Below are 141,995 nucleotides of genomic sequence, written 5' to 3' on the forward strand. Positions count from 1 at the left end.
GTGGCTCAGTCGATTGAGCGTCCGACTTCGGCTCAGGTCACGATCTCGCGGTTTGTGAGTTCGAGCCCTGCGTTGGGCTCTGTGCCGACAGCTCAGAGCCTGGAGCCTGCTTCAGATTCTGTGTCTCCTCTCTCTGCCCATCCCCCGCTTGTGCTGTGTCTCTGTCTATCTCTCAAAAATAAATAAATAAATATAAAAAAAAATTTAAAAAAAAATTTATTATCTCTTAAAGATATATATATATATATTTTAAGATTTTATTAAAAAAATTTTTTTTAATTTTTTTTTTAACATTTATTTATTTTTGAGACAGAGAGAGACAGAGCATGAACAGGGGAGGGGCAGAGAGAGAGGGAGACACAGAATCCGAAACAGGCTCCAGGCTCTGAGCGGTCAGCACAGAGCCCGACGCGGGGCTCGAACTCACAGACCGTGAGATCATGACCTGAGCCGAAGTCGGACGTTTAACTGACCAAGCCACCCAGGCGCCCCAATTTTATTTAAAAATTTTTTTAACATTCATTTATTTTGAGAGAGAGCGCATGAGTGAGTGGGGGAGGGGTAGAGAGAGAGGGAGACAGAGGATCTGAAGCAGGTTCCACGCTCTCAGCGCAGAGCTTGATGCGGGGCTCAAACCCATGAACTCTGAGATCACGACCTGAGCCGAAATCAAGAGTTGGAAGCTCAACCGACTGAGCCACCCAGGCGCCCCTATTTATTTAAGTAATCTCTATGCCCAACGTGGGCCCCGAACTCACGATCCCGAGATCAAGAGTCGCAGGCTCTACTGACTGAGCCAGCCAGGCATCCCTCCTAAAGACATTTAAATTAAAAAAAAAAAAAAAAAAGACACAGGGGCGCCTGGGTGGCTCAGTCGGTTATGTGTCCAACTTCGGCTCAGGTCATGACCACGAGGTGCATGAGTTCCAGCCCCGCATTAGGCTCTGTGCTGACAGCTAAGGGCCTGGAGCCAGCTTTGGAATCTGTGACTCCCTCTCTCTCTGTCTCTTTCCCACTCACACTCTGTCTCTCAAAAAATAAATACATGTTAAAAAAAAAAAAAAAAAAGAGACACATACTTAAGTACCCATCTATTTTTTCTGGTGTTCTTTGTTCCTCTGTATAGAGCCAGATTTCTCTCTGATATCATTTTCCTTCTGCCTGAAGTTCTTTCACCATTTCCTATAGTGCAGGCCTGCTGGTGGTGACTTCTTCCAGCTACTATACGTCTGGAAAGTATTTCACTTTCATTGTTTAAAGCCATTGTCACTAGGTACAGAATTCCAGGGTCACAGCACCTTAAAGATCTTGCTCCACTGCCTTCTAGCTTACGTCGTGGGTGGCGATAAACATGCTGTCATCTTATCTTGGTTTCCATGTGTCTAATGTGTCTTCCCCTCAGGCTGCTTTTATGATTTTTCTCTTTATCACGGGTTTTAATCAATTTGATTAAGAAGTGCTTTTGTGTATTTGTCTTCATGTTTCTTGCACTTGGGGTTCATTGAAGTTCTTGCATCTGTGTGTTTACAGATTTCATCAGATCTAGAAAATTGTTGACCATTATTCCTTCCTATATATTTTTGTCCTCTCCCTCTTCTTCCTGGGACTTCAAACATACATAAACATAAGCCTATCAGGCTGCTTGATGTGGTCCCACTGCTCACTGATATTCCATTAATTTTTTTTAGTCTTTTTCTCTCTCTGTATTTCATTTTAAATAGCTCCTATTACTGTGTCTTCAAGTTCACTAATCTTTTCTTTTCCTTCTGTTAATCTTTTTCTTTAATTTCTATTTATCTATTTATTTTGAGAGAGAGAGAGAGAGAGAGAGAGGCAGAGAGAGAGAATCCCAAGCAGGCTCCATTCTGTCAGCACGAAGCCCGACGCGGGGGCTCAATCCCACGAACGTGAGATCATGACCTGAGCCAAATTAAGAGCTGGACGTCACCCAGGCACCCCGTCTTCTATTAATCTTATCCAGCGTATTGTTCATCTAGATATGCATGGGGCTTTTCATTTCTGCACCTTCCATTTTGGTCTCTTTTATATCTTCAAAGCTCCCCATCTTCTACTTTGGCCTATCTTCAGGCTTCTGTCAACATAACAGCCAGAGTGAGCCTATTAAAATGTAACATCCTACTCCTTGGCTCAGAACTTTTCAGGGGCTTCTCATCTTATTCAGATAAAAAGTCATATTTTTAAAATGACTTAAAAAAAAAAAAAAAAAAAAAAAACAAGTTAGAGAGGGAGGGAGCCAAACCATAAGAGACTCTTAAAAACTGAGAATAAACTGAGGGTTGATGGGGGGGTGGGAGGGAGGGGAAAGTGGGTGATGGGCATAGAGGAGGGCACCTGTTGGGATGAGCACTGTGTGTTGTATGGAAACCAATTTGACAATAAATTTCATATTATAAATAAATTAATTAATTAATTAAAATAAAATGACCGACAAAGCCCTATGTGACTTACTCTGACTTGATCCATTATCTCTCTGATTTTATCTCCTCCCCTCACTCCTCTCCATCTACTCTGACATCCTTCTATTCCTGGAATATATGAGGCATGCTTCCACCCCAGGGCTTTTGCACTTGCTTTGAGCTCTGCCAGAAATGCTCATCTCCCATATATCCACATGCTTTCTCCTTCACTTCCTTCAGGGTCTTACTCAAATGTCACCACCATTAAGATCTTCCCTTCCCCCATTTTAAAAACTGCAGTCTCTTTTCATATAGGCGTTTCCTGAATCCTTGCTTTATTTTTCTCATCATCTTACACACTGCACTCTTTTATTTAATTAATTGTGCTAGTTAGTCTCAACACTGTTAGCTCTGAAAGGGCAGAATTTTCATGTGTTTCGTTCACTGCTTTACCCTCTGCTCCTAACACCGTAGTACTTGGCACATAGCAAGCACCCAGATATTTATTCAGCGAATAAATGAGAGTCTGTCAGTACAGAGGGTGGAGGAAGAGTTTAATAAAAAGGGGGAAAGGGGCCCTTGGGTGGCTCAGCCAGTTAAGCGACCCACTTTTAAGTTCAGCTCAGGTCACGATCTCACGGTTTGTTAGTTCAAGCCCCACATCGACAGCAGGGAACCTGCTTGGGATTCTCTGTCTCTCCCTCCCTCTTTGTCCCTCCCCTGCTCATTCTCTCTCTCTCTCTCTCTTTCAAAATAAATACATAAGCATAAAAAAAATAAATAATAAAAGAGGGGAAATTAACACATACTACAGGGCCGTTTCTAACGTCCTTTCTCCATATCATTCAATTCTCATAACTAAGAGGCACAGGCCCTATTATAAATATAACAGAACTTCAGCTAACGGAGTTAAAATCACACCTCTCGGGACAGTTAAGTAGCAGGACTGAGGCTCAAACCGGCGCCCTCTGTCAGTTGCCATGACTGAGGTTAGCGCCCAGTCAACAAAGGCCTTAAGGGCCAGGCCTTAAGCTCCTTTCAACTCTGATTTCACTTGTGACCATTTCCGCCAAAGAAGGAGCAGGGTTTCTGCTGCAGGCTTGGTACAAGCAATTCCCTGATTCTGAGTTACAGCAACCTAAGAAAACTCCAGCACGGCAGAGTGAAGACACCACCTGCGGATACCCACGAGAGCCTGGGACTTATTTTTAGCCAGGATAGGAAAAGTGCCGGATATCTTCTAGGAGAGCTGGCAGCTGGCGGGCTGCTGATACAGCTGTGTTTATGTAAGCTGGTGGCAGAGGAGAGTACGAGGGTTAGCAAGGAGGCAGGAGGTGCTGAATCCACCTGACGCTTGCGGATGCTCTGATGTCCAGTGCCTTTCGTTGGAAAGTTGCGAGTCAAACGTTACCGCTGAGGAGAGAGGGTCCCGCAGATCCTTTGGAGACTGCAGAGAACATGGGATCCCCTGGCTCCCCCGAGTCAGCATCTGTTGAAGCGGTCCCTTACAAGATCTCTCCCCTAGTTCCTGGCCTCTTCCTGCTCTATTATCCAGGAGTAAACAAGAACAGAAGTGCACTCAAATAATGCATCTATAAAGCATAGCAGTTCATCTGATTCTGCCTGTACTGCTCAGATGTGCCAGGTGAAAGCAATCTCCAATACCTCATCCTACAGAAGTTGTCAAATAGCGGGCTCCCGTTTTCTCATGGGGGCAGCAGAACAAAGTTCTTTTTTTTTTTTTAATTTTTTTTTTCAACATTTATTTATTTTTGGGACAGAGAGAGACAGAGCATGAACGGGGGAGGGGCAGAGAGAGAGGGAGACACAGAATCGGAAACAGGCTCCAGGCTCTGAGCCATCAGCCCAGAGCCTGACGCGGGGCTCGAACTCATGGACCGCGAGATCGTGACCTGGCTGAAGTCGGACGCTTAACCGACTGCGCCACCCAAAGTTCTTTTTTTAAAGACATTTTTAAATATTGATTTAGTTTTGAGAGAGAGGGTGAGCAGGGGAGGGGCAGAGAGAGAAGGGGGTACGTAACATCCGGAGCAGCATCCGTGTTGACAGCAGAGAGCCTGATGCGGGGCTCGAACTCACGAACCACGAGATCGTGACCTGAGCTGAAGTCAGACGCTTAACCAAGTGAACCACCCAGACGCTCCAGAACAAAGCTCTTAAAGGAGTCATCTGTGGGCTCTTCTTAAGAATCAAGGTCGAAACTTTTTCTGGTAGGGATTTTGTTTTTACGTTGAGTTATGAAAATTTTCAAATATAAACAAAAGCAAAGCAAATAGTGTAATGAACCCTCATGTATCCTTCATCCAGCTTTAACAGTTAACATAGCCAGCCTTGTTTCATCTGTGCCCCACCCACTCTGAAATTATTTTTCAGTAAATCCCAGACAGCACATCATTTCATCTGAAACTATTTCAGTGTATACCTCTGAAGTATGGGTAATCTATAAAAAATAAACAACCGCAATACTATCTTCACACTTCAAAAATGATGAACAATTTCTTAAAATCAAATATACAGGGTTAGAGTTCCCAAATCATCTAAACAAGCTTCCCCCTGCTCCCCTCGCTTTGTTTAAATCAGTATCTCAAAAAAGGTTCATCTCTTTCCTCTCTTCTTGGCAATTTATTGCTGAAGAAAGCAGGTCATTTTTCCTATAGAGCTTTCCACAGTCTGGATTTTTCTGATCGCATTCCCCATGGTGCTGTTCAACATATTCCTCTATAAATTTATTAATTTGTTAGCTGTCAATTTGGTTCCTGTAAATTGGTGGTTAGGTCCAGAGATTTGACGAGGCTCAGGTTCAGTTCCGTGGCAAAAAAATGTATCATAGGTTGCGGTGCCTGGCTGGCTCAGTCGGCAGAGCATGTGACTCTTGATCTCAGGGTCATGGGTTTAAGCTCCGCATTGGGTGTAGAGATTCCTTTAAAGAATACCTCAAGGTCATGCTGTGTACTTGTGTCGGAAGCAGCAAATGTCTGGGGTTTGTGTGTGTGTGTGTGAGATTGTTAGCAGCCTGGAATCATTGCCTCGACCCCATTAATTGACTGATGCCTCATGAATTTTCAGGAACAAATGTGGCTGCAGTGGCTGTCTCTGAGTAATGCATTCAGAAGAACCTTTCCTGGAGAAGGTGTTGTTTGTCATTTCCGAGTCATGAAGACAGGCTTGGGAAACTGCGCTGGAGGCTGCGCTATGGCGCTGATCCAGGGCGCTTTAGGGAAACGGGCTTGTTGTGTTTGGTCAGCTCCGTGCGGTGTTATGACGGTCTTCCCCACTAGAGGACACTGTGGCTCCAGGACTTCACGTGATTCCTGGTCAGAGTTGTAACCTGGAGGCCCAGAGAAGGCCAAACCTTTGGTGTGCATTTATTAGGCACCAACTGTGTGCCTCCTGCGTCAAAGGGAGAGACGAAAGAGGTCAAACGCAAAGTTCTGTGCCATTGTTTCCCCAGGTAGTCTCCTCGTATTTTCCTTTAAAAATAAACAGAAGTGTTTCTCCGTCTGTTGAAACCATGTAAGCCCCCACAGGGCAGCTGCCTCTTGCTGTAAACCGAAAATTTGGTTACGTGGCCTTGGATTTTTTTTTTTTTTTTAAACAACTGCAGTATATGGGCTTTTTGGAATGTGAATGTATCCAAGAAAGATGCCAAAGTGTATTCATCTCTGAAATAATTTATTCATCTATTCAACACCATGTATTGAGTATCCAGGGGGAAAGGGAAGGAAAAAGGATGCTTACTTACTGAGAGCTACTCTGTGCCAGGCACTGTCCCATCCTTTTTATCTACATCCTACCAAGATGTGTCATATTAGCCTCATTTAAATACAAGGAAACTGAGTCTCAGGGAGTCTAAGTGAACTAACTTGGTGAAGGTTATCCTGCCAGATGCAAATGAAAGGCTGTGAATAAGTATGTCTGTTTTCCACTTAAACCCCTAGATACCACGCTGACAGCATGATACTAGAAAATAGAGAAAGCGAGGCGGTCACAAAGGCATGCTGTTCTTACGGAGGTCACCATGTAATACAGAAGTTACAGGTCCCCTATTAAGTGGGCACCCTCACCACCTGCAGCCTGCTGCTGCTGTGATGCTGTCCATCTGCACGGAGGGGACCCACTGACTACCAGAGCAACAGGGCATCCCTGGGGCTCCGCAGGAGCTGTGTTGACTGCCCACCCGCTTCACCGCATCTGCCCCACGACCCAGGCTTGTGGGGGCATCTGCGTGACTCAGACCGTGACCACCAACCCACCCGGGATATGTAGGAAAACCACGACAGAGGTAGCCTGCAGTTTTCATGGAGGAAGACGCAGGCAGACACATGCATTATCAGGCAAAGGCAACGAGTTCGTGAAAATTCTGTGCTAATGTAGCCAATAATTTAAGATGCCCTTCCAGTTATTCGTATTTTCAAACCCACTTAACCACCCCCGCCCCCAGCCTCGTCCCTATTGCCTTGGAGTTCTGTGCTGCGAGCACAGCTGAACTCACATCGTAAGAGCCCAAGCTGTGTAATTGACTAAATGCAGTCAAATACATTAAGGAAAGAGAATGACAGCTGGCAGCTGGGAAAATGAACTAACTGGCTTAAGCTGGGGAAGAAGATACAGGTGGCAGGTGTCTAAAGAAACACAGGAGTGCTTGGAGAGGCCCAATCCCGAAGGCCACTTCAACCTCAGGCAATCACAGCTGCAAGGTTCTGGGAAGAGGACGAGAGCGTGGGTGTGCTTTAAGCCACCACCCTCCTCCAAATGAGCCCTAGGATAATGAATGAGCCATCAGCCAGCGCCTTTGCTCTCCGAGGAAAGGACCTCCCTCTGCAGACCGTCCCTCTGCAAATACAATTGTGCCCCAGGAACCATCTGGCAAATGTGCCCGTTCCTTCAGCATTTCTGGTATTTCCCTGACTTGCAGCCCCCTTGTCTTGGATATAAATTGTTGCGGCAAGCCAAACCAGCAGAATGCTTACGGTGCTTCGGTGGTTTTCCCCGAGCCTGGTTAACGCCATGGTTCGCAGCCTGTGAGGCTGCTCACAGCTAACGGAGGTCTTGGATGCATGCATTTTCCTCTGCACTGTTCTTGTGTGCTTGGGAGGATGCAGAGTGGGCATGTGAGCTGCAGACCACAGCTGCAGCAACCAGATTGAGCGCATTTCCGTTGCAGGACGTCCTTCACGGAGAAGGGACAGGTTAACTCCATCTCTCTGCAGAGGACTTGGACTGCTCCCCAAGGAGCCACGACAGGCTGCCACAGCTGTAGGACAGATCATGTGCTCTGGCCACACACGGGAGGATGCCCAGCAACCCTGACTGCCAGCCTCCGGGCCCCATTTTGCACAGGGCCGCGTTCCTCTTCTGACCCGGCCTGATGGTGGGTCACCGGAAAAATTGTGGGTCACCTTAGGACCACTTGAGCCAGCCCCCAATTTCCAGCCTGCTTCACCGATTCTAGTTCGGAGAACAGATAAAGGCAGGAGATGGAAGGAGATACTCTTGTCAGTCTCTCACATCCTTGCTGTTGTGCCTCATGGACAGGGAGGCCAGGCTGAGCCATTAATCGCAAGCCCCCTCACCCCTATCCAGGGAGTGCTGGATCGTTCCAAAGGGGTGGGAGATTTGCAGTCAATGCAAAGACTCTCAGAATGTCCCCATCACCTAACAACGAGGAGGCAGTTTCCATGCAGATTTACACCTTCCTGCCTTAGTACGTGCAGTAGCCTCCAACCTGAACACATCAAGCCTCACCCAGCTGGCGAGCTCCTACTTGGTCCTTTAAGATCCAGCTCCAGCATCACCCCTTTGGACCCCCTTTCTGCCAACCACATACTTGGCGGACAGCTCTACTCAGTACCTATCACACTGTACCTGTAGGTGTTTTTAGTGTGTCTTCTCCACCTGCCTTACTGCTCACTGTGGGCAGAGACTACGTCTCATTCATCTCCGTGTCTACAAGTTTCCATCTGCAAAGATGTTTATAGGCGCCGTTTTGGAATAGAAAGTTGGACATCATGGGATTCCAAGGTGGATTCTCCTACTGCAGTCTCTTAGTCCCCACGGTCACATGGCTAAACAGTGACAGAGTTTGGACAAGAACCCAGGTCTGTTGACTCCTGGGCCTACTCGCAAGTACTTAGGAATCACATCTTGATCTGTATTTCACCCTTCCAGCCTGGGTGGGGAGCAAACACAGTTCTGGGTGAGTGGCAGGAAGGAGAAGGGTCCAAATGACCCAAGTGTATTTCAGGGCTGGGGGAGAGGTCACAGCTCATCTAGTCTGACCTCTGCATTTGCAGGCCTACGGGGTTGAGATGCTTTGGTCAAGGTCATGCAGCAAGCTGATGGCAGAGCGAGAATGAGGATGCAGGCCTCCTAATCCCCAGAAGAGGGGAGACTTACCCTCCCACCCCAGAGAGGCGATGGCCAAGCCCTCCAGTCCAGCGGCTATCCGAGGGGCAGGTTCCTGGAGTCCTCGACTCTTCTGGGCCTTTCTCTCCTTCTCCTGGTGGCACAGCACTTAAGTAGGGTGCGTTCTGCATAAATAATAAAGAACGCTTCCCTTCCAGGGAGGAAGGCCGCGTCTGGGCAGGCAGTGTGACAGATGGTATTTACAATGTGTGCGGAGAAGTTCTCACACAGCCTCACTTGGGCTGTGCGGCTGAGAAATGGAGGAGGCAGATCTGAGTGCCCACCGTCTCACTCCCCTGCCCGGCGTCCCAGGCGGCTGCTGCCGCTGCTGTGTCCCCATCATCAGAAAGCCTGCCTCGTGGGCCCCAAGACATTCTTCACTGCAGCCCCTCACCGGAGTAGGTGCCAGGTTAATGACATTCTTTCCCTGAGGAGGCCGAGAAGTCCCCATGAGGCCAGAGGCCAGGCAGACTTCCCAGGAATTCTGACCCCTGGCTTGCCTTCTTTGGCCTGGAGAAGTATAAATAGGACAGGTTTATTCACTGAGCAAATACTTTTTGAGAGCTTTCCATATGCCAGGAACCGTTCTAGGAGTCACAGACACTGCTGTAAGCCAACAAAACCAAGTCCTTGCCCTCATGGATCGTACACTCGAGTGGAAAGGCTCACCATGGGCCTCGTGGCAGTTTCTTAATGTCTCTTCCTCTCCACACAGCTCGATGGACACCTCATAGGAGCCCGGCACTGTGCAGTGGTGAATGAAAGCGAACCATTCCCCTCCTTCTGGGAGGAGTTTGCACGTGTAATTTTATGAAAAACAAAGCAGACAGACCGGTGGCTTTTTCTCTAAAGCCAAAGACAGCCCCCGATGCATACCAGCCCACAACTAGACAAGCCGCCCCACTTGGGCACCCTGATTCAACCCTGCCCGGTTGCCCTGGGAGAAAGTCACTGCAAGCAGTAGTTGGGGCCAAGGGCACTCACCACATTAGGGTTGTTTTTTTCCCTTTGACCCTTTGTTTGTTTGTTGGTTTTTCTTTCTTTTTTTAAGACAACTTCCGGGGCGCCTGGGTGGCGCAGTCGGTTGAGCGTCCGACTTCAGCCAGGTCACGATCTCGCGGTCCGGGAGTTCGAGCCCCGCATGGGGCTCTGGGCTGATGGCTCAGAGCCTGGAGCCTGTTTCCGATTCTGTGTCTCCCTCTCTCTCTCTGCCCCTCCCCTGTTCACGCTCTGTCTCTCTCTGTCCCAAAAATAAATAAACGTTGAAAAAAAAAAAATTAAAAAAAAAAAAAAAAAAAGACAACTTCCTGCCCAGGGGCGCCTGGGTGGCGCAGTCGGTTAAGCGTCCGACTTCAGCCAGGTCACGATCTCGCGGTCCGTGAGTTCGAGCCCCGCGTCAGGCTCTGGGCTGATGGCTCGGAGCCTGGAGCCGGTTTCCGATTCTGTGTCTCCCTCTCTCTCTCTGCCCCTCCCCCGTTCATGCTCTGTCTCTCTCTGTCCCCAAAATAAATAAAAACGTTGAAAGAAAAAAAAATTAAAAAAAAAAAAAAAGAAAAAGAAAACTTCCTGCCCAGCTCGGAGCCCAACCCAGGACTTGAACTCATGACCCTGAGATCAAGACGTGGATGTTTAACCAACTGAGCCACCCAGGTGTCCCACCTAGACTCTTAAAGTAAAAAATTTGGTGAGAGGAATGGAGAATCGTATCTCCTCCAAGCCCAGGGGTTTTAGTGTCCCCATTTGTAAACTGGAGGCAATTGTACCTATTCTGCTTTCCCTAAAAAAAGGCCAGCTTTTTGAGGATGAAATGGAATGACAAATGTAGAAATGCTTTGACATGAAGGCAGCAGGCAGACAATTGCATTTTTATTATGCAGAGGAATCTTTTCTCCACAACATAAAACAAGGAACGAGTTTCTCGTTGGGGGCTGAGAGTAATAACTATGTAATTAGACTTCGTGTCATATCAACAGACATGCTCTGTTTTTCATTAAACGGACATTTGTTCAGCTCCTACGGTGTGCAATGTTGCATATTGTGATGGATGTAAAATCGAACGGGCCAGATCCTCTCCTTCAAGGGACACGCATTCTTGGATAAAGAAGATAAAACTTAGAGGAAGGAGTGGTCCGTTTGGGCTGGAGGGTTAAGGAAGGGCTGGGGGAGGAGGGGCGTGTGTCACAGGTGCACAGAGAGGTGCACGTGACTGAACGGACAGGACTTACCTCTTGCATAACCAAAGGTCGCAGAGAGTGTGGGAAGCCCAAAGAGAGCCAGAAGTGGCACCCTGGGGACCAGCCAAGCCCCAAGGAGACAGAAGGAAGCTGAGAGCCAGCAAAGCAGCTTATCATTTTTCCCGAACATGGGGTTGGCTACATTTCGGAACTGGGAGAGTTTCCTCTGTGCCTTTCTGAGCTTCACTTTTGGGAGCCCACGCCTCTCTTTGAAAGGGTTTGGTGTCTGTGAACCTAGACATCTTTCAGTAATGATTTAAGTGACTCGGCAAATTGGGGGCCCTGGAGGGAGTGAGAAAGGAAGAGACGAAAGGAGAGCAGCAGCGTTGTGCTGTTTGATCTCCAAGACAGCGGGCAATAAGGCAAGAATGTGGGAGCTGGGGTAGAGGGTGGTTGGATTCCAAGTGGCAGTCTCCTCCCTGAGCGGCGTCTGCTGTTCGGACTTGCAGGCTTCAAACATGACTGGGGGATTCCTGGAAGACAAAAGAATTCAGGGCTGGGGCTTGGATCTCGGTCAAAAATAACTCATGTCTTCATCTCGGGCAGGCAAATGGCAGGAGCTGTTTGCAGGTTTCTCAGAAGATCGGGGCTCCACGTGGTGGGAGGGGACCGTGAGGGTCAGTTTGGATTTGCTTTAGGGAGAGAAAAGGGCCTTGAGGGGTGCATGCCTGGCTGAGGGAGACGTCAGAATGGGAAACTGTTGCTGGAGAAGAGGCCCAAGCCCCCGAGAAGTTCTGGAGAAAATCACCCCTGTTCACCCCCTGCTCTGCACGGCCATTTGCTTTGGGCAGTAATTACAGCCCTGAATGTTCCTTCCCTGGTTTCTCATTAGCTCATGTTGTCCACAAACTCCTTGGCTCCCCACACCCCGCTTCCCCCTCCCAGTGGCTCCCTCTGGCTTCCCCCCACCCAACCCCTCAACCCTGGCAACACCTTGTTCTGGCCCCCAGGTTCAGACCCTTAAAACTACAGTCTTCCCTCTCTTGGTGGGTGCTCCTTAAAGACTCAGCCCCCAAACAGCTCTCCTCTTCCCTCCTTCCTTTTCTCACCAGGCTGTAATCAGAGGATTATCCGATTTTTCTCCCAAGAGGCCAGGGCCTGGGTCTTACTCCCTTTGTATTCTCAGCACCTCGGCCAGGGTCTGGCAAATAATGGCCACTCGCAATGTTAGATGAATTGCACTCTTGAGCGGCTGCCAACTTAATCTCCCTAAAATGCGGCTCTAGTTAGAAGCTATCATTGCTTCTCCATCGCCCACTGAGCAAGGTCCTCGCTCCTCGGCCTGGCACTCAAGGACTTTTGCTACATGGTTCTCACCCCCCGGCCACCCCCAGTTTGAGCTCAACCACTGAGTTGTTCTTAACACAGTCTGTGGTTTTTCTGTTCCTCTGGTGCAGTTTGTACCCTTCCACCCCAAAGCTGCCCCATCCTTCAAGGCTCATCTCTGAACCGTGTTTGACTCTTCAGAGCTCAGACTGCTCTCCCCCAGGCTCTTACGCTGCATCGACTAAGAGTGTCTTGTTAGGGACTTGAAGAGAGGTCATGGGTGTGGAGTGCTTACAAAATGAAGAGCTGGGTATCAATCAATGCCAATCGGCCCTTGTTTGCTGTCATTTCCCACCAGACCTGGGGGTTCTCTGAGGGCAGGGCCCCTGTACAGTTACCTCAGGGCATCTACAAGTGCCTGGCCCATGGCAGCCATTCAGTGAAGGTGAGTAGGCACTGATACCCGTTCCTTCCTCTGTCCCCAGCGTGGCACAGAGTGTGGCGGTCCCCAGGCTATCTTAGTCTGGAGTGGCACAGAAGCTATCAGACAGCCTGGCCACTCCCATCCCTCAGAGGGGCCCCAGGCCCCATGTCCCGCTGCTTGCTGGGGAGTGGGGTGTACCTAGCTGCCGATTTCCCTGGGGCTGTGCGGTGAAATGGGCTGGCTGGCTGGCGAGGCCGAGGCAACAAGGAAGGCAAAAGGTGAGAGTGTGGCCTCAGGTTCACAGAGTTTTAGGTGTTACACCTCGTCTGCGAGTCCAGATGGCCATTCTTCTTCCAGCCAGGGCCAGGGTAAGGGGAGCAGTCTCCTGAAGGGAAGCTTCTGGTTAGTGGTTGGCAATTCTTTCCTAGGATACTTTTGGTGTGGGTGAAATGTTCCTAGGGCAGACAGAGGAACAAGCCGCCCTTCTGGATACTTCTCGGATCCTCCCTCTCCCCTAATTGCTGCTGCACTCGTGACCTCTTCCTTGGGTGGCGTTGCCCCTCTCCCTATGCTCAAGCCAACCTCCTCCTGTCTATCTTCCACATTACAGCTGGAAGGATCTTTTAAAATAGGATTCTTGGGCTCACAATCCTTCAATGGCTCCCCTTTGGCCTTAGGTAGAGTCCAAGCTCCTTTCTCATGAAACTCACAGCCCTTCAAACCATCCCTTTGAGGCCGCCCTCTTCACATGAAATGCCCAGATCTCATGTGCAGCCACACCAGGTTGCGTGTAGTTCCCCTGCCAAACCAGACTGCTTCACGTTCCCAGCCTTTGCCCGTGGTGTTTCCTCTGCCTGGAATGCCTTCCCTTCAGGTGTCTCCCTTTGCCTGGTTCTGGGGATGCATCCTTTGGGAAGTCTTCTTGGGCCCTCAAGGGCCCTGTCCTTTGGGTTTCTATACCCCCTGGACTTCCCTGACTGTCTCCCCCAATCAAGCAGTTTCTGGAGGGCAGGGTCCAGATCCTACTTATCTCTGTATTCCCAAAGCCCCGTCACTGGCACTTAGGGAGAGCTCCGTACATGTTCAGAGAACTGAACTGAGCCTGCCAAGGTCCCTTCTAGAGGGAATGACAGAGTCCAATATGTGGATAAGAGGTGCAAAAAAACACAAAGGCCAGCTGGGGTCAGAATGCCGTCCAGGGGCTGCTGGGTATCTCAGCAGAGTGGCTATGATGCCTCTCTGAGCCCTTCTTCTCCTCACCCCACCCCAGGCTTGTTGGCCCACTGGTCCAGTCCCAGAGATCTAAGTGTAACACAGCCAGCACCCATATGGGTCATGCAGATGATATCAGGAAGGTGGGGAGGAGGCAGTGACATTGACCTCAGGGCCGCATGCTTCCTTTTGTCCTTCTGGGGCTTCTTTCCACAAAGGAGTTAGGACTCTCTTCTGTCCCCCTGAAGGCTGTTTTCAAAATCACACCCTAGGCAGACAGTTTTATTTACAAGGAAATCTTGGCAGGATCTTGACTTGTTAGTAGAGTAGGGATGGGGGAGGGTGGTAAGAAACAAAAATAGTTGAAATGATCACACTTTCTGAAACCGAGATGAAAATTGGTGTCTGTAGCAAACTCACCTAATTAGAACAGAGTTAATTTCCTCCTCTGTGTTTAAGGGGAGCAGTCCTTGTCGGGTGAGATGGTCACAGGTTAGATCCCGGGGCTGGGGTTATGTGTCTGCTTTATGATGATGAGAGCATTAATTGCAACTTTCGGTGTTGGAAAAGAGCCTCCCTCACTGAGAGGGAGCAGAGAGGAGCAGACACCAGTGAGTGGGTGGGTGTTGGGTGTTAGGAAGAGGACTGGGAGGGGACCACTGACCAGAGGTGAGCCCCTGTGCCTCTTGGGAGAGTGGCACCTGTCCCAGCAGACCACCAGACCAGTTTGCAGGCAGAGCCTCTGTTTCTGGGAGACGGTCTCCTGGGAGGTCCTGCAGGGAAACAACACCTCCCCCCCCCCCCTTTTTTTCTTCTTTAAAAGATCTCCTATTCCTCCCATCTAACTTCATCACTATTTGCTTTAGCTTCTTTACCTCCCATCTCCCAGCTGGGGCACTTCTCTGGGCTTGCCTCTGTCAACCTGGTCAAATGAAGCCAGGGCGCTGTCAACATAGCTCTCCTGCAGGAAGAGAAAGACTTAGGATTGGGGATCCTGGCAGCCCCTATCTGACTTCTCCCATCCCTAAATTACTGGACCTATCTGGATCTCTCAGAATCTGAGACCGAAAGGAGGGGAAGAGAGATGGAAGGGTGTTGAGGATCCCGTCCTCCCAGCATCCCGCCCCCAGTTCACTCCCAGTTAACCCCGACGTTGCCAACTTAGTGAAAACCTCGCCCCTGCCTCCTTCACGCATCTGCAGCCTCCAAGTGATCGTTAACCCGGTGGGTCTCGGGAAGTGGGCACTGCACCGCACCCCGGCCCCGAGACAAACCCGGGCCCCGGCTGGAGGCTGGTGGTAATGGGGCCACGGACGGCGCGGCGCTGCCCGCCCCCCCCCCCCCCCCGCCCTCGCCCGCACATCCCCCCCTCCGCCCCGGGCGGTGCAGCCACTTCCCCGCCAGCCCCGCCGCAGCTCTGCCCCCTCTCCTCCCGGGGCCGCGCCGCTCTGACCGATTTGGCTCTGGTGGTGGCGCCCGGGGGGGGGGGGGGGTGGGGGCGGGGGACGGCGGTCCCCGGGAGCAGCCCCGCCCCCGCCCGCGCGCCGCCCCCGAGGAGTCCGCGGGGAGGAGGAGACTCCGGCGCAGAGCTGGGGCCGCGGGAAGCGGGAAGGGAGCGCGGGGAGCCGCGGGGCCGGGGCCGGCCCAAGGGCGCCCTCGCCTCTGAGCCGGGCGTGGGGGCCTGGGCGGAGGCCGGCGGGGCCGCGAGCGCGGAGAAGTTTGGCGGCGAGGGGCCGGGCGTCCCGGGGTGGCGAGGCGGCGACGCGGGGGCCGGGGCCATGGGGGCGGGCGCGGGCGGCGGGGCGGGCGCGGAGGCGGCGCGGTGCGCACAGGGCCCCCGGAGCGGCGCGGCCCGCGCCGCGCAAAGTTAGCCCGGCGCGCCGGGACGAGCCCCACAGCCGCCCGCCGGCCCTGGACCCCGCGTCGGCATGGGAGAGCACCCCAGCCCGGGCCCCGCAGTGGCCGCCTGCGCCGAGGCGGAGCGCATCGAGGAGCTGGAACCCGAGGCCGAGGAGCGGCCGCCGGCGGCGCCGGAGGACGTGAGTGCCCCCTCCCCCGCCCGGGCAAACTTTCTGGGGGGCACTGTGGGGGAGCTGCCCCCGTCTCTCCCCCGCGGGGCAACTTGGAGGTTTCAAGGTGACGGCGGGAGCGCCCCGGATTGGCCGGGTCCCCGCGGGCGGGAGAGGGCGGAGGGACCGGTCTCCCCCAAACGCGCGCGCGCCACCCCCCTGCTCGGGCTCCCTCCGTTTCGCTGCGGGACACAGCCCCGCCGCTGCGCTGGGGACCCGTCTGCCGCCGGAGCCCCCTCCCCGCGGCTGGTGCAGTGCCCGGGACACGGCGTTTTCCCGCAGAGGCGGCCGCGTCACAGCAGTGACTCCCCCTCCCCTCCCACTCGCGACCTGCGGGCTCCCTGAGCCCGGGGAAGGAGCGGGCGCCGCAGAGTCCCCGGAACCCGGCAGCGCCGACCGGTCTGGCGACCCCCTTCTTCGCTTCCGGATTAGCTCCCTCCCTGCACCTGCCCTGTCGCGACACTGATTGAAATTCAAGCCGGCCGCAGCCCCCGAACCTGGCCGGAGGAGGAAGAGGGGGAGTACTGGGAGCCCAGGAGTCCCAGACCGAGTCGGTGCCTGCGACGGTCCCCCGGGCGAGGATGGGGAGGGGCTGCCCCAGAGGGCTTCCCTGCCATCTGCCGCCGGAGTCTCCTTCCCTTCGGTTCGGGGAGCCAGCGGCGGAGCCCGCGCCGGGGAGTCCTGGGAACTGGAATTTCCTAAGCTACTCCCTCCCCAGGTTAACCTGCAGACAGACGGGAAAAACTGGGCAGACGCTCTGCCCTGCCCTAGCCCTCTCTCAGAATGGGAAATGGAGGTGAAGCCAGGCCCCCCAACCTACTAAACCTAAGCCGGCAAGTCTGAATGAGTGTGCCCCAGGGGAGCTCAACATCCTCCCTTCCCTCTGGCTCCCGCAGTTAAACCTCTCACCAGCTTCTGGCCCCAAAGCCCCGTACTCACCAATTAGACTCAGCCTTGGAAGGGACCACTTAGATTTCAGTGCTTTCCAGAGACCCCTCCTCCCAAGCTGCAGGCAAAATGCTAGCGTTTGTGCAGGCTGAGGTTTCCTGAGTAGGGGTCTCTGGCCCCTAGCACGTTGGGACGGTTCTGGCGGGTCTGATGGGATTGCACCTGGGTCAGCTTTCCCAGGTGTGGGAATAGACACGGCTACAAGCTTTAGGTGTAAGTTATTAGAGGCCCTTGGGGAGAGTTGAATGCCTTTATTTAGTAATTGTTGAGAATCACCCTTGTTCTGTTTATCCCCTTCTGCGTGTCTCCAAGTGAGGGACACCGCCCACCCCCAACCTCCCCAACCTGAGTTCCCTCCCTTTGCTTAGTGCAGATTCACTTGGGGAGCTCTTCCCACATTTCCCCTGGTGTCTTGTGGCGGGTCCCTGAGTCTGGGCAGCAACTGGGAGGCAGTGTCCGAAATCTCAGGGGGGCTAGAGAGTCCTTGGTGATAAGTGTGTGTTTCTCTCTCTCTCTCCTCTTCCTCCTCTTGTGCATGGCCTCCCTCTCTACCAGCACTGGAAAGTCCTGTTTGATCAGGTACGTGAGCAGTTAAATCCCCCCCACACTTCCTTCCAGCCCTCCCCACAATCAGTCTCCTTGCCTGCGTGGGCTTCCCTAGCTCTGCACTCCTGAGATGCTGACGTGGGGTGGGGGCGTGGCTTAGTGCATCTATGAGACCGAACACTGCTCTCCACTGCTCTCCAGGTTTCAGGAGTAGGCGGTGGGCTCCCCTGAGAGATCCTTGCCTCCCTCCTTCTCCCAGCTCCGCCTCACCAGAGCCAGGTTTAAACCACATAGAAATTGGACAATAGGTATCGAAAGCCGGGGACATTCTCTATATGCCAGGGGATTGCAGTTGGGGCTGAGGAGGTGGGGGAAGGGCTGAGGTTAACATCCCCTCTCCTTTCCTACCTCCACCTTCAGAGACCCATGTGGCTACCACTGAAGTCAAATCTCTACCCTCCTTGGAGGATGACTCACAGTATGGGCTCTTTTGAAAGCTGTCTCTAACTTTGCGGCACGGATGAGAGTTAGGGGAAATAGTACGTGTGATTGTTTGCAACGCCTAGCGTCTAGGTGTGGGGGGTGGATTTGGAAATGCCACCTTTGGAATCAATTGATGGACAGTTGACCTTCGGCAAGGAAACAGTTTCTTCTTTGCTTGGTACTCCTGTTGAAAGCTTTTGTGTATTTCCCTCTCCCGCTCCATTCCTCGATGCAGAGGATAGGCAAGAGATGTCCCAGTGCAGGGGGAGTAGTGAAGGCTATGGTCCCGCGGTGAGCATGATTGTGTCACGAAGTCTGTGCAACTTTAAGAGCCCTGTCTGGTCGGGCCAGAGGGCACCTGTTGGACTGGAGAAGGAGATAGAGCTTTAAAAGTAGCTCGGACCATGGGGCGCCTGGGTGGCGCAGTCGGTTAAGCGTCCGACTTCAGCCAGGTCACGATCTCGCGGTCCGGGAGTTCGAGCCCCGTGTCAGGCTCTGGGCTGATGGCTCAGAGCCTGGAGCCTGTTTCCGATTCTGTGTCTCCCTCTCTCTCTGCCCCTTCCCCGTTCATGCTCTGTCTCTCTCTGTCCCAAAAATAAATAAACGTTGAAAAAAAAAAATTTAACAAAATAAAAGTAGCTCGGACCAGACCTCGTCCTGTTGCACGCAGGGGGAGCTTTTGAAAGCTTTTTTAGCAGGGATCTGAGCAGTGCTTTGGGAAGGTCCTGTGTGATAGGATGGAGGCAAGGTGGGTTGCAGGCATGAGGGAAAGTAGTCAGGGGTCTGCCTCGGTGACGTAGTAGACAAGGTAAAAACGGAAAGGAAGAGGGATGTGACCGCGGGGGAATTGGAAGGCTTACTGCCCCTGAGTCAATGAGTGAAGCACATAGATAAGTTTGAGATTCTGAACCTGGGAGGAAAAAGGGAAAGTCAGGGTGGGGGTCAGGTGTTGGCATAAATGACAGCTTTGGTTTCAGACCAGTTCGGTTTGGGGAACCCACTAAACGCAGGTGCCCAAGTGGGACTGAGACTTGGAATTACAGCCGGAAAGTCATGGCAGGCCTGGGGTGGGGCTTGGGGGGTGTCATCCGCATTAAGCATGAGGCCTGGCTGTGGTCTGGGGAGCATCCCCTCGGCTCCTGTCCCAGTGGGGTGGCACATCTCTCCCTCTGCCCCCACATGCCACCCACTCTCCCTCCAGTTCCTAAGAGCACAGCCGCTGCTGGCCTGCCGCCCTGAGGCAGGAGGGGCCGCCTGCTGTCACCCATACTAAGACCAGCAAGCTGCCAGCCCTTCACACCTCCTGCCAGATTTAGCATCAGAACCTAGAACAAAGTGTTTCATTTTTTTTTCCCTCTGTGTCTCTTTCTCATTCGATTAGTTTTCTGTGTGTGTGTGTTTACATTTTAAAAGGAACTGTTTGGGTGAATGGAGGAAAACTTTTAGTAGGAAGACTTTGGAGCCGGGAGAGGGGAGGCTGTGCAGAGAGCAGAGAGGATGTGTAGCAACTAATAGCGGGTGGTCTGTGAAATCCATTTTCTCCTGCTGGAGGGAGGTCCCTAGTGTCACAACGGTGAGCATGCCCCTACTTCTGGGAAGGCCCACCCAGAAACCTTTCCAGACAGACAAAATTAATTCTAGGAAGAAAACTCCCAGACATACTCAGGGCAAACCATTTTTTCTCACAGTAATTTCTTCCCCATCCCTCACATGACATTAGAAGCCCATTTCTGTTGCCTTCCTTCCTGTGGGTGCTTTGTGTTTAAGGAGAGCCGCTCCTGGGCAGGGCTTGACCTCTGGCAGATTTCCTCTGTGTTCCTTCTCCCTCCTTTGTGAAGCTGCCTGGGGCCATTCCCGCATGGGGCTAACTGGAGAGTAGGTAGGAAGCTTCACAGAAGGATGCGGAACTTCAGGATGCTAGGTTCTTCAGAAAGCTGAAGGGTTTTCCCCCTGTCTCTTCCTGTGGGCCTGCTTAAAGGTGGGAAGGACTCCAAGGATTGGTGAACCTGGTGCACTTAGGAAAGAATGTTTGGCTGGGGGTTGAGGCAGCGCCCCAACCATCTCTTACAGAACTAGACAGCCCTGGAGCACCTGGATGGCTTGGTGGGTTGAGCATCCGACTCTTGATTTCAGCTCAGGTCATGATCCCAGGGCTGAGGGATCAAGCCCCACATTGGGCTCCATGCTGAGCATAGAGCCTGCTTAAGATTCTTCCTCTTCCCCTCTCCTCCACTTGTGCACGCATGCTCTCTCTCTCTCTCAAGTTAGAAAGGGAGGGAGGGAGGGAGGAAGAAAGGAAGGAAGGAAGAGACAGCTCTGACCAGTTGAACTGTGGTGGGGGCGTGGGGCACATGACACCTGTCAGAGTCCCTCCAAGCTGATGTGTTCACCTTCCAGAGGTCGATGGGATGAGAGGCTGGCCCCAGTCAGTCCTCCTTTCCCTCCTGGGTCACGGAAACACCAGTGAGCACCCAGTTTCAAACTGGGACCTGCTGTCTGGTTCTTCAGCACACAGAGTAGCTTTGACCCAGCATGAAGCTAATTAAGCCCCAAGGACTGAAGCTGTGCCCTACGCCTGTTGGTCCTGTGTGGTCACCCCCCAACTAAATGGCCAGGATGCCTTTTGTGGGAGTTCCAAGTGAAGAAAACAGGTGACCCCTGTCCCTTGGAGGTTTCCCTGCCCCACCAGGTGTTCTGGGAATCTGGCCCGCTCAAGCAGGAGAGTAACGTGTTCTCCCTCTTCACCCCACCCCTGGTTTCTTCCCCTCGGGTCCTGGAAGTTCTAGTGGGCAGGACACCTAGACATCATCACTCCAACCCCTAGATGCTCCATATACGTTCTTTCCTGTGTGTACTTCTGCTGAGGGAATCGTCTTCTCCTGTACTTGGGATCTTAATGGTTTCCCTAAATATTAGATTTTAAAGTAACCTAAATATGAATCTGTGGTTATAGTGTAATATGCTGTAAAGTGTCTTATTTTCCTATAGTTGGATCTGTTGAGCTTTTCCTTCATGATTCTTCTTATTGCTTTGGACCCGAGACAGTCTTCATCTGTCTTTATTTTATTTTATCTTATTATTTTTTAAAAGTTTATTTGTTTAGGGGCGCCTGGGTGGTTCAGTCGGTTAAGTAGCCAACTCTTGATTTTGGCTCAGGTCATGATCTCACGGTTTGTGGGTTTGGACCCCGGGTTGGGTTCTGCACTGACAGGGCAGAGCCTGCCTTGGATTCTTTCTTCCCCTCTCTCTTTCTCTCTCTCTCTCTCTCTCTCTCTGCCCCTCCCCTGCTCATTTTCTCTCTCTCTGTCTCTCTCTCTCTCAAAATAAACCAATAAACATTTTTTATGTTTTTTTAAAAATGTTTATTTATTTTTGAGAGAAAGAGTGCCAGTGGGGGAAGGGCAGAGAAGGAGACACAGAATCGGAAGCAGGCTCCAGGCTCCAAGCTATCAACACAGAGCCCAATGCAGGGCTTGAACTCATGAACCACGAGATTGTGACCTGAGGTGAAGTCAGATGCTTAACTGACTGAGCCACCCAGGTGCCCGATTAAACATTTTTTTAAAAGTTCATTTACGTATTTAGTTAAGTAACCTCTACACCCAACCTGGGGTTCGAACTCACAACCTTGAGACCAAGAGTCACTCGCTTTTCTGACTAGGCCAGCCAGGCACCCCATTCTTCATTCCTTCTTTTTTAGATTTTATGAATATGCACTTGTATTTCCTACTGCTTTTTCTATACTAAAAAAATCATCAAACCCTTGACTCTATCCAGACCTTTTTCCTATCCAGTTATGCCAGCATCACTTTTTTTTAAATTTTTATTTTTTAATGTTTATTCTTGAGGGAGAAAGAGACAGAGTATGAGTGGGGGAGGGGCAGAGAGAGAGAGGGAGACACGGAAACTGAAGCAGGCTTCACGCTCTGAGCTGTCAGCACAGAGCCCGACGCAGGACTCAAACCCACAAGCTGTGGGATCATGACCTGAGCCAAAGTCGGACGCTTAACCGACTGAGCCACCTAGGCACCCCTTGCCAGCATCACTTATTAAGAAACACTTCCTTTAGGTGTTGTTTGGAAAATTTGATCACTTGGTAAATTTTTATTTGTGGTTGGATTTATTCTTTTTTTTTTTTTTATGTTTATTTTTGAGAGAGAGAGCACGCGCGCACGTGGGGGAGGGGCAGAGAGAGAGGGAGACACAGAATCTGAAGCAGGCTCCAGACTCTGAGCTGTCAGCCCAGAGCCCGATGCAGGGCTTGAACCCAAGAATCTCAAGATCATGACCTGAGCCAAAGTCAGACACTTAACTGACTGAGCCACCCAAGCGCCCCAGGTTTATTCTTTATTTCTCATCTATTCCCCTGATATTTGTAATTGTGCAGGTAATGTACCCTTCAGTCTTTGCTTTACCTTATTACATAGGTTCCCTCCAGGCTCCCTTTTTTCAGGTTACGCTTGGAAAGTCTCACTCTCAGTCCCTTCCTGAACCCCGGGGAAGTGCCCTCAGGGGTCCAAGGTCAAATAGTGAGTCAGTGGCAGATAGAGGACCCATGAAGGGCTTCCAGGCTGGGAAAACCATTTTTGGGTTCATCCTTAAAATGCCTTCAAGATTTACAAATGTTTAATGAGCAAAAGTGTTTGGGGGCAGAGTTCTGCTAAGTCAACAAAGCACTATTACTTTTGAGCACAGATGAGCAAGAAGAAAAGGAAAGATTGAAAGTAATTTGATTGTGCTTGTGTGTGTTCTCCCCCTTCCACTGAGAGCGTGAATTTCTCAGAACCCCCAAAAGAGCCCCAACTGCTAATCTCCCAGAAGGAAAGCAGACAAGTTTTAACTGTCCCACCACTGAAATTATAAACATGCTACAACCAGCTTGAAGAACAACTTAGGCAGCCTCTTGGGTCCAGAACCCTGGATTTGGAGTCACAGAGACCTGGCTTCAAGCCTTACTGACTTTGTGACTGGGGGCAAGTGACATTAGTGCTCTCAGCCCCGATTTCCTCATTTGTAAAACAAGGACAGTAATCTTTAAAAAATTTTTATAATGTTTATTTTTTGAGAGAGAGAGGGAGAGCATGCACAGGGGAGGGGCCAAGAGAGACACACACACATAGAACCTGAAGCAGGCTCCAGGTTCTGAGCTGTCAGCACAGAGCCGGACGCAGGGCTCCAACTCATGAACCACGAGATCATGACCTGAACTCAAGTTGGACGCTTAACCGACTGAGCCATCCGGGCGCCTCAAACAAGGACATTAATCTTGAACTCCAGTGGCACCTGTGGAAATTAAATGGAAATGGAGACTCTTCATAATGTCTGATACCCAGTGGACATTTGACAACTGTCTCTTGACTGGGACTCAGACTTTACTAGAAGAAGCCTAGGGCTGCTTCTGGGATCTAGGCCCCCACCAGGAAGGCAGTGGCCTCCCTAAACCAGCTCCTTCCCAATCTGGGCTCCTCGAAAGAGAGCCACTTCTGAGTCCAGAGGACTTTCTTGCTTGCTCTCCCCAAGTATCTCCCCTGCTCAGCCCCCTTTTCTCCAGCTTGGGGTCTTCCCTCGGCCTGACCCTAAAGCCTACCTCATTTGCAATTCTCCCGCACGCTGGCTTAAGTTCTGGGAGTTGAAAAGAGGTTCACACGGGGCTACTGAATGGATTAGTGAGGGGCCATGGAGAAAACACCTGCCCCAGAGACAAGGCATTGATGGTGGCCCCCGGAACACATGATTAGCCAGCAGAAAGAGGTTCCCAGAGAAGGACAAAGCCGTAGATTTGACTGGAGCCCTTGCTCAGGCTCTGTACCTCCACTCCATTATCAGGTGGCCTCCAGAGCCCTTGAGGCTATGGAAGTCCCTCCACCACAAAGCCAGCTTTCCTACCCTGCTCCTGTCCCAGTGACCCTGGCAGTCATGCTGAATTAACCCTTGTATCCCTGACCACTCACAGAAGTACATGTGGTAGCAGTTGAGCAGTGGGGCCAAGGGATCTGAGACTGTGTGCTGCCTGCCACATAATAGGCATCCGTCCTGTCAGAGCTGGGACTAGAGCCCAGCTCTGCTCCCCTCTGACCTGTGTTCCCACCACCAGGCCATGCAGACTTCCATTTGCTCACTTGGCGTCCTGAGTGACTAGGACAACGAAGAGGACACACATCTGGCTCAAGTCCCAGTTCTCCTGCCAGCTGCGTGGCAACGGGCGAGCCAGGCAACCTCTCCAAACCTCAGTTTTCTCATCTGTAAGCTGCCTAGAATAATATCCTTCCCTCAGGGTTGTGGTGAGGCTCCTGAGAGTGTGTGTGTGCAGCACTTGGGGCAGTAGGGGCAGTATGCAGGGAGCACCTGAGAAACCTGGCAGTTGTATCGTCTTACTGGGACTTAAGGAAATGGACGCTGTTTTCATTTCGAAAGAACATGTGACGTGTAAGGGTCACAGGTGTTGAATCAGCATTCAGATCCCCAGGATTCCGGTGGGGTTCATCCTATCCTATCAAGCTGGCTTCAGGGCAGGAGCTGGACATCCACATTCCTCCTGAACTTTCCGCAAGGAAAAGAAGAGAAGCCTTGGGACAAAGGCTGGCTGGGGTGGGGATGATGCCCAAGTGTCCCCTCTGGTCACTGCCTGGCTGCCTGCGTGGCTGAGGGTGAACGGTCCCGCCAGTCAGGTGACCAGAGCCCAGAGCCAGCCTCCTCGACCTGGCAGTCCACTGTGAGAATAGGGCACTCTTCTCTGTCTGTGTGTATCTTGAGTTGTGAGCGCCCCGGGGGGAGCCACCTCCTCTGCCCCCCCCAGCTTTCCTGAAGCACGTTGCAGGTTTGAGTCAGTAAATATTTCTTCAAGAGAGCAGATGTTGAGTGCCTACTGCATGCACATATCTCCTCATCTCATTTTGATCTCTCAGCCACCCTGTGAGGTGCTAGACCTTCTTTACAGAGGAGGCAACTGAGGCCTGAGGGGGCGGGGCCTTCCCAGAGCCGCAAAGCCCAGGAGGATCCTCTGCAGAAGGGGTTGTATGTGTTTCTCCACAAGGTGGCTTCTGAAACAGGGTGGAGGGCCCAGGAGGCGGAGGAGTTTGGTGACCCTTTATCCTACCTTATCCTAGCTCCCCACCCCCACTCCCTCCTCTGGGGCTCTCAGCCTTCTCTTTTCTGGGGAATGAGGGACCAGAGGGACTCTTTGGTGGCTTCTAGGAGCAGCAGGAAGTGGGTTTAGGCTGAAGGGAAGGGAGGGATGGGACAGATGTAAGCCCCTGCCCATACCCAATCCTACTGCACTGACCCCCCCCCTCACCCCGCCTGTGACCTGTGACGGCCCCCCCTCCCTGCCAGGATGCCCGCCTTTGTGGCTGATGCTGTGACTCAGCTTCAGTCCCCAGGCGGCTGTGATGGCTGTGCCTGGATGAGTCAGCATGGGCATTATGTCTGCTCCTGGGGACCCAAGAGACCTGCCTCTGAGTCACAGCCCCCAGCTGTCTCCCCTGCCCCCCGAGTCTCCAAGGCCTTCTTTGGGGGGCTCTGAAAAAGAAGCAGAGTCTTCCAAGGGGCTTTCAGGGTAGAAAGAGACAAAGCCTGGAGGAAAGAGGGGCCCCACCCCTCATTGCCCTCCTAACCCCAGCGTCCTGCATCCCAGGGAAAGTCTGGGAGCGCTTCCCCTCCAGTCCAGGTGTTGAGCACATTGGATGATTTCTGGAAACATGCCCATTATCCAGCGACTCAGCCTGGACTCAGGCCAGGATGCCCGCTTCTCTGCTGAGGGAAGGGTGTTCTAGCTCCCTAACCAACCTCACAGCTCCGTTCAGCTGTTTGACTTGTGGGGAGGAGGGTTGCTCAGGGGCCCTCCTGAGTGACCCCCCAAGGGGGGGGGGGTCTGGGCAAGCTGTTTATCTCTGTGTCCCTCAGTTCCTATGTCTGTTAAATGGGACTAATCACACTCACTCCAGGGTTGATGTGAGAAGAAAAGTAATAAAAGATTTGTGAAAATCAGTATTTCAGAGCGAAGGGAAGTCGGGAACAGTGTGAGGTAGTTTTCTCTACGGGGAGAATTAGCATCCTCGTTTGCAAGGAGGGAGAACTGGAAGAGAAAGCTGCTACTCCCATAACCTCACCTCCTGACCTCAGCAGCTGCAGGCCTGGACCTAATTTATGGGGCAGTAAATATCCATAATGGGCCCAAGTTCCCTGGTGAGCTCTGGCTGTTGGGTGGGGACAGCTCTGCTGAGCATAAGCCCCTAGGTAGCCTGGTTAATTGTGCAAGGACCCAGCAGATGAGCCTTGGTAACCGCCCCCCAAGTGAGGAGGGGCAGCTGTTCATATTTTCCCCTGCCCACCCCGCATGCATGCCATGTGGTCATTTCCCAGGGCTCCTTCTGTCTTGAAGGACAGCGAGGGCACGCAGTGGGGCCAGGGATGGGAGCCTTCCCTAGATTCCAGGTCCCGACCTTCCAGACTGCAAGGCACTCCGGGTGCTGCCTTCGGTGTCCTTGGAGGTGCCCACACCCTTCACTGGCATCCTGGGGCTCTCTAGATCAAGGAGAGGGAGGGGGTCGTCCTAGGAGCAGGAAGGAAATTCGAGTGCTGGGAACAGGGACCAGACGTGTAATTGTCCTGGAAATGCAGTTTGTACAATTCACACATACATAATAGATAGAAAATAAGTGTGTGTGCGCCTTTTTTCTTTCTCGGATTCTTTGCTGCTGCTGGGTAAACTCTGAAACCTTGGCCTGGCTCCCCAGCCAGCACGAGGGGTTGGGGGGGGGGGGTGGGGAGGGAGGAGTGGCGCCGCTGTCCTGGGTGCTGAGCAGACAGATCCTGGCTCCCGCAGGGCTGTTCTCTGAGAGCTCAGCCCAGCCGTCCCTTAGGCCAGTCCTTGATTCTTCAGCCTCTCCCTGGTGACACCCCCCTCACCCCTTGGGCTGTGGCCTGGGTCCCGCAGATTTCTAACCGCTGGGGGCCTCCAGACAAAGTGTCAGTTGACTTGAGGGCCTTTGCCACTCAAGTGATGGAGGTGACAGGCTGGTTCGGAACCATGGACAGAGGGTCAGGTTCCACAAAAGGAAGAAATTACTACTCTGCAGTGGACTCATGCGTTTTTCCCAAAGGGTGTCTCATGGAGTGTTGGTGTGAAAAATATGATGCTCAAAGGTCCAGTAAGTTTGGGAAATGCTGGGCTGAGCAAAATCAGGTCTCTTCACTGTGAGCCCTTAGTATGCTTTTATGCATCAGGCCCTTCCAAAAGCGTTTCCCAAACTTACGGGACCTTATTTTAGGCACCATCTTGGGCCTGATGTTCACAAAACCCCGAGCCAGAGGCTATATTTCGCATGCAGGACGGCACAGAGAGACAAGGAAGGGCAAGGCTAGAGCAGGTTCCCATGGAGGAGCCCAGAACTGTTCCTGTCTTGACCACTAAATCGCTCTGTAACCTTGGGCTACTTTCTTTTGCTCTCCGCACCTGTGTTTCCCTGTCCAGGAAATGCGGTGTGGTGCCTGGCATGTAGTCGATCCTTGGTAAATATTTGTTAAATGAACCAAGGAGAGGATTAGACTGGACTCTCTCACGCTTTTTTTTAGCTACACTGTCCTAATGATGGGAGAGTGCAGGCTCTGGGCCCCTTCGCCCGGACGTGAATCCATCTGCACCAACGATAGGCTGTTCAAACTTGGCCAACTCAGCTCTCCACCTGCTTCATTTTTCTCCCCTGTAAGATGGAGCTCATGATAGTATCTACCTGAGAGGGTTGTTGTGAGGGTTAAATGGGGGACTCTATATAATTTATCATCCAAATCGGGACCATTTTGAGGGGGAAAGGGGCGCTGGTAATGATCATGCTCAGACAATAGGTATAAGCCTATTGACTGTCTCAGCCAAACCAGGACATAGGGTGACCTGAGGTTTCAATGAGGTAGTGCCTGAAACCTAGCAGCCATTCTACATATGTAGCTTCTATCATGTTGTCGTTCAACAAGTGCTGTGCAGAAGGCCAGGACAGGAAACAACTCAGAGTGGGGTTGCCCTAAGTTTCTGCAGAGCAGTTTGAGAACCATAGAGATTCCTTTCAGCTCTGCTGGGCCATACGTTATGATCCCCTGGCCTGCTGCCCTTCTCCCCAATGTCCCCGGGTCTCCCTGACAGCAGAGACCTCACCCCCTCCCATGTGAGCTGCCTCATCCTGATCCCAAATTTCCCATCAGCCCTTTGACGGAGCAAAGATAGAAGACTGGCTGCCTCTGTGTGCTGTGTGGGTTGTGGATTTCTCTTTCCCCAAGCCTCATTTGCATATGGTTTGCTTATATGTGCAGCCATGGGGATGGACTTCCTTACATCACCCTGAGAAGGGAGAGTTCCTACCATGTGACTGGAAGAGAAACTGAGGCAGTGTGGTTAATGATCTGCCCAAGACAGGTGGGGCAGGGCTCCTTTTGAAACTCCCCCTACACCTTTGCCCCAAAGAGGGAAAGAGCCTTAGGTGGTACAGGACGTGATTCCCAGGCTTTTTCCCAGCCTAGGTCGTAAGTGCACAGGAAGGGATCCAGGGCAGGAGACAGGGTACATGACAGAGCGTGTGTGGGGCCCCGGGGGGGGGGGGGGGAAACTGGCAACCTGGGGGATTAAGGGGCCAGAGGGCTGGGTGCTGCTGGGATTAAATGTCCCTGAGGAGCCTCTGGCAGCTCTTTTCATGGCGGAGGCAGGTGGGCGGGGAGCCTGTGGGAGGGTCAGCTCTCAGTCTGTGCCTTTCTCCTCCCCCTGCTGCCAGCATCCTCCACTCAGGCTGAATGTGGACTTGGCCTGCCCCCTCCCTCCGCAGTGCTGGGGGCCCTATTCAGGAGGCAGCTGCGAGGATGCTCCTGACTCCTGGCTGCCTGCTGGGCCCCTGCCTGCAGCCCTTTCACAGCCACTGCCCCCCACGGCCCCCACATCAGCCGCCCCCCCCCCCCCCCCCCCCCCCCCCCCCGTCACCGGGAACCCACCCAGCCAGACCTCATCCAGAAGGCGATCCACTGCTAACAGTGGATGAGTCCAGGGCACATGGCAGGGGGGAGCTTTGGGGTCCTCAGTACATTATTAACAGGGAAAATTGCATTTGTAGGGTTTATTTTCCCCAAAGCTCCAGACCATGGATCTTATCCCCCATACCTGGCCTTGAGGGAGGCCCAAGGGCAGGAAGTGAACCCAGGAGGGGCAGCCAAGCCCCCTGACACGGGTGCCCCCTGCTTCGCTCTGAATGAGGCGAGTAGAAGTGGACACCAAGTCCGTGAAGCCCTCGGCACTGGAGAGCGGCTGCCCCCGCGTTTGCTTTAACCTACTACAACCTGAAGGGACATTAGGCATGCTTGATAGATGGGGCAATTATGGCTTGAGATGTTTACCCTAAATTATATAAACTGGTTAGTGGCTGAAACAAGAATGGGATCCCTCGTTCCTTGTAGCCTCCTTTCAAAGCCCTCGGCTTTCTCCTGGGGCATCAGGACCTACCTCTGTCCACCTTCTGCTTGCGTCTTCTCTCTGTGACTGTTTCTCCCTTTGTCTTCCTCTCTCTGCACCCCCCCCCCATACCCCCATGCCCACTGTCTGCCTCTGCTGTCCTCTTCCCCAGGTGGTGGAGGTGGGGGGCAGAAGGCATCCTTTGTGGAGCCAGCCCCTTCCCTGTGTCTCTCTCCCTGCTAGGCACCCTTCTTCATCCCTGAGGCCTCGTTATTAGGGTAGCGATGACCCCCATTGTCTGGCTTGTCTGGCCCTGGCATGAAAGGTAGAGTTTTGGCAGAGAAGGAAGACTCGGCCTGTTTCCAGCTCATTCTCAGTAGTCTGGAGGCTGTAATGTGCTTGGGGCAGGACTGGCAGGGGGTGGGGGCTCCCAGAGCCACAGGGCAGCCCCTGTCACTAGGACAACAGCAGGGAGCCCTGGAGGGGGAGGGAGAGCTGGGGAGCAGGTGGTTCTTTGTCTGGAGCTGAAACAAGGGAAAGGGGCCCTTGCCTGATCCCAGCCCCTCCACCCCACTGCCCTCCCAAGCCCCTGGGAAGCAATTGGTGTCACTGCTCTTGAATGAGAGGGCGTGCTCCCCCCAGACCATGTCAGGAGAGACTCTATCCTATAAGCATATCAGTGCCCCCCCCCCCCACCACAATGCTCATAGCGGGTGGCAGTGGGGAAGAGTGGATGTTCCCAGGACACAGGGCTGCTTCTCAACTTCCACCCCCCACCCCTACCATCAGCCCACCTAGCACAAAGGGGCCTGTGTGAGGCCAGGCTGACGAGTCAGATGTCCTGCATCAGCCCTTGGGGTTGCAAGGGGTCCCAGGCACCAGAAGGAGACCCTCGCTGCCTGTCATTGCCACTTTCCTTCTCCAGGCCTCACTTTCCTAGCCGAGCAATAAGGAGGTCAGAACTGTTGCTATGTGAGGCTCTGTCCTGCTTTCAAAATCTTTGTTTAGGATGGGGCCGTGAGACCCCCAGAGCCCCCTCCTCCCCCTCCTCTCACCACAGTGATCCTTCACTTTTGCTCCAGGGCAGCCCCTGGAGGCTGAAGGTCAGTGGCCACCAGTGCTGCTAAACTGTCTGGGTGGAGAACACCGCCTGCCAGGCACATCGTCTAACCTCTCTGTGCATCCCCCTGTGCCTCTATTTCCTCCTCTGTCCTATGGGGATAGTATAGTAATAGGACCTCCTTCAGGAAGGTGTCATGGGGGGGGGTCAAAGAAATTATACACATAAAGTGCTTAGAGAGGTATTGGCCCCATGAGACAGTCAGCAAATGTTAGGTGTTTTCATCCTTAAAGATCTTTGTGGCGCAGGGAGTGGCTGAGTTTCCTGAAATACTCAGTGGTGTGAACTAAATAGGTGTCATCCCTGGAACCTGGTATTTGGACTTCAGGGTGGGGACACAGGCAGATTTTTAAATAGGCCTCTTTAGAGATGTCCTCCCTTGTTGAGTTCTGGGAAGAATTGAAATAGCCCATGACTTGTGAGTCTGGGCTGTTTCTCTTGGATTGTCTTAGAGGTACTGCACACGGGAACAGCCTTCCTAAAATAGTCTCCGTTGACCTTATCTAGAAAAGGGGGAGAGGTGCCTGGATGGTTCAGTTGGTTGAGCCTCCAACTGTTGATTTCGGCCCGGGTCATGATCCCAGGGTCGTGGGATCGAGCCCCACGTCGGACTTTGTGCTGGCAGCACGGAGCCTGCTTGAGATTCTCTCTCCCTCTCTCTGCTCCTCCCCTGCTCACGCCCTTTCTCTCTCTCTCTCTCAAAATAAATAAATTTAAAAATGAAAAAAAAAGGAGTAAATGTGGGTTTGGTCACCTGGACTCCCCTGTCGCGCACACACGGACGCCCACTGTTTGCTTTCTAAAATCTAAGCAGCTCACCACAGCGTGTGTAGGCACAGCGAATTCGTGTGGGGAAGCACTCTCTGAACAGGACAGCTCTCAGCAGTGGCGACAGACAGTTGGCATCATTCTCTACCAGGGCGTGTGCTGTGCGGGGGACCCCGGGGCGGCTCTGTGAGCAAAGAGGGGCTGTGGAAGAGGCACGGAAAGGCTATGGGCTTCTCTGGGAGAGACGAAGAAGACCGATAATACCTTCCCTGGAAGATCAGTACCTGTCTGTCCATCCCAACACCCACTATTTATACACCCAAGAAATGTTTGCTGAGTGCCGATCATGCCCGACTCCTGCTAAACGCTGGGGTACGCGGTGCGGCCGGTGCCAGTGACCCAACAGCTCGGTGAAGAGGCGCAGGGAGGAGAGTGGAGGGCCGGGTGGGCTGGCGGCCCGAGGTCTGTCCGATGTGCAGGGGGCCAGCCAGAGCAGCCTGCGTCCCGGGGAATCCCGAGACTGCACGGAGTAGCTGGGCAGGGTGAGTGGGAGTCTCCCTGGGAGACGACGGTGGAAAGGGACCCCTGGGAGGGGGAGTGCAAAGCTGCACGGGGTCTCTGGGGAGCCCCCACCGAAGCCCATGTGTATGGCTGTAGGTGTGCCTGCATGCAGGTGTGAGAGGCGCCTGCAGTCAAGTGCAGGAGGATTTGCAAGGCTGGGCCCCTGCTCCCCAGGCCCGGGGCCTCAGCATTCCCCACTGGAGTCCCTCTGGCCCGCACGCCAGAAGTTCCTCATCTTCCTTCCCTTCTTGCCTTTTCCTTCTTGCTTTCCTCTTGTCCAGGGTCAGGATTAGGGACGGACAGGATGGAGCTTGACCTCTCTGAGCCTGTTTCCCTGTCCATGCACGAGATGGTTGGGTTGGGCGATCTCCAAGGGCTCTGGGACCTTCTAGGACTTTTAAGTGGTTGTCCATGCCCTATTTGGATGTTTCCTCTGGGGGCCTTGGAAATATCCCAGAGGCGTCCTGGGCCTCTGTTGGCAGAGGGCTGGGGACAGGAGCCCGTGCATGGGGATGGAGATGGGACACCTGCAGGGCCCCACCGACCCCACTGCTATGTGTGCTTCTCCCTCAGTTTGACCCTGGGAACACAGGCTACATCAGCACAGGCAAGTTCCGGAGCCTCCTGGAGAGCCACAGCTCCAAGCTGGACCCGCACAAACGGGAGGTGCTCCTGGCTCTCGCCGACAGCCAGGCGGATGGGCAGATCGGCTACCAGGATTTTGTCAACCTGGTGAGCACTCTGGGGCTCTCGCTGCTGGGAGGGACCTGTTTGGGGTGTATGGCTTAGAAGACCAGGGGTGGTCCTGGGTGGCTCAGTCGGTTAAGCATCCAACTTTGGCTCAGGTCATGATCTCATGGTTTCATTAGCTCAAGCCTCGCTGCCGACTCCGTGCTGACAGTGTGGAGCCTACATGGGATATTCTGTCTCTCCCTCTCCCTCTGTCTCTCTGCCCCCTTGTGGGATTCTCTCTCTCTGCCCCCTTGCTCACTTGCGCCCTCTCCCTCTCAGAAAACAAAACAAAACAAGATCTTTTTGGGCAACTAAAGGGAACTGTTAACTTGCAACATTGAAAAAGTCCAGGCTTCAGAAGGTGGAAGGACATCTCTGAGGACCTGGTTTCTCATTGTCACTCGGTTCTGCCTTCTGCAGCGTCAGCCCATACTCAAAGAAGCCCCTGGCAGTTCCAGACTCTCCGTGTGGCAGCAAAGTGGCTGCAGCTGTTCCAGCCCTTACACCCTCAGGCCCTCACCATGCAGAGGACGAGAGGGACTCCTCTGTTCCCGCACAAGGCTTGGGATTTCCTCCCGCCTATTGGCCTAGATTGGGTCAGTGGGATGTGTTGATTGACGTAGGCCAATCGGTGCCCACCCATGGAGCTGGGGGTGGGGTCAGCTCCACGGAAAGGAAGGGCTAGGAGTAGGAAGTGGGAGGTTATCATTGGAAGAAGAAGAGCTGGAGAGTGGATGCTGAGAGCAATGGGGCACTCGGGTGAAGGCCAGACCTCGTCAGACCTGCTGGCTGGGTACCTACCGTCCTGGGTAGTTGGAGGGGCTGGAGACAGGCGGCCTGTGAGCCCTGCCCACTGGTCCAGTGTCTTGGAGTAGAGACTTCTCCTTCAGTAGGAGGTACTGCTTTGCTGTCATGGGGGCCACTGTGGTGGGGTTGGAATGGAGTTCAGGGGGGCTTAGCAGGAAGCATCCCAGCAGGGATGCAGATGGACAGGACATGAGTAGAAGCTGTATGAACTAGCTGGGTCAGTACAAGGCCAGAAGCCTCCTCCCGGTTTCCCTGTTGGTGAAGCGAAGATAGTCACCCCTTTTCTTGCCATCCGTGGAAGGGCAAGAGTGAAACGACTCGTGCGAAGCCCCCCAGGCTCCTAGAATTCAAAGGCACCGGTGATGGGGGGTCAGTACTGCCCGTGCCTGCCATTGTGCCTGGTGAGCTCTCTGACGTGGGTGTCCAGGCTTTGGGGCTATTTTAATTGCCTGGTGATGGAGACCTGCCTTTGCTTGGAGGGTAGCATGATTGCAGGGAGCAGCTGTAGGGTTTTTAGGGCCGTTCAGAGTGGAGCCAGAAAGCAGACCTCTGAGAGGGTGGGGGACGGAGCTGAGCTAAATGGAGGAGTCAGGATTCACGGGATGGGTGGTGGGGGTGAGCCCTGTGACCTGGAGCCCAGCAGTGGCCCGGGCCAGTCCTGCGTGGGCCCATCCACATCCACACCCGGAGTGCCAGCACGACTGCCACATGCCCTGCTCAGTCTCAAGCCAGAGGGAAGGCTTGGCTGGGCCCACGCAATGCTTCTCTCCAGCCGAGGATCTGTGGGTCTTCTGCGTGAACCCCAACGGCAGATTGCTTGTTGCTGTCAGGATTTCTGTGTTCACGCTGTAAGCCGGAGCAGCCAGCCAGAGCCTGGATTTGTGTGAGCAGGGCTGCCTGGAGACCGGGACTAAGGGGGGGCTCGGCCAGGAGGGGAGCTCTGGGTAAGGCAGCGTGCCCAGAGAGGACCTGGGTCCTGCTCCTGCCCCTGCCTTTGCCACTCACTGAGAAAGATCCTCTGAGCCTGTGTTTTCTCATTTGTAAAATGAAGCCAAAGGATACCTTCCCTCTTCAGGATTGTTGCGAGGATTAAATAACCTGGAGTATTAGAAAGATTTTGTTATCTCTAATGTTCCTTTACCAGCTAAACCCGCCTGCATCCTTTGTGGGCCCTTCCCCAACCCAACCCAGGTAGAATGAACCCGCCTTATCCAGAGCCCCCACAGTGCTTTGCCCAGGCCTCTCTTCTAGCACAGACCACGTTGCATTACACCTGGGTGGCCAGGGTTGTCGTGTACAGGTGTGCAGCTTGTGTACTGTACAAGGATGCCTGCCAGTGAGGTGAATGGGGACTGCAATCCGGCCTGGGTTTTGTTCACCAAGGCCTAGAATGGGTTCATCCACCTGGAAGAAGCAGCTCCCTTATCTAACTGGCACAAAATGGACTCTGGAGTCAGATGTAGCTGGATTTGAATCCTGACTCTTTGGAGAAAATCCTGGTGTTTGGGAAAATTACTCACCTCCAAGCTTTAGTCCCCATCTTCGTAACGTGAGGATAATGCTGTGCACCGAATAATTCACATGTGCCTCTGCTTGTAAGCTCCATGAGGCCTGAGATGCGGGGTGGCCCTAGACACATCAAGGGTGCGGGCGAATGGCGAGTGTGTGTGCGCAGTGCTCGTGCCGAGCCCACGTTGCCCGGCTTCAGGGTGTGGCTGTGGGTGTGCTGTGAGTATGTGTGCTGTGCCCACTTGGGGGTTGGGAGAGAGGATGGTAACGGGGCTACAAAACAGTTTGACAACGTGATCCTGTCTCGGGTGTGCAGTGAACACGAAGCCCCAAGATTGCCTCCATTTACAGAACTCCTGCACCAGCGAGAGGAACCAGATCCGAGCTTTGTAGGCATGGAGAGGATGAGAATAGGGGATCAGTGGGAGGGGTTCATCTGGAAAGGCCTCCTGGAGGGGGTGAGCTTTAAGCCAGATTTTGAAAGCGAAAGACCATGGAACCCGGGAATGGAGCAGGGGTGCTGCAGACAGAGGCTCATTCTACCTTAAACCCCTGTGCCTTGGTCTGGCCTGGTTCACCAGCCAGCCCTCTCTGGGCTTCTGCCATCAGGTTTAGCCAAATGTTCCCTGACAGGGCCACCGTCCCAGGAATATGTTGATAACCCCCACCCCAGCTACCCAGTGGGGGTACTGGGGGTGGGAGAGTTTTATCTCCCCGTAAGAAGGATCTGGAGTGTGGTCGTGGAGGACGGGTGGGACGCCACAGAGGCCCCAGGAGCCTAGAAGTCAGCAAGGCCGGCCGCCTGGTTTCTGGGAGTCAGGCTGACCACAGAGCGAGGCCGCCAGGACTCCAGTGAGGATGCATCGGGCAGCCTGAGGCTGCGGACGGTAGGGCCGGTCCTCAGACAAGGCTCTATGACCAGTCCTTTGGCACACCAAGCGTTCCAGGCACTCAGGAGTGATGACCTTCCACAACCACAGCTCTGGGTTCTCGTTCTAGAGACCTCTCTGCAAACTGGTCCACCTCACCAGGGCTGCCCACCTCTTCCGAAGCTGGCATCTCTGAGGACTCGAGCTCCTTCTCATCCTTCAGTTCTCACTCAGTTACCCCCTCCTCGAGAAAGCCCTCCCTGACCACCGTGGGACAGGGCTGGGCTGCCTCCTGCGTGCACCCCCAGCAGCCTTCATGCTGAGCCGCGATTGCTGGTTTCTTATTTGTCTTAAGCACCATTGTGGCCTCTGTGCCTGGCAATGTGTTGACACTCACTTGTGACGGATGGATGATGGGTAGGTGGGTGGAAGGAAGGTACGGTGATCATGGGTACAGGTTCTGAGTTTGAACTTGGACTCCTAAACCTCTCTCTGACTTTGTAGAATGAGGATGTTCACCGTCCTTATCTAACAGGTAGACTAGTTAAGAATATCCGAGGAGCCCAAAACAAGTTGCTTTAGAACATCTGCCACGTGGGACCCCAGTGTAGAAGAAAGAGAAAGGTGGGATGAGGCCTGGTCGGTCCAAGGTACGTGCTGAGACCCCGAGACCCCAGTTCTGAGCCCTTCCTCCCCGCCCTGTTTCCCACGCAGATGAGCAACAAGCGGTCCAACAGCTTCCGCCAGGCCATCCTGCAGGGCAACCGCCGACTCTGCAGCAAGGCCCTGCTGGAGGAGAAAGGGCTGAACCTCTCCCAGCGGCTCATCCGCCACGTGGCCTACGAGACCCTGCCCCAGGAGATTGACCGGAAGTGGTACTACGACAGCTACACCTGCTGCCCCCCGCCCTGGTTCATGATCACGGTCACGCTGCTGGAGGCAAGCACAAGGGTGGGGAAGGGGCTGCCCAGCCCTGGGATGGGGGGCGCGGAGGGGGTGGGCAAGAGGGTGTCTGAGATCAGGACAGGAAGGGCAACGTCTCCTCCACCACAAGGCGGCCGGTGAGGCCGAGTTGCCAGTCAGGCCATGTTACGGGGCCTGTGAGTGTTGTCAGAACCCCGGGACCACAAGGATATTCCGAAGATTATTATCGCTGCAGCAAAATCCCCATATGACCACCCCCTACCAAAACAGCAGCAACAAGAACAATGTCCTAAGCTTGTTGACGTGGGGGATTTGGCCAGGCTAACTCCTTAAAACTAAGTTATTTTAGTTCCTCCCTGGTGAGGAATGTGGACCAGTCGTTTGCTCCCCCAGGACTCCATCCCCCCCCGCCTCCCGTAGAGCAGGGATCACCAGGCCCGCCTCCTTCTCCCATAGAACTCCTCTATTTAGCGCAAGAGTGCCTGGTGGCGCTTTCTGAACACAGAAGCATTACTCAAAATGCATATGGGAGGGAGTGTTTATGAACAGGTAAATGTGGGCTTAACGTATTTTGAAAGAACGTTCTCCCCTTAGGGAATCATCCGTCCCTATCGTTATTCTAAACGTCTCCTGCTTAGGCAGGAGAAGCCAAAGGTACCGGTTTCTGAGTGTGTGCCCCTGTGTGAGAGACTGAATTTTTTTGGCTGCTGAGCCTAGAACCTGTGGGCCCCCAACCCCAGCTCCTGAATGGTGTTCCGGAGTTTGCACCTTCCAGAGCCACGGGCCTAATTGCCACCACGGCATATGTTCCTATAAAGCCGATGCCGAATCAAATGGCAGGATCATTAAGCTCCATGGCAATCTTCTTCTTTTTTTCCTGAATCAGAGTAGCTGGTCTGCAAGGCCAAGCGCTCCTCCGTTTGTTGTTGTGGCTTCATCCAAGCGCGTGTTGAAGATGCGATGTTTCTGAGATATTCTTGGAATCGTTCTCCAAATGCTTACTGTGTTGGTCTATTTATTAAATTCTATTTGAGGACCAATAATAATGAGCTGCCTTGGGAGCTGTATTTGCTGCCAGACCACCCGTGTCACGTAAGATGGACAGAATGGCTCCCCAGAGAACCCAGGGGAGTCCATCTGCTGGAGGGTGGGGATGGGGGTGCTGGGAATGGCACAGGTCCCGCCCAGGAGGCCCGAACCCCACACCGATTACAGCCTCATTCGCTGAGTACATGACACGCACAGCTGGCCCTTCCTGTGCTTCAGCACTTTTCAAACCTCATGACCGCCTGGAAGCGTGGGCATCCCCATTTCCAGATGAGGAAACCAAGGACCAGAGCGTTCAAGTAATTTGCCCAAGGTCATCCAGAGAGGCGTCCAGGTTGGTTTCAAATTTCCAGAAACTGCAGCTCTGTAAACTCAAACCACCAATCAAGAAGAAAATGCTGAAATAACTGTTTCAGAGTACTTGTACTAAAGCCCAAAGCTTTTGTTTTACATATAGCTTCAGTAACTTGGTTTCCTGGGTCCACAACAGGGAATGGGAGGGACGTGGTGGGAAGTTACTAGAAGGGGCCCACAACCAGCCAGCAATAGGGAGTAAGAACCTGGCTGTCATACCTGGTTTACAACCTGCTGACAACCTGGCAGTATGGGTGAGAACAAAAGAAAATTTCGAAGCCGACCTGAGTCTTAAAGAGACACGCAAATTGGGGCCATTTACTGTAGGACTGAAAATCCCAGGGATGCCCGGCTGGCTCAGTCAGAGGAGCTTGCGACTCTGTCTCAGGGTCATGAGTTCAAGCCCCACGTTGGGTGTAGAGATTACTTGAATAAATAAACTCTAAGAAAACAAAAAAGGCACGTGGGTGGCTCAGTCGGTTGAGTGTCCGACTTTGGCTCAGGTTATGATCTCATGGTTTGTGGGTTCAAGCCCCATGTCAGGCTCTGTGCTGACAGCTCAGAGCTTGTTTCAGATTCTCTCTCTCTCTCTCTCTCCCCCCCCCTCTCTCTCTCTCCCCCCCTCTCTCCCCCCCTTGCCCCTCCCCCGATTGTGCCCCCCTTTCTCTCAAAAACAAACATTAAAAAGAAAAAAAAAGAATGGGGTGCTTGGGTGGCTCAGTTGGTTAAGCGTCCAACTTCAGCTCAGGTCATGATCTCATGGCTTATGGGTTCAGGCCCCGTGTCAGGCTCTGTGCTGACAGCTCAGAGCCTGGAACCTGCTTCGGATTCTGTGTTTTCCTCTCTCTCTGCCCCTCCCCTGCTCACGCTCTGTCTCTGTCCTTCTCTCTCTCTCTCAAAAATAAACATTAAAAATTTTTTTAAAAAAGGAAATTTGGACACATGGTATAACGCAAGTGAATCTTGAGGACATCATGCTAAGTGACATAAGCCAGCCACCTGTGTGAGTCCGCCTAGATGAGGCACCCAGGGGAGTCAAATTCATAGAGACGAAGTAGAATGGTGGTTGCCAGGGCTGGTGCTTAATGGAGACAGAGTGTCACTTTTGCAAGACTTCTGTGGATGGTGGCACTGACAGCTGCACATTGTGAACACACTGGATGCCACTGAGCTGTATGCTGAAAACTGATGAAGGTGGTACATTTTATGTTATGCGTATTTTACCGCAATTCAAAAAAATCACCTTGTGTAGAATTGCCTCTTCCCCCAAACGGGTATGTAAGTTTTTGCTGCAATTAGTTGAAACCCCCCCGCCCCCGAGCCTTTCCCGCCTCGCACCGAGGAGGTGTGGGCAGAGCCCACGTGACCATTTAACACAAAATAACCAAACCGAAGTGGGGTGAGAGGTGGCCGAGAGCTAGGCAGGGTGCCGGCCATAGGGGCTGTCCCTCATTCTCCGAGGAGGAAAAGTGACAAGTTCCTGCAGGGGATTCCGAACGTTAGCACCAGAGGGGCTCCTGGCCAGTTTCGCGTCTAGTAACAGGCCCCTGCCATTCTGTTTTCATCCAGGTTGCCTTTTTCCTCTACAATGGAGTGTCACTGGGTCAATTCGTGCTGCAGGTAACCCATCCGCGATACCTGAAGAACTCGCTGGTTTACCACCCACAGCTCCGCGCACAGGCATGGCGTTACCTGACGTACATCTTCATGCACGCGGGGTGAGTGCCTGCCTTCGTTCGCTCTGGCTAGAGTCCCCATAGGAAAACAAGAGGTCCAGAGAGCCTAGAAGGAAATATGTTTCAGTTTGTTTTTATCTTCCTGGACACAGGGTTTGAGGTGGCTCCTTGAAACTTACCTAATACCAGAAGGTAGTTCATTACTGACACGGTATGGAAAAGAGGAAATAGATGGAGGAAAATGCTAAGTTTAAGCCCACAGTGAAAGCGGTACAAATGTAGGTTACAAGTTCGTTCTGAGCTTCCTAGTGGCCAAAGCAAAAAGGGAAGTGTTAGCTACCAAGTTCATGATCCATAAACTGTGTGTGTGTCAGTGCCCCCAGAAGTGGGATAAAGGACAGGTTTCTTGAAAGTGCCTTTCTCCCAAGGTGGTCTCCATAGGTGGTGAGAGTCTTTTTGAGGAATTCTAGCAATAATTATAGTATCTGTTGATGGGATTCCCTGCCCCAGGCTGCCCAAGCCTGTGACTCCACAGTGGGTAAGACTGCTGCCTTATTTCCAGGACTGACCTCTGGCCTTCCTTGATCTTTTGGGGTGAGGAACAAGAATGGACAAAGCCTCCAAAGCCTCTTTGTCCATTCTCTGCCTCTGGGAGCTAAAAGCCTGGAGGCCAAAGTGGACAGTGCACAGAGGCTCTTAGCTGAGGCCCATAGTGGTGGCCTCAGGCCTTTCTCTGGCTATTGCTTCTAATGGGGCAGTGCCTGCCTGGGAGAGCCCTTGGAGGAGTTTCTAGCTCTGTGATTTTGAGGGAGGGAGGGGCTCTTGGCTGGCGCTGCAGCCGACAGGAGATAGGGACAGCTGGCCAACATCTGGGATGAGCCCAGCAAGGTGACCTATGATCCAGGGGCCCACTCTGGACCAGTGAATCCAGTGCGGTAGAGAGGAAGGAGTTCAGATTGGGACGCAGGAGCCCTGAGTTCCCCTCACCGGGTGTCTTCTAGTCTCAGGCTCTTGCCTGTAAACCAAGAAGACAGGACCGGAAAACCTCTGCAGTCTCTCTATGAATCTGATGCTCGCATCCGGCTCTTTTCCAGTGCGTTTGTCTGACACTTCTAACCCTTCGGCTGGCAGTCAGGGCTGGAAGATTCCAGGCATGATAGGAGTGTAGAACAGAGCCCCATCTGTCTGAGCTACCTTGCAGGTGCCCTCCTGGGTAGACAGGTGCTCACGTGTGCCCAACATGGCACAGTGATTAGTCTCCAGGCAGGGCCTTGCAGACCAGGACCAAGGCTGTGACCCAGGCCAAGGTCCAGACCCCTCATGATGTGCTCTGTTACCCTATAACTTAAACATCTCCAGGAAGCTGTGCAGGTACTGTAGGCTCAATTTACTTGAGACAGTGGATGTTAAAGTGCTTTGTAAACTTGAAAGCACACACTGATATAGCAATAGTAACATGACAACTTTTTCCAATAACATAGGCATTCGGCTAGACACCAGTTAGCAACAAGATCTGGTCGTAGATGTATGATAGTATAAAAAGGAAAGTATTCATAGGGTAAGAAAACCCAACCCAGAGTGTTGGGTAGAATGGGATTTTAAGGGATTTCATGATATTTTAAGGGATAACTTTGAATTATTAAGTTCTAAGAGATATCTCTAATACTTACAATTGTTTTGTTTTTTTTTAACGTTTATTTATTTATTTTTGAGAGAGCGAGAGAGTGAGCAAGGGAGGGGCAGAGAGAGGGAGAGAGAGAGAATCCCAAGCAGGCCCCATGCTGTCAGCACAGAGCCCGACTCGGGTTCCATCTCATGAACCGTGAGATCATGACCTGAGCCGAAATCAAGAGCTGGATGCTTAACTGACTGAACCACCCACGCGCCCCTCTAATGCTTGCACTTGTCTTGAAAACATCTTTCTCTTTGAACATCAGTAGCTCTTACAAATGTGTAGTGAGCCAGAGTAACTTCGTGGCCTGGTGAATGGAGCAGATTCTGCCCATCAGGAACCCGGGCTGTGTGACTGTAAGCCAGTCAGTGTCCCTCTCTGAGTCTTGGCTTCTCATATGTGAATGGATGGATTTGCTGGATCTTAACCGTGGTGAGGCGCCTTCTCACTATGGCAGGTGCAGGCATTGCCAAGCACTGCCCAGGCCCTGCACTGTTCTTCCTGTCCCAGGTGGCAGGCAAGGTATGCTGTTTCCAAGACGACCTGTCTGCATTGTAATTCCTGTCCCTTAGACCCAGACCATGAGCTCCTCAAGGTAGGTATAGGGTCTTATTCCCTGCTGGATCCCCAGCATCTTGGCATACAGTGTTTGTTGAATGAATGAATGAGTGAGTGAATGAATGAATGAGTGTATGAATGGAGTGGTCTTTCTGTACAGGATAGAACACCTGGGACTCAACGTGGTGCTGCAGCTCCTGGTAGGGGTGCCCTTGGAGATGGTGCACGGAGCAACCCGCATTGGGCTTGTCTACGTGGCTGGCGTTGTGGCAGGTAGGCAGGTGGGCTGCAAGTCCACAGGGGTAAACTTCCCCAGGGTGGCTGGGAGACCCCATGGGATTGGGCAAGCCCCCGGCCTCCAGCAATGCAGGACTCCCATTGCCAAGGCTCGTAACTACCAGGGTTAGCAAACCTCCTCTGGAAAGGGGACTGCCATCCAAAGAGGGAGGCATGTGATGGCAAGGGGAGGAGACCACAGGATGTGGAACAGGCAGATTGACCGGGGTTTCTGTCTTTATACTGCCATGTTGTAGCTGTGTGAGTTTGGGGAAATTCCTTAACCTCTCTTGGCCCCCTTAGGTTTTAGGAGGGAACTAATAAGATCTGCCTGTAGGGTGTTAGGAGGGTGGAGTGAGGTGACAAATGGAGTAACAGTGCCATATAAACTGCACAGGCACAGTAAGATCCTTGTAGGGACATCCAAGGTGTGGGTGGAACCAGGCCCGCCCACCAGGCCTACACCTGTCCCCTTGATTGACCCCCTGCTGACAGGAAGCAGGTCTGGCCTAAGAGGTAGTGAGCACTCACGCCAGCTGGAGGAGACTGGGGCCCTAGCTGACTCTGCTCACACGGCGAAGGACCATGACCTTGAGGAAGGCCGGCCCTGTGGCCAGTGGGACGCCCCCTCTCCTTCCCGGGAGGGAGGTTAGGCTGGCTGGGGTGAGCCGGGGAGAGCAGACTGCATTTCTGCAGAAAGAGTCTGCACCAACCGGGTTTCTGAACAGAGGGATCTCCCTCGTGATGTTTCCAACCTTATAGCTGGCTGCTGCTTCTCCTTCTCCTCTTCTTCTTCTTCTTCTTCTTTTTTTTTTTTTTTACAAGGTTTGCCACCTCAGCTCTTCACCTTGACAGCTGTGCCCAAGGGAGCTTTGTGTGTATGTTTAAGTAAGATCTTAATCCTTTCTGAGTGGTATTAAAGTTGTCATCAGGAGAGCAGGGCGGCATTGACCTTGTAAACAATGAGCAGACAGGGACCCTGGGAGTAACTGAGGTGGCTTCAGGAATCCAAGAGGGAAGAGTCCCACCCCACTCACCCATTCGAGGCTGGTCTGCTAGTTCAGGAACCCTCAGCTTGGGAGATTGGCCCCTCACCTTCTTCATTTCTCTGTGTGCTGCGGGTGAAAACTTGGCCACCTCGGACAGCACCCACATGAGCTTCCCCAGCATCCAGCACCTTCCACATCCTTTAGCAAAGGTCTAATGAGGATCTCTGTGTGCCAGACTTAGCCACCCACGCAGTCCCCGAGTCTTGACATCTGGAGATTCATAGCCACATTTTCTATACCTACATACCCAGAGACCCAGATGGTTAATGGCGAGGAACAGGAAAGACACTCATAACACTTGCAGTTAGTAGTCAATTAGATGGGAGTGCCAATAACCCAGAAGACGGAAGTAAGATTCAAGATGACTCAGGCCTCACCCAAACTGATGACACCCAGCAGGAAGGCAGTGCAGGTGTCACTCGCCAGTGACCCCGGTGCAGAGTGGGATGGTGCACAGACAGAAGGGATCCTTGCCAACCAGACAGGAGGGGGTGGGGCTGTATCATAAAGCAAACAACATGTACTATTCTGTCTGAGGCATTGATTCAGACCAGAGGTCACTCTGGTCACCATAAATCATGTCATTGATCTTCTGGACTGAGTTGATTGATCTGCCTGCACCCCTTCCTTCCCTGTCTACTCTGTGTGCATCCCAGCTCAGAGAGGCGGCTCCATTCACAGCCAGCCAGACCCTGACCGGATAGCCAGTAGTTAGCAAGTGTTGGCCATGTGCAGGCAAGCAACCCCTCGAGGCAAGTACTATTACTCTCCCCTTGCTGCAGGTGCAGAAACAGCCTTAGGGTGTCTCAGGGACTTGCCTGAGAAGACCTAGCTGTAAGTGGCGGAACTGGCCCCAGGCCCAGGCTGCCTGACCCCAAAGGCTGTGCTTCAAACCACTACCGTATGTTATGAGAACCAGAAGGCAGGCCTTGTCCTTGTGCATGTTATTTATTGTCAGAAACCAAGGGAAGTCTTTTTTTTTCTCTAATGTTTTTATTTTTGAGAGAGAGAGAGAGAGAGAGAGAGCAAGCAGGGTAGGGGCAGAGAGAGAGGAAGATAGAGAATTCCAAGCAGGCTCTGTGCCGTTATCTCAGAGCCCGATGTGGGGCTCGAACTCACGAATTGTGATATCATGACTCGAGCGGAAGGTGGGTTGGACACGAACCAACTGAGCCACCCAGGCGCCCCACCCAGAGAGGTCTTAATAGACATCAGACCCCACCATTTAGCTCCTGCCCAATGAAAATATTGCAAAGGCAAGGCCATCACATTTTGTAGCAATGACAGCCAACCTCTGCTGAGCACATCCGATACTCTGGGCCTGTGATAGAGGATGCACATACGTTTTTCCTGTATTGGCAAATATTATGAGGTGGGTACCGTCACCCCCATGTCACAGGTGGTTCAGAGAGGTGAAACGACTAGCTCAATTTTCTTAGAAGGACGAGGGAAGTACTAGAAGTGAGTGGGAGCCCCATGCTTCTAACCAATGCTTGACGTGTCTCTTGCTTCTAGCTAACTATCACGTGGCTAAAATTTAGGTACTTTAAAAACCAGTATTTCAAGGGCTCCACCCAACTTTTCTTATAGATTATATAGATGATGCACCACGTGTGCATCCCCAGAGACTTAACTCAGGGTTTGGCATATGTTAAGCAGCAAATATTTGTAGAACAAAGGAGAGAATACATACATAAATAAAGTTATATTGCTCAAAGGTAGATGTTCTGCTGATTTCTATTTGGATTTTTTTGTTTTAATGGCCAAGGGAGACGTTGGAAAACACCTGCTTTAAATTATTTCAGGCTAACATTATTGCAGCTGTGCCTTATGATAAAGTCACCAATTTATCTGCGTGCTGGTGTGGGCCCAGAACTTTTTCTTTTTTTTAAAAAAAATTTTTTTTTTTCAACGTTTTTTTTTATTTATTTTTGGGACAGAGAGAGACAGAGCATGAACGGGGGAGGGGCAGAGAGAGAGGGTGACACAGATTCGGAAACAGGCTCCAGGCTCCGAGCCATCTGCCCAGAGCCCGACGCGGGGCTCGAACTCACGGACCGCAAGATCGTGACCTGGCTGAAGTCGGACGCTTAACCGACTGCGCCACCCAGGCACCCCAGCCCAGAACTTTTTCAAGAGAGTTCATAGTCCAACCAGAACTAGTCCCTTGGGCTGTGCAGAGGTGCGTTTCACTCCATCTTGCCATTCTATCCCCATCCTCTGCCCCATGACGTCTGGGGCATTCATACTGGCCTTATGGAACTGTCATCCATGAGGCTAGGTTCCACACAGCTTGTCCGGAATCCTGCGTGGCCCAGGCTTCCTGCCCCGGGATGACCTTTATTACTATATTGATATGTATGCATATGCCCTTGTTTCCAGTCCCTCTAGTCCAGGGCTAACCTGCAGCCACTTGAGGAAATCTTTCTGCCATACACGGAGGACCGGTGAGTCCAGATTGTTACTTTCGGGATTCTAGAACCAGGATCCAAACCTCGGATCCTGGATCCCAGAATCTCGGGCTGTTGAATCTCTCTGATCTGGAAGGAACTCTTGAGGTCCCCTCCAGTGGCTGCCAAATTTTACTCCCCAGGCCCCACCCCCACTCAACCATAGGCTGTCTGCGCTCTGCTCCATGGGGGTAGGGGTGTGGGTAAGGTTTCCTTTGAAAAGAGGGTTTCACTGCGCAGAAGTTGGTAAGCCTTAGACCTCTTTATGTCACAGAAAGCTGAAGCCCAGAGAATGCAGGGGCTGTGCCCAAGGTCACACAACTAGCCAGCCACGCCCCCATTCCAGACTCCTGCCACAATCCCAAATTGACCCTTGACCCCGGGGTCGTGGACCCCTCTCCATGGGTAGGGTGAGAGAAAGGTCAGGGTGGGGAGGCTGGACCCTGGGGGCTTCCCCACCGCCTCCCTACCGCTGCGGATCCCCCCCGCACCCAGGAGGCTGACAGAGCAGAAGCTGGGCCTACAAGAGGAAAGAGGCCAGCCCAGGGAGGCTGGGGCTTCCTCTGTCCACGCGGTAATTAATGAGCGGCTCGTCTCCAGCGGCCAGCCCTCCACAGCCCCGCAATGCAGCCTTCCTTGCGGGCCCTGCCCGGAGAGGGTGGGAATCCTTTGTCATGCAGATCCCACTGCCTGTCTGTTTGCCACCCTGGGATTTTTTTTTTTTTTTTCTGTTATATATGGCTGACCCCTTGGCTAGGCAGTAAAAAAAAAAAAAAAAAAAAAAAAAAATAGAAAATGATCTGACAATAGATCAATACCTAATTAAAGCCAGAGGGAAGGCATGAAAGGGGAGAAGAAAGATTTATAGTCACCCTGGGAGGGGAGAAGGACTTGGGAGTTCTCGGTTCATGACAGTGCTTTTTCCTGGGAGATCACATCCCCCTTGAGACCAAGAATTTGCCATAGGGATCTCCCAGCGAGCTGAGGAGCCTTGAGAGAGGTCTGAGGGGGCAGCGAGGCAGGGGAGAAGGCGGATGATGTTCTGGGGGCTCCCGATGCCCAGGTGTGTCGGGCGCCCGGGTTCCCGGGTTGAACCCAGCCTCCTCCTAAGTAGCGGACCCTACACTTGTGTGGAGCCTGCAGTTTGGCACTTCTGCCCATCTCCACCCAGGCAGCGGCTAATTGGCTCCTGAGCCTGCGGGCATTTTCCAGTGGTGGTTTCTGCGCACTCACCCAGGCCAGCCACCTCAGCCTCTGAGCCCTGGGCTCTACCTCCTGGTTATTTTTAGTCTCTCGTGTCCTTCCCTGGAAGCCAAAGCATTGATCACACTTAAATGAGACCAGAACAATACATTTCCCTTCTCCTCTCTGCCCAGCTTCCCTTCCAGCACAAAAGTTTGTCATCCCCCAGACCAAAAGTCTACCCCCTTCTCCCCCCAGAGGGTATGACATCATCTCTCTCTCTTCCCTGGGACTTTTCAAGGACATTTTTCCTCCAGCGGAACCCCCACTCTGGAGATTCTGTTGGCCTTTTGTCACTCGGCCGGAGGGAGGGAGGTCGGAGGTGAAGCCAAGCGGGTTTCTAGATGCCGTTGAGCAACGAAATGCTCTGGAGCGATGGTGGAGGGAGGAAGCTGATCTCTGTCTGTACCAGTTCGGGGAGTGGCTGCCGTTGAGGCCTCGAGCGTGGACTTTGTGTCGGCAAAGCTGGACTCAAGTCCTGGTTGCAGCCCTTCCTACCAGTGACTCTGGGCTCAGCCTCCTCACCTCTGCATTGAGGCTGCTGTCACCCTCCTCAAAGGGCGGCCTCGGGGGTTAAACGGGCTGATGTAAGTAAAACGCGTGGCCAGCGCGCCATACACGGTGGCCCACACGTGGCAGCTGACCCTGCAGTAAGTACTGCTACTGTTTGTTATCGCTCAGAACCCCGAGGTAACGCCAAGCGGGGCAGAGTTGCAGTGACAGGCAGGTGGTCCCTTCCCTCCACTGGGTCTTCTGTAAAAGAAGTTCGAATCAGATGGCTCTTTCAAGCCATGAATTTAAGCTTTTAGGAGGCCCCAAGGTGACACCGGATGAAAGGAAGAGATGGAGCCTTTGCTCCGGGGTCTTACCCCCCCCCCCCAGGCTGCTGCGTGTGAGGGCCTGGGGCAGGGGCGGGGAGTGCGCGCCAGCACCCTTGAATTCCTGATGTCTCTCTGTACCAGGGTCCTTGGCGGTGTCTGTGGCTGACATGACTGCACCAGTTGTGGGCTCCTCTGGAGGGGTGTATGCACTCGTCTCTGCCCATCTGGCCAACATCGTGATGGTGAGCACCTGCTGTCCCAACGTGCCTATCTCGGCCTCCCCTCTGCATGTCAGTCCTCGCCGGGGATCTTCTTCGACTCCCCGGCTCAGGCCCAGAAATGCCAGGCAGACCTGGCTGGTATGAGGGCTCACTGACACTCCTCACTTTTTGCAGGCTGATTTCAAATGGGGCTCTTCCATATACGATTCATATTTTTTCCTTCCTGCCTATGAAATTACCCATTTCCCTATGCTACCCCTTTCCTATTCGGCTTTAAAAAGTGTTACAGTAGGGGTGCCTGACTGGCTGCGTCAGTAGAGCCTGCGACTCTTAACCTTGGAGTCATGAATTCAAGCCCCACGTTGGGACTAGAGCTTAATTTTAAAAAAGAAAGACAATGTTAGGTATCCCTGGGTGGCTCAGTCTGTTAAGCACCCAACTCTTGATTTTGGCTCAGGGCATGATCTCACAGTTCATGAGTTCGAGCCCCGCATTGGGGCAGTTGACAGTGCAGGGCCTGCTTGGGATTCTCTCTCTCCGCCCCTCCCCCACTCTCTCACTCTCTCTCAAAACAAACAGATATTAAAAAAATAATTGAAAAAGGGCGCCTGGGTGGCTCAATCAGTTGAGCCACCGACTCTTGATTTCCTCTCAGGTCATGATCTCTCGGTTCGTGAGGTCCAGCCCCACATTGGGCTCCATGCTGACAGTGCAGAACCTGCTTGGGATTCTCTCTCTCCCTCTGTCTCTACCGTTCTCCTGCTCTCTCACTCTCTCTCTCAAAATAAATAAACTTTAAGGGGCGCCTGGGTGGCCCAGTCGGTTAAGTGTCCAACTTCGGCTCAGATCATGATCTCACAGTTCATGAGTTCAAGCCCCACATAGGGCTCTGTGCTGACAGCTCAGAGCCTGGAGCCTTCTTCAGATTCTGTGTCTCCCTCTCTCTCTGTCCCTCCCCTGCTCGTACTCTGTCTGTCTCTCCCTCAAAATAAAAACGCGAAAGGAATTTTAAAAAATAAAATATAAACTTTAAGAAAAATAATAAAAATTAAAAAAAGACAACTTTAAAGAGTATTACAATCCTTGACCACTAGCATGCATCGTAATTGTAATTCGTTGCTTGTCAGAGATGATTAAAAGTAAAGGGATCTCAGCAAAATTCTCAAAAAGGAAAGGAGCCTCTAAGAGGTTAAATGATTTGTCCACAGTCACAGTGAAGATTGTGGCAGGTCGGGACTTGAACCCATACTTCCTGACAGCCACTCAGGTGTCATTCCCTTACACCAGCCTCTCACAGTGTCGGGACATGGCCATTCCTTTCCCAGGCTCTTTTTTGCCTTTTCCTGAAGGGCATTCTTTTCTTAAGATTTTGTTTTCTAAGTCATCTCTGCGCCCAAAATGGGGCTCGAACTCACAACCCCGAGACCAAGAGTCACACGCTCTGCCGACATGCCCCTCCTGAAGGGGATTCTAGCATACTAGCTGAGAGCCCAGGCTCCGGAGCCAGTCAGCCCAGATCTGAGTCCTGGCTACTTACTTCCCCAAGAGGCACCTTGGGCACATTACTTAACTGCGCTGTGCCTCAGTTTCTACATCTGTGAAACGAGATGATATTGATAAATGAGATAAAGTGAAAATAACCTATTCAGTATAAAGGTTAACTCCCTCCTCCTCCAAGAAGAGGCCAGGGTTGGACCCTGAATGGAGACAGAGTCTTTAAGGAGAGAAATAGGAATCCGTCTGATAGTCCCAGAGGAGGCCAAAGTCCTTGTTTTAGAGGCAGTCGGGAGGAGGAGTCACCGGGAGCGGCCCTGCAGGCCCGATGCCCACCAGGGAAGGCCCAGGTTCTACTCACCCCGGTGCCTGGCCCAGGGCTGGCCAAATGGCAGGTGGTGCCAAGTAAATTTTTTTTAAGATTAAAGAAAATGTTGATTTTGAGAGAGCGCACACGTGTGCAAGCGGAGGAGGGGCAGAAAGAGAGGGAGAGAAAATCCCAAGCATGCTGCACGCTCAGCACGGAGCCCCATGCGGGGCTCGGTCCCATGACCCCGAGATCATGACCTGGGCCGAAATCAAGAGTTGGATGCTTAACCGACTGAGCCACCCAGATGCCCCAGTTTTGTTTTGTTTTGTTTTGTTTTGTTTTGTTTTTTTAAGTAATCTGTACCCCCAACGTGGGGCTCTAACTTACAACCCCGAGATCCAGAGTCGCACGCTCCACCCACAGAGCCAGCCGGGCACCCTCCTCCCGCCCCCAACTAAATTTTGAATGAAGGAAGGAAAGAAGAAATGAGCAGTGTCTAGAAACGGCATCGCTTCCCCCCCAGGGTCCTCCTGTTCTCACCTCCCTCCTCTGTCACTGTCTTCACCCACGTGGAGGATGTGTGAATGCTGTTACAACGTCTGGAGTTCCTAAATTCTCCCATTTCTTCTTTATTATTTATTGTCACTGTCACCTGCCAGGCTCAACACACCATCCCTTTTCTTTTCACCAAAGTCCCCTTTGTACATCGAGAGAGAGAGTGAGCGAGTGGCAGAGGGACAGAGGGAAGGAGAGGAGGGTGGGGGGAGAGATGGACCGACAGACACCAACGACACTTACTACTCATCTGAATTTTGGCAACTTCACGTGAGCACCTGAAGAGACACAGCAGGTGTAGGAAAGCTTGCGTGGACGTGCGAGTGTGTGTGTGTGTGCACGTGAACTTACACACGTGTGCGTGCGCGCACACGCACACACACACACACACACACACACACACACACACACGGCCCGGTCCGCTGAAGATCCTGACAGCACAGGGCTGCCTCACACAACCCTTTTAAATGGGTCATTCTGTATCAGTGCCACAGCTTTCCCCAGACACAGCTTTTTCTCTGGATTCCACCTCCGCCGCTCCCCCCTCCCCCGCCCCAGTTCCCTTCTGGAGGGGATGGAAATGCTAACAAACTCCCCTCCCCGCCCCCCCCGCCCCCCCCCCCCCCCCCCCCCCCCGGCCAAGATGTGTACGTGTGTGAGGGGACCGACAAGCACAACTAAGAAGAAATAAACAGTTCATAGAGAGGCCCTGTTTCCACCCCCTTCCCTGCAGCATGGGAAACAGCCCTGGGGCCCCAGAAGTTCCCATGGTGAGGGCAGATCACCCCAAGAACCACGGGGTGGGGCATGGGGCTCGAGGAGGGAGGTGTGAAAGCAGTTTTGTTGCCGTTTACGCTTCTTTCTGGCAAGCAGCCCACGGCCTGTGGTGGTGGAGATGAGCAGTCCCATCCGAGAGCCCACTACCCTTCTAGAAGGACGTGGCTTTCGCCGGCCAATTGGGAGCGTCGCAGTCCCCGGAGCATGACATACGGTAGCCTTTCCCTAGAAAGTTGTGTGGTGCTTATCTGATGGTGAAACAAACCTCGTTTTCTCATTAGAAAGGTTGGTTTCCTTTCAACAAGAGGCCGCCTTTACCCAAATTAGCTCAGCGCCCAGCACTTGAGAGATGCATTAGCACGAACCCTATACATTGGCCATTTCTGTGGGTCAGAAGCATTTAAACATTGGCAATTTCCATCTAATAGGTATGCTAGAATTTTGAATTCCCAAATGAAGACTTGTGTGTGAGTGTCTGTGTGTGTGTGTGCATGCGTGCGTGTGTGTGTGCAGCGAAACACCTTGTCAGAACAGACAGGAGAAACAGCATGCTAGTCAGAGAATCTAGACGTGAGTGCTGGACCGACCATCTTAAAAGCTGTGAGTTGCTTCACTTCTCAGGGTCTTCATTCCCTCATCTGCAGCCCCTCTTTACAGGGTAGTTGTGAGGCAGACATGGAGAGTGAAAACGGTGGATGTGAAAATGCTTTCCATGTGGCAAATCACCACACAGCTGGGGGATCGCGTGTGGGTGCGGGTGTGTGTTTACATATCCTTGAATACGTATCATTTTCTGTGTTTATCAATTTTGCCTGTTATCTGTAGGAGCAATTAGAAAATGTGTCCCTTTTACATCATACACAAAACAGAAAAAGTGTTCAACACTTCTGTTCTCAGGACTAAGTGAGGATTCTGCCTTAAATGAAAGCATGTCTTGTTTTTCATGAAAACTCTCTGGGCTCCAGGGGTGCCTGGTTGGCTCAGTCGGTAGGGCGTGACACTCTTGATCTCAGGGTCATGAGTTTGAGACTCATGTTGGGTGTAGAGATTACTTAAAAATAAAATCTTGGGGGGCGCCTGGGTGGCTCAGTCGGTTGAGCGTCCGACTTCAGCTCAGGTCATGATCTCACGGTTCGTGAGTTCGAGCCCCGCGTCAGGCTCAGGGCTGATGGCTCAGAGCCTGGAGCCTGCTTCTGATTCTGTGTCTCCCTCTCTCTCTCTGCCCCTCCCCCATTCATGCTCTGTCTCTCTCTGTCTCAAAAATAAATAAATACTAAAATAAAATAAAATAAAATAAAATCTTGGAACACTTGGGTGGCTCAGTCAGTTGAACGTCCAGCTCTTGGTTTCAGCTCAGGTCGTGATCTCACAGTTCATGAGATCGAGCCCCACGTCGGGCTCGGGGCTGACAGTGAGGAACCTGCTGGGGATTCTCTGTCTCCCTCACTCCCTGCCCCTGCCCTGCTCACGTGCGTGCGCATGCTCTCTCTCTCTCTCAGAATAAATAAACTACGTAAATAAATCAATAAAATCTTTATAAAAAACCCCACTCTGAGTTCCAAAAAGCTTACAGTTTACATCAAGGGATTAAGTTCAGAAAATATTTCAACAAAAAAACCGGATGGCGTAAAAAACTTGCAATCAAGACTTCTTATTTTTTTATTATTAAAAATTTTTTTATTTTTTATTTTTAAATTTTTTTTATGTTTATTTCTGAGACAGAGAGAGACAGAGCATGAGTGGGGGAGGGGCAGAGAGAAAGGGAGACACAGAATCGGAAGCAGGCTCCAGTCTCTGAGCTGTCAGCACAGAGCCCGACGTGGGGCTAGAACTCACAAACGTGAGATCATGACCTGAGCCGAAGTCGGTCGCTCAACCAACTGAGCCACCCAGGCGCCCCTATTAAAACTTTTTTTAATATTTATTTATTTTTGAGACAGAGCGTGAGCAAGGGAGGGAGAGCAGAAAGAGGAAGACACGGAATCTAAAGCAAGCTCCAGGCTCTGAGCTGTCAGCACAGAGCCAGACGCAGGCTTTGAACTCGCAAACTGTGAGACCTTAGTTGAAGTGGGACACTTAACCGACTGAGCCACCCAGGCGCCCCAAGCCTTCTTAGTTTAAAGACTAGATGTGTTAAGATACACATAATTGAATAATTTATTAATTGCCTTTTGCTGGGGCCCACAGGCCAGCAAAAGTGATTCCATGTAGGAGATATTTACTTACATTCTCTTCTATACAATAGCTGCTTCCCTAAAATGTTCGAGATCTCAGTTTTTGCAATGGGACCATCTTGTCAAAGCACAAAGAGAGAGCGTTGTCTAAAAGACACTGGAGATCTCTATGTCGTAAGGTTCATTTCATTACTAAAAATCCTTTCACAGGAAATCAGTCCCCAATTTGTCTGTCATGCTTTCCCCTTTCCTGTGCTGGGTCTTTTTGAGGTCTTTTGACAAGATAGGTGAAACCGTGAAGCTCCCACCTGGGTTCCAGCCTCTGAGCTCTTAACTGGTTTGGTGAACGAGATGCCCAGGGGACTGGTTACCCCCTGGTTTGCTGAGGGTGGGTTCTTTCTCACCCTGCAAGGCTCTGGGAGGGAAAGAAATGAAAAGGAGCTGCAAGAGACTCGTGCCCTGGGGCTGCAGGCATTACCACATTTATAGCCTCAGCAGGGCAGCAGGGCTGCCCTCCTGTTGTTTCACTGCAGTTTGGAGGGAATAATGTGGCGGGAAAATGAAGCAGCTGGTGGGAAGGGGTGACTGGAGTTTAACCCCTCAGCTGCTGGGAGAGGAGTCATTTCCCCACATCCACTCAGCTTTGGAGGCAGGTGGACACACAACAGCCAGTGGGGACAGACGGCACAGACAGAACATGACCCTCAGAAGTGTGGGCAGATGGAGTCCTGGACTGAGGGCCCTAGGGACCTCAACATTAACTTACCATGACCTTGAACCAGCCCTCCTTGACTCCCCATTTCTTCTTTGCTAAAGTGCGGGAGATGTGACTGGACCAAGCCGGTCAACTCCAATGCCTTCAGGGCCAGTTAGGGATTGTAAGCGAGGCTAGCCTGGGGAGCGCTGGGGTGAAGCTGAAACTGCCCGGCTAGTCCAAGGCCATTCAGAAGGTTTAAAGGTGCTGTGCAGGGCAAACCCACTGTCTTTGCCTCAGGTCTAGATGATCACGTCAGACACTTACGTGACACTTACCATACGCCAGGCAGTGTTCCTGGTGTTTTATGCGTATGAATTCATTTTACCTTCGCAACCCGTGAGGTAGGTAATTGAGGTAGGCACTGATGTTGGCCCAGATTTACAAATGAAGACCTTAGCCAGAAAGAAGTTCTGAGCCACCTCACCGCTGGCCTTGCCAGACCAAAAATATGGACGGTGCTTTTGAAGACAGACCCCAGATAGGGCCTGAAGGAGGGAGGTATGGACCTCAGCTGAAGGAGAGAACGGCCAATATGTTCTAGACTGATTTTGCCTGATTTATCACTCAGGACACAGTGAAAGAGACGCTGTCTTAGGTAAGATATTCTTTCTGAGATTTTTTTATTTTTTATTTTAGAGAGAGAGAGAGAGTGAGTAGGGAAGAAGGGCAGAGGGAGAGAAAGAGGGAATACCAAGCAGACTCTGCACTCAGTGCAGAGCCTGATGTGGGGCTTGATCCCACGACCTTGGGATCATGACCTGAGCTGAAACCAAGAGTTGGACGCTCAACCGACTGAGCTACCCAGGCGCCCCCAGAGGGTTTTTATGAGGAAAAGGAATATTGGGAGTGTTCTGTATCACTTTTTTTTTTTTTTACATTTTTAAAATTTTTATTTTTGAGAGAGAGACAGAGCATGAGCAGGGGAGGGTCAGAGAGAGAGGAAGCTCAAACGTGGGGCTCAAATCCACAAGCCATGAGATCATGACCTGAGCCAAAGTCAGACGCTTAACCGACTAAGCCACCCAGGTGCCCCTCACTTTGGTTTTTAATTGTGGTGAAATATAGCATAAAATTTATCATCTTAACTTTTTTTTTTTAATTTTTTTTTCAACATTTATTTATTTTTGGGACAGAGAGAGACAGAGCATGAACGGGGGAGGGGCAGAGAGAGAGGGAGACACAGAATCGGAAACAGGCTCCAGGCTCTGAGCCATCAGCCCAGAGCCTGACGCGGGGCTCGAACTCACGGACCGTGAGATCGTGACCTGGCTGAAGTCGGACGCTTAACCGACTGCGCCACCCAGACGCCCCTTTAACTTTTTTTCTTTTAATGTTTATTTTTGAGACAGAGAGAGGCAGAGCATGAACAGGGGAGGGTCAGAGAGAGAGGGAGACACAGAATCTGAAGCAGGCTCCAGGCTCTGAGCTGTCAGCACAGAGCCCGACGTGGGGCTCGAACTCACAGATCACGAGATCATGACCTGAGCTGAAGTCAGAGGCTCAACTGACTGAGCCACCCAGGCGCCCCTCATCTTAACCATTTTTAAGTATACAGTTCAGTTGTGTCAAGTACATTCTCACTGTTGGGAAATCATCACCATCCATCTCCAGAACTCTTCATCTTGCAAAACTGAAACGCTGTTACCCATTAAACAACTCCCCGTTCCTCCCTCCCCCAGCCCCTGGCAACCACCTTTTACTTGATGTCTCTATGAATTGGCCACTCTCTGTGTCTTGTAGGAGTGGACTCATGCAGTATTTGTCCTTCCGTGACTGGCTTATTTCTCTGAGCATAATGTCTTCGAGGTTCGTTCGTTAGAACATGGCAGGATTGCCCTCCTCCTTAAAGTGAATGACATTCCCTTGTATCTCTGTCTGTCCATCTAGGGATACTGGTTTGCTTCCACTCTCTTTTGGTTGTTGGGAATCAGACGGCTAGGAACGTGGGTGTCACTGTTAGGGGAGAATTAGGATCCGTGGGTGGACATGACAGGGAGGCAAAGCCTGGCCGGATGAGAGCAGGAAGAACTTTTCAGTGGTTAGAGCCCCTTCACAGGGCTCCCCCAGGGGTGTCATGGGGCTGGGAGGGCCATTTTGTCAGTGGCTCAGCAGTGTGCCCTCCTTTGGGAGGAGCTGGTCCTTCCGTCAGGGACTCCCCAGGCCCTGCCCATCCTACGGTTGCATCCCGGAGAGGAGCTGAGGGGTCGCCCACTGCCAGCTAACTGCTCTAGGTTAGGTTGGGTTGCCAGATCCAGTGGAGGGCATCGATTCCTGTTGTTCCCTGTCTTCTGGTGGGGCTTCTCTGTGGGCAGTCGCCAGCAGGTGACAACGTCGCCTGCCATCGGCTTGTTAGCATAGAACACGTCGGCAGGTGAAGATGAGACTTCCCCACCTGAAGAGCAGCCATGTGGGTAAGCCACCTTACCTTACGTGAAGAGGGCTCTCCAGTCAGTGAAGAACAATGGGGAAAAGGGAAGCGATGGGCAGGAAGCCGAACGCCTTCTGCAGGATTTCACCCTCTTTTTGGCAGATGCCCCGCAGCCTGCTTGCTCCACCGAAGGTTCCATAAACGTTATTGTATGTGCCAGTGCTCAGGGCCTTGGTAAAGTTTAACACGTTCCCCCAACGTCAAAGGAGTGCGAGACGTGCCCTCAGCTGGGCCTGGGCCAGGCAGCAAAGGCAGAGCGGGTGGGTGGGAGGGAACAGAAGCCCCTGGCTCTACCCAGTAGCCTCCTTCCCTGTGGCTGGTGTGTTCCAGGGAGATTCCAGACTTGCTTCTGTGCGTGCCTCTATAAATGACACGGTGCTTTGAATGCGCCGCAGGAGAGCCCCTCAAAGGAACCCTGTGGCAAAGTCTTTTGTAAAGTGAAAAATCCTTTTGTAAGATGAATAATTGTACTCTGTCTATCTGCTTTGGAGGTTCAGAGTGTCCTGAGATTCTCAGGGGAAAGAGCGATTTGTTTGAAGGCCATCTGGCTCCCCCTTTTTCCATTGCCTGATCTTGTACAGCGTCCCCCTCCAAGTGATGTAAAGCCCCCGTTTGGAGCTCTCAGTGATGGGAAACACACGATCCCCCAGGATGGAGCGTTCCATCTTTGGACGGCTCTTGCTTATTAGAAATGGAAACATCCCGAGCCTAAAAAAATTCTCTGATGTTTTCATCCATTGAATCCTCCACTTACAGATCACACTGAATATGCCCTTTCCTTATGGTGGCTCACTTGATACTTGATAACAGTGAACTTGACCCTGGGTCTTCTCTTCATCTGTTTCTCACATGCAGGATTTTGGTTTCTTTCATCATCCTGATGGTTCTGCTTTGACTTTGCTTGGTTGCCGTCCTGCATCCCTTTGGCAAACGTGAGACCTGACAGTTAAGGCAGCTTTCAGGTGTTGTCAGCTCGTGTAGAGGGGGCAGGGACCTTATCTTCCTAGATCTGGATTATCTTCCTTTTCTTTCTTTCTTTCTTTCTTTCTTTCTTTCTTTCTTTCTTTCTTTCTTTCTTTCTTTCTTTCTTTCTTTCTTTCTTTCTTTCTTTTTAATTTTGAGAGAGAGAGAGAAAGAGGGCGGGGCAGAAAGAGAGGGAGGGAGAGAATCCCAAGCAAGCTCATCATAGAACCTGACGTGGGGCTCGATCTCACGAATTGTGAGAACATGACCTGAGCTGAAACCAAGAGTCCTATCCTTAACTGACTAAGCCACCCAGGCACCCTATGATGTCAGGTTTTCTTTTCTTTTTTTTAAACTCTTTTTTTTTAACGTCTTATTTATTTTTTGAGAATGAGAGAGCGCGCACATGCGTCCACGGGGGAGGGGCAGAAGAGGGGGAACAGAGAATTGGAAGTGGGCTCTGCACGGACATGGCTGACAGCAGCAAGCCCCAGGCGGGGCTCGAACTCACGAACCCTGAGATCACGATCTGAGCCAAAGTCCGACACTCAACCAACAGAGCCACCGAGGAGCCCCGATGTCAGGTTTTCTTAAACAAGATACACCCTCGGAGGCGTGGTCCGATCTGGAACTAATGGAACTTTCTCCTTTTGCTGTAGAACTGGTCAGGCATGAAGTGTCAGTTCAAGCTGCTGCGGATGGCTGTGGCCTTGATCTGTAGTAAGTACTGACGGGGCAGGCTGGGTGGTGTGGAGCCCTGCACCAGGCCTGGAGGATATAGAGATAGCACAGTCCCCGCCCTGGAGGGGTGTGTGATCAAGGGAAAAAGGGAGACATGTCAATGGTATGTGACAAAGTGGGGCTGTTAGAGAAGTCTGGCCCACTCTGCTACCACTTAATCTTTCTTAAACTTTTTATGGACTTATAACATGGAACCAGAAAGGTGCGGGATGAGTATCCAGCTCAATGACCAGCACCCAGATCAAGAAAAATAACTTTTTTTTTTTTTTACATTTATTTATTTTTGAGAGAGTGAGACGAAGTGAGAGTGGGGGAGGGGCAGAGAGAGAGAGAGAGGGAGACACAGGATCGGAAGCAGGCTCCAGTCTCTGAGCTGTCAGCACAGAGCCCAACGCGGGACTCGAACCCGCAGACCGTGAGATCATGACCTGAGCCGAAGTCAGACGCTCAACCGACTGAGCCACCCAGGTGCCCCAAGAAAAACAACTTCTTAATAATTTTTGGGTCATGGAGTCAGTCCTTTGAGATCTGTTAGAAGCTAGAGATCCTATCCCCAGGATAGTACGTATGTGCACATGTGCGTGCACGCGTGCACACACATATACTAACTTGCAGTTTAGCAGATTCACAGGCTGTAACTAATCCTTGAACCCCTGTGTCCAGGGTGTGGTGGGGCTCTCATCGGGAGAAGTCAGTTCTGCCTGCAGAGGTCATTTTGAGTGTCCAGAACAGAGACCAGCTGCAAGAGGACATTTCCGGCAAAGAAAGATACAGTGTATGGAGGGAGGGTCATGGCTGTCAAGTCAGTTGGCAAGACTGACACGTGAGGTTTGGGACTGTGTGTGTTAGTGGTCAGAGATAATAGGAGTCAGGTCATGAGGGCCGTAAATGCAAAGAGAGAGGTTGGAGTTCATCCTGGATGTGCCAGGAGGCCGCTGGAGGGCTTTAAGCAGGGGAGTTACTGGCAGATTCAAGATTCAGGAGACCAGTCAGGCTCAGAGTAGAGAAGGAGTTGGGGGTGGGGAGTGAGACCAGAGGCCTTATAAGAGGCTCATTTGAGGTGATGAGCCTGTTCCAGAAGCGATGGAGGCAGAGAGAAGAGGGGACACACGGTCTGTCATTCAGGCCTCAGAACACGGCCATGAAGAGGGTATTTTTTTTTTAATTTTTTTTTTAATGTTTGTTTATTTTTGAGACAGAGAGAGACAGAGCATGAATGGGGGAGGGGCAGAGAGAGAGGGAGACACAGAATCGGAAGCAGGCTCCAGGCTCTGAGCCGTCAGCCCAGAGCCTGACGCGGGGCTCGAACTCACGGACCGTGAGATCGTGACCTGAGCTGAAATCGGACGCTCAACCGACTGAGCCACTCAGGCGCCCCGAAGAGGGTATTTTTTGTAAGGCTTGGTTTACAGGTAGACACTGGGGACACACTGCTGGCCCAGGGCCACCCAGCTGGCGGTGATAGAGGCAGAATTCAAAGCCAGCTTGTGCCATTTCTAATGCCCGCTCTTTAGCCAGGCTGGGCAGGAGCACCTGGGCTGTCTGCCTGGGTCCACCTGCTACGTGGGGAAGAGGAGGGTGGGCCAGAACAGCCATGGGCCTGTGTGGGCTGCACTTCCATCCACTTGCACATCTCTTGCTCGAAGGCCCACAGATTCTTTGAGCCAGGTCAGTGGGGGACGGCGGGGTGCAGTGGAGTGGGGGCGGGGTGAATGTTGCTTCCCTGTCTGCTCAGACTCTGTTTGTGGCACCCAGGGCCTGCTAAGCAAAGGCAGGAAGATACCCCAGGGCCTGGGTTGGGGGGGGTGTTCAGGGAGGACACAGTGTTGGTTCCCGGCTGCTCCTTCTCTGCCATCTATCGGCCATCCTTGGAGTTGCAGGGCCCGGGCCAGAAGATTAGGCAATTCCCAGGGGATGCTCATCCCTGGAGGTGCTGGCCCCCCCGGAGTGGTTAAGGCGGAGAAGAGCATAGTGGCTCATTAAATCGCACCTGAACAAGTGCAAAATTCCCCTCAAAGGACTTCCTTGCAATCTGTCAAATTTGCCTTGGTTTCCTCATCTGTGAAATGGGGATGAGAAGGCTTGCCCTAAGTGTTGTTTTGGTGGTGGGCAATGAAGTGGCAGTTTCCCAGCGACTGTCCTTTCAAGAGAGTACATCCTGTTGGACTGGCTGACTCAAGACGTTCATGCAAGAAGAATGCATTGGAGAATGGGATGGGGGCTTTTTAGACTCTTAAGAGAGAAATTCTAGCACTCTGTTGGCACTGTCTGTTCCCAGTCCTTCGTTGCCCTTTTCTCCTTCCATCCCATGTTTCCAGTCACAAAAGCACTGGTTCTGAGGGTTTTCTAAAGGTTTTGAAGCAATACATGAAAACACTTTATAAACTGTAAAGTGCTAGCACATATTGAAGTTGTTATTGATGCTCCAGCAGTGCGGCCTGGTAGTTAGAGGCTGAGACTGTACAGATGGGGAAACTGAGCCTCCAGGACCCATGAATGCAGAGGAGCAAGGGTCTTTGGGTTTTGGCACAAGCTGCCCCCTCTGCCTGGAATGTTCTTTCTTCTTAGGATCTTCTCTTGATATTTCACATCTCTGCTCAAATTTCATGTCTCTAGGGAGATCTTGCCTGATTCCCCAAACCAAAGGATCCCCCTCCTTAGGCCCAGCATTGATTGAAAGTCACCTGTTTTCTCCCCCATAGAATTTTTCTTACTGGAATTATCTTATGTCTGTAATTGACGCTGGTCGATTGCCAGATCTGTAAGCCCTGGGAGAACAGAGGTTGGTCTGTCTTCACTACTGTGTCTCCAGCGCAGAGAACAGACAGTGCTCAGCCTAATGGGTAGTGAATGAATTAATGGGTGGGTGGCTGAGGCAGGGGGTTGGGTGTGTGGATGGATGGATGGATAGACGGATGGATGGATAGACGGATGGATGGATGGATGCATGGATGGATGGATGGATGGAGTGTGCGAGCGAGCGCAAGGCGTCTCTCTCAACCCCTGCCCAGTGGCCCTCCTGTGACTTCTCTGTCCTTCCTCCTTGCAGTGAGCATGGAGTTTGGGCGGGCTGTGTGGCTCCGGTTCCACCCATCAGCCTATCCCCCGTGCCCTCACCCCAGCTTTGTGGCGCACTTGGGCGGTGTGGCCGTGGGCATCACTCTGGGCGTGGTGGTCCTGAGGAACTACGAGCAGAGGCTGCAGGACCAGTCGCTGTGGTGGATTTTTGTGGCCATGTACACAGTCTTCGTGCTGTTTGCTGTCTTCTGGAACATATTCGCCTACACCCTGCTGGACTTAAAGCTGCCACCGCCTCCTTAGGAGACTGGGGGACCGAGGTCAGGGAGGGGAGGGAGAGGCAGCAGCAGGAAGGAACATGTACATTCTTGTTCTCAGCGCCAGCTCCGCCACGCTGAGGAGGAGAGGACAAGATGCTCGGCTGCTGTGATGTTTGCGTTCAGGTTTGGACAATGGAGCCTCTTTTCTGAAAGGTGCCTGCTGGATGAGTTGGATGTGGTTACCATTGTTTTTCTACACTGTTCTGAGGACATCGGGCCAAGGCGAAGGCCTGGGGTGCCCTTCCCTTGGGCTGAGCCTGTTCCGTGTGTTTAGGGGACCCCTCTCGTCACAGATTGGGCTTTCCTTCTCCCTCGTCCACACACTGAGATGTCAGGAAGGCCCGAGAATAGAGTAGCCAGGCGGACTCTTGTCCAGCCCAGCCCAGAGATGCAGTCGCAGGCCAGGAAATGTTCCCTCTGCAGCTACTAGGTTTGGAGCTCTGGAGTGGAAGAGGGCCAGGTGGTGGACATGTTAGTTTGAGTCTAGAGGAGCCCAGGGTCCCCGCTGTTGGTGGGCACTGGGACATGGCCTCTAGTGCCTGGGGTAGGCGGAGGAGGGAGATGCTGTAAGTCCAGGCCTCGCTCCTGCCCTGGAGGTGTCAGTGAGCTAAACCCAAGAGGAGGGAATAAACTTCATCCCAAGCCCCACCCTAGGGAAGGCCCCATACCAACTTTGGCCTTCTCCCTCCCTGTCTTCCAGAATGCTGACATCTCACATCAGTGCCCCAGCGCCCTGTGGCCTGCCTTGTTTTTAGAGCCTTTTCCTTCCTTTCCTGACCCTACATTGTGCCTCTCCTTTGTTCATGGGGACGTGTGTGAGTGGGTGCATTGTACGTGTGTGGTGGATGAGGACGCCTGTGTGATGGTAGGAGATGCCACGGAGAGAACGTGAGGGGAGTTGGAGGCTGCGGAGGAAGGCTGTGGGGGGAGTGTGGGTGTGCGGAAGGGTCTGCGTGAAAGGAAAGAAAGCACTGAGAGGTGGGAGGGTGTGACTGCCGAGGATCTTGCTTTCAGCAAAGCTAGCCCCTTCCTTCCCGTTCCTCATCCTTTCCAGGCATCTCCCTGAGCGCCACTGACCAGCGGGAGACTTGTCCATGGCAGAGGGAGCCCTTGGGCCCTCCCAAGGACCCTCAGGACGCCGCGGTTTGCCTTTGCCCAGTTCCGTTCTTGTTTTCCTCTGGAATGACCTTCACGTGTAAAAAGGTTCTGTTCTCTTTCCCTTAGGAGGGCGGGAGCTGTGGGGGTGTAAGGCCGGGGCAGGAATGTTGAAGCCATGTGTCCATCTGAGTAGGGGGGACAGGAGGCTGCAGTCAAAGGAATTCCAATTTAGGCAGAAAACTGCTTCTAGAGAATTGTTGGGGATTCGGATGAGGGTCCGAGGTGAGGGCAGCCCATAGACTCAGATACTCAGAGCCTGGAGGGAACTTGGCAGGCTCATCCCTTCCTCTGCCGCACAAGTGGGAAAGCGAGGCTCAGGGAATGACTCCCAGGCAGGGGCGAGTGCAGGCCCTGAGCAGAGGGGAAGGGGAAGAAGGCCTTTGACAAAATCTGTGATTCCCTTTATACTGCTCGCGGAACTCCCAACTGCTGACAACCCAGAAAGACGAAGAACTCCCGTCTGGGAAGCAGAGGGACTGGGTCCGCGCAGGGACGAGGGCAGGAGCTTGGTCCAAAGTCAGCTGGGCCAGGCAGTTGGGGATCTTGGGCCACTGTGGCTTCCTGTCCTCCGTGATCACACGTGAATGAGCAGGGTCTTCATTCAGCCCCAGGCTATGCCAACCGCTCCCCACCCCGTCTTTGCCCAGTGCTGAATACATCATCCCGGTCCCCACATGTGGCTGCCGAGGTCATGCCGCACTCAGGCTGACACAGTACTGAGGACTGCCCACCCGAGCTGGCGTGGGCCCAGATCCGTGGCGGAGCTGCGTCTCCCTCGGGCGTCTTGTCTGTGTCCTGACAGCCTGTGTCTGCCCTCTAGAGAGAAGGGGTGTAGTCAGCTTCCTAGGAGGAGACCACGTTGGGACTGGGGGCCGAGAGGACTTGAGTGAGGATGGAGAGGGCGGCCCTGGCCATGGGCCACAGCCCCTCAACCGGAGCAGTGCTGTCCCTCACTGGAGGAGCGGGGAGGCAGGGCTTCCCTGCAGGCACCCGGGTGCTCTGGGTTGTGGGTGGAGGGAGCGGTCACCCCTGCCTTCTCCGGGTGTGGCCTGGAGAGGATCTTCCCCTCTCAGGGGCGAGAAGACTGTGAATAGAAGGCTCTAGCAAGCCCTCAGAGAAGCACCCAGGTCCCTCAGGTCTCCAGACGGGAGCTTGCTCCCGAGAAGGACTGTCTGAGGCGGAAGTCCCATTTGCCGTCCTGTCTGAGACGCACGAAGGGAGCCTCACCTGACTTTAGGCCGACAGCCGCAGCTGTTCCCTGTCAGCAGTGTCCGAAAGTGACCCCAAAGCTCGTCAGTCTGCTTAACACCCCCCTCTCCACCCTTGCCCAACCATCAGCTCCAAGCAGGGCCACCCAGTGGTGTCAGCAGTCACTCCACACAACCCAGGTCTCCAAACCAGGGCCAGAGACAATCGTCTGGTAAGAAAGGTTTCCTTTTTGGTGTCTGGCTTTCTCACCCTCCCCTCCCCCCCCCCACCACACCCCCAGGGCCCGGCCAGCAGCACATCCCCATCATCCCTCCTTCCCCGTCCAGCACAGCCCCTGGCCCAGTGTGGAGGGCAGTGTGCTATGGGGCCAGGGAGGGTGGCTGGTCTTACATCCATAGGATACAGAAATTGAAAGCCGGGGATCCCCCAAACAGCAGCCATAGATTTGCCCGCTCATTAAACAGAAGAGGAATCACAGAAACTAGGGAAGGGAAAACAAATCTTCAAAGGAGAAATTTTGCTTTAATGACACCATTAATCATTCATTTTTTTAATTAGGAAAAGCTCCCTAAAGAGGCATTTTTGCCAGCTAATAGGACTCTCCATTTCCACGAGGACCGTTCCTACCCAGAGGAGTAGGAGAGTCATTGCTCACAAACCCAGATCTTCCCCCACAGTGTCCAATTTCGCTTGCAAATAATGCAGATTCCCAGGTGCAGCGGAAGCCATCTCCTGGCTGCCTTCATGTTGCTCCCGGGGCTGGCCGGAAAGCACCGACACTCCTCTGCCTTAAAAACCGTGAATTCCACCCCCAAGGACTTGAGTAAGTGGAAAACAAAAGGAAACACAAGCTGCAATGTTTGTTTCTAAATATTTTTGTATTGTGTACATTCTGTATATTTTTGTCGTAACATATTATTCGAGCACAGATTCCATTAAAGATTTTTTTTTTTTTTTAAGCCATCGGTTATTCAGGAAGTGGCATAAAGGGCTGGCGTGGGAGCCCTGTTTCATCTTTGGAGGTGGGAGGTGGGGTGGGGGGACAGCAGCGGTGCTGGGCCTGTGATGTGCACAAGACAGAGCTGGGACTCGGCGCTTGGTGCTGCTGCTGGTGCTTCCAGTCTGGTGGAACCGTTTTTGAATTGCTGAACTCTTTGGAATGGTTGATGAGAGCTAGGTTTTCTCTTGCCCTAACAATGCGCAGGTAGACAGTTTTGTGTACAATGTGGAGGGGGGAGGTGGTCTGCAAATAAGGAAACTCACTCAGCTTCAGGTCAAGAGCTTTTGTGCCAGCTGTGCTCGTGGGGGTCCCGTCTTCCCCTTCTACCCTTACACGGTGGGAGATTAATGTTTTGACTACTGTTATTGTCGTAATCTTTGAAATACCTAGGTACTTCGTTCTTTACCCCAATAGCCTAGTCTGTAGGTCTTTCTAGGGGCAGTCAACATTCTGATCTGGAGGAAGGGATAGGGAACGTTCTCAGGGTGAAAGGACATGGTTCACGTACAGAAGGGGAAAACAAGAAGGGCGTAAGCGTGAAGGTCCAGTGCTTGGTAGGTTTAACAACCAAATGGGCTTTGAATGGATGAAGTCTGAGGAAGTGAGTTGTTTACTCCAGCTTTTCTAAACCGATGACAGCGTATGTGGTTTTGCAATTCATAACTGTTAAATTTCATTCGGGGATTAAACTACTCTGTTAAATTCAGCACGGGAGTCATTTCCCATAATGTTCTTTCACATCAGTTTCCTGTATGTTATTAAAAGAAAAAAAACATTAAAAAAATTTTTTTAATGTTTATTTTATTTTTGAGAGAGAGAGAGAGAGAGAGAGAGAGACGGAGCATGAGTGGGGGAGGGACATAGAGAGAGGGGGACACAGGATCCAAAGCAGGCTCCAGGCTCTGAGCTGTCAGCACAGAGCCTGACGCAGGGCTTGAACTCATGAACCGTGACATCATGACCTTAGCAGAAGTTGGACACTGAACCGACTGAGCCACCTAGGTGCCCCCCCCCCCCAAACCACATTTTTAAATGCTGCAAAAGTCATTCTAGAACAACTTGAGTACAGCTCAGGCTGAAGGTCAAAAAACTCATTTCTCTTTCGAGTGTGGATAACTAACTTCCCTAGAGGGAAAATCAGGACCCTGTCTGAGCACCCGTGCACCCCCTGTACCCCATCAGTTCCAGGCTCCAATACCTGAGGCACTGACAGACAAGCTCCCTGAATAGCCAAAAGCTGTTTAGATGGCTTTGCCTTTGGCTCCCTATCACTTCCCCCTTCGCTTTTCTGGTTCCTCCCTTCTACCAGATTCTCATTCTTCCCATAACTTTGTAAGACATTAACCAGTGATAAGGTAATTATGAAGACAATTTACTGGTTACTTAGTATGTGCTGGGCACTGGATGAGGCATTTTCAATGTATTATTTTCATTTAATTGCATAGCTACTTGTGTGAAGTGAGTATAAATATGCCCATATTTACACATGAGGGGAAGGCTTAGAGTTTAGTGACTGGCAGGTGCTTTATGGCATAGATGGCTTCATACCATGGTTCCAAAGTTCATGCTCTCAACCCTCAGCTGTTCATCGGGTGTTCAAGGACACTGAAGTGTCAGGGAGTTTGTTTAAAGATCCAGTCTCATTGCATTAGTAACAGTAATGAACCTTGGAATGTTTGTTCGGTGTTCACTTAATAGGATCTCTTTATCAGCCCTCCTGGAAGTGGTTTACAAGAAAATCCACAGCTATGAATTCATTACTGCTCCCTAATCACCCCTGACCCCCAGGATCTAGCATCGATGCCAACTCAGAATGATACGAAGTCTGTGACCCATTTGGGAAGGCTAGCAGTTGTAGAACTGGGGCTGCCCTCCTAGACCTCCAAGTAGAGAGACCGTCAATGTCAGGGGTGGGTCTCCACTACTGAGAAGACGCATGGTTAGGAAAACGTGGTCCTAACTGAATCTTAGCTCCCAGATGCCTGCAGGCTTTCCTTGCATCCGGTATACGTGCGCCTCCGGTAAAGGACATGCGTTCTGTCACGTTAGTAATGAGTGAGAGTGAGGGGAAGTGACCTGCAATATTGGGTCCTACAGCTGTATTTCCTTGGACAGTGAGTAAAACACCGCGATGGAGACTGCCCTTACACTGCCTGATGCCTCCTGCGAGGTGCAGAAAGGTGTATGCTGGCAGGTGGTGTGATTTTCTTCAACAGGTTCCTTAGCGTAACAGGTGTAATTTCCCCATAAACTTGTTGCGGATGAATAAAAATGTCAGCGTTGAGAATGGAGATAGTTAAATAAAAATGACTCTGTCGGTGAGAAGCTAAGTCAGTTTATTATTATTATTACAAATCTAATTATAGGTAAACTGAGGCCATTTTTGATACATGACAAACATACATTTCCTCTGTGTGTCGAGCACACAAGTAATACATAAATGTATTCCGTGCCTGGACAAATCCTGTTTAAAAACTTTAAAAGTTAGTTCATTAGCTTATTAAAATTTGAGTACAGTACATGTTTCTGGTCATGAGCTCTCTGAGTTTCTTCTCATGGCCAACCAGCTATCCAGTTCCAGGTCACCATTGTCCTTGCCTACAGTAGTGATAGTTCGTCACAGGCTTTAAAATAAGACTGTATGGTATACAACTGTGTAATGTAGTGAGCCTGCATCACAAAATAAATACATATAAGTACACATAAGGAATGTACAGTTATACCTTGACTATATCCATAAATAGCTTGAAGCAGGTAATACATTTACTTTTAAAGGCCATTTACATCATGGGCTGTTGATATGTGAATTTGAAAATGAAAAATATTTTTTTTTAGACTCCAAATGTTGAGGTCCTAATGCTGTCTATTAAAAAAAAATTGATTTCTAAATGAGCAACAGAGTACATTAGAAAAAGTCAGATTCGAGGGTAGTGCCACAGAATTGCCTGTTTCCCATAGTCATTCTGTAAGTAATGCTATAAAAAATGCTATTTGGAATTTTTTTTCCTATACTGCCTACAATCCAAGTTATTAAAGTTTAAAACCATAGGAGAGCCTTTATGAAGATCCTGAATTGCATTTCTCATTAAAGGAAAAGAAATGGCTTGGTGAGTCATGTTCCTCGACTTCTGTAGAAGAGAAAGCAGAAGGCCATCGTCAGTCATTCTGAAAGTTAAAACTCAGCACTTAAGTGAAGTTAGATGAGTTTAGGAGAGGATTTTTACGGGCTTGTGTTCCTCTGAGCATCCTGACGGCAGTGAGAATGGGACTTCTGATCTTCTAAACAAAAATCATTATCAAATGGATTTATTAAAGAGCTGCGCAGAACAAACTGCCATCATATGTGTGTAGCTACGGTTGGCTTCCGTGGGAATTATAAATGGCTCCAGATGAGGGCACGTTCAATTGATTCAGAGTAAAACAACGTGAGGCTTGTAACAAATATACAAAAAACTGAAATCAATGAGTAACTGTGATATGAAGAATCTGTTTGTGTCCTTCATGTTACAGTCTGCTTGTAGAATTTATGTACTGTTTCTGTTTTAACATCTGAAAACCAGCATTTTCATAGAAAAGACAAAGTACAGGCTGTTGGCAAAATACCTGTGAACAAATGAATGATGGGGGCCACTTCCGCAGTAGCTTTCCATCCGAGATAAGGTTTTATCTTGAAGCTAGTGCGTCTATTTTTAAAGCTCATTTAATTTCTTACACACTCATGATTTGTGTATTGACTTAAAAGCTGGTTTTATCATCCATACCATTATCAATCAGACCAAAAAATCTATCCAAGCACCCACAGGATGCACAGATCTATCTTTGAAATGGTGTTGGAGGGCTAATCTTGTCCTAGGACTAGGAGGACATTTTTTTCAAGAAGCTATAATATATTGAAGAAAGAAGTATTACAATTTTTCTGGGAGGAAAAATTGCTAAATACTGCAGCCAACTTCTCAGAGAAGCCACAGAATTACTGTTCAAGATTTTGAGCATCAACCCCCCGAAGTCTAGAATTTATGGGGCCAGTGGTATACTAAAATTCCACGACTCTAACGCACGTGTGTCTGGGATTCAGTGAAGACAGTCCTCGGATTTTTATGTCTAAGTAAGTTAAGTTTTACAAGTACAAAATGAAAAAAATCTAGAGTGGGTTTCAACTAATCTTAAGTAGCAATCCTATGACAATTATGACAAGTGCAGTTTCAAACACCAAGGCTTCAGTGTACGACTTCACAATACAATGATCTCAAAACGTGTGATCACAAACTTTGGGCGAGGGCTTCTTTCATAAATTCCTCGAGGACGGCCACCACGTTCTTGGCCTCGGGCATTTCTTCGTGTTCCACTTTAACAATCTTCAGAAGGATATCTCCACTCCCACAGTTCTTCAGGAACGTGTAGCATTTAAACAAAGCATAATGATTCATTTCTGCCTGTCGGATAAATCTCTTCAAATTATTTGTGTCTTGTATGGCCTAGAAAAAGATTTCCCAGTTAAATATGTGCTTAGTGAGATAATAATGAAGCCTGAAAAATGTCTCCTATCCAGCTGAGAACTCAACTTACATTGCTGAGATGTTTTTTATTTTAAATATTTCTATCATTCTTACTGCTAATATGCTTTGCCCATGGGAGAACAAAATTTCTTATGAAATTACTTGATAAAAATACTTTTAAAAATACTTTTAAAATCAACTAAATAAAGTAACAACATTCCTCCCCATCAGAATTCTGAACCCTTAGGCACCGAACTGGGGTGTGTGTGCATGGGGGTGTGTGTGTGTGCGCGCATGCGTGCACGCACAGTTCCCAACTAAGATACATCACAAATTAGAAGACTGATGTGCCTGAGATGCAAGCAAGCGTTCAACCCAATTAATTGGAAATGCAAGGATATAAATGCAGAAGCTCCTGAAAAATATAAAGTAAATGGCTTCTGGAGATTCTGGTTTTGAGAACGTCCTGTTTAACAGACATCACAGCCGTAAAGCAGATCTGTTACTCTCTCACTGGGACTAATGAAAATTCAGACAAAAATTATATGTGGCATTTGGCACATAGCCAATTAATTACCTTTAGTTTAAAGTTCTCCAGTACTTGTCGAAAAAGAAAAGGGTTACCTCCTTCGGTGCCATTCAAAAAAGCCTGCATCCAATCCTCACAAAACCGGTTGCTTCCTATAAGGTATTTTAGAAAAATTAAACGAATAAAAATGAAATCCTACAAAGCATAAGACATTTGTTCTATTTATTTTATTTATTTATTAACAGGTGTAAATGACATATATTAGTTTCAAGTGTACAACATGATGATTCAATATGTGTGTACGTCGGGATTTTCTTTCTTGATAAAAACACTTATAGTGAATTATTTAAGACTTCTAGAACAGTCTAAAAAAATAATTTACTCAACACCTGGCTAAGAAATACCAACTGGCGGGGCGCCTGGGTGGCTCAGTCAGTTAAGCATCCAACTTCAGTGTAGGTCATGATCTCGTCATTCCCAAGTTCAAGCCCCACGTCAGGCTCTGTGCTGACAGCTCAGCGCCTGGAACCTGCTTCAGATTCTGTGTCTGCCTCTCTCTCTGCCCCTCCCCTACTCACACTCTGTCTCTCTCTCAAAAATAAATATTAAAAAACAAAACAAAACAAAAAACAACTGGCTGGAGCCCTGTGTGCCTCTTCCCAATCACACTCCCCTCCTTTCCCATCAGAAAGGATTATTATTCCCACTTATTTATTTTTAAATATTTTTTTTATTTTTGAGAGAGAGCATGAGCATAAGCGGGAAAGGGGCAGAGAACTTTTGCCACATACTTCTTTTTATCTCTAAGCCCTAGATAGTATTACTTTGCATACGTTAAAATGTTATGTATTTTTCTTTAATAGCTGATTCACTAAATAGTATGCTTCTGAGCTATACCAAGGCACACGGCTCTAGTTCATGCATTTTTGCTGCTATGTAGAACTCTACTGTACAAATGTAAGTTTTTCAATCTTCCTGTTGATAAACATTTGCTTCCAGTCTATTTCAAATGACGCCTTTATGAACATTTTTGTAGTTGTTTCCTTATGCACACATATGAGAATTTCTCTATATACACAGGAAGGGAATTGCCTGGCATGGCAGGATTTCCATGGATTCTATTCTAACCAGCAATCCTGGTTCTAGGATTGCTATTGTTTTTGGTGAGTTTGAGATAAACATGTACAACTGCACAAGGCAGGACGGATAAATTTGTATCATGTGTTTTCAGTGCAAAAACAGGCTCCCAAGAGTGCCTCAGAAGTTGCACTCACCTGCATTGTAGAACTGGGGCTGGGAGCTACTACAATCGATGACCACAGATTTACGCGGCTCCTCTGTCATGGCCATGCACAAAGACGTCATGGTGCCTTCGTGGATGAGGCCTTGAAGACTGGCTACGCTCAGAAACCTGCCGTACACACAAGTTCTTTTCCACACACAGTATTACAGGATAGGAGGGAGAAAGCAAATTCATTCTGGGGTGGGAGTTAAAGATGTATATCAGGCTTGCTGTGGAGAAGTTTCCCTCCTTGCAAAACTGTTCTTTACCTGTTAATGTCTCTCTTTGTTTTTTCATCTGATTCTTTAACTTCAACAGGGGTATAACTGAGAGCCTACAAGAGAAAAGTAAAGCCTAATTGATACATGTATCAGTTTTCCTTATTGAGCAGCTACTTGAGACTAAACTTCAGCTTCCCCAATAACCACTGCACTAGCCCAGAACTCTCCAGAGCCTTGTTTAGAGGCGTCAGTGGGCAGTCTAAAATGTGCTTTACCACCCTGGTCTCATGGACCATCCAGTCTCCACTGAATTTACCCACCACATATTTACATAAAAGCCTGGCCATATACTCTAGCCTTCCCCATTGCCTGGATATGTTAATGCATTTTTCATTTTTCATCTGGCATTTTTTTTTTTTAAGTAAACTCTATCCCCAATGTGGGGCTAGAATTTACATCCCCAAGATTAAGGGTTGTACGCTTTACTGACTGAGCCAGCCAGGCGCCCCTATTTGGACATTTTTATATGGTTAAAATCACTTTGGATTTTTATTTTCCTTTTCAAATTGTTTTGGAAATTATACCTCTCCCAGATCACTTCAAAAAGTATTATTTAAAAATGTTTATCCTATTAGGAAGATTTAGTATTTGTGATTCTCCCTTAGGAATAGAACTTTCTAGATCTCAGTAAACAAAGTGGTCTATCCCGATTGCAAGCATAGTTTGAATATTCAGGAGGGAAAAAGTAATGTTCAGAGACAGTGAGTATGTCTTTAAATAATCCAGATTCTGTCAACGTGACTCTCAATTAAAGAAATGCTTTTGTTTGGGCAATACTCACGGCATGCAGCAGAAAGGTAAGCTTCTCCTGAAAGAGAAGAACCACCCTTTGGATTGGGCATACAACATCCTCAAACCAGCTGCTCAAGTAGGATTTTATATGGTTCTCCAGGCCTCTTTCCTAGATTAAGAAAGAATGTTATTTGGTTTAATATAAGCCTTCACTTTAGTGGACTTAACATTTTCTTCATGATATGTAGTTATCTATTTATTTGTTGAGAGAGTGAGAGAGGGAGCACACACACAAAGGGAAGAAAGGCAGAGGGGGAAAGAGAGAATCCCCAGCAGGCTCCATGCTCAGCACAGAGCCCGATGCAGGTCTGGATCCCACTACGCTGGGATCATGACCTGAGATGAAATCAGGAGTCAGACCATCAACTGACTAAGCCACCCAGGTGCCCCAATTCATGATACTCTTTACAGTGTAAAGAAGTGGGAATAGACACTTCCTTTTTTCAAGCTAACACGACCAACTCAAAAAAAGGAATTGTGATATAATTTTCCTAGGCTTGCTGAGCACAGTGGGGATTAATTCTGTACTGAATTTCTTAAGGCGCACCTGGCTGGTTCAGTTGGTAGAGCATGGGATGGGACTCTTGATCTCAGGGTTGTGAGTTCAAGCCCCATGTTTGGTGTGAAACCTACTTTAAAAACAAAACCAAACCAAAAAAACACACACACTTAGAAATGCATTACATAAAACAAAGAGACCAAATCAATAGGGTTCCATGCTATGTTGTCACTGGGAAATGTCGAGCACTTACTTGTCCATCTCCCCCCCCCCCCCCCCCCCCAGTATACCGTGTGCACTCTGGAGATTTTCTTCTTTTAAGATTTTATTTTTCAGTAATCTCTACACCAAAGGAGAGATCGAATTCACAACCCCAAGATAAGAGTCATGCTCTACCAGCTGAGTCAGCCAGGCCCCCCAGGAGATACTCTTAATAATTCTTGTCTCTCCAGCACCTGGGAGTGCCTGAAACATCCACGTGTGAGCTTATAAAGCACCTGCTGAAAGGCTGAAGGAATGAGATAGCTCATTCACATGCGAACAGGATCAGAGAAGGACACACAAGTTAGCTCATCAAAGCACTCCAGCTGTCAGACATGCTGCATATCTGGTTTTCTGGGCTGTGCATATCTGGGCTGAGCATATCTGGTTTTCTGGGCTGTGCTGCTCACTGGGGACTAGCAGAAGAGCTCCACTCTGGGAGAGCAGCTTGCCCCGGACTCATTGCTCTGGCTCACTCCTATGCTCTCCTTCCTGCAGGAACTTGTAAGCTCACGACAAAAGGAATTGTTACCACGTGTAATGGGTAGTAAAGTCGTAATTCTTAACGACTTTAGCAACTGCCACAAGTGGAGTGTGTAGTTTTTTAAAGGTATGGATAAATTAATCAATACAGATGTGTCTAATTCACAAAAGATCGATTAATGAAAAATGGAATTTTTCTAAAAATCTTTGATGTTGAGTTCAAGGGCAGTCAGACCACTATATAGCATGTCTTTGGTGCCAGAGGCTTCTTCATGGGCATTAGTTCTGACCAGAATATAAATCTTAGGGGCCTAGAAGCCAGGAAAAGAGCATACTCTTCCTTCTTGGCAAGTTAACCATATACACTGAATTTAATAGAGCATATCTTTCATGGATACAAAATATTAGAAGCAGTCTTGTGAAACTTAGAGCACTTACAGGACTAGGTTCCCTGCTTCTCTTAACAAGTACCCTTCTAGCCCATAAAGCAGTACATTTTTAGAATCTATGTGTCTTTGTATCCACCTGTTTGGTTTCATAAGTACAGCAGTTATAGTATGTTAATCATCTCAAGCTGAATAGTTAAAACAATCATCTTACCTCACAGTTCATGTTATTTTTCAGGCCTTGAATGTACTTGTCCAATTCAAGCCTGAAAGTACGTTCTTAAGGAAGCAATAAAGGATGGATCAAGACAGTGTTTTTATCTCTCAATGGGAAATATAAAATCTCTCAATGAAAACTGTAAATTCAAAGACAAAGTGGTCGTATGAAGGTATGAAATGAAGCAAACACTTAAGGGGTAGAAAAGCTCTTAAGAGGTTGGTAGTAATACTCCTCCACCTGGCTTCCCATGTTTTTCTTCCTGGTACCATCAAAGACAAAAGAAAGGATATAGCTCAAGTCCTTTTTCAGACCCTCCTAAAAAACAGACCACATACTCTGAAGCGTTACGTTCAGAGTCCACTGTTGCTGTTTCAGGAAGCAGTTTTTCTTGCTGGAAAAGACAGTAATAACAACCGACCCGGTAATCTGGAATCCTGGAAAAGAAAAACCAGTAAAATGTAGTATTTTGCTAACTCATGCACCTAGTTTTACGGACTGCTCTGAACCCTGATCATCTGGATCTGGCAATACTGTTACATTGCAAACGGGGTCGGAACTTCCTAGACTTTTCCTTGGTTTACTTGTAATAGCAGAAGAAAATTAACATGCACCATCATGGGCTTTAGCGAAAGCAGCACCTAACAGAATTCCTTTGAATTCTCCTCTCTTACGTGAAAAACACATACAAATTCTCTTGTCATTCTTGGTATATCCACATTTACATAAATATAACCATGTTCTCTCTCTCCCCTGAACCCTGACGCTCCGGGCAGATACAACATGTTTATCCTGTGGCTTTATCTTTGGCCTGTGGCTGTCCTCTGAGGGGACTTGATGCTAAAATCATATTCTGAAGTGAACTATAGTCAAGGGATGTAATGGAAAGATGGCTGGAATTCAATGGAGGACACCTATGTTTACACCTGAACTCCATCAACATGACCAGCCTTGTGATCTTAGTGCCTTTGACTATATTTGCTTCTCTGCTCTTTGACCCCTTTGTAGAGAGAATGGCATCAAAGTTTGTGAAAGCTCTTTACAGACTGTCAAGTGTACAATTTTCGTTTTGGTAATTAACTCTCTTCTTCCAAGTGCAAGACTAAATAAGTGCACTTAGGAGGCAGAGTCTGCCATTCAAGTAATTCCATTCCACAATTGTGTGTGTGTGTGAGAGAGAGACCTAGTGCTCAGGCCTCCAGGGAACAAAGATGCACTTTGCAAGTCTAGTAAGAGCTGATGGTTTGGAATTTCTCATCACTTCTCATATTTAGCCCAGAAAGAAAAATTCAGGACACAGCACATTTTACACTTACCTCAGCTCCACAGATGCAACATTACCCAGCCCTTCAAACACTGCTCCCTTAGAAAGACGCTTAGCAATGAAACTGCGCAGGTCTGGCTCCGCTTCAGATGGCAGATTAGTGTCCACCAAGGAGAGGCTTGACAAATAAATAAAAGACACACATCCCTTACCAGTGGACTAATGCACGCGCACCCTGTAAGGCAGAATATTACCAAAAGCCCCAATCTCTTTAAGGACTTGAAAAAGCTTATGTTTCCTGTTGGGGAGCCTTCTAGGAGTGTATGTCGCCAAGTAGGATCTACATCATCAAACACTTAAAATAATCCTACCTTTCCAGCTCATTCTCTCTAGTATTAGGACTCCACTGGAATCCCCTCCACTCACCTTACCTACTTTTCACAATACAATACTATTGCAACACCTGAAAAATTCCTTAAACCATCCATCATCCAGTCCGTGAACATATTTTTGTAGTATACCCTGCTTTGTATCAAGTGTTAAGGTTCATTAATTCATCCATTCATTTATTAAATAGGTATTAAATGTCTACCCTAAGGGTTCCTGGGAGGCTTAGTCGGTTGAGTGTCTGACTCTTGGTTTGGGCCCAGGTCATGATCTCATGGTTCGCGGGATCGAGCCCTGCGTCAGGCTCTGTGCTGACAGTGTGGAGCCTGCTTGGGGCTCTCTTTCTCTTTCTGTCTGTCTGTCTCTCTCTCTGCCCCTCCCCCGCTCACACTTTCTCTTGTCTCTCTCAGAATAAATAAACCTAAAAACCAAAAGTCTACCCTAGTACCTACCTAGGTGCCAGGTAGGGAGATACCAGTGAACCAGAGAGACAACAATCTCCTGGAGTTTATATTCTAGGGCATAGCAGAGAAGCTCTGAAAAGGTGTTGAAAGGAGGGGGGGAAGGGAGGATTTTAAATCGCTTTATACCCATATGATATTGAATCTTTAATGCAGTTTCCAATCAAGAACTAAGATTCATTGCCTCTGGCTAATCAGCAGGGGCACCACCAGTATTTCGATCTGCCCGGCCTTGAATGAATGAACCCAGATGAGGTTCCTAGGGGATAGGTGGGCTTGATGGTTTGACTTGGGGAAAGCCGAATGGAAATAGGGTACCCACTGATATCTAGAGGACAGAGAGATGCACAGAAGATAACCACACGCACGGGTTATGGCCAAGATGTTTTTACCTGAAATCATCACCAGAGGGAGTTCCTGCATTTGTGCCACTTGGGCTTCCATCGTCACTGTCCCCTCGCTGCTGTGCCAACCTGCACATGGCAAAAGCAATACAGCTATCAATTATGGGCTATAACTCAAGTGGAGTACGGCCCCTACCCCTGCAAGCAGGGTGGGGGTGAAGAGTCAACTAAAATGCTGCAAGGTGGAAGTGCATGGATCCTCCATTGCCTATCCTCATGGCAGGGAAAACCCATGAAACAGTGCTGACAAGAGCCCCTTCTCTCTCCAGGCCGTTAAGGGCTGGAGGAAAGGTTAAATTAGATATCCACAAAGGTCAAAGAAATTTCTTCTAAAAACCAGACTTTACAGGGGCGCCTGGTTGGCGCAGTCGGTTAAGCGTCCGACTTCAGCCAGGTCACGATCTCGCGGTCCGTGAGTTCGAGCCCCGCGTCGGGCTCTGGGCTGATGGCTCAGAGCCTGGAGCCTGTTTCCGATTCTGTGTCTCCCTCTCTCTCTGCCCCTCCCCCGTTCATGCTCTGTCTCTCTCTGTCCCAAAAATAAATAAACGTTGGAAAAAAAAATTTAAAACCAGACTTTACAGGGCCCAGAGAGCCCCAGGGATGTCTGCCCCAACAGAGGAAATAGAGGCAGCGAGGGCAGAGGATAATGGGGGGGGGGGGAGGGGGAATGTGTGGGGTTAATGGAAGAAAACAGGTGATAGTAACAGGAAGGACAGGGGTAGAAATTGACGTTATAGAGCGTGCGAAGCACTGCGCCAAAGGGCAGGGGCGACAGGAAAGGGCTGAGAAGACGACAGGGACAGTTGGGGAGCAGAGGCTTAGGAGGGGCACGACAGTCCAGGACGGTGGCCAGGAAGAACGGCGTGAAGCGAGCTTAGGGCCAGATACTCTAGCTAGCCGAGGGGAAGAAGGCTTTTCGAGCCGCCAGGGACGGGATGCGGGGTCGAGATGCGGGGCCGAGATGCGGGGCCGGGGCGGGGCCATAGGAACGACCCGGGCGCTGCACCTGCTTCCGCGGTAGCTGTAGAGGCAGTAGTGGCTGCTGGGCGGTGGCTCGGGTCTTCGCTCCTCGGCGGGGCCTCCCTCCTCGCTGCTCTCTAGCTCCTTTTCATCCCCATCCAGAGACTCTTGCAAGGAGGGGAGCATCGCGGCGGCGGCGGCAGCGGCCTCCGAGCGGCCCTGTGTTCCCGCCAAACCACTCCCCCGCTGCCGTACAGTCCTGCGAGGCCGGGCTCGTGCGGCTCCCAGCCCTCGCACACCTGCGTTCCGCCGGTTTCCCGGGTCGCAGGTCAGGAAGCCGGCTGGCCTAGGAGCGCTTTTCTCCCCAAAGGGGCTCGCGGCTGCGCCGAGTCACGCAGAATCTTTTACCATTCCTCTTTTGGCTCCTTTTCTCCTCTGGCTAGCGTTCAAGACGTCTAGGAGACTTAGCTAATACATATGGTGCAGCTAGCTAGCCACGTGGAAAAGGTTGAATCTGCCCTCCTACCACCTTTCAGGGGAGCGTGGACACGCATTCACATTCACCAGTTTGATAAAAGATTTAAAAGAATTTTAAAATGCTCCTCCCAGGTGAAAATACGGGAGAATTTTAAAGATTCTTGAAGAAGGCCTTTCTAAATGTTTGAAACACTTAGAAGCCACATGGGAAAAGATTAATAAATCTGACTAGGTAAAAAACTAAACACTTCTGTGTGGCTCAAAGTCAAAACACAAATGACCAACTAGGAAAAATATTTGCAACATATATAATAGATGAATGGCTGTCGTTCGTCAGGAAAAAAAAAAAAAAGACAGTAGGCAGTTCACAGAAGAAATAAAAATGAAAAATAAGTAAATAAACTGTTCAATTTCAAATGAGATTGATGGTATATTGTACAAGTTTTCACCTGACAGGTTAGCAGAGATTTGAAAGTTTGATGGTACCTTGTGTTGAGGTATGTGAAGAAGCAGTCAGTCTCATAAACAGTTGATAGGAATAAAATTACTACACGCGGTTAATTTTAATTTTTTAGGATTTTTTAATTAAAAAAAAAAACCTCTTTTTAAGTCTATTTATTTTTGAGAGAGACAGAGACAGCGTGAGCAGGGGAGAGGCAGAGAGAGAGACAGGTAGAGAGATAAGAGAATCTCAAGCCAACTCCACACTGTCAGCACAGAGCTGGACACAGGGCTCGAACCTACGAAACCGTGAGGTCATGACCTGAGCCGAAACTCTGAGAGTCCCACGCTTAACCGACTGAGCCACCCAGGTGCCTCAATATTTTATTAAGTAATCTCTACACCCAATGTGGGGCTTGAACTCACACCCCTGAGATGAAGAGTCGCATGCCCTGCCAAATGAGCCAGCTGGGCACCCCAATGCATATGGTTTAGGAAGGAATTTGAAAATACTTGTCAATATTTTAAATGCACATACCCTTTGACTATCAGTGCAACACCAGGACATCATCAAATGGATACATGCATATAAGTGTGAAAATACATGAGTCCAAAAATATTCCTTGCAGCCTGGTTTGTAATGATGAAAAACTAGACACAATCTGAATGTTGGTCAATAGAAGACTGATTATGTAAGTTTCGGTGCATGCAGTGGTAGGCAGAATACCCACCCCCCAAGATGTCCATGTCCTAATCTCTGGCAACTGAGAATATGTTACCTCACACAGCAAAAGGGACTCTGCCGGTGTGATTAAATTAAAGAACTTGAACTCATGGTTCATGAGTTCAAGCCCCACTTCAGGGTCTGTGCTGACAAAGCAGAGCCTACTTGGGATTCTCTCTCTCCTTCCCTCTCTGCCACCCATGCTCTCTCTCTCTCTCTCTCTCTCTCTTTAAAATGAATAAATAAACTTTAAAAAATATTAAGGAACTTGAGGGGCACCTGGGTGGCTCAGTCGGTTGAGTGGCCAACTTCAACTCAGGTCATGATCTCAAGGTCCATGAATTCAAGCCCTGTGTTGGGCTCTGTGCTGACAGTTGGGAGCCTGGAGTCTGCTTCAGATTATGTCTCCCTCTCTCTGCCTCTCCCCTGCTTGCACTGTCTTTCTCTCTCAAAATTAAATAAACATTTTTTAAAAATATTAAGGAACTTGAAATGGGAAGACTTTCTTGGATTATCCAAGTGGGCCCAGTGTAACCCACAAGTCTCTCTAAGACGGAGGCAGGAAATCAGAGAGGAGAAGGCAATTGTGACATATAATGCAGAGACTGAAGTGATTTGGTAACCAAGGAATTTGGGCATCTACGAGAAGCTAGAAAAGGCAATAAATGATTCTCCCTTAAAGCTTTCAGAAAGAATACAGGCCTGCCAATTCATTTCAGAATTGAAATGGATTTTCAACTTTTTTTTCATGTTAATTTATTTTTGTGAGAGAGAGAGAGAGAGAGCACAAGTGGGGAATCGGCAAAGAAAGGGAGAAAGAGAGAATCCTAAGCAGGCTCTGCACCGCTGGTACAGAGCCAGTTGCAGGGCTCAAGTCCACAAACTGTGAGATCATGACCTGAGTTGAAGTCGGATGCTTAATCCACTGAGCCACCCAGGCACCCCTCCATTTCAAACTTCTACCTCCAGAACTGCAATATAATAAATCTGTATTGTCACTAAATTTGTGGTGAATTTGTTATAGCAGCAGGAAGAAATACACGTGTACTAGAAGACTATGCAACTATTAAAAAGAATGAATTAGAATATGTGCACATATAGAAAGACAATCCAGTATTTAAGTTGTTGTCCTGGCACACACAACTGAAGGAGAAAAGGCATGCACACCGGGAGGGGCAGAATGTGACTACTGCCAAGAAAGTAATGCAGACAGGGTGATCTTACGGAATCTCATCGCTGGCTTCTTGACCATCTACGAACACAATCTGAGGACGTTAGTCTTTGCGAGTTGGTCTGTCAAGTGTCAACAGCAATAATCATATGAATACAGCATTTATACTTTAATAGTTGTCATTTAGTTAGCAGTAACCATGGGCCAGGTTATTTATCTGTTTTATTTCATTTATCCTTGACCGACTCTGTAACAGAGGGGTCTATCCTCATTTTATAGATGAGAAGAAAACTGAGGCTCAGTCAATATAAGTGATCAATCTATAATCTTAACTGCTATTCTGTATTGTATTCTCCTGCTCGGGTCTTAGAAACAACCCTACCAAAAGGGCTCTTATTATGTGATGCACGGAGGCCTTCATAATTTAGCCTGTAATTCCCCCTCTGTCTTCATTTCCCATCACCCTCTCCTTGCTCACTCTGTCCTGGTCACATTTCCTGTGTTTCTCAAATATTTCAACCCTCCCTCCCCCCCTCCCCCACCCCCCACCCCCCCCAGTGTAAGAGTCTTTTAATTTGCTTTTCTCTCCGTCTGGAATGCCCCCAGATATTTGCATTTTTTTTTCTCCCTCGTTATTATTCGGTTTTCTGCACAAATGCAGCCTCCTGAGAGAGACGGAAAATGCCCTGTACAAAAAAACATCCCACACAAATCTCTGCTGTCAAACCATCAGTCTCTACCGTGTCCCCTCATATTGTTTAGTTCTACTTCAGTGCAGTTATCACTCCCGACATGACGTACTTAGTGTTTCCTCTACTAGAGTGGCAGCTTGCTCACCGCTAAAAGCCACATTCTGAGGCACTGGGGGTTAGGGTTTACTAATTTTTCTTTGTGAGTGAAGTTCAGCCCGTAACAAAATCATGCAATCTGCGAATACGGTTTTACTTCTCCCTTTCCAGTCTGGATTCCCTTTTTTCTTCCTAGGATAGTCTCTTGCCACCAGCCCCACTGCTATGAGTTCCGGTCCGAAAACCCCTGGTGTGTTTCAGGCGCTAAGCCTCAAAGACTTGCACGTTTTGCTCGTTCAATGACATCCTCTCTCCTCCACCTCCCTTGCTCCCATTAACTTTTCAGTTCAGAAAACCTTTCTTGACTCCCCCGTGGCCTCCAAGGCCCTGTTCGTGTGTTCCTCTTCTGTCCGCAGCCCCTTGTATTTCCCCCGTCACAGCGCTGACCACACTGCCTCGTTTACTCATCTGTCACCAACCTGCAAGTCACCAAGCAGAGACTGCGACTTCTTTGACTTAGCAGGCAAATGCCCAACCATTAGTACAGCAAGGATTAATCCGGGCAATGAAACAAAATTAAAAATTGAGCGTTCTCTCATTATTCTTTATTTGTAGTCTGCCCTTAATTACGCTGGCAATCTTCCCAGGTTTTTTTGTTTGTTTGTTTTTTTCCTTCAATTCGCGAGTGTATCGGTGCACCTCGGCCGCCAGCTCCCTCACAAAGGAAACCGGAGGAATCAGCCAGCGCAAGCAAACAGGGCCGGGACACCTTAAACGGACAAGATGGCGGCCGCCCGTCAGCCGCCACGAGTCTCCACCCACTCAGGGAGGAGGTCTGCGTCATGTGACCCTTCCCTGCCTGGCTCCGCCTCCGGCCGCAGTGCCTGACGGGAGCAGAGCGGCGAACGAGGGCGTCGGCCATTTTGTGTCTGTTTCCTGTGGGACGCGGTGGTGGCCGTTGGGTCGGAAGAGTGAGCGATTTTTGCCTCGTTTTTCCTGTTAGTTTTCTCCCCCTTTCACTTAGTCGGTAGAGCGCAGTTATGGGTCGCAAGAAGAAGAAGCAGCTGAAGCCGTGGTGCTGATATCCTTTGTGGGTTTGAAGTGGAGGCCGAGCGGGGGCGCCGGTTGGTGGTGACTGGGACTGGGAGGCCTTGCTTTGGCCTGTGGCTGAGAGTGTCTGGGGATGTAGGCCTCGAGGTGGGTGGCTTGGTGGCTGGAGCCGGATCTGGGAAGGTTTCGTGGGAACTGAATTCCCTAGGGCGAGAGTCTCTGGCAGTTGTGGATCGTGGGACTCCGTGACTCAGGAGGTTCTTGCTTCGGTGCGAGCGTTGACCTAACCACTGGGAGGCGGCTTGGACCCCTCCACCAAGGACAGTGTCCCCTAAGGATATTCTGCCACATTCTGTTGTTTTGGTGACGATTCAACAAAGGGACTTTCTTCGAGCATAATACGCTGATTGACTCTGGAGGATTAGGGGAGAGCTTCCGGAGTGTGTCACCCACTTTTTCCGTTTAATTGGGGAATCGGTGGTTTAGGGAAGGCTTGTGTTAGTCAACCATGGTTTCTTTCTTTCTTTCTTTCTTTTTTTTTTTTTTTGGCCGGGGGTGGAGTGGGGTGGGGGAGAACTAGCTTCCGCGTCTCACCCGCTGGCGCCTTAATCTTCAAGAAGCGTAAAGGGTGGAGTTTCTTGTGTCTATCACCCAGCTTCGTAAGACTGAAAAAAAATGCTTTTTATTTTTTAGTAAAACGTGGCGTCTTTTTAATACTTTTTTCGGGAAGGGCTAAAACCGTTTACGTTAAAGTTGATTTACTTCTGTCTCGTACCTAAAAACGGTTACGGAACTGCATTTGTTTATATAATGGTTGAAAAACGGTCACGAATTTCTTTAATGAGCTTTTAGGAAAGTCTGCCCAGTGAGAGAAAATTTCTCAGTTTTATTAATGTAACTTATCTGTGAGTTTAGATACGTGCCATGGCAACATATTCGTAAGAAGTTGCAAACAACTTTGTGGATCATTCATACGAAATTGTGTCATTCTTACTGTGAGTTTATTCTTGGATCGAAATAAAATAAATATTCCTAAATTCCATATGTTAGGTAGATTTTTAACATTTTGATTATTTTGTTTTCTAGTTAATGAGTTCTGTTTTGAAATCCATTCTTGACATAAACTTGGGGATTTTTTGACATTGAACTGTCCAGTCCACAGCGTGCATTTGTAAATTTTGAAATATTGAACAGAAGTTATTTTACTTAAATCTTTGTAAAATGCGGGGATTTTACAGTAATCTTGCTGATTACTGAGATGTGTTCGTTTAGAGATGGTGAGAGATTATGGGCATAAAGTACCTTCTTGGTTTTAACTGCTCTCATGTTTTAATGTTCCTCTTCCTAGTCTCTTAATATGACAGGTTTTTTTAATAAGCAGTGTCATTTTGTGCTATTTTTGTACCTTAACAATATTGATCAGGTATTGTAATAGAGATTTTGATGATGAGAAGATCCTTATACAGCACCAAAAAGCAAAACATTTTAAATGCCATATATGTCATAAGAAATTGTACACAGGACCTGGCTTAGCTATTCATTGCATGCAGGTAAGGATTTTTTTTCTGTCTTTAACTTTTAACCCCTTGTGTGGAAACAACATGAAAAAAAATTATTTTAACAGTTGTAGGGTTTTGTTTATTGTGAAAGATTAGATATGGTCAGTCAGCTTAAAAAAAAAAACCTGTTTCTTGGCCATTAAGTTAAATAATTGATTTTTTTTTATGTTTGAAGAAAACTTATGTTCATAGTGTTTATCTTTAAGTTATTAATAATTTTTATTTTAGACTGGGGACAAGTTGAGGTCCCAGAGTATCTCCTCAGTTACTTGAGTTAGAGAACAAAGATCAGTGATTTAAATTTTGTGGTCTGACCAGTTCTAATCCCATGAGAATAATACATAATTAGCTACCATTACTCTCTGCCATTGAAGGATTTGTTACAATTTCTTGCCTGAGGATAGGCTTACTTCAGTTATTATTCCTTGGACCTCTTTTGGAAAGGTAATGTGTTTCATTTAATGATGTCTGGGTTTCTTGAGCTTTTCACTACTTAGGTAGGGAGCGCTTTGCAATTTATGTTTTTAAGGATCTAGTAAGTGCCTTTATGTCTTATTCAACGTTATTTCTTCTACTTCGGCCAGTCCTGGTGCTACCTGAATTTTTGCCTAATTGGACCCTAGAGAGAGATGAGATGAGCAAATCCCTATTTATTGGAAACTACTGTTGGTAGGAGGCGGGGAGGTAAATTAAAATAAGATGTTGTTTCCCCTAGTTAAAAAATAAGTTTATTTAAAAAAACAAGTTTATATAGATCCTCTTCAGTTATGTCACTGTAATAATAACTTAATACCCATTCAGAAATATTTTAGGGCCTGCTATGTGCTAGACCCATAACTTTCCACTGTGGCAATCACTAGTTACATGTGACTACTTAAAAGAAAATTTAAAAATTAAAAATTTAAAATTTAATTTCTCCACATTGTAACCACATTTCCAATGCTCAGTCACATGTGGCTGGTGGATGACTTGTATTGGATAGTACTGATACAGAAAGAATATTACAATTTATCACAAAAAATTTCTGTGAGACAGCATTGCGCTAAGACAAGTGCTTTAGGCACTAGGTGTACAGCAGTGAAGGAAACAGTCACCATCATGGAGTTTAGATTTATATTGTGGAAGAAAACACTGCAGTATTTAGTTTGCCTTTTCACGATAAGTGATAGAGAAAGCTAAAACTAGGTAAGAGGCATAGGTAGGGCCACAAGATAGGAAAGACCTGAATGAGAAGCTGACATCTGAACAGATCTGAACGGAAATGAGAGAGAGCTTCCAGAGAACAGCAAATGAAAGACCCTGACATACAGGAGCATTCTTCTATATTGAAAAAGAAAGGGGAGCAATGTGCTTTATATAGAAGGGTTTACTTATTGTAGGCCATTTTCTTTCATTCTGAATGAAATGCAAGGTTGAATAGAGAGAGGTGTAGCATATTCTGGTACCTTTTCTTTTTCTTTTTTTTTTTTTTAAATAAGGATTCTCCTGGCTATAGAGTTGCAAATAGACAGACTGCAGAATGCAGTGAGAACACTTAGGATGACTGGAGTATTCCAGGCAAGAGGTGATGGTGACAGAGACCAGAATTTGCTGATAGATTTAGATGCAGAGTATAAGAAAGTGAGGAGTTGCAGATTGATCTGAAGGTTTTTGGCCTGAGGACTGTGAGAAATGAGTTATCGTATACTAAAATGTTGAAAGCTGCAGGAAGACTAGGCTTAGAGATGAGGATGTCACGGTTGTGTTGTGTTGTTAATTTTGAGACGGTCTGTTGACTATCCAGTTGGAAATGTCATATAAACAATTGTATCTGTAAGCCTGGACTTCAGAGAGGTTGGAGCTGGAGGTAGAAATTTGGAAGGATGCTGTGGTGAGCATAGCTATTTTAATCCATGATACTAGATGTCGTTTCCTATTAGAGAGTAGAATATAGATCTAGAATAGGTGCAGGGACTCCAGCTTGGGCCACTCACAGCACTTAACGGTTAGAAGATTAAAAGAAACCATTCAAGGACATTGAAAAGGTAGGAAATCCAAGAGAGTAGTGCCCTGGAAACCAAATGAGATGATTAAAGGAGTTACTTAACAGAGTGAAATGCTGGTGGTAGGTCTAGGAAGATGAGGACAGAGATTGGATTTAATCAAAGTGGAGGTCATTGGTCACTTGCCAAGAGTGATTTCCTAGAGTGATGAGGATGAAAGCCTAATTGGAGTACTCTCAAGAGAAAATGAGAAAGTAGAGGCACTGTTTCAAGAAGTTGCACTATAGAGAAGAACAGAGAAATGGAATGGAACTGGAAGGAGATCAGTTGAGAAACTATTTTAGTGACATTGTTGATTGACCAAGTGCTTTTTTTTTTATGGTTTTAGTGTAATTTCACAGCAACCTGTGAAATGGGCCTGGCAGTTAAATCAGACACATCCTCCAATTTTATAGATGATAAACTTAGGACGTTAGTAATTTAGATGGTTCACATCAGTGCTTGCTCCACCTATCTTTTCAACCAAGATCATCATTATTTCTACTAGGCAAGGTTGTAAGAAGTCTAATTCTGGCTAGGATATTGTGAGGTAGTTAAGTAAATGATGTTATTTTTCTTCTCTTTCCAATAGCTTTTGATTAGTGTATTCTTGCCCTTATCATTTAGAAATATAACAGAATAGTTAATGTGTATGAATACAATTTTATTACTTTGAGGAACATAGGAGTTCCTTCATCAGCATTTGTCAAGAACAGTAACATGCCAAAAAACTGGCGTGATTAAGTCCCTTGTTGAGAAGCTTTGTTCATGGATCTTTTAATCACAGTAAGGAACAATGGTTAAAGATCAATCAAAAATTAAGATAATTTCTGAATTTGATTTGCATGTCTCTGTTTAAAGTCTTTGAGATATATGTCTTAAGAAGAAAACACTTAGTTTTCTATACTTTTCTGTTCTTGCATGAAAATGTTTTGGGAGGAAAGAAATTGAGTATGAGACAAATATGTCCCCTAAAGCAGTGGTTCTCAAGCTTGGGCATGCCTCAGGATCACCTGCAGGGCATGTGAAAACAAATTGCTAGTCTTAACCAAGAGTTTCTGGCGGAGGGGGTGGGAGGCCCCTGAGAATTTGCATTTGTAATGAGCTTTCAGGTGATGCTGATAGTCTAGGCAAAATACTTTGACATTTTTTTAGCCTAAGTTAAGGCAAGTTGCTGAAGAAACCAAGACTGACAGGAATTTTACCATATTGGCAGAAGTTACCCATGTTTGAGGGTTAGAAACATTTGATCTAGCAAAAACCATTAGTAAAAAAAATCGTAGGTTTCCAGTGTTTTATAATAAAATCTTTCTCTTTGTAATCTGTCAAATTTAGTGTAATGACAGGATCACTGCTGTGGCAGTGTTAAGTGCCTCAGGTAACGCATTAGTTCTGGATATGCTAATTATAAGTGCCACTTTTGCAATTTGTAACTACCAGCTTGTCTCAAGATCAATCTTGGAAATTTTATGTTAATTCTTCATATAGTAAGAACTTTCATAAGCTGTGCTTAAGTCAGACTTGAACCTTCTCTCATTTGAGTGGGACTGCTCGTTCATTGCTGATAATTCAAGCAAGCAAGATTACATGGTAAACAAACTATTGAGTCCTTACTATGTGTTAGACATCCTGCCAAATGCTTTCTGTATTCACTATGTTTTATTTAACATATATAATTTAATACCTGTAACGTAACAGGTATTAAATAGTTTTATATATTTACTTATGTAATTATATAAATTGTATGATTTAATGCATTCCTAAAAATGATGCTAGATGTTAGGTAGTGTATATAAGTTGGATAATCTTAAATCAGAGGATTTGCGTAGTCTCACATACCTAGTAAGTAAGCAACAAAACTGGGGATTGAATCCAGATAGTCTCACTACAGAACAAGTTATTCTTAATGATTATACTAAGTGTTCTCTGAGTAATTTCAGATTGCTCTTAAAGGACTTTATGAGACACTTTATCTAATGGAAGTTTGTTTTAATGTTAGGTGCATAAAGAGACAATAGATGCTGTACCAAATGCAATACCTGGGAGAACAGACATAGAATTGGAAATATATGGTATGGAAGGTATTCCAGAAAAAGACATGGATGAAAGAAGACGACTTCTTGAACAGAAAACGCAAGGTAAACCTTAGGATGTGTGCTTTTTCTTAACACAGCTTCACTAATGAGAGTATTACTACTACTTTGAGGTATAAATTTAATAGTGGATGTTATTCAAAATTCCAATTTTGAGGGTTTTTTTTTTTTAATACTTATTTGAGAGAGCAAGCATGTGCGTGAGTGGGGGAGTGGCAGAGAGAACTCAATAACTGAGATGATGGTCTGAGTTGAAATCAAGAGATGCTTAACTGACTTAGCCACCAACACTATTTTTTTCAAGTTTATTTTGAGAACAATGGAGACAACACAAGTGGGGTCGGGGAAGAGAGGGAATCCTTAGCAGGTTGCATGCTGTCAGCGCAGAGCCCCATGTGTGGCTCAAATCCATGAAACTGAGATCATGTTCTGAGCCAAAATCAAGATTCAGTCGTTCAGCCGACTAAGCACCCCAAGCATCCTGAGTTTTATTGTTTCTTATGTCTTAATGTTTGGAGTTGTATATTTGATTTGTATATATGTCATATCACGTGGATTATTCCAAACACTTTATTATAATATAGTTTTGTTCATAACTGCATTCCAAGTGGAATTAGCAAGTGTTGAGGTTTCTGAAAATGAAGGTAGCTTGTTTTGATTTGATTATATAACCACTAATAGTAAATTTTTTGGTAATGCTGTTACTTGACTTGGAATTTACAATCATTTATTATCCAGATGGTAGAAGTTATCAATTATGAAAAAAAATTTTTTTTAAAGTAAGCTCTACACCCAACGTAAAGCTTGAACTCGTAGCCCTGAGATCAAGAGTTAAATGCTCTATTGACTGACTGAGCAGGCCAAGTGCCCTGAAAGTTTTTGTTTTCGAAAGCATTGTAGAAAGGTCAGACCTCTTTGTCATAGTTTACCTTTTGAGATGGAATAGAAAGCTGTTTTGTTTTTGTTTTTCAAAAAAAATGAGGAAAATTATTTAAAGTTTATTTCTTTTGAGAAAGAGAGCACAAGCAGGGGAGGGTATGGGAGGAGGGACAAGAGAGAATTTCAAGCAGGCTCTGCACCATGAGCATGGAGCCCATTGTGGCACTCGATCTCCCAAACTCCAAGATTATGACCTGAGCTGAAGTTGTATGCTTAACTAAGCCACCCAGGTGCCCCGTAGGAAAATTATTTTTTACCTGTCAGAATAGGGAAAGGATGTTAACCTTCTTGCTTAATAGAGATTGAAAGCACATTTGAAGAGTAAAAAGAATAATATTGACTGAGTTTCTTTGTAAGAAAAATCTCATGAGCTAATTACAGTGAAATAACTTTTTTTGATGTTGAATGTCTTAAGCTTGCTTAGTTTTTTTTTTTTTTTTTTTTTTTACTTCATGGGAAAAATTAATTAAAACTTTTGTTAGCAGAGAGTCAAAAAAAGAAGCAACAAGATGATTCTGATGAATATGATGATGATGACTCTGCAGCTTCAACTTCATTTCAGCCACAGCCTGTTCAACCTCAGCAAGGTTATATCCCCCCAATGGCACAGCCAGGACTGCCACCAGTCCCGGGAGCACCAGGAATGCCTCCAGGTATCACATCAGGGTTACGATTTAACATTCTTAGGACTTTGTTGATATGGTATAGAAGTATTAAAATTTTCTCTTAACCCTTTAATATTTGTGACTTTTTTGTTGGTGAAATTTTTATTTATAGGCATACCTCCATTAATGCCGGGTGTTCCTCCTCTGATGCCAGGAATGCCACCAGTTATGCCAGGCATGCCACCTGGGTAAGAAAACTTTTAATTGACTTGTGGGCTTGTGCCTAGTAATAATCTTTTCAACTTGGGTGTTACATGAATTGTAAAATGTTACTTTGCCTTTTTTCTTTTTTTTTTTTTTTCTTAAAGGTATGGGCTCCCTAAACTTAAACTTGTTTATAAAGGGGTCTACCAATAAATTTAAGGAATATAAATTTGCCTCTGAAGAGAATAGATTTTTGGGTTTTAGGATGTGTGTAGGCAGCCATCTACTTCAATTGCCTCTGATGTAATTAAAGTAGTTGGTTGTAGATTTGTGTTTCTGAGATTCAGAACTGTCCATGACACTTTGTAGTTGTGACAAGAAGCAAACTCTGTAAATGATTTATTTGTCAAATCATCAAGAACTAAAATGAATATGAGGTGCTCGTGCCTATCACTTTTACTTAAAAAATTGTTGGATGTGAGAGGTATACAATACACTTTCCCACTGTATTTTGAAAATCACAGTTAGATTTTGATTTTGTCATACATTTTCACAGATTGCATCATCAGAGAAAATACACCCAGTCATTTTGCGGTGAAAACATGTAAGCATCTCATTCATAATGTAATTCAGGAGGTATAATCATAATGTCATTTTTTTTGTGTGTTTAATGGTATCTATTCAGTTGACTTCAGAAATTTTCTAACCTTCCTCACTAAAACTTCTAGAATGTGCAAGCTGGTTGACACAAGTCTTAATGGAGGGGAAAAAAAAAAAAGACATTTGTGAGGAACTAGTAATAAATAGACCCATATAAATAAAGCATTTTCTAAACGTGCAGCTGTTTTTCGCCAGACTGCTAAAGTAATGGAATTTAGTAAAAAGTGTTGATATTTAAGAAAGAATACTCTTTTGCCAAATTAACATGCGTTATTATAGAAGGTAATTCGATTTTCTTGTAGTGAAATCTATATATAGAAGTTAATTTTCTAATAAAGTCCTCAATTAAGAATTCACAAACTTGTAAATGTTTTAAGTGAATGGACACTGGTATTTGAAGGTGAGCTCTTTTAGGGGAAGGAAAATAAATATGGGTTATGTCTTTAGTCATGGTTTAGTGTTAGGTGGCCGTTAGAAATTAGGCAATTGTGTGAGGTTACTTTTGACTGTCACTAATTTTGGTGGTAGTTTTTTTGTAACCCTCCTCCCAAGAATCTTTACTCCACAGTGTATATTCAATATTTTCTTTTTGAAAAATATAATGACTCTAAAATAATTTTTCTTTTTTATTTATATTCTGTATGGGTATTTTCCAAATGAGACCAAAGGTGATTATGATTTCCAATTACACATATTTTAGATGAGGCCTCTTGTCTGTATTGAGGGTATAATTGTTCGTAGTGACCTTAAATGTATGAAAATGTTTTGTAAGAGAGACTGGTTTTTCCCCCTTACTTTACTGATAAACCCAAGAGGTTTGATGGTTTTTAGAAGACTTACTTTGATAGAATTGTTCTAGTGTTGTGTGTTCTTTCAGCTTGATTTTCAATATTAGGGGTCAAATTCAAGTCTTTTATCTACTGTTTCAGGCTTTAGCCAAAATGTTTTCTAATAGTTTATACTGTTGATTAACTTGGTTTGTTTCTTGAAATTTGCTTTCTAATAGAATGATGCCAATGGGTGGAATGATGCCACCTGGACCAGGAATACCACCTCTGATGCCTGGTATGCCACCAGGTATGAAACATTAGACAATAACCTTTTTACTAGGACTGGCATGCTTTATTCTTAAGTATTGTGGACAGTAGGTTTTGGACGTTGGTGCAATTTTAATATTAAAATTTAGTTTTTTTTTTTTAATTTTTTTTTTCAACATTTTTTTATTTATTTTTGGGACAGAGAGAGACAGAGCACGAACGGGGGAGGGGCAGAGAGAGAGGGAGACACAGAATCGGAAACAGGCTCCAGGCTCTGAGCCATCAGCCCAGAGCCTGACGCGGGGCTCGAACTCACGGACCGCGAGATCGTGACCTGGCTGAAGTCGGACGCTTAACCGACTGTGCCACCCAGGCGCCCCAGTTCTTTTTTGAATTGATTGGACAGGTGTTAGAATGGATGCTTTTTTTTTGAGTTTTGAAATAGTAAACAGGTTTCAAAGCAATCAGAAATGAGTCACAGAACCTATGCACCAAAGCTCATATACCTAAAAGGGGTTTTATTTGTTAGGAATTTTATAGATAAGTAACGGAGAGTCTTAGAAAATAATAGGGAACCGTAACAAACTGTATTAAACAATGTAGGCATTTATGGCCTCCCTCAATGAAAAGTGGTAGATTCAGTGGCTGGGGATCTCAAGAACCCATGTGTTTAAGATTTTCTCCTTTGCACTTGAGCTTTTCTCCCTGGGACATGTTGCTCAGTCGTTACAAGATAACTCAGGCAAGAAAGGGTGTCAACAGCAGTGGGTTCTTGTTTTAAGTTTATTTATTTTGAGAGAGAGTGCACGTGTGCACACGTAAGCCAGGAAGGGACAGGGAGAGAGGGAGAGAAAAGCCCAAGCAGACTCTGCACTGTCTGCACAGAGCTTGATGTAGGGCTCCATCACATGCCTGTGAGATGATATGAGCCGAAATCAAGAGTCGAATGGTAAACTGACTGAGCCACCCAGGCACCCCACCTTTTTGTCATTAGGCAGCAAAATAACTCTCCTGGAAGCTCCTTAGCCTCTTACAGTTGACCAGAAACAGGGCTAATGGACCCTTTAGCTGAAACGGAGCCTGTGTTAAGAACTATCTTGACTCTATCCTATAATGTGGGGAACCAAATTTCATTAGCCAAGTAGGTGTGCCACACAGGCCTTCATGAGGCTTTCTCAATTGGTTGCCTTTTTTTTTGTATGTAATCCTAGCAAGTTTGGTGTGCAGTCCATAGCAGATTAAGAAGTATTCAAGTGATAGTTGACGTAAAAGTAACAGGATAAATGAGGCAGCGGCAAAATGTGCATCATTGCCAGGACAGGCATTAATTTATAGGCAATAGCTCCACGTGTGTTCTGAGAGAATTTTAGGCATTTAAAGGAATGTAGAACAGGGGCGCCTGGGTGGCGCAGTCGGTTAAGCATCCGACTTCAGCCAGGTCACGATCTCGCGGTCCATGAGTTCGAGCCCCGCGTCGGGCTCTGGGCTGATGGCTCAGAGCCTGGAGCCTGTTTCCAATTCTGTGTCTCCCTCTCTCTCTGCCCCTCGCCCGTTCATGCTCTGTCTCTCTCTGTCCCAAAAATAAATAAACGTTGAAAAAAAAAAAATTAAAAAAAAAAAGGAATGTAGAACAATAACCAATGTTCAGTTGATAATGTGAAGTTAGTAAAAGTTTTTAAGTTATGTTTGGGAACTTTGAAGAACGTACTAGTAATGGATTTTTAGGAAAATTTACTTGAACTGCTTTAAAGGAGGAGTGCCTGGCTGGCTCAGTCAGTAGAGCGTGTGACTTTTCACCTCAGGGTTGTAATTCTGAGCCCCATGTTGGGTTTAGAGATGACTTAAAAATCTTTTAAAGTGTTTGCAAGAATAAGTTTCCTGAAAAAAAATTTATGGGTATATGACCTATCAAAAGTTTTTACAATAATTTGAATTGAATTTGAGTTTAGAGAACATCCAGCTGTTGGATGATTGTAATAGTTCTCTTACGTGTTTCACAAGGTTTGCTAAATCAGGAAGATTAGTAACTTACTTTCTACTTTTCCTATACAAGGAGTCTCTAGTGGTGTCTTTCACTTTCCAAAATTCTGAAGAGATACAAAGGAATAGAAAGGTTGAGGCAAGATTGTTCCAAGGAACAAATGCCTAAGATATTTGGACTTCATTGAATTGAGCAGTTCATCAGTAACTTTGTAGTGTAGAATTGTTTTTTAACATGGTATATTTTAACAAGAAAGTCTTGGAAAAATACTTTTTCTGAATTAAAAGTTTCAACAACTCCCTTTCCCCAATATTTCGTCTTTACAGGTATGCCCCCTCCTGTTCCCCGTCCAGGAATTCCTCCAATGACTCAAGCACAGGCTGTTTCAGCGCCAGGCATTCTTAATAGACCACCTGCACCGACAGCAACAGTTCCTGCTCCACAGCCTCCAGTTACTAAGCCTCTTTTCCCCAGTGCTGGACAGGTAAGCTGAAATTTCTGAAAAGGAGTGCACTTGTATTTAAAGGTAAAGTTGTAGTTGTTTATAGAAATCCTTTAAATCGTCATAGGTCAATTTTTTGTTGATAATCATTTTCATACAATTTATTAACTACAAAGAAGTGTCCTACTCTCTTCCATGTTTGCACACATTGATTTCTTCTAGTCAAAAAAGATTGCCTGGAGCCCAATAGTGTAGTATGTTTTTTGTTTTCATAGCTGTGAATTCTGGTCATTCTTAGCTTTAGTTAGGGATGAAAGTTTAATTTCTGGGGACTTAAATACATAATAGTGTTTAGAGGTCCTCCTTCACATCTTGAACTATGAATGGAATGAAATCAAAGGCAAAGGTGAAAATCCTAAGACCTTAGCAAATCATTCGTTGGACTCTTTAATGTAGAACAATGACGAAACACAATGCTGCACTTTTGCAGGAAGGCATCGTTTGACCTAGTTAGACTTCTCTTTCCTACTGACCTTGTCTATGTTCAGAACTCAGAAGCTAAAGATGCTTTTGTTATATATAGTAACTGTATAATGGTGGTTACTTTTGGGCTTTTCCCCCAAGTTGTATTCAAAATTAAGCAGATGTAATCCATTCAGAATTAAGGTCGGGATGTATGTTCTTGTTTTTTTCTTTTCACTTTAACGTTATCCCATAGAGGTTTTCTTTTCTCAGTTTTTTTGTTTGTAGTTGCTAAGTTAAAAGTACTACTTTTTAAGTCCCTTTTAAACACATTAACTACGTTTTTGAGGTGGGTGGGGATTTTGTTTATTGAGAGATGTCAAACTTTTAGCAAAAATCATTCAATTAGATTGAAGTGTCAGTAACGCATCTTTAGTCTCAGTTGAAGGTATCATTTTTGAAATATCACAGTGCAAAACACATCCAGTTTTAGAAAAGAAACTGGTTAATAACTAGGTTTATTGGTGTAGAATTTAAAAAATTTTATGAGGCTCATACTGTCACTTTGTTTATTGTAAATGCATTAACTGCCTGCCTCTTAAAATAAATCTGATTTGATTGCATTATATTTTGCATTTATAAAAATGCAATCTATACTAAAAAAAGTCTACCACATGGCTTATTTTCACCCATTTGTTTGGAGACTTTTCATTGTTTCCTTTCTTTTATGCTACAGATGGGGACACCTGTAACAAGCTCAAGTACAGCTTCATCCAATTCAGAAAGTCTGTCTGCATCTTCTAAAGCTCTGTTTCCTAGCACAGCACAAGTACGCAGGAAGTTGCAGTTTAAAATTGTTAAAATGGCTTTATAAACTTAACCCTTTGGACCCTACTTTAAAACTAAATCTTTTCTGAAAAATATACTATGTTTAATTTTTTTTTCTAAGTAAAGTTAATGGTATAAAAATCAATGGTATTTGAAAATTTGAACTCGTACCAATAGAAAAAAATGTACCCCAAACTCCTATGGTTCTAAAGGGTTAAAAGCATGTAAGCAGTAAATGCATTATAGTGGCCAATGGTTAGCCTGATGCATGATTAAGCTTTTTTGATTTATGCTGTTTAATCTAATGCATCACATACAATGTAAGGAAATTTAGTACTCTGCGTTTGGTTCTAAAAGTTGGCCTACTCTTCATATTTCAGTTGTTTGGTATTTTGAAAAGTAACCTATTTACTACTGGTAACTTTATGTTTAAAAGTTCCTACTAAACCCTTTTGTCCGTGATAATCATCTAGCCGTTGTTAAGTGGGAGGACATTGTATTATCTATATAAAGAAAATTTCTGAAGGACATTTTTTAATATGTCATCACTGATGCAGTTTATGTTATGCTTGGTAATTGAAATTTATCCAAGCATTTGTATTCTGTAATTTCTGAACTTTTTTGTTTTGAACTGCTTGGTAGATTGATTAAACAACTAATTTAGAATAGTAACAATAGAGCATACTATTGTGATAACAGTGTGTTTCATCAGCCTGAAATAAATACACAGCTTTGTAAAGCAAATAAACTTTGGTGAGAAGGTAGATAAACTCTTAGAAGTTACATATGCAGTCTTTATTTCTGCTGCTGAGTTTTGGATGTGACTTTGACCCAGCATCTTTAGATATTCTTACATATTATCTTGAGTTTTTGTGGAGTTTTTATCATGTTAACTTTGTTTTAATTTCATTTAAAGTTTGGTCCTTTATCGAATGTTGGTGTCTCACTTTTAGGTTAATTATAGTAGATATACTCACTTTTGGGTTTTGAAGTTTCGTTAATGAAAGATTGTGTTTTACAGGCTCAGGCAGCTGTCCAAGGACCTGTTGGTACAGATTTCAAGCCTTTAAATAGTACCCCTGCAACAACTACAGAACCCCCAAAGCCTACATTCCCTGCTTATACACAGTCTACAGCTTCAACCACTAGTACAACAAATAGCACTGCAGCTAAACCAGCAGCTTCAATAACAAGTAAGCCTGCTACACTTACAACAACCAGTGCAACCAGTAAGTTGATCCATCCAGATGAGGATATATCACTGGTAAGTTTTTCACATACAGGTTTTTACTAGCATAATTTGAATACTGTTGTAGCATCTCATCCTCCTCTTGAGAAGTGTTAATTTGTACACTGATGGTCTTATAATCTGATTTAATGCTTACGCTGTGGTTTTTATCATTCTGATTTCTAAGAACCACAGAATAAATATTGCATGCGTGTGTGTTTTGATTTTAGACACACTCCTCCTACTCCCAGACTGTCTCTTAAAGAAGACACTAATTTGGGTTCTTGCTGTCAAAAATCATATTAGTTAACATAAATTTGTAAATTAAACAAGTGTGAGAGGTAGAATCTACAGAACCTTTGAAACTTACCTACCTTTCTCACTAGACCCTTTCTTGCTGAGGCAGGTGTATATTTCCTGGAAAGTTATTAGCCATTCTTCAAATGTAAAAATAGGTGAGGTTTTCTTGAGGCATTGAGATTTTAAGTAGTCAGTCTGGTTTGTGGAGCGAAAGTAATGGTTGACAAGGGTACATTTGTTAAAGGTTACTGTGTAAGATTTTAGATGTTTGCCTTTTATGCTTAATGATTCTCTCTGCATTCAAGTGTTTAACATTGTGTTCATTTTTATTCATAGGAAGAGAGAAGGGCACAGTTACCTAAATACCAACGTAATCTTCCTCGACCAGGACAGGCTCCCATTGGTAATCCACCAGTTGGACCTATTGGAGGTATGATGCCACCACAGCCAGGCATCCCACAGCAACAAGGAATGAGACCCCCAATGCCGCCTCATGGTATTTCTTTTTATGTTTATTTAGTGGATTTTCTGAGTATACCCATAAATTTATCTTCAAAATACATTGCATTTAAAAGTACAGTGCACAGACCAACTCAATCTATTTTTTGTGTTTTAAATGTGTTTTTTAGGTCAGTATGGTGGTCATCATCAAGGCATGCCAGGTTACCTTCCTGGTGCTATGCCACCGTATGGGCAGGGACCGCCAATGGTACCCCCTTACCAAGGTGGGCCTCCTCGACCTCCGATGGGAATGAGACCTCCTGTAATGTCGCAAGGTGGCCGTTACTGATCTTACTTCATCCAATCTAATAGGTTTGGAGATTAAACCTTTTCTCAACTTGTGCTGTTTATATAGCCAAGCTTCCGTCAATAAGGCTTCATTGTGACTTTAACAAACATTATCTTCCCACATACCAGGAACTATTGGACATTTATTTTACATGGGAAAAATTATTTGGAATAATAAAGCAGGAACTTTTCCTGAAGTTGCAATTTATACTGTATGGCTTCTTTTTCATGTTTCATCTAGGTTTTTAGAAGTGAAGTATAGTAAATTTGGTTCGTTATATTGTGAAGGCGCTGGAATTACATGAACATACCACCTTAATAAAGGCAAGTTCTGTAAGCTTACATTGCTATTTGTAAAGTTATGCCTTCACAGCATTTCAGATGCTGTTGGACTTCATGTCCCCAACCTAGCTTGGTGAGGGCTGTAACTGTTTCCAAGACCTGTACATTGGAAGTCTGAATGTATAACAATATTTAATGTATTTAGAGTTCCTCATGTTGCAGGGTTTAAGAAATCTGACCCACCAAGGTCATGTGACTTTTCTGTACTGTTAAACTTCATTGTAATAAAATGAGAGAAAAACTTATGCCTTTTTATTCATAACCCAGCTGTGGACCACTGCCTGAAAGGTTTGTACAGATGCATGCCACAGTAGATGTCCACAAAATAAAATTCATAGTTACCAATACAGTTTTGATACATCATTGGATTCTGTCTTTGAATTGTAGGTTGTTCCTTAGCTGCATGTTTTAAACTGGACAGTATGTATAGACTTGTATGTTAGTGCTTAAGTTGACAGAAAAACTTAGTTACATATGAGCCATTACATAGTGAGTATGAAATCTTTATATTGTGTCACCTTTCCATGCCCTTGGTGTCACTACATGTTAGATGTCCTAGATATTTAAAACGTAACTTTAGTGTGCCCTCTTTCCTGCTGATGAGGTTTAGAGCCTAGTGCCAGACCCATTCATTTCCTTCTGATTATTTTTGAGACTGCAGTACTGCGTGGACCTCAGAAGCTTTTCAGGTGCAAACTTCTAGAAGCTTAGGTGCATGCAGTAAGAGTTTTTTGTGTTTTTTTTTTGTTTTGTTTTGTTTTTTACTGTTAATGGATTGGAATCTTTTCTAAATGTAATGCCAAATAATCTAAATGTGCCTCCGTTAGGATGCTTAACAGATGGATACAAAATTTTTTATTATGTTCCTGGAAAATTACATTATTTCTTTGATTAGATGGTTATCTTCTGCTATTTAGCCTAAATGGCTTCCCTATTAACCTTTTCATCTTGGAAATTTGAATGTTACTATGTCCTGTGAAGAACTTTTTTGTAGAGGTGACTGCTATTCATATCTTGTATTGCACGTCTCATACAGTAATACCTCTTGTTGACTTTTTGGCATCCATTTTTAAAAATCTTTTGCAAGGCAGTTTCGTGGTTATTTAAAGTATCAAGTGATCTGTACAAAGCATAATTATTAATATGATGAACTCAAGTTGAGTTTTTCTCAACCTAAAGTTAAGACTTAAAATGGTGATAAGTCTTTATAACCTATATGTGAAGGTATAGATATGACCCGAAATCAGAGTTTTTGTCTTTGAAAAAAAGTTTTAACCTTGTAGGAAGATGTTGAAAACTGTTTTAATTGTCATAAGAGTCTGTATTTAAGTGACAACTAGAAGAGATTGATTTAAACAAAACCTACAAATATCTACAAAGCTGAGTGCTAATTTAAATCACACATTTTGCTCCAGTGAAATGTTTTATAGCTTTTTTCTTATGATACCATTGAGGTTCAAAAATTCATAGCTTGAAAAGGCAACGTCCATGTATCACTGAGAATGCATTTGTTCTGTCTGCCAGCAGCGAAGCCCCATACTTTTTCTCTTACCTGCCTACTAAGTAGTTGTGGGATTAATACATATTTCTTAGATTTGGCAGCACGTTTATCATATTGCCAAAGAAGAACCTGTGTTGAAAATTTGTAAGGTAAAAAGGGCATGATTAAATTTAGAATGATTAAATAGGAAATGTTTTCCCAAACCACGTCTCAAGCATTTCATGTACAGGTTTATCAGCAAAATACAAATGGGTTAGTAATGTTTCAAAACTTTTATAAAGTTTTATTTACATTTAATGCAAAGATGATATAATTTATGCCAAGGTTTGTTTCTTTCTGAAGACTGAAGGGAGAAGATACCAGTACTTTTAAATAAGTGGTAGAATTTTAATTAAAAGTTAATCCAAAGTGTTACGCATGGCACTAAAGCACATCGTCTTCCTGTGTCGTGTTAGGTATATATAGCTCAAGTGGTGCCCATTTTGGTATTATTTATAGTGTAATTTGTGCATGCATCAGCATAATTAAGCTTCTAGAAAATACCTTTTACCTAACTGCTTCTGGGGTCCATAGTGTGGTTAAAACATGAGTGTAACAAATCATGTTGAAATAACTCTTAACTTTGACTTACGCTGCTTTTAAGTAATAGGGGGGGTTGAGTTGACATAAACTATCTGCCCTCACAGAAGACAACCTTTAGGACTTGTTACATTCAGGCAGGCATTGTAATTGCCATAATTTAGGAAGTTGTCAGACTAGTGGGACTGCAAACGTTGGCTGTCCCTTACGTCCACTCCTATATCCTCCTTTTTTAAAAAAAACAAAGTGACTTAACGTTTTGTCTGGCACTAGTTTCTATTGTGTGTAGATTTTACCTAACTGTATGACAGAACAAGACCAGCAGGTGAGGATCAACTTTTGAATGGCTGCTGGAATTCTCATTTAATCTGAGTACTTCTATATTTTAGTAATAATCTCAGACATTTTCCATTAGGATTGGGGAAAATACTCTTCGTGTACTCCTGTTCCACTGATCGAGTTATAACTCTATTGAGCGTAAACTCAGCTTAATTGAACTTAGTTATTTGGGGGGAGATCCCCAACAAAAATAAGTATGGGTTCAGAGTGGAATTATAGCAGACATAGCTTTTTTTAAAAAAAAAAAGCTCTTTTTTTCCTTTGCTTGCTTGATCATTGGGATTTTTTTTTTAATGCATGTCTTTTAAATTAATTGGGTAATGTTTTTCTAAAATTAAAATTTTCTTCTTCCTATAGCCCTGCCATAGGACAGGCTGAGGCTGAGTCTCAGTGTTGCCCTGTTCAGTCTGAGGCAAGTGGGATTTATTTTATTCCTTATAGGGGCTTTCACAGCTTTATGGCTGTTGGATATTTATGTCCCCAAACTTGCAGCAAGTTTGGTGAAGGCCCCTAAATTTAATTAAACTTAGGATTTTTATACTCTTTCGGCAGAGAAGGCTCTATATTAATATTCACGTTTGACTGTGGTGTTAATAAACATAAATAAAAAATATTTGATATATGTAATTTACTTTGTGTTAACAGCCTCAGTAAAGCTGGTATTGCTATATCGAACTTCAGTAAATTAACAAAATTTGACGGTTTTGATTTGGAGGCATGAAATGTTTCGTTCAAATTTTCCACTTTCACTTTTAGGAAAAACTTGTCATTTTCTTACCAAACTGTTAAATTTAACCTCATGGATAAGTTTGATCATTGGAAATGCCACTGGTTACTGAAATCTGCATTCTTAATCCCAAAGTCAATGCTTTGAACATTAAGGTTGAAAGGTCATGTGGAAATGCTTGTGATTTTTTTTTAATATTTTCATACTTCACCACATTAGAGCAAATGTTAATGTAGAGCCCTGTGAAAGGTGGGAAGGTGGTGTGTGTGTGTGGTATGTATGCATATACACTACACATTGATAAAATAAAAGTAGTACAGACCTGTCAGTATGGGTAGATTACTATTTTTCAAGTAGCCAAACTGAAATTGAATCATGTGGTAAAGTTAGTACATTGAACTGTGGTTTTGGAACAGTCATTTTGAGGTTCATTTTCAGCCTTAGTGAATGATACTTTATGCAATATGCACACATTAAAAGTATCCACATTTGTTCCCAACTAAAATTTGCTTATATTTTGGTGTGAAACATGTTTATGTGTGTATGTTGTGGGGGTAAGAAGGAACTGGAAGAGAGGCCAAAACATGAACCTGGATTACTTTTCGTTCTTTCCTGTGTCTAAGCAACTGTTCTATCCAGATAGCATTTTCTTTCAAACAGTAACAGCATATAGTACAATGTTTAGCTAACCCAGGATTGTTTTCCTCGTGGTTTTAATTCTTGGAAGCATAAAGAAAAATTACTCATTACGTGAATTCCAAATTTTCAGTGTGTAATTAGAATATATGATTTTTCTCTGTAACTGAATCATGGAAAAAAGAGTTTAATGTTTGAAGAAAATTTTGTTACAACAAAAGAATACATTCATACCTTTGTTCAGTAATTACACCTTTTACATCTCCTTAACTGGAGATGTTTTCTATTGCATCCACCATCCCCCAGTATAGTGAAATGTTCGAGTGAGGCTGCTGCTTGTGCTAATCTAATAGTGATAGTTGAAATAATTTTAATTGAAATAGGCTCTTACATACTTCTGGGAGTTGGAGGGTCTCAGGGTGGCATAAATTGTTGAAGTTAATTTTCTTAATATCTCTGAAGTAGTATCATTTTGAGAATTACATAACTTTCAGGTGTCTATTACTTCCACTGGTGAACTTGGTAAATGAAAGGAAATGTGATAAAATTTTGTTTTGAGTAAACTGATACTTGTATTGGTTAGGGGATATAAAGAATATTTAAAATACAAAATTTTTGTATAAATCAGGTATGTCTTTTTAAAGAGGCAGTATTTATCTGCCTAATATTAAGTAACCTTTGTGTGTTATTTCAAAACAAAATCGGTTTTCTCTTAACTGTAACTTTTATGGAAAAGTCTTCTAAAAGGAGAGCTTCAGTTATAAGACTTGACTCTGAGGCAGTTTTGTAAGTAAACATTCCCCTAGTTACACTTCTGCTTGCTATCTCATGACTTGAATATTAGTGAAGGTTACTCTTTTTTTTTTTTAACCCTTTCTCAGTATTTTATTTTCTGTCATCTGAATCACTTTAATAAATTACTTTTTTTTCCTAGCGTAGAAATCCTCTTTGTGCTATTTCTTGGCAAAATAATAAACAGTTACTTTAATGATGTTGTGTATAGTGTTATGCACATAGTGGATATTCACAATTTTGTGATTAATGTTGAATTTTCAGAACAGTACTTTTAATATCTTGCTCTTAGGCAACCCCTATTATGGATCTAAATCAAACTATTGTGTAGGAAATGGGGAAAGTGGGATTTCAGTTTGAGCACCCTAATACTTGAAATATCTCCAACTTTACCCCAGTGTCTTCATGTTCTTACTTGGCATTTTTGTTGAGAAATAATCAGCTTGAAAGTTGCAATTTTTTTTAAAGATTTCTTCAGTAAAACTCAGGAGAATTGCTTCTTATAAGCATTGTTTTTTTGTTGTTGTTCTGAGCTCTATACATTCTTGCATAATAATTTGGCCATAAAGGGAAGAGCCTTTCATTTTCTAACCCTGGAAAAATAATAGCTTGAAACAATATATTAATTTGAATTTTTTAAACAATCTCTCTTTAAATCTGTTCAATTAATCTTACGTATCTTCGGGGAAATATCTTTATTTTACTAAAGCAGGATGTAGAAGTCATATTAAGGCAGAAATTGAAGATCTAAAGGAGCTCTTCACTGAAGCTAATTTGAACTATTTCTATCTGAAGCAAATTGAATACTGTTACTATAAATCAAGACTGGTTCCTGGTTAGGTTCTTTAGAAGGCATATAATCAGCTATATTAGAATATGTTTGTGTGTATATTTTAATTTTGATCAAATTAACTACAGAGAAGATACATGTGAGTAAACTATTTAAATGATTGATGACTTGGACCCCATCCATTAATTCTAAATGCTGTAATGGTGTGTAAGGTTGTATTATGGCACAGCTTCAGTAATATGCTGTGTGTTTGGTCAGGGGGTTGTGTAATGCTGTGTTTGTAAAGAGGGAAAGGCCTTTTTTGGAATTCTCCTGGCCCTTTGGCATTCTTACTGTGTCTGAGTTTTGTTTTTTTGTTTTGTTTTGTTTTTAAGCATTATTGTATTTAAAGAATCTGTATGCCTTCACTTTTGGTTAAATTTGAGGAACTGGCAGTGAAAATTATTGATGCTCAACTTTGATAAAAATGAAGAATGATGTTCATACAGACCAGTATTATTTGGGGGAGAGGTCTAATTATATAGTGTTATTAGGCTTAAGAACCTTAAATGTAGTGAAAGTTAGCCCTCCGGGTTTGCATTTGTGATTAAGGTTTCATCGAATCCTTTATTCCAGTGTAGCTTATTCTTAACATTTTATTCCTAAATGCTTGAGCAATCAGATGGAAATAAAATATGCAGCATCATTTCCTGTCTCTACTAATAAAACAAGTGAGCCAAGGGAAGAGTTACTGAAGTTTCTGTAGGTTTGAGTTAGAATAATATGGGGTGTGTATTTATTGAGCAAAGCCTTCCTTTTAGTTAGTAGTTTGTTAGTATACTTCGAGGAGAAACAATAGGTTTACTTTTCAGCCCATGTTTTAAATCCACAATCTCTAATAAAATTAAGTATTTTGAAAATTGAATTTTAAACTAATAAAAGTTGCTTTCCTCTGTTCGAGTATGTCTACACACACTTAAATTTAGAAATTACCATGTTGAGATTTTTCCCCCCAAATCTATGCCCCCCCTTTTTTAGAGTAACCAAAACTTCCACATATACTTATCGGAATACATAGTTTATTAAAAGCGAGGTATGTCCAGTAGATACACAGTGTTTAAAGTCATTCTCATAAAGTCACTCTAAATAAAGAGCCAATGTAAGGTTACTTTTGTAAGACTTAGGGAAAAAGTTTAAAATGTATTAATGTCAGGCTCTGAGGAAATTTAATGCACATTGACTTTTTAAACTATGGATTGAACTCCTCAGTTTAATACAATTTGTGTTTTTGTTAACTAGCAGCAGAATTTCAGCATTTGCTACTTACTGGTAGAGAAGAAAAATCCCACAGCCCTGCCAGTACAGGTTAGTTTAATCTGTAAGTACCTGATGTTCCTATTTTTTTCAAACATATCCATATAACCCACACAAGGAAGAAAGCTGTGCAGTTACTTAAATGTGAGTATAACTAATAATAGATCCATTGGACACTTTTAAACACTCCGTTCTTGGGCCAAAGTAGCTCTAGGTTTGCTAATAACCTCAGTTGTAAGAGAGGTGTATTACTGCTCCTTTATATCTGGTTGTGGTTGACCCTAAATAAATACATTGTACATAAAAGGAAAAGATGGTGAAAGTTTCAATTGGCTATACACACGTGTTGGCATGTGATCTGGAGTGCAGGGCTTTGGGTCCAGGCTCTACTGAAGCCACTCTCATGGTGGTTACTCATACTTACCTTTTAACTTTTTACAGTATGAATCAACCTAAGAAAAAAGTCAAGTTTCCTTACCTCTAGCAGTGATAAATGGTGTGCAGTCATAAGCTAGAAAATGTTTTCATACTGTGTATTTTGTTAAATGTTTGTAGTAGCTCTTGCTGTAAATAAGTACTAATTTTGTTCACCTTTTTTTGTAAACTATAACCTATTCTGTTGTTGCACCACCACCGTGGGCTCATTTTACTTTGAATTAAGAATAACAAAACTTTTTAATATTCAAATGAAAACCGACTACCCATCAAGAAACCTAGACAGATTCCTTGTATGTTCCTTTTGAGGGGCAGTAAGGTCATAATGGCTTGTAAAAAACATGTTAAGGTTTTTATTACTGTCATTGGTTCTATCAGAATTCATTGTTGTCTTGAACCATCTTTGAGAGTTTCCTTTAACCTTTAAATATTATGCTTTTGTGTTGCTAAAAATTTTAAATGCAAAGGTAAAAAGAATAAAGCATACAATTTGGTTTGCACAAGCCTGAACCATCCTTCAACTCTGTAGCATTGACTAGGATGCATGGCTACCTCCTTTACACCCTAAGTGTAATGATGTCTAATTTGAGAACATCTATCCATAAAACTAGTTGATCTTTTATTCCTATAATTGGGGGTGGTGATTAGCCACTGAAAACAGACCATCTTAGTGTTATTTTGTTTGAAAGTCATGCATTTAGTTAATTAAAAATCTCAATATATCAACTGATAATAAAATTTTAAGATATCCACTTGTTTTTTTAATATAAAATTGCCTAAGGGCTTAAGTTTCATTGCCTTTCACAGTTTAATCTATGTAAGAAATGGCGTAGATACAGTGGAAATGGTTTTCCTTAAAACCATCTCTATAAAGCTGCCTTTCTGGTGAGTACTATTTTATACTTATATGTCACAATTTTTCCTTTTAAGTTTAACTGAAATGGGATACTGATCAAAGAAGTGAGCAGTCTGAATTTGTACACTCTTTAGATAATATCTGAATCAGAAATGTATTTTATTTAAAAGTTGAATATTTCACTTCCTGACATTTCCCTAATAATCCAGGATCACTTTCTGACTTTGACTTAACAGGCTAACTGGAAAACCTATTAACATATAAATTGTTTCCTTTTAGTGAGATGGAAAAAATGTTTTTATTCAGAATTATCTAGTATTTTTACAAATATTAAGATTTTCCTTTTAGCTAACAACCAAAAGTGTTTTCTCAATGCTTTCACTTCCCACACTGCATAGGTATAAAAGTTAAATAGCAGAATTTGTCTGTTCTCCGTGAAGCTGTTGTTGCAGTGATTCATGAGCTATTAAAGCCAAGGATAGGGTTGAAGAAGGACTTGCCTGAAATGTTCCTGCAGACTAATGCTTTACAGGATTCCCTTTGAATGAGCTTAAAAATTTCAAGTGTATTTTTAAATCTCTCTAACCTTGCATGGAAAATGTGGATTAGAAATGCTGGTTTCTGAGACTGTGTATGCCAGCAGAAATTAGCCTCTGGGTATATTTCTAATTACTTTATGCCCTGTTCAGTACTTTCCTTCAGTGTAACACATGGATTTTTTTCCTCTCTAGTCTTAAACCACATCCTAGATGATGTCAATATAAGCTAAGGATGTTTTCATACTGTATTTCCTGCTGTTATCTTTGTAAACCAACAATGAATAGTAAGCTCCTAATACTTTTTAGTATGGAAAATGATAGTCTTCTCTAAAATAAACCTGAAAATTGATGTCTTGAGTATGTGATAATGGTGATGTATTCTTCTAGATAAGCACTAAACAAAGTATGGACCCTCAATTTATGTCTTTAAGATTTAAAGTGAAGTAAATTTCTAAGGAATTCTGTCCTTTCCTAGCAAGGATAAGCAGACATTGAAAATGTGGTAAGTATTTAACTGTGAATGCATGTAATAGTGGTGAGAGTAAGTAGCCAAATTTCCATAGCATAAAAATAACTTAGACATAAACAAGATTTCTTGAATTTCCTTTGCGACTTAATGTATGTGTGTCTAGCATTTTTACAAATTTGTGTGCACAATGATTAAATTGGAATGTACCTTACTCCTTTGTCTGGTTTCTTTTTGTTTTGTATGGTGCTTTAAATGCTAATTTTATTTCAAGCTTTTTTCAGGGTAGAAATAAGTGGCTGATAAAGAAAATACCTTCAAGAAGAATTATTTAAATGTTCCTATTTTAAAACCCAGTGATGACTTTCAGTTTTCTTAAAGCCTTTTGTTTTTCAGCTCCAGTTAAAACTGACAATAGACAGCAGATCAGAAATGGGAGAAAACAAAAACAAAAACCTTTGTGCTCATTCTGAAATATTGTAGGAATTCATTATTGTCCGATAGTAAAATGTTGTTAAGCTAGTATTTGATTTTCATGGAAGCAGTGCTTTTTTAAAATAAGAGAAAAAGGTGATGAGGTTTGGAATCTCCCCTATTCTCCCTGGGGTGTTGTATTAAGAAGAAGATAGTAAATGCAAACATTTCACTTGCTACATCATGGAAGGTGATTTATTTCTGAGTAATATGTCCATTTCTTTTCAGACTAGCGTTGTGTGAAGCAGTTCAGGATCCCAAAGGGTTTGTAGTAAAGAGGAGGCCCTTCTCAGTTCAATCTACAGGTTTTATTTACCTTAGCATTATACTGGTAAGGAGTAAAATGGAAAAGCAAGTTCTACAAGGGGTATGATGGTAAGGGGGACCCGAACAAGCAAGGGAGAATAAATGGCTAGTCCATTTGTATGGTTACATGATCTAGCTAAACAAACAAATTGGGTAGCAAAGTTTTTAATGTGGGTAAATGAACTTATTTAATGTTGTAATTAAATTTCAACTCTAAAAATTTACCAACATAAAAGCTCTAGTAATTAGTCTATTTTTATGGTTTGGGGGGAAGAGATGTTCCTTAGTGTATAGAACCATACACTAAGATTAAAACTCACAAAAGGCACTGAAGTTTTTTGTTTCTCTTTGAGGTAGTCTGGCGGGGGGGGGGGGGTGTTTCCTAGGCTTTGAGAAAACCAAAACTACCATTTAAGAAATGGTGTTTTTTATTTTGATAGCTGAAGCAATTTTCAGTCTGTGTTCTCATCTAAAAGTTGAAGGATACTTGCTTCTTGCTAAAACTAAGCCTCTTTATTCCAGGGTTATGGTTGCCCATTAACATTTGAGTGCATGTTCTTTACAAAAATAAATAAAATCTTTCATTTATTATTTATGATACTACTTGTCTAAGCCCATTTTATTAAGTTGTATCCAGAACAGTTTATATTGAGAATGATTAAAATAATAAGCATCAACTGTCCTGAACAGTTTTTTGGTGTGGAAAAGACAGGGCAGTTATTTTTATTAGAAATGGTGTGTCTAATGGGAGAAAATAAGAGGTAAATGAGGATATTTAGACTGTGGGTATATGGGGTATGTGATAAAGTGTTAATTGAAGTTGAACAGGTAGAATGAACCACAAGTGGTGTAGTCGTTTAGACTAAGCATAAGATTAGAGCCTGGTTTTATGACTGTAAGCAAGTTATTTCTCTCAAATGATGATAGTTACAAATTTCCTAGGCCTGTGAGAAAATGTAAAGGCACTTAGCCTTGTCACACCAGTGGAGATTGCAAGGATGGGGTGGAGGCAGGCTGGAAACCTAAAAATTTTTCATTTAGGAAATGCATATGAATGCCTACCATATGCTTGGATGCTATCCTATGTACAGATAGATAGGAAATGGATCTGAAAGGGGACCTTGGAGCTGAGGGTTTAAGAAGTCAGCCCTTGCAGAAAGTCTTGCTGGGTGACCATATGCCAGGCAGAAGGGATAGTTGGTGTAGAAACCGGAAAACATCCCCTTTTTTGGAAGAACAAACAAATAATGAGTGGTGGGTTAGGAGGGGTTGTGGTGTAGTATGAGGATTTTGGAAAGGTTAGATAATAAGATCACACAGGACTGTGATTTGAATTTTATTCCAGTGGAAGTTATTGAAGGACTTTGAACTGGTGAGTAAATACATCTTTGGATTTTTAAAAGTTCACTCTGTGTTGTGTGTGAGTTGGGGGTCACTGGGCATTATAAACACTAGTTAGAAAGCAGGAAGAACCCTGACTCAAGACAGAACTCAGCATCTGGTGTTACAAATTACTTTTCATTGGAAAAATTAGATGATGCCAACCCTCTTTTAGGAGCAGTGAAAAAGGCAACAAGGAGATTTGGAATTTAAACTTTTTTACACATGTCTGATCTGCAAGACTTTCCTTTAGGAAATATGTGCTGAGATCTAGTAAGATACTGAGACGTAAAAACAAAACCAAACTTATGTCTTCTTTAGAGTGGGGTAGATACTAATAAAGTCAAAATGCCTCCCAGTGGATGTCAATTTTGGAGAATGGTAATTCCATGTGCATTGTGTCAGGATAAATGTGGCATTTGAACTAGGTCTTGAAGGATTGTTAGGATATGGACACATTGAAAATAGTGTTCAGGAAAGAGGAAAATCCAACGATATATAGAGTTATGTGAAAGAGCATAGGATAAGGTAATTTGAGGCTAATGTGTAAAGGTCTTGAATACCACATTCAGGATATACATTTTCTCTAGGAATTGGAGTGATTTAAAGAAGTTAGCACTGAGTAGAGCTATGGTTTTGGACTTCACATCTCAGAAGTACCCCAGATCTGCATTCCCACATCACCAGAGGCTGCCATAATTTCCTCATTACTATTGGCCTGGTGATATGGGGGCAGTAGGATTCAGAAATTATTATTAGTCCTGACTGCTATTGAGCTGGACAAGTTAAAAGAATTTCTTGGGGTGTCTGGCTGGCTCAATAGAGCATGCAATTTGATTTCAGTGTCATGAGTTCAAGCTCCATGTTGGGCATAGAGTTTACTTAAAACACTTTCTTCTGTTCACCAAGTCTAGCTTAAAATGTTTTAGAAATCCCGTGTACCTCCGATCTTTGTTTTCCTTGGTTACCTTCCTGTAAATGCCTCAAATTTTTTTTTTTTTTTTGCCATTTTTCCAATGGTAAGACCTTGCTCCCCTCCCTCAATAACCTTTCTGTTACGCCCACAGAAGTCCTGTTGCATATAATTGAACTCCCCTCTTATCTGAATTCTGCATAGAACCTTCCTGAAACTTGGTTCTCCAGTGAGGTACAATGTCTAATATTTGTTTTGAGTGAATGTGCTATTCATCCTTCCAGATTATTTGTACCTGGAGTTTGAGAGATCAAATCGGTGAGGGCTCATTACATAAAATGAAACGAGTCATTTATAAAATACATGCATTCTGTTTGCCCTCATGACGTCTTTATCCCTCTGCCTTTAATCCACAGACTCCTGAAGTTCCCCTTCATTGAAGTCTTTGGTATATTGTGTCGTGGGTGCTCAATAAATTTGAATGAATGGTTAATATTCTTTCTCTTTGAATATTAGTTTTAGTGCTGTACTACTGAAGACAGTCATGTAACCTTCCTTGCAATTTGGTGTCTAAATGTATAATTGGTAATTAAGGTGTATAACGTGTAAGACTACATTTCAGTGTTTGCTGGGTTCCTGATGGTGCAAAGCAATTCCGTATAAGGATCTAGTCACCTTTCCCACATCTCTTCAAATCTTTATCCATTGCCAACATCACCCGGTGCCACTACACATGCACTTGTCTGATGACTTTGCCCCCTAATTCATGAAGATAATAAAATCCAAGGCCCATAACTTTTAGATGCCCTATCTATGAAGTAACCTACAAATACCTACATTTACATTTTTTATTGCTTTGGACTAGGTATCCATTTTTTAACGGCTGAGCCTTTTTGCTACATTCTGGAGTAGCATCACCACTTTTTTTTTTTTTTTTTTTTAAGAGCAGTTTTAGATTTACAACAAAATTGGAAGGAATGCACAGGGATTTATCTTCCGCTTTCTGCCCTCACACATGTATAACCTCTCATTGTTTACCAGAATGGCACTTTTTAAACCAAGGAAGAACCTACACTGATCTGTCACTGTCACCCTGTCGTTTGTACCGTAGGGTTTGCTCTTGGTGTAGTGTGTTCGTTCTACATGAGTTTGGATAAAAGTAAGATGGCATATATTTGTCATAACAGTTTTCATCCTAAAAATCCTCCATGATCTGCCTGTTCATCTCCCTCACTCCCACACTTAGCAACTACCTATTGTATTTTCTTTTGTTACCGATTCATTTTCCTTTTTTGTAAGAATAATTGACATGTATTAGTTTCAGGTGTACAACATAGTGATTGGACAGTTACATCTGTTATGTAATGCTCACCATGGTGAGCATAGTTACCATCTGTCAGCATACAGTTATTACAGTATTATTAACTGTATTGCTTGTGCTGTGCTTCATCCCACTGACTTAAGCTGGAAGCTTGCATCTTCAATTCCTTCACCTTTTTTGTCCATCTCACCTCCCTCTTTGGCAACCACCGGCTTGTACTCTGTATAAGTCTATTTCTGTTTTTGTTTTTTAGGTTTTACGTATAAGTGAAATCATACGTGTTTACTTTTCTCTCTTTTTTAATGTTTATTTTCGAGAGAGAGTGCATGAGTAGGGGAGGGGGCAGAGAGGGAGACAGGATCCAAAGAAGGCTCCGTGCTGACCGAGAACCTGATTGGAGGCTCAAACTTTCAAACCAGGGTATCATAACTTGAGTTGAAGTCAAGACACTTAACCACCTGAGCCACCCAGGCTCTTCTGCCTTTCTGTCTTACTTCACTTAGCATAATACTCTTAAGGTTCATCTTTTGAATGGCAAGATTTCATTCTTTTTAATTATGATTGAGTAATGTATGCACACTATCCATTCACCTATTGATGGACACTTAAGTTTGTTTTCCTATCTTTGCTATTGTAAATAATGCTGCAGTAAACATAGAGTTACAACTTTTCAGAATAGTGTTCTTGTTTTCCCTAGGTAAGTAATCAGAAGTGGGATTGCTGGACTCTATGATACTTGTTTTTAATTTTTTGAGGAACCTTCATACTGTTTTCCATAGTGGCTGCACCAACTACATTTCCACCAGCAGTACAGAAGGGTTTCGTTTTCTCATCCTCACCAGCACTTTGATCATTTTTTGTCTCATAGTTTTGCTTTTCCAGAATGTCATATAGTTGGAATCATACAATATATAGCCTTTTCAGATTGGCTTGTTTCACTTAGAAATAAGCACTTAAATTTCCTCCATATCTTTTCTGTGAGAAACTGCCAAACCATCCTCCACAGTGTCTGTACCATCTTCCCATTGCTCCATTGGTCTCTATTTGGTGTTGTCTGTGTTCCAGAGTTTGGCCATTTTAGTAGGTACACAGTGTTATCTCATTTTACTTTGTATTTCCTGATACCATATAATGTGGGGCATCTTTTCATATGTTTGTATCTTGGTAAGGTGGGTGTTAAGGTCTTTGGTCCATTTTTTAATTGGGTTGCTTATTGTTGAGCTTTATGAGTTTGTTGTATATTTTTGACATACAGGGTCCTTTATTGGGGACACCTGGGTGGCTTGGGTTGAGGGTCTGACTTGATTTAGGTGATGTTGTGGTTCCTGAATTCAGCCCCACATAGGACTCCACACTGACAGTGTGGCACCTCCTTGAGATTCTCTCCCTGTCTCTCTGCCCCTCCTGCACTCGGTCTCTCAAAATAAATAAAAATTTTAAAAAGTCCTTTGTCAGATGTGTGTTTTCCAATTGCTTTCTCCCAGTTTGTGGCTTATCTTCTAATTTTGTTGATACAATTTTTTGCAGAGTGACTTTCACCTCCTTAGTAGTCTCTACATTATTATTATTATTTTTTTTTGGTGTATCTTCATGTTTCTCATTATTTTAACGATTCCTCTTTTCCTTAAGGATAAAACTTGAATGATTGGAGTGGCATTAGGGGTAGGAGTAATGAATGACACTCATGTTTTACTTCTCTATTTGGTTTAGAAGACCTTTCATAATCTGAAAATCTGTTTGTCTTCCCAGCTTCATTTCTTGTCATTCCCCCTGTGGTTCTCAGCCCAAGCTCTTTTTTCTTCCTGTATCTCCAAATCTCCCTATTTGCCTTGGTTAACTTCCACTTCCTCATGTACCAAATTTTTAGCTTGGACGTTATTTCCTTTTATAAACCCCCAAGTCTTCTTGATGACCTTCATTTGTGCTTTCATTGATCCAGTTGTTTAACCTTTAATTTTACTTGTTTGTACTGGGTACAACCTCCTTGAAGGCAGGAGTATGTCTTAATCACTGCATTCCTAAAACCTAGCTTAGTGCTGCATGGTGCTTAATTAAAAAGGGGTACTCAATTGCTGAACCCAGTTAACTTGCCAGTAGTGGCAAGTTATTCAAGTGGCAATCGATTCATCACAACAGACGAGAGGTCCATATAGGTGCACACCTTTATTTGAACATTGTGCAATCTAAATCTGACTCATGAGTCATGCTGTTATTTTTAAGTAGGCTCTAGAAGATACTTATTGATTGGCCAAAGAATAACCGATTTTAACAGCAGAGTTCTCTTGGATAGAGCTGTTGTGAAAAACAGTGTAATTTGTATTTTTGCAGGAAGATGAGAAGGATTTTTTTTCATTTTTGTAGGATTTTTGTGAAGTAACTTTTCCTGTGTGATGTCTGCCAGAATAAAAAGTTCCTGTTTCCTGGGACACCTGGGTGGCTCAGTGGTTGTGTCTGACTTTGGCTCAGGTCATGATCTCGAGTTTCTTGAGTTCAATCCCAGCATAGGGCTCTCTGCTCAGAGCCTGGCACTTGCTTCAGATTGTGTCTCCCTCTCTCTCTGCCCTTCCCCTGCTCATTCTCGGTCTCTCTCTCAAAAATAAAAGAAAGTTCCTGTTTTCCTACTTGGTGAAAGATTAGCTCTAGTTTAGTTTAAACACTTTATTTTGGGAGAGAGTTTGGTGCCTGGGCAGCTCAGTAGGTTAAGCGTCCACTCTTGGTTTTGGCTTACGTCGTGGTCTCACCGTTTGTGAGTCCAGCATCAGGCTCTGCACTAACAGTGAGTGCAGAGCCTGCTTGGGATTCTCTTTCCTGCTCTCTCTGCCCCTCTCTTTATTCTTCCTCTCTTTCTTTTTCTGTCAAAATAAGTAAATATAGGGGCGCCTGGGTGGCTCGGTTGAGCGTCCGACTTCGGCCTAGGTCGTGATCTCACCATTTGTGAGTTCAAGCCCGCGTTGGGCTCTGTGCTGACAGTTCAGAGTTTGGAGCCTGCTTCAGATTCTATGTCTCCCTTTCTGCCCCTCCCCTGCTCATGCTCTGTCTCTGTCTCAAAAATAAACATTGAAAAAAAATTTTAATGAATAAATTCAAAAACCAAAAGGAAAAAAAAAGTATGAGCATGTGCAAGTGAGGGGCGAAAAGAGAATCCCAAGCAGGCTCCACACTGAGTGACGGGCCTGGGGCTCAATCTCATGAACCTTGAGATCATGACCTGAGCTGAATACCAGAGTCATGCTCAACTGGCTTGAGCTACCCAGGCACTCCTTGCTCTAGTTTAGAATAAAGGTGGGCTAGGCTAGGGATTGCAAGCTAAAATACCTCCAAGAACCAGATAAGTAACGGAAATGAGTCAGGCCAATTGGAAAGTAGTGAACTCTTGTCCTTCTAAACAAGGTCCATGCCATGTGTAATCTTTAGTCAGGTTGCCAGATTGCATTTTTCTAGGGAATGTAGAAGTCTTTTCAAGTTTGGCAAAAAGATAGTTTTGTTTGAAAACTTAAGGAAAGCCTGAGTGGCCCAGTCAGTTAAGCATGCAGCTTCAGCTCAGGTCATAATCTCAGCGTTGGTGAGTTTGAGTCCTGCCCACCCCCGTGGGCTCTGTGCTGACGGCTCAGAGCCTGGGGCCTGCTTCAGGTTCTATGTCCCCCTCTCTCTGCCCCTCCCCTACTCGCACTCTGTGCCCCTATCTCTCTCAAAAATAAACATTGAAAAGATTGTTAAAATGTGAAACCCACTTGGGGCGCCTGGGTGGCTCAGTAGGTTGAGCATCCAACTTTGGCTCAGGTCATGATCTCATGGTTTGTGAATTCAAGCCCCACATCAGGCTTGCTGCTGTCAGCATGGAGCCCACTTTGAATCCTCTGTCCCCCTCCCTTTTTGCCCCTACCCCGTTCATGCTCTTTCTCTCTCTCTCAAAAGTAAACATTTAAAGAAGAAATAGAGGAGACCCACTTGCAGGCCAGTTGTATGGGTTACCAGTGTGGGACTTCTTGGATGGAAACTGATATTTGTGGGAATTTAGTGGCTGCCCAAAGCAAGAAACTCAGTCCCAGGGACAAAGATTTGATAATAGAGAAGAGGCAAATGACCTGTCAGCATGATGGAGCACTATTGAGCAGGACTGAGACTGCAGTTGAGCCAGTAATTGGCCACTGTGATCCAGCTGCAGGTTGCAGGTGGGAATAAATGCAGGTGTTCAGTATTATTTCAGTTCCTAGGAGGATTTTTGGGCAATGCAGTACACCAAGAGTATTGAGATCACAAAAGTAAAACTTCAGAACCATCAGTGAACATGTTTGGGTGGGACAGAGCATATCTTGGAAATAGTCTATTGACTTGAGTTTATTACTTTAGTTTTTGAAAAAGAGGTCATTCTGCCTGTGGTTCATAGTGCCTTTGCAACTGGCACTAAATGGTTCATCCCTATGATATCACCCTCAAAAACCTTTGATAACTGTCCGGGTATGGACAGTCGTCTTTCTCAATCAACAAATAGTGATGAGACCACGTATTTCACTCTACTAGTTCATAATTACCGAGAGCACATAATCATTTACCTAGTCTCTGGAAATTTGTACAAAGTTCATACTGTCTTTTTAAAAAATATATATATCCTTTTTTAAAAAATATTTTTTAATGTTTATTTACTTTTGAGAGAGGGAGAGTGAGAGAGCAAGTGAAGAAGGGGTAGAAAGACAGGGAGTTAGAGGATCCAAAGTGGACTCTGCACTGACAGCAGAAAGCCTGATGTGGGGCTCGAACTCATGAATGATGAGTTCATAAACTGAGCTGAAGTTGGATGCGTAACTGAGCCACCCAGGTGCCCCCATACTGTCTTTTTTAAAAATAAAAATTTGGGGGGCGCCTGGGTGGCTCACTTGGTTGGGCGTCCGACTTCAGTTCGGGTCATGACTGCGCAGTCTTGAGTTTGAGCCCCGCGTTGGGCTCTGTGCTGAAAACTCAGAGCCTGGAGCCTGCTTTGGATTCTGTGCTTCCCTTTCTCTGCCCCTCCCCTGCTCACACTCTGTCTCTCAAAAATGAATAAACATTAAAATTTTTGCTGGGGTGCCTGGGTGCCTTGGTTAAGTGTCCAACTTCAGCTCAGGTCATGATTTCTCAGTTTGTAGGTTCAAGTTGTACACAGAGCCTGCTTCAGATCCTCTCTCTCCCCCTCTCTCTGCCCCTCCCCCACTTGTGCTCTCTCAAAATTAGAAAAAAAAATTATAAGGGACGTCTGGGTGGCTCAGTTGGTTAAGCGTTGGACTTCAGCTCAGGTCATGATCTCACAGTTCATGAGTTCGAGCCCCGTGTTAGGCTCTGTGCTGACAGTTTGGAGCCTTCTTCGATTCTCTCTCTCTCTCTCTCTCTCGGCCTCTCCCCTACTCGTGCTCTGTCTCAACAGTAAACATTAAAAAAAATTTTTTTTAAGTTAGAAAATAGGGAGAACATGTTATTGAAGAAAGGTAGAATTAATATTTTGGACCTCCTAGCCGCTGCTTGCAAACACAGTAAACTAGTTCAATCACTTTGGAGACCAATTTGGCAAAATTCAGTGAAGGTGGAGATGTATATATTCCTAGACCCTCTGTACAAGGAGATGTACCAAACCTTATTGTGGTATTATTTGTAATTGAAAAGTTGGAAACAACCGAAATGTTCAATAGAGAACTGGATAATTTAAGGACATATAGAAAAATACAGTTAAAATGAACCATGAGTTATGTGTATCACTATGGAAAAAAAAATAACATTGTCCAGTAAAAGGTTGGGTAAAGGTATGTACCATATTGATGACCTTTAATTAACATTGGATAACATGCAACATGATAGTATTTATGCATTGGTGTATGTGTAACAAGTATGAAGACTTACATGTGAATGAGAATACTAAATACACATTTAGGATAGAAGTTACCTCTTGTGGGGTAGGGTGGATAACGTGTTTTACCTGTATCTCATATTTTCTTGATCTGGAACAAATAGGGGCGCCTAGCTGTCTCAGAGGAGCATGTGACTCTTGGTCTTGGGGTCATGAGTTTGAGCCCCACATTCAGTGCAGAGAGCTTACTTTAAAAAAAAAATAAACAATAGTTTTTCCCTGGCTTGTAAACATAGTTATGTGCATTTTTCACTTTTTGTTCTTGTTTCTCTGAAGTTCTTTTTAGAGGTGAAGGAGATAGGGGTCCCATAGTAATATGACGTTTTTATTCTTTATACTGGGAATTTGTAATGTTAATTTCTAAAGTATTTAATCATCACAGAGACTTAATAAAGCCTCATTTTTTTCTTAAAGTTTTAGATTTATTTTTGAGAGTGTGGGGAAGGGGCAGAAAGAGGGAGAGAGAATCCCAAGCCGACTCTGCACTGTCAGCGTGGAGCCCAACAAGGGGCTCAAACTCCCGAACCGTGACATCATGACCTGAGCTGAAATCAAGAGTCAGACATAACCAGTGGAGCCACCCAGGCACCCTGAAGCCCCATTTTATATTAAAAGTTTTCCTTAAATTTCTGTGCATTAGAATTTTATCAGGGGCACCTGGGTGGTTCCCTTAGTTAAGCGTCCAACTTTGGCTTAGATCTTGATCTTGCAGTCCGTGGGCTCAAGCCCCGAGTTGGGCTCTGTGCTGACAGCTCAGAGCCTAGAGCCTACTTCAGATTCTGTGTCTCCCCAACTTGTGCGTGTGCACTCACTCGCTCTCAAAAAAAAAAAAAAAAAAAATTATCAGGAATGTCTTACCTTCCTGGAAATGAACTCTTAGTTTGCCAATTTATTATACTTAACATACCTTCCACCCTTTCAGTAATCAGCTTTATGTACAACCAAATGGCATCTAGTGATTTCCTTTCTTCTCTCCAACTCCGTAATTGCTGTACTTTTTATGTGTTTTTTTGATGTCAAGATTTCTAAAGAGTATCATACAATGTTTTAAATTTTACAGGAGCCTAGGAGTGTCTGGGTGGCTCAGTTGGTTGAGTGTCCGACTTTGGCTCAGGTTATGATCTCTTGGCTGTTGAGTTCAGGCCCCGCGTTGGGCTCACTGCTGTCATCACAGAGCCTGCTTCCAGATCCTGTGTCCCCCGCACCCCCCACTATCCGGCGCCTCTCCCCTGCTCATACTTCTTTCTCTCTAGAAAATGAATAAACGTTTAAATTTACAGGAACCCAACCAATACATTGGCCTTAATTTTATTGCTGACAGAACGTATCTAAATGTGAAAGAAAAAAGGTGATGCATCTAACTTCAGAAATGCACATTCTGTTGAAAATTGTGTTCCTGTAAGTTTGTTTCAGTTTGCTCATCTCCAGGCTGTGCTCTAGTCTTCCACTCCCCAGGGCTGAGGTAGGTGCTCTCTTTGTATTCTCCTAGAACTTTGCTGTACTTCCAGGAATGGGGATAATAATGAAACTTGCCTCATAAGATTATTGTGAAGGTTAAGATCAAACGTGGTACTTCATGCGAAGAATTTAAAATTGTTCTTAGCTCAGTAAAAGTAGCTGTTTTTTTTCCCACTTAAAAAATTTGTTTTTATTCTTAAGTAGGGTTCTCTCTCCTGTAGGGGTCGAACTCATGACCTCGAGATCAAATGTCTCATGCTCCACTGACTGAGCCAGCCAGGCTCCCCTCTTTCCTTTTTTTTTTTTTTTTTTTTTTTAACATATCCAACACATACAAAAGAATATACAAACATGCTTATCATACTTTTACTTTTCTTTAAGTTGAAGTATAACTGACTACTTTTACTTGTAGAGTTTTATTATTCATTACTTATATATAGATACAAGATAGATATGGTTCTGTCTGTCTCTAAGCTGTGGGAGATTGGAATCATGGGATGCTAAATCATAATAAGGTTCATCCATGTTGTCTTGTTTAGCCGTAGCACATTTGTTTCCACTGTTGTATAGTATTCTGTTGTGTGATATACCAGAATTTATTGATCCATTTTCGTTTTTTTTTTTAAATTTTTTGGAAGTTTATTTATTTTGAGAGAGTGAATGGAGGAGGGACAGAGAGAGGGAGAAAGAGAATCCCAGGCCGGCTCTGTGCTGAGCCCTATGTGGGACTCAAACTCACGAACTGTGAGATGATGACCTGAGCTGAAACCAAGAGTAGGACACTTAACCAACTGAGCCACCCAGTCCCCTTGATCCATTTTCCTTTTGATGGACATTGGGATTCCGGTTTTTTCCTTTATAAACAGTATTGCTGTAAGCATTATAACCTCTGTCTCCTGGTGCACACATGAAAGGGTTTTTCCAGGGGTGGAATTGCTGTGTGATAGAGAATGCCAGTAATAAACTTTATTAGAAAATGTCAAATGGTTTCCCAAAGTAGTTGCATCAGTTTATACCCCACCAGTGATAATATAAGGGTTCCCATATAAGAGTGTCCTCTTTGGGGCACCTGGGTGGCTCAGTTGGTTCAGCGTCCAGCTTCAGCTCAGGTCATAATCTCATGGCTCCTGAGTTTGAGATCTGCATAATACTCTGTGCTTTCAGCACAAAGCCTACTTTGGATCCTTTATGTCTCTCTCTCTCAAAAGTAAACACATACATAAAAATATCTTCTTCAACATTTAGGGTTCTAGATTTTTATTTTTAATCTTTTTCCCTCCCTCCCCACTTGCTGGTTTTCACATTTTTACTTAACATTAAAAAAAAAATTTAATGTTTACTTTTGAGAGAGAGAGGGAAACACAGAATCCCAAGCAGGCTCCAGTCTCTGAGCTGTCAGCACAGAGCCCGATGCGGGGCTTGAACTCACAAACTGTGAGATCATGACCTGAGCTGAAGTAGGACACTTAACTGACTAAGCCACCCAGGCACCCCTAATATTTTATTTTTAAGTAATCTCCATATGCAACATGGGGCTTGGACTCACAACCCCAAGGTCAAGAACCACATGCTCCACTGACTGAGCCAGACATGAGCTCCAAGGTTCTCACATTTAAATATTTTTTTGCCAATTAAGTGTGCATAAAATACCTTCTGGTCTCATCTTTCACTTTTTCAGCTAACTTATTCTCTCTGATCCTCTTTCTTTTCTCATACAAAAAAAGATTTTTTCTTTGTTCTGATTACAAAATTGACTCATACATACTCATTTTTCAACAAATAATTGTGTGCCAAAGTGTGCTGCAACATCCTAAGGGAGAGATGAAGACAGCAATGAAAAAACAGGCAAGCCTCTCCCCTCACGGAGCTTCCATGCCAGTGTCAGAGATTAGCAAGAGGCAAAGGAAGAGTAAAAAGCTAATTTTGAATTTCTGATACTGATAAGATGCTGTGAAGGCACTTCACAAGGTACTAAGGTAATAATGGTAAAATAATAGTGGTTGGTGGGGATGGAACTGCTCTAGACTGGATGATCAAGGAAGGCCTTTCTGAGGAAATGAATTAATTATATGTGAGCTGTATCTGAGTAATGAGAAGGAGACAGCTACACAGAGAAGGAGTTAGGTTAGCCATGTGAAGAATGAAGATAGGCTAAGAGTGTTGCAGGCAGTGGGAGCATGGGTGGGAATCATGAGCTGAGAAACGAACTCGTAAAGAAAATGGAACTACCCTCAATCCAATCATCCAGAGATAGTGTGTTACATTTTGATGCATGTTCTTCCAGACAGAGCTGTGTGTATTTTGGTCTTTCCCTACAGGTTCTGGCATATTAAGTGGTAGACTTTCTGCTTTTTTTTTTTTTAATTTTTTTTTTCAACGTTTATTTATTTTTGGGACAGAGAGAGACAGAGCATGAACGGGGGAGGGGCAGAGAGAGAGGGAGACACAGAATCAGAAACAGGCTCCAGGCTCTGAGCCATCAGCCCAGAGCCCGACGCGGGGCTCGAACTCACGGACCGCGAGATCGTGACCTGGCTGAAGTCGGATGCTTAACCGACTGCGCCACCCAGGCGCCCCTAGACTTTCTGCTTTTATTAGTGGTTACTTTTTTGTATTTTAAGATAATGTTCATATACATACCTTGATTCATCAAGAATGAAATTGATTCACTCTTAAATGTGAAGAAATTATCATAATTTTATTTTTCCCCATCCTCCTACCCAACCTCTTGGGTTATTTGTTTTTTGTTTTTGTTTTTAGTATTAGTGGATTAACATTGTGGGCTTATTCATGAATTGTAGCATATTTAATTTTTTGAAGGTTTATTTTTGAGAAAATGCAAGCAGGGCAGGGGCAGAGAGAGGAAGACAGAGGATCCAAAGTGGGCTTTGCACTATGAGTTTCTGTAGTGTAGTGGTTACCACGCTCGCATAACAACAAAGTGGACTCCACACTGACAGCAGTGAGCCAGATTTGGGGCTCAAACTTGAGAACTACGAGATCATGACCTGAGCCAGAGTCGGAAGCTCAACCGACTGAGCCACCTAGGTAGCATATTTCATTCTGCTTCATAGCCATAATTACTAATTTAGCTTTAAAAGCGTAAACATTAACTGTTAGTCCTTTGATATCACAAATTCCTTGGGGCACCTGGCTGGCTCAATTGGCAGATCACTTGACTCTTAACTTCAGGATTGTGAGTTCAAGTCCCACGCTGGACATGAAGCCTACTTTAAAAAAAAAAAAAAAAATCCAAACCAAAAATGTGTTTTCTTTTTTCACTGGTTGGTTGGCTGGATGATATATTCAGGTGCATTTTTTTTTTTTTATAGTTTACTTTTTTTTTTTTTTTAAAGACTATTTATTTTGAGAGAGAAGGAGAGCATGAGCAGGGAACAGGCAGAGAGAGAGAGAGGGAGAGAGAGAATCCCAAGCAGGATCCACGATGTCAGCATGGAGCCCAACATGGGGCTCGATCTCACCAACTGTGAGATCATGATCTGAGCCAAAAGCAAGACTCAGTCAGACGCTTAACTGACTGACGCAGGTGCCCCCAGGTACATTTTAGAGAAAACTGTATATAGTTGGTGTGTGTATGTATTTGTGTATATACACATACACACATATATATGTGCATATATGTATGTATATATATGTATGCACATATATATGTATATATACGTGTGTGTGTGTATATATATATATATAGTTTATTTTATTTTGGAGAGAGAGTATTAGTGGGGTTGGGGCAGAGAGGGGGACAGAGGATGTGAAGCAGGCTCTATGCTGACAGCACAGAGCCCAATGTGGGGCTCAAACTCATGAACTGTTAGATCATGACCTGAGCCAAAGTCAGATGCTTAACTAACTGAGCCACCCCATAGCTGGTATATTTTTTGACTTTTTATATTTGAGAACATTTTTCTGTTGCCTTCAAACATGGTCAGCAATTAGGCTGGATCAAGATTTCCTGTGAATATTCTGTAAGTTTTGTACCTACTGGTGTCTAATGTTGCCAAGAATGAGACCACACCCCCCCTTTATATATAAACTAATTTTTGTCTGCATTTTTTTAAGTTTATTTATTTTGAGGGAGGGGGGAGGGAGGTACAGAGAAAGAGGGAAAGAGAATCCCAAGCAGGCTCCATGCTGTCAGTGCAGAGCCGGATGTGGGGCTCGAGGTCAGGAACCCTGAGGCAAAATCAAGAGTTGGATGCTTAACTGAGCCACCTAAGCACCCCTGTCTGTATTTTTGTATGATTCTTTAGATTGAAGTAAAATTGGTATATAACATTATATAAGTCTAGGGTATATGACTTTTAAAAAAGATTTTATTTTATTTATTTATTTTTTAATACAATCTATACCTCCAATGTGGGGCTTGAACTGAAGACCCTGAGATCATGGGTCACATGCTCTACTGACTGAACCAGCCAGGTGCCCCATATGTGACTTACTTGATATGTGTGTGTGTGTGTGTGTGTGTGTGTGTGTGTGTGTGTGTGTGTGTGTGTGTGTGTGTGTGTGTGTGTGTGTGTGTGTCTGTGTGTGTGTATATGCACACACACACACGCTCTGTGCTGACAGCAGAGAGTCCAATTTGGGGCTCATGAACTGTGAGATCATGACCTGAGCCAAAGTTGGGTGCTTAACCGGCTGAGCCACCCAGGTGCTCCTAATATGCTTTCTTTTTAATCCATAAAGCTCACTGCCTTAACCAAGAGCTATATTTTGTTCATCAGGTTTGTGTTTGTTTTTGTTTTTTGTTTTTTTTGGTGTAAGATCAAGCTGTGACCTACTTAAACAGACACATAAAATTAAGTTAGAATTCTCAGAGTTCCTGTACAACCCATGGAGCATTTTTAAGCTAGATTGAAGAGGTATGTACTGGTCGGAAGGCTCAGAGTAGGGAATGGCAAATCTCTGCAATTAGTAGGATCTACTAGCTTCCTGGAGGGCTATTTTGAGAAATGTTTTGAGGCAGACTACGCTTATTGGGAAAGAGTACTGTGACTGATTAGTGATGTCTGCCTCGGTGAGGGAGAGTATAGTGGTATCTAATATGCCAGGACACTGCCATCTTGCCGTCCCTAACAGGTAGCTTAGATTGTCCTCATGAAGAGATTAGGGACCTGGTTGGAGACCAGTGAGGGCCCTTTGAATCCAATGATGCCAACCTGCATCGAAAAGCAGCAGAGGCCCCAAGGATTCTAAGACCACAGACCCAGAGGACTGGCACTGCTCTGTGTCAAAAGCCGTAGAAACCCCCCTATGGCCTACAGCATAATGTCCAAGTGCCTTCTTAGCCTTTTGTGGCCTCCATACCTTCTTTAATATATCCTGTGGTATAGTTACCCCAAGCCAATCCCTGGTCCCTATACATTTTTATAATCTTTTCTTAGCGTTTGTCTACTCTGCCATGGTGTGTGGAGTGTTCTTGGAGAATTAGGATGTCAAAGTTGGAAGAAATCTTAGATATCACTTAGATATCCAGGGCTCCCAGCCCTGGGTATATAGCAGAGTCACTGGGAAAGCTTTTAAAAAGTATTTTCAGGGGTGCCTGGGTGGCTCAGTTGGTTAAGCGTCTGACTTCAGCTCAGGTCATGATTTCACAGTTCGTGAGTTCGAGCCCCGCATTGGGGCTCAGACCTGGAGCTGCTAACAACTCAGACCTGGAGCTGCTTCAGATTCTGTGTCTCCCTCTCTCTCTCTGCCACTCCCCCATTCACATTCTGTCTCTCTCTGTCTCTCAAAAATGAATACATGTTAAAAAATAATAATAATAAAAATATATTTTCAGTTCTCAGCCCTAGGGTTTTTTACTTAAGAGATCTGGGACACAGATTTGGCATGTGCATTTTTATTTTGCAAACGTTATTTCTGTGCATTATCCTTTACTCTGTACTCATATATATATATGTTTGTAATAGTGCACACAGTTTTATGATTTGCAGTTTGTTACACTTTTCTATGTTGCTACCATCTCCACAATTACTGTTAGGAAAGCTGAATAATAATTTGGATTATTTAGTTATTTCTTGATGATTGATAACTTAAGTTTCCTAGATTTTACTTTTATAAATGACTATGCTGTGGCTATCTTCCTACATGTAATACATGATTTTTTAAACGAGCCAAACTGGACATTTGACATAAGATTAAACTAAAGCTTAGGGCGGTAAGAGGCTGGCTTCTTGTCGTACAGCCCAGGAGGGAGGAGTAAAGCTTGAACCTGATCGTCTGACTTCCAATGCAGTGCCCTATTTCTCACACCTAGTCTTTCCTGTCCTGTCTCTGTACAGCCAGATCCTAGTCTTCCCACAAAAGTTTGTATAAATATCACTTGCTTCACAAAGTCATTCCTCACTCACCTAATTGGAAGAAATTTGTCATCTTCAATGTCCTTCCCAAATTACCTACAGTGCTTTTTTCCATTTTCACTTTTGACCTTGTTGATAGTGACACTTTTATGTCTTAGCTCCGTTGCTAGAAGCAGTATGCACAGTGGCTAGGATTTGGGGCTCTGGAACAGTGTGGGGTTCTAATTTCCTTACCACTTCCTAGCTATGTGATCTTGGGCAAGCTACTCAACCTTTAAACTTGACTTTTCTCACCCTGAAAATGGGGTTTAGTGAGAGACCAAGCGTAAAACACAGTATCTGGCACACAGCATATAGTTTATTTTAATTTTTCTTGTTAATGTTTTTATTAATAATGTCATTCATGGCAAGCTTCTTGAAAGCCGGATCTAGTGCTTGATACATAGTATGGGCTCAATAAATATTTGATAAGTGAAGAATAAAATCAATTCTTAAGGTATGTAATCTCCCCAGACACTTCAAATGATTGTTGGTTTGTAAGATACCATGCTTAAGTATCTCATATATGACACTGCTGGTACCCTTCTAAGCAATCATTGACACTCACTTTGCTGGCAGCAAGCCCAACTAGCTAGTACCTTGTCAGTAGAGCTTAGCCACTCAGAACCCAGCACCTTAGGGTGGTGTATATTCTAATTGGGCATTTCTGGTCCAGACACAACTTTTGTGAAGCCAACCCATCAACATTTTTACATTTTGGAGTTAATGAAAAGGAACTTTTATTTAGAAGTTGAGATTGTTATACATGGATTTGTTTTTGTAATTTAGTGACCAATCTCTTAGTTTTACTTGACCAAGAAATTTGGATCTGAAGATTTCTTTCACTGTTTTTTGTTTTTTAAAAAGTTAATAGTTTGTACCATTGAGTCTAGGGTATGTTGTTTTATTTAAAATTTTTTTCAATGTCTATTTATTTGGAGACACATAGGCAGAGCATGAGTAGAGAAGGGGCAGAGAGAGAGGGAGACACAGAAGCCAAAGCAGGCTCCAGGCTCTGAGCTGTCAGCACAGAGCCCGACACAGGGCTTGAACCACAAACTGCCAGATCATGACCTGAGCCGAAGTCGGATGCTTAACCGACTGAGCCACCTAGGCGCCGCTAGGGTATGTTGTTTAAAAGTTTTAATATTTTAAGGAAACTGACAGGAGAAAAAGGAATGAAGCTGTCTTTAATAATACCTTGAATTGATATTCATATCTTTCTGTATGCAAATTGCTGCTTTCTTGAGACATTAGGCAGGTTTCTATAATTTGCTGTTTGTGGATTAATGTCCACTTTTGATACTAAAAAAAAATAGAGCTAGAGCATAGCACTGAGGTAATTGAAGTTTAGTTTCATGGATCTTCAGCCATCTTGATGATAATGGTCTAACGCTCTGAATGTATGAATTTCCCTGTCTGACCCCGTCCCTAATCTCTCCACTGCTGGGAGATTGCCACCCCATCTCAAGATCCAGCTAAACCTTAGGGTCAGGACCAATGTGCTCCTGCGCTCAGCTGTTGAACTCATTCTGACTTGAATGTAGTTTCAGTGTCTGAGTCCATGTCCCATTTCCACCTTCTCTACTCGTACTCGAGCTTTCAGAACTGACCCTCTTTTTGCCCACTCATTTGTTCTGCTTCACTCTCAGCACTGCTGTCTCTGAGTCCCCAACCAGCTGATGCCCCCCCCCTTCTGTCATATCTCTTATGATTTTTTTTTAATTTTTTAAATGTGTATTTATTTTTGAGAGAGAGCAGTGGGGGATGGGGGCAGAGAGAGGGACACAGAGGATCTGAAGTGGGCTCCTTACTGAGTGGAGAGTCCGACAGGGGCCTCGAACTCAGCAGCCGTGAGATCATGACCTGAGCTGAAGTCGGATGCTCAACCGACTGAGCCACCCAGGCGCCCCTCTCTCTCATGATTCTTACTGAACTGCTAAACTGGCTCCGTTCCCACATATGACAATAGAGCAGACCGAAGAGACATGGGCTGCAGCAAACCAAAGTTGATATCTGTGCTCCTGCCCCCACTGCACTGTTGCCACTTCATCTGTGATGGGACCTTTCTACCCAGTACTGCATCACGGAGCTTTTCTCACAAGCTCATTAGATGGGCCTGGATGTTTTTTTCACTTCTTCCCTTCTGGTTCCGGTGAATCTGTAGAACATTTTGGGATGCTGGCAAATGAATGATTGAAATGGGAAGCCTTTTCCAGTTCCCTATATGAGAATTTGGCCCTTCCTACTCTTTGCATCCATAACTCTATTATTTGCCTCGGTTATGGTAAAATAATGAAGAGAGTATATGTAAAATTTAATGTGTGTGTGTGTATATATATATATATTATGTATATATGTATATATACACACACATATATAAACATTTAAAAAATAAAAATGAGAATCTTGTAATCAGAAAAAAACTCAGGTGTGTGTGTGTATATATATATATATATATATAGTATACATTATACAATATATCAGGTGTGTATGTATATGTATATATAATATATAATATACACCTGATTTTTTCTGATTATAAGATTCTCATCTTTTTTTATTATTTATTTATTACATTTATTTATTTTTTGAGAGAGACAGAACACGAGTAGGGGAGGGGCAGAGAGAGAAGGAGACACAGAATCCGAAGCAAGCTCCAGGCTACGAGCTGTCAGCACAGAGCCTGACGCAGGGCTCGAACTCACAAACCATGAGATCATGACCTGAGCCGAAGGCGGACACTTAACCGACTGAGCCACCCAGGCAACCCTTTTTATTTTTTAAATGTTTGTTTTTGAGAGAAAGAGACCGAGCATGAGCGGGGGAGGGGCAGAGAGAGATGAAGACACAGAATCCGAAGCAGGTTCCAGGCTCTGAGCTGTCAGCCCAGAGCCCAACGCGGGGCTCGAACTCACAGACCATGAAATCATGGCCTGAGCCTCTACACTTAACTGGTAGAGTCACCCAGGTGCCACAAGATTCTCGTTTTTAAAAATGTAGAAATAAAGTATGGCTTGTGATTGAGATAGTAGAATGAGTCCATGCTTCAACATAGTCCCTCGGCCTCACACACCCAGGAGAAAATGGAAAAAGAAAAAACAGATAAATTCATGTGACTAAAAATGTAGAAGAAACCCCTCGTGGTGAGTGGGGCTCACTTTAGGACTCAGACTCTGGGTCTAAAACCAAGGTGGCTAGGAGTGTGACCTCTTTTGGTAAAATAGACCACCTTGAGAGCTCCATGACTGAGGTGAATGAGCTGGAATAGGGAAGTGAAGCCAGGGCCTGGGATTTCAGCTTGTGGAAACAGACAGAATGGTTGAGTCTATTGCTTTGTAAAAAACTGGGCCCAGTGACAGTGAGAAAGGGAAACATGGTGTGTTTGTGTTTTAATGTTTATTTCTGAGAGAGACAGAGTGATTGGGGGGAGGGGCAGAGAGAGAGGGAGACACAGAATACAAAGCAGACTCCAGGTTCCAAGCTGTCAGCACAGAGTCTGACGCGGAGCTCAAAGTCATGAACCGTGAGATCATGATCTGAGCTGAAGTTGGACACTTAAACAGCTGAGCTAGCCAGGTGCCTCTTCTCAGTTGTTCTTTCACATAAAATCATGTTCTTTGAAAAAAGTGGCTAGTTCAACTCAACGATCACACATGTACTTTTCCATGAACCCACTCTCGTACTTCTTTGTGCAGCAAAAGTGCATTATGCATATTTCCCACATCACTCAGAGTTTTAAAAAAGACATGTATTCATGGGTCAAAATTTGATAAGATTAAACAGTTTTTATTGCCTCATCAAGGGCATTCTTAAGTGTAACTGTTTTTTGTTTTTTCTTTTTGGTGAATGCATGACGATGAAGAAAACAATGACCACTGGGACAGTTTGGTACCAGTGCTGGCATTCATGCTCAGTTGCCAGCTGTTTTACTCATCATTGCTTTTGTATCATCAGTGCAAATGTCAGCAGTGTGGGGGGAAAAAGCAAAGTCTTAGTATTACTATAAAAATGTTTTAACCTTGTAGATTTTTGAAATTGTCCTGGGAAATACTCTGAGAACTGCTCTAAATGGTAATAGACAAGACAGAGCACTTGTTCCGTGGTGTGCTAAGAACCACCAGGAAGAAGACAAAGATAGCTGCAGAACATTTAGAATAAATGTTAAGTGTGTCCTCTAAAAACGAGTACTACTGAAAAAAAAAAAGACATCTATGGTTTACAAACAAGAAGAGCTATAAAAGAAAATACAGAAATCTACGAATTCAGTAGAAGGCAAATCTATGGTTTACAAACAAGAAGAGCTATAAAAGAAAATACAGAAATCTATGAATTCAGTAGAAGGCAAGAAAAGAGCCTAAGAAAAAGGGATATACATAAGACACTAATATGGGGAAGTAAGTCCAGCTATATGAGTAGTCACAGTAAATGAACTGTGTAAAAGATGATCATATTGGATTTAAAAACATCTATATGCTGCTTAAAAAAGACAGCTAAAAACGAATAATGAAAAATGTTGAAAAGAAAATCTAGGCAAGTACTAAGTAAAAGCTTGCACAGTAATAATATTATTAGACAAAATAACATTTAATGCTAAAACCATTAATTGAGAGGAAGGACATTACCTAGTGACAAAAGAGTGATCTAGTAAGAAGATATTATAGTTAAAAATTATGCATTTTCTGGGGCGCCTGGGTGGCTCAGTAGGTTGAGCGTCCAATTCTTGATTTCAGTTAGGGTCATCATTTCGTGGTTCGTGGGTTCGAGCCCCTCATTGAGATTGGGGCAGGTTCCTTGGATCAGCTTGGGATTCTATCTCTCTCTCCCTCTCTCTGCGCTTCTCCTGTGCGTGCTCTCTCTCTCAAAATAAATAAACTTAAAATAGTATGCATTTTCCAATGTATTAACTGAGAATTACAAAAAGAAATTGACAGATTCACTGGTCATGGTGGAAAATTCTGAAGCAGCTCTATCAGAAATTGGTAAAGAAAACTCAGCTTACAAAGAACAAAAGCTTTTTTTTTTTTTTTTTGAGATTAAGTGGGAGAGAGAGAATCCCAAGCAGGCTCTGCACTGTCAGCATAGAGCCAGATCAAGGGCCGGAATCCATGAACCGTGAGGTCATGGCCTGAACCGAAACCAAGAGTTTGATGCTCATCCAACTGAGCCATTCAGGCACCCCAGAACAAAAGCATTCTTATCCACAAATATAGTAGTATATTTTATTTTCTTGTTTGTTGTCTGTATTCCCGACTAGAATTTAATGAGTGCAGGGATTTTTGTCTGTTTCTTGCTATTTCCCCAGAATCTAAAGCAGTGCCTGACACATCACAGGCACTCAATACTTGTTGAATGAATAAATGAATGAAAGTTTCAACATCAGAAAACTTACCAACAGGTTAAAAGAGGAAAATCAGGGGTAAGCTCAGTCAGTTAAGCAATCTGACTCTTGATCCCAGCTCAGGTCTTGATCTCGGGGTCGTTGAGTCCAAGCCCCATGTTGGGCTTGGTGCTGGACGTGAAGCCTACTTAAAAAAGAAAAAGTCATATGGTAAGTTCATATACAGAAAATGATTGGATAAAATTATCCGTGATCAGAACTCTTAGTAAACAACTAGAAAAGAACTTCTTTCGCTTGCCAGCAATAAAAAACCTAGACTTAACATCATAATCGATGGTGCAACTGTAAGGAGCATTTCATGCTATCCCCTATTCAACTGCATGCTAAGACAGGAAAAAGTACTAACGGATATAAAATTGGGAAGTAAGAACAAAGCTGTCTTATTTGCGGAGGATGTTTACCCTGGATATTCAAAAGGATCTACAAATTGGTGAAACAATTAGTTCAATGAAGTAACTATTATATATTTTTAATGTTTTTATTTTATTTTTAAGACAGAGAGGGACACAGCATGAGTAGGAATGGGGCAGAGAGAGAGGGAGACACAGCACAGAGCCCGATGCGGGGCTCAATCATGACCTGAGCCGAAGTCAGATGCTCAACTGACTGAGCCACCTGGGCGCCCCAAGTAACTATTATATAAAGGTCAGCATTCTCACACACAAGTAACAATTAGTACATATAATGGCAAAATGAACCAGTTTATGATAACCTGAAGTATAAACTACTCCAAAACTAATAAAAGATCTTTTTATGAAAAAAAATTATACTATCAGGAGACAAAGAAGTCCTCACTATTTGGAGATAGATTTGTAGATGGGAAGACATATCAGGAAAATATCAATTCTTCCCAAATAATCTGTACATTAAATGATTTATGCAGTGATTTTCACTGGAACTTGACAAGCTTAACCTAAAATGCATATGAAAAAGCAAAACAGCCCTGAATGTTAAGACCCCTTTAAAGGAGAAGAATGTGAGAGACAAGATGAATTATAAAGCCATAGTTGACTCTGGAATGTAGCATAGTGTCTGACACAGTACTCCATGAATTTTTGCTGGGTAGATTGATAATTAGGGGATGAATGGACTTCGTGGACACACAAATGTTATGGTAACCTTGGGTCCTACCTGACCTTATATTACCTTTTGTCTGGAGTCAGGATTAACTCTGGAACTGGTAGGGTTGCAGGAGGGCTGAACTTGAAGGTGAGGGCTACTCAGATTGGAAAGATCAGGGAAGGTGGGCTCTGACAAAGGGCAGTACAGAGAGCTAATTTGTTTCGTTTGTATACAGATACTTTAAAGTTTTTTTTTTTTTTTTTTTTTTAAGTTTGTTTTTGAGAGAGAGAATCCCAAGCAGGCTCTGCACTTTTAGCATAGAGCCCGATGTGGGGCTTGATCCCCTGGTCTCATGAGACCTTGACCTGAGCCAAGATCAAGATTCAGACGCTTAACCAAGTGAAACACCCAAGCACCCATAAGTTTTTCTTTTTAATATAATTTTCCTGGTGTGCCTGGGTGGCTCAGTTGGTTGAGCGTCCCACTTCAGCTCAGGTCATGATCTCACAGCTCGTGAGTTTGAGCCCTGTGTTGGGCTCTGTGCTGACACCTCAGAGCCTGGAGCCTGCTTTGGATTCTGTGTCTCCCTCTCTTTCTGCCTGTAACCCAGGGCATCCTGTCTCTGTCTCTGTCAAAAATAAATAAAACATTTAAAAAAACCTTTTTTAATATAATTTTCCTAAGATCAACTTAAAAACAAAATACTTACCTTTGAGAGAGAAAGAGAGCATGGGGGATGGGTAGATACAGATGGAGAGAGAATCCCAAGCAGTCTCTGTGCTGTGAGCACAGAGCCTGATGCAGGGCTCAGTCTTATGAACTGTGAGATCACCACCTGAGCTGAAGTCAAGAGTTGGATGCCCAGACTGAGTCACCCAGGTGCCCCCTTTCTTTTTAAAAATTTGTTTTGTTGGGGCGCCTGGGTGGCTCAGTCGGTTAAGCGTCCGACTTCAGCTCAGGTCATGATCTCACGGTCCGTGGGTTCGAGCCCCGCATCAGGCTCTGTGCTGACAGCTCAGAGCCTGGAGCCTGTTTCGGATTCTGTGTCTCCCTCTCTCTGTGACCCTCCCCCGTTCATGCTCTGTCTCTCTCTGTCTCAAAAATAAATAAACGTTAAAAAAAATAAAAAAAAAGTTGTTTATGTTGAGAGAGCGTGGGTCGGGGAGGGGCAGAGAGAGGGACAGGAAGAGAGAGAATCCCAAGCAGGCTTTGCAATATCAATGCAGAGCCTGATGCAGGGCTTGAACCCATAAAACTGTGAGATCATGACCTGAGCCAAAACAGAGTTGGATGCTAAACTGACTGAGCCACTCAGGTGCCCCCTATCTTAATAATTTTTAAATGTACAGTTCAGTGGTATTAAATACATGCATAATGTACAACGATCACCACCATCCATTCACAGAACTTTCTTCATCTTGTAGAAACTGGAACTATATCCATTAACAACACAGCCCCACTTTCCACACCTCTTACCCAATCGCTGACAACCACAATTCTACTTTGTCTCTATGATTTTGATCAAGTACCTCATATAAATAGAATCATGCGGTATTTGTCTTTTTGTGGTTGGCTTCTTAGTATAATGTTTCCAAGATTCATCTTTGTTGTATCATATGTTAGAATTCTCTTCCTTTATAAGGCTGAATAATATTCCATTATATGATTATTCCACATTTTGCTTATGTAATCATCCATCGATAGATACTTGGGTTGTTCCCATGCTTTGACTGTTGTGAATAATGCTGCCTAAAACATGGGTGTTCAAATATCTGTTTGGGATGCTGCTTTCAGTTCTTTTGGGTATATATTTAGAAGTGGAATTGTTGGATTAAATAGCAATTCTATTTTTTATTTTTTGATGGATCACCATACTATTTAACACAGTGACTGTACCATTTTACATTCCCACCAACAGGGTACCAGGGTTCTAATTTCTCCACATCTTCACAAACTTGTTATTTCTGTTTTTGTGACAGTGGTCATCCTAATGAGCATGAAATGGTATCTAATTGTTTTTTTTTAATGTTTTTTAAAAATTATTTTAAAATATTAATTTATTTTGTAATTTATATCCAAGTTCGTTAGCATATAGTGCAACAATGATTTCAGGGGTAGATTCCTTAATGCCCCTTACCCATTTAGCTCATCCCCCTATCCCACAACCCCTCCAGCAGCCCTCTGTTTGTTCTCTATATTTAAGAGCCTCTTATGTTTTGTCCCCCTCCCTGTTTTTATATTATTTTTGCTTCCCTTATGTTCATCTGTTTTGTATCTTAAATTCCTCATATGAGTGAAGTCATATGATATTTATCTTTCTCTGACTAATTTTGCTTAGCATAATACTCTCTAGTTCCACTCACGTAGTTGCAAATGGCAAGATTTCATTCTTTTTGATTGCCGAGTAATACTCCACTGCATGTATGTATGTATGTGTGCGTATATACACACATATACATACACCACATCTTTATCCATTCAACCGTCAATGGACATTTGGGCTGTTTCCATACTTTGACTATTGTCAATAGCGCTGCTATAAACACTGCCCCTTTAAAATAGCACACCTGTATCCCTCGGATAAATACCTTGTAGTGCAACTGCTGGGTCGTAAGGTAGTCCTATTTTTAATTTTTTGAGGAACATCCACACTCTTCCAGAGTGGCTGCACCAGCTTGTATTCCCACCAACAATGCAAAAGAGATCCTCTTTCTCCACATCCTCGCCAACATCTGTTGTTGCCTGAGCTGTTAATGTGAGCCGTTCTGACCGGTGCGAAGTGGTATCTCATTATGGTTTTGATTTGTATTTCCCTGATGATGAGTGATGTTGAGCATCTTTTCACGTGTCAGTTGGCCATCTGGATGTCTTTGTCTGTTCATGTCTTTTGCCCATTTCTTCACTGGATTATTTGTTTTTTGGGTTTTAAGTTTGATAAGTTCTTTATAGATTTGGATACTAACCCTTTATCTGATATGCCATTTGCAAATATCTTCTCCCATTCCATTGGTTACCTTTTAGTTTTGCTGATTGTTTCCTTCCCTGTGCAGAAGCTTTTTATTTTGATGAGGTCCCAATAGTTCATTTTTGCTTTGGTTTCCCTTGCCTCTGGAGACATGTTAAGTAAGAAGTCCCTGTGGCCAAGGTCAAAGAGGTTTTTGCCTGCTTTCTTCTCGAGGATTTTGATAGCTTCCTGTTTTACATTTAGGTCTTTCATACATTTTGAGTTTATTCTTGTGGATGGTGTAAGAAAGTGGTCCAGGTTCATTCTTCTGCATGTCGCTGTCCAGTTTTCCCAGCACCATTTGCTGAAGAGACTGTCTTTATTCCATTGGGTATTCTTTCCTGCTTTGTCAAAGATTAGTTGGCCATATGTTTGCAGGTCCATTTCTGGGTTCTCTATTCTGTTCCATTGATCTGAGTGTTTTTGTGCCAACGTTTATTTTGTTTTTGAGAGAGACCGCAAGCCAGGGAGGGGCAGAGAGAAAGGGACAAAGGATTCAAAGTGGGCTGCAAGCTGACAGCAGCAAGCCTGATGTGGAGCTTGAACTCGTGAACCATGAGCTGAAGTCAGATGCTCAACTGACTGATCCACCCAGGTGCCCCTCATTGTAGTTTTGATGTACATTTCCCTAATGATTGGTGATGTGTAACATCTTTTCATGTATATCTTAACTATTTGTATATCTTCCTTGGAGAAATGTCTTGTGCCCAATTTTGAATCAGGTTGTTTTTTTGTTTTTGAGTTTTATGAGTTCTCTATGCATTCTGGATATTAAACTCTTATCAGATATTTGATTTGCCAATATTTTCTCCCATTCCGTGGATTGCCTTTTTACTCTGATAATAGTATTTTGTTTTTGTTTTCTTTTTCCCCAAGTTTTTTTAATGTTCATTTATTTTGAGAGAGAGTGTGTGCGAGTGGGGGAGGGGAAAAGATTGAGAGAACGAGAGCAAGAGCGAGAGAGAGAGAGAGAGAATCCCAAACAGGCTCCACACTGTCAGCACAGAGCACAGTGTGGGGCTCGATCTCACCAACTGTGTGATCATGACCTGAGCTGAAATCAAGAGTCAGACGCTTAACCGACTAAGCCACCCAGGCACCCCTTTTCCCCCAAATTTTTATTTGAATTCTAACTAGTTATCATACAGTGCAATACTAATTCTAGGTGTAGAATTTAGTGATTCATCACTTCCATACAACACCTGGTACCCATCACAAGTGCTCTTCTTAAGACCCATCACCCATTTAACCTACCCCCGCCCCCACCTCCTATTCCAATAACTATCAGTGTGATAACAGTATCTTTTGGTGCACAAAATTTTTAAATTTTCAGGAAGTCCAGCTTGTCTATTTTTTCTTTTGTTGCCAATGCCTTTTATGTCATATTCAAAAAGTCATTGACAAACCAGCGTTGTATCCAAAGCATTTTTGCATGTGTTGTTTCATTTGTTCATCAAAGATGTGTAAAGAAGGTTTGTTTCAATTCAGTGATTATTTATAGGGCAGGGTTATTTTTGTTTTATTTTTGAGAGAGCGAAGGATAAAGGGAGAGAAAGAGAAGCTTAAGCAGGCTCGACAATCAGCACAGAGCCTGATGCGAGGCTCAGTCACACGACCCTGGGATCATGAACTGAGCCGAAATCAAAAGTTGGATGCTCAACTGACTGAGCCGCCCAGGTGCCCCTTGTTTCGTTTTTTTATTGGAGCAGATTTGTGCCAGGTTTTATATTGGCTCTTGGGGAACCAAAGATAAGACAAAGATGCTGACCTCAAGTAACATCAACAGATATCATGGGGATATACCACCAGAAGTGTAAATGTGAAAACAGTGATTAAGGGAGAGACACAGATTATTGAGATATGGTAATGATAGATGGTGATGGCATTCATAGGCTTTGTTATGTTTTCCCCCCTTTGATCTCTAGCTTTTTCTTTTTTTCTTTTTATTTTTTTTATTTTTTCAATTTTTATTTATTTTTGGGACAGAGAGAGACAGAGCATGAACGGGGGAGGGGCAGAGAGAGAGGGAGACACAGAATCGGAAACAGGCTCCAGGCTCTGAGCCATCAGCCCAGAGCCTGACGCAGGGCTTGAACTCACGGACTGCGAGATCGTGACCTGAAGTCGGACGCTTAACCGACTGCGCCACCCAGGCGCCCCTCTCTAGCTTTTTCTGAGCTATAATTAGAATATAACATTGTATAAGTTTAAGATGTACAATGTATTGATTTGATGTGTACCATTTGTATTACAAGAAAGAATTGGTGTTTATGTTATTTTAATTTTTTAATGTTTATTTATTTTTGAGAGACCGAGTGTGAGCGGGGAGGGGCAGAGAGAGAGGAGACACAGAATTTGAAGCAGGCTCTGGGCTGTCAGCACAGAGCCTGACATGGGGCTTGAACCCATGAACTGTGAGATCATGACCTGAGCCGAAGTTGGATGCTTAACCGACTGAGCCACCCAGGTGCCCAGGAATTTTTGTTTATTGCACCATTTTGAAATTATATTTCACAATTGATAATGGCTGATTTGGTATGTTTTTGAAAAGTACATTTTCCACAGTTAAAATTTTTTCATCTGAACAATCTGAGTTATGTGTTAAAACATTCAGCCTAGGTCACCCCCCTTGATATTGTGATTAATCTGTGTGCCCCTTGCATCTAAAGTGCAATTTTGCTTATTAGAAGTGTTTTATTTTCAAAAAGTGTTTGTTTATTTTGAGAGAGAAAAAGCACGTGCATGAGTGGGGGAGGGGCAGAGAGAGAAAGCGAGAGAGAGAATCCCAAGCAGGCTCTGCACTGTTAGCACAGAGCCTGACATGGGACTCAGTGTCACAAACTGTGAGATCATGACCTAAGCCAAGATCAAGAGTCAGATGCTTACCTGACTGAGCCACCCAGGCGCCCCTGTTAGAAGTATTTTAGATGATTAATGCCTTGTAGGTTACTGTTGTTATTTTATTATTTTATTTTTATTTGTTAAAAATTTTTTTTTGTAATGTTTTTTATTTTTGAGAGACAGAGACAGAACATGAGTCAGGGAGGGGCAGAGAGAGAGGAAGACACAGAATCCGAAACAAGCTCCAGGCTCTGAGCTGTCAGCACAGAGCCTGATGTGGGGCTCAAACTCACAAACTGTGAGATCATGACCTGAGCTCAAAAGTCAGACGCTTAACCAACTGAGCCACCCAGGCGCCCCCTTGTTGTTATTTTTAGATCTGAAATAGATGAGAAATAAGACATGAAAAGTCTAGCAGTTGAAGTACATGAAACAAGTCAAATGTCAACAAAAACAAAAAAAAGTCCTTGAGGTGAATAACAGAAAATCTGTGATTATTATCATTATTATTAACTCCACAGGGATGTTGAGATGATCAGCATATCAATAATATAATTAAGTGGAAATGGATTTTAAAATTTGGGAAATAGGGGAGCCATTGCTTTACGGTATGTCTCTTATTTATATGCAGAAAACCTTTTTTTTTCCCCAGTTAAGCATCAATGATGAATAAATGGTCCATTCATATTAATTATACATCAGTCATACATTATGATTGCATTCATATGGTGATATTACATAAATGATGGCATTCACTGGGTACTCTTAAGGCAGCACATATACTTATTACACTGATACAAAAGTATGCAAATTTATTGCAGATTGTTTTGTACATTGTATAGAATTCCTTGTTCATATCAAAGTGAGCCTGTAAACACTGTAAGAAAACTTTTGTAGAATTTAGCTTTCTAATAGAATGGAATCTCTAACAGAAGACTCTACCGAATGCAATGATGGAATTATTTTGAGCAATGCTATTTTTTTTAATCAGTCTTTTTTTTTAAGTTTATTCGTTTTTGAGAGAGAGAGGGAGGATGAACATGTGGGAGAGGGGCAGAGAGAGAGGGACAGAGAATCTGAAGTGGGCTCTGCAGCAGAGGCCCAGGTGTGGGTCTCCAACTCACAGACTGAGAGATGGTGCCCTGAGCCGAAGGCAGATTTGAGCAATGCTACTCTATCAGGGAAAGCTGGCCTTTGGGGTGGTCCTGAGGCTCTGCTTTCTCCTGACCGAAGCCAAGTTGAGGTTTTCCACCAGGACTGGCCTGTGGGTGACAGATGTGTAATACCTGGTAGGCGTGTGTTAAGGTGGCCGACAGAACCTTCTCTGGTTGCTTTTGTGGAATTGAGGTGCAGATTTTATCCATGACTAATCATGATCCCACATGTGCAGGTATTGTGAGATAATTGGTAATGTTTGGAAAATCTCATCTTGGTTTGCTAATTTGACCTCCTTTTATGTGCCAGATTTGGAGATGGAAGTGGTATTGTATAGTTGAATGAACAGAAGTTCTGTCATCAGAGTGATTGGGATTGAAATCCTGAGTAACAACGTAAGCCTGGGCAAGTAGCGTCTTTGAATCTCAATTTCTTTACTTGTAAACATGGCGCTAGTATTACTTCGTAGGGTCTTCGGAAAATTGAATAAAATCTTAGTGTGGTGCCTAGCATACAGTAAGTACAATATTCTGTCATCAGTAATACAAGCTTCAGGCACCTGGCTGGCCCAGTTGGTGGAGCATGCAACTCTCGATCTCAGGGCCATGAATTCGAGCCCCACGTTAAGGACAGAGATTGCTTAAAAAAATAAAATCTTGGGGCGCCTGGGTGGCACAGTTGGTTAAGCGTCCGACTTCAGCCAGGTCACGATCTTGCGGTCCGTGAGTTCGAGCCCCGCGTCGGGCTCTGGGCTGATGGCTCAGAGCCTGGAGCCTGTTTCCGATTCTGTGTCTCTCTCTCTCTCTGCCCCTCGCCCATTCATGCTCTGTCTCTATCTGTCCCAAAAATAGATAAACGTTGAAAAAAAAAATTAAAAAAAAAAAAATCTTAAAAAAAGATAGTAATAATACAGGGGCGCCTGTGTGGCTCAGTTGGTTAAGCGTCTGACTCTTGGTTTCAGCTCGAGTTGTGATCTCACAGTTTGTGGGTTCAAGCCCCACCTCAGGCTCCGCACTGACAGCTTGGTTCCTTCTTGGGATTCTCTCTCTCCCTCATTCTCTGCCCCTCCCCGCTCTTTCTTTCCCTTAAAATAAATAAACTTTTACAAAAAAGTTTTTTTTTAAATAATACAAACATCTACAGCAATGTTTGGCATATTTTATTTGTACCTCAAAGGTATGTAAACTCAATACAGATGAGTTCCCATCTAATGTTAATTTCTCATTGTTAATTTAGAGAAATTTTAGTGAAAATGTTACCATGTAAATTATTAAACTTGTGTGTTGTTAACATTTAATCATCTAAGAAAATGCAAACATTGTGGTAGCCTGTTTTTTTGTTGTTAGATTTCTTTTTAAAATTTTTCTTAATGTTTATTTATTTTTGAGAGAGAGAGAGCAAGCAAGGGAGGGGCGGAGAGAGGGGGACAGAGGATCCAAAGCAGGCTCTGTGCTGTAAGCACAGAGCTGATGCGGGGTTCTAACTCATGAACCATGAGATCATGACCTGAGCCAAAGCTGGACACTTAACCGACGGAGCCACCCAGGTACCCTAGTTGTTAGATTTCATTTTAAATATAAATGTTTCTTTCTTAAATTTTTTTTAATGTTTATTTATTTTTGAGAGAGAGTGACAGAGAGTGAGCAGGGAAGGGGCAGAGAGACAGGGAGACACAGAATCTGAAGCAGGGTCCAGGCTCCGAGCTGTCAGCACAGAGCCTGACATGGGGCTCAAATTCGTGAACTGCAAGATCATGACCTGAGCCAAAGTTGGATGCTCAACTGACTAAGCCACCCAGGCACCGCTGTTTTTTTTTTTTTGTTTTTTTTTTTTTTTTTTTTTTACTTATTTTTGAGAGAGAATTAGAGCACAAGTGGGGGAAGGGGCAGAGAGAGAGGGAGACAGAATCCAAACCAGGGTCCAGGCTCTGAGTTGTCAGCACAGAGCCTGATGTGGGGCTTGAACCCATGAACCTCAAGATCATGACCTGAGCTGAAGTCAGACACACAACTGACTGAGCCACCCAGGAGCCTCTGGATTTCTTTATTCTTTATATTAAAGTTAAATAAACACATGCTTATTTCTATTGCTTTTATTTTTTATTTTTAAAAATTTTTAGAGTTTATTTTTGAGAGAGACAGAGCATGAGCAGGGGAGGGGCAGAGAGAGAGGGAGACAGAATTTGAAGCAGGCTTCAGGCTCTGAGCTGTCAGCATAGAGCCCAGTGAGGGGCTCAAACTCACCAACCGTGAGATCATGGACAAAGTCGGATGCTTAACTGACTGACCCACCCAGGCACCCCATTTCTATTGCTTTTAGCTAGCTAGCTAGCTAGCTATTTATTTATTTATTTATTTATTTTAAGTTTATTAATTTTTTTTTTGAGAGACAGCTTGAGTGGGGGAGGTACAGAGAGAGAGAGAGAGAGAGAGAGAGAGAGAGAGAGAGAGAATCCCAAGCAAGCTCTATACTGCCTGTGCAGAGCAGAGTCTGCACTTGAACTCATGAAACCACAAGATAATGACCCGAGCCAAAACCAAGAGTTGGACACTCAACCAACTAAGCCACCCAGGCACTCTGCTTTTAGGTGTTTAGACTAAAATTGTTATTGAAGGGGAATAAAGACCAGGCCTTATTTATTTATTTATTTATTTATTTATTTATTTATTTATTTATTTATTTATTTATTTATTTAAAATTTTTTAACGTTTTATTTATTTTTGAGACAGGGAGAGACAAAGCATGAACAGGGGAGGGTCAGAGAGAGGGAGACACAGAATCCAAAACAGGATCCAGGCTCTGCGCTGTCAGCACAGAGCCCGACGCGGGGCTCGAACTCACAGGCTGCGAGATCATGACCTGAGCTGAAGTCGGCCGCTTAACCGACTGAGCCACCCAGGCGCCCCTAGACCAGGCCATATTTATAAAAGTTGTGAAAGAGATCTTGTAAAGTATAACTAAGATTAAGCAATATTAAGTCAATACAAATGATCCAGAATGCAGGGGATGAGTGGAATGAAAAGTGTTCTTGAAAAGCCTTATGCCTCAGAGCTAAGTGTCTATTTTTAAACAAGAATAACCCGAGGCATCCTGAAAAAAATTATAATGGAAATTTGGTTTGAGATATGGCTCAGGGAGCATTTGTAGATGGAGTGCAGAGAATTCTGAAGACGAGCAGTACTCCCTGTGAGAAATATTAAGGCGGACTGTTTGAGTGGAAAGGAGAGCCCAAAAATGACAGTATAAAGTTAGGAAACACAAAAGCAGTAAAAGTGAATGTCTCTCTAAAAAATACACCAAGGAACTCACACACAAAAAAGAATTTAAAATACAATAACATGTATCTAAAACAGGAGGAGGAGAGGAGAGAAGAATGAGTTCAAGCTTAAATGACCATCAACAATATAGGCAGCTGTATGCAGAAGAGGTTATATACAAACCAAATGCTAACCAAATATCAAAACCACCATCGGAATGCAAGCTGGTGCAGCCACTCTGGAAAACAGTATGGAGGTTCCTCAAAAGATTAAAAATAGAACTACCCTACAACCCAGCAATTGCACTACTATTTATCCAAGGGATACAGTTGTATCGAAGGGACATATGCACCCCAATGTTTATAGCAGCACTATCAACAATA

The 141,995-nt window shown here is 45.4% G+C and overlaps 3 protein-coding genes across 20 annotated transcripts; 2 read left to right on the forward strand and 1 right to left on the reverse strand.

Moving 5' to 3' along the window:
- Window positions 1-15,799: 15,799 nt before the first annotated feature.
- RHBDL3 (rhomboid like 3) lies at window positions 15,800-65,716 on the forward strand. Of its 6 annotated transcripts, XM_086686586.1 has the most exons (9): window positions 15,801-16,018; window positions 17,552-17,575; window positions 32,473-32,631; window positions 36,531-36,755; window positions 39,711-39,859; window positions 42,208-42,320; window positions 48,027-48,127; window positions 58,224-58,284; window positions 61,355-65,716. In XM_086686586.1, the coding sequence occupies exons 1-9, from the start codon at window positions 15,908-15,910 to the stop codon at window positions 61,624-61,626; spliced, it is 1,215 nt and encodes a 404-aa protein (XP_086542712.1). In that variant the 5' UTR covers window positions 15,801-15,907; the 3' UTR covers window positions 61,627-65,716. The 6 variants fall into 6 exon arrangements, with proteins under 6 accessions (XP_086542716.1, XP_086542712.1, XP_086542715.1 ...); XM_086686590.1 differs by lacking the exon at window positions 32,473-32,631 and having other exon boundaries at window positions 15,800-16,018; XM_086686589.1 differs by lacking the exon at window positions 17,552-17,575.
- Window positions 65,717-67,329: 1,613 nt separating this feature from the next.
- On the reverse strand, window positions 67,330-77,978 carry CE1H17orf75 (chromosome E1 C17orf75 homolog). Of its 2 annotated transcripts, none has more exons than XM_086686593.1 (10): window positions 77,759-77,967; window positions 76,741-76,821; window positions 75,553-75,678; window positions 74,530-74,673; window positions 74,234-74,291; window positions 72,380-72,499; window positions 71,587-71,651; window positions 71,310-71,446; window positions 70,084-70,187; window positions 67,330-69,485 (listed from the first exon to the last, which is right to left on the reverse strand). In XM_086686593.1, the coding sequence occupies exons 1-10, from the start codon at window positions 77,896-77,898 to the stop codon at window positions 69,270-69,272; spliced, it is 1,191 nt and encodes a 396-aa protein (XP_086542719.1). In that variant the 5' UTR covers window positions 77,899-77,967; the 3' UTR covers window positions 67,330-69,269. The 2 variants fall into 2 exon arrangements, with proteins under 2 accessions (XP_086542719.1, XP_086542720.1); XM_086686594.1 differs by having other exon boundaries at window positions 69,324-69,485; window positions 70,131-70,187; window positions 77,759-77,978.
- A 4,228-nt stretch (window positions 77,979-82,206) lies between these two features.
- Window positions 82,207-107,020, forward strand: ZNF207 (zinc finger protein 207). 12 transcript variants are annotated; one of them, XR_015243989.1, is made up of 15 exons: window positions 82,207-82,393; window positions 83,786-83,913; window positions 87,943-88,081; window positions 89,458-89,628; window positions 89,753-89,828; window positions 90,341-90,388; window positions 91,451-91,521; window positions 93,789-93,946; window positions 95,103-95,195; window positions 96,216-96,458; window positions 97,059-97,218; window positions 97,352-97,535; window positions 97,753-97,835; window positions 100,630-100,684; window positions 104,496-107,020. XR_015243989.1 is itself a non-coding variant. In XM_086686596.1 (13 exons), exons 1-12 carry the CDS (start codon window positions 82,354-82,356, stop codon window positions 97,510-97,512), a joined length of 1,488 nt encoding a protein of 495 aa, XP_086542722.1. In that variant the 5' UTR covers window positions 82,207-82,353; the 3' UTR covers window positions 97,513-97,535; window positions 97,753-98,202. The 12 variants fall into 12 exon arrangements, 7 of the variants coding, with proteins under 7 accessions (XP_086542722.1, XP_086542721.1, XP_086542723.1 ...); XR_015243990.1 differs by lacking the exon at window positions 97,753-97,835; XR_015243991.1 differs by lacking the exon at window positions 97,753-97,835 and having other exon boundaries at window positions 104,499-107,020.
- Window positions 107,021-141,995: the final 34,975 nt, after the last annotated feature.

This window comes from Puma concolor, chromosome E1, assembly GCF_028749965.1.
Source record: "Puma concolor isolate L17-30 chromosome E1, mPumCon1.1.hap2, whole genome shotgun sequence".
NCBI lineage: Eukaryota > Metazoa > Chordata > Mammalia > Carnivora > Felidae > Puma > Puma concolor.

Excerpts from the sequence above, each read along its gene's own strand:
- ZNF207 (XM_086686596.1), top strand. The coding sequence starts at position 82,354 with ATGGGTCGCAAGAAGAAGAAGCAGCTGAAGCCGTGGTGCT. Across the intron at positions 82,394-83,785 it reads GCAGCTGAAGCCGTGGTGCT|GGTATTGTAATAGAGATTTT; the intron begins GATATCCTTTGT and ends CAATATTGATCA. Across the intron at positions 90,389-91,450 it reads TCATTTTGCGGTGAAAACAT|AATGATGCCAATGGGTGGAA; the intron begins GTAAGCATCTCA and ends GCTTTCTAATAG.
- RHBDL3 (XM_086686586.1), top strand. The coding sequence starts at position 15,908 with ATGGGAGAGCACCCCAGCCCGGGCCCCGCAGTGGCCGCCTGCGCCGAG. Across the intron at positions 36,756-39,710 it reads TCACGGTCACGCTGCTGGAG|GTTGCCTTTTTCCTCTACAA; the intron begins GCAAGCACAAGG and ends GTTTTCATCCAG. Across the intron at positions 39,860-42,207 it reads TACATCTTCATGCACGCGGG|GATAGAACACCTGGGACTCA; the intron begins GTGAGTGCCTGC and ends CTTTCTGTACAG.
- CE1H17orf75 (XM_086686593.1), bottom strand. The coding sequence starts at position 77,898 with ATGCTCCCCTCCTTGCAAGAGTCTCTGGATGGGGATGAAAAGGAGCTA. Across the intron at positions 74,292-74,529 it reads TCTGAAAAAGGACTTGAGCT|TTTCAGGCTTGAATTGGACA; the intron begins ATATCCTTTCTT and ends TTAAGAACGTAC. Across the intron at positions 71,447-71,586 it reads ACAAAGAGAGACATTAACAG|GTTTCTGAGCGTAGCCAGTC; the intron begins GTAAAGAACAGT and ends TGTGTACGGCAG.